Source organism: Furipterus horrens, unplaced genomic scaffold (genome assembly GCF_987537825.1).
Source record: "Furipterus horrens unplaced genomic scaffold, mFurHor1.1.pri manual_scaffold_4, whole genome shotgun sequence".
NCBI lineage: Eukaryota > Metazoa > Chordata > Mammalia > Chiroptera > Furipteridae > Furipterus > Furipterus horrens.
Genome location: NW_028327174.1, coordinates 65,178,609 through 65,322,787, shown reverse-complemented (window position 1 = coordinate 65,322,787; position 144,179 = coordinate 65,178,609). Strand labels below are relative to the sequence as shown.

The window sequence follows — 144,179 nt, the reverse complement described above, 5'->3', positions numbered from 1 at the left end:
ATGCTCAGTTAATGTTAGATGTTATTGTAAAACAAATGCATTTGAGTTTGTCTATCTGTGACTGTTTCTGGACAAACATACACACAGAGGCATGGAGCATAAAAATAAAAAATTAACAGCTCTTCATTGTTCCAAAGCTAGTGAGGTATAAATGGTTTTTTCATGCCATCCTATTGCCTTCAGAAGATTGTAATTAATTTTTTGTGAGGTAGTTCTATTTAGTCACCTTGGACTGCCATAATAGAACACCACAGACTGAGGGGCTTAAACAACAGAAATTCATTTCCTATAGTTCCAATGAAGTCCAAGTTCAAGATGCTAACAAATTCTGTTTCTGATGACACCTCTCTTCCTGACTTACAGATGGCCGCCTTCCTGTTGTGTCCTCTCATGGCCTCTCAGTCCTATTGGCTCCATCCTATGACCTCATTTAACCTTAATCACTGCCTTAAAGACCCTATCACCAAATACACTCACATTGGGGGTTAGAATTTCCACATATAAAATTTAGGGAGATATAATTCCATCCATAATAGTAGTCATTGGTAGGAAAGTATATGGGAAGTATCAAGGAGAAAGAAACAATAAATATGCAACCAGAGAATTAGATTGTTTTCCAGTGTGGAAAAGGGAGGAGGAGGGGGTTAAAAAGAGGCCATGCGAGGGAAGCCTTCCTCCACCAGAACACAGGGTTGAGAGAAAGGCAGGGTTGCAGTTGACACTGTTGCAGAAGCTATGCTGGAAAAGCCCTGGCTGTCCTCTGAGAATTACAGCTTCAGATAATGTGAACCCAGCCGGGCATTTCATGAGAAGAGGCATTTTCCCATGCCTTATATAAACTGGTGCTGGTCAGGCCAGAAGTGCTTTGGGAACTATTTCTTAATGGCTCTGCTTGCCTTCAAATGAATCAAGTGTTCAGTATATTCTGAAACAACCCCTCACCACCTTGTCAGTTTCTCTTGACCACTCATCATTAGCAAGGACATTTTTTTCAGATTTCATTTGTAAAAATCTCTGGGTCATTAATGTCCTGCAGATGAGATTACAATAGAGAGGAGGTGGTGTCTCTGAACTAACAACCAGCCAACTCTTACAACAGTAGGAAAGGATGTGTGTGTGTGTGTGTGTGTGTGTGTGTGTGTGTGTGTGTGTGTGTGTGTACAAGTTATAGGTCTTGAAAATCAGTCAATTTTATCACAAGAAAATCTTCAAATCAGTCACCCTACTTACAGTGAGACAATCTGAAAGCTGATATGATGATTCTTGAGTTCAAAATATCTTTTTATTCAAACCCTGGCTAAAACTAAAATGAACTGGGATTGAGATGGGACAATTACCAAATCTTTGTCTACATAAATATCACACAACAATTTAGCTAATCATTTGCACCTTCACCAACAATAAAATGATATATAGAAGCTGAAGAAGGAGAAGGTACCAGAGCAAGGGGAGAGAAAGAGGGACGAAAAAGAGGATCTGGAGGAGGAGGAGGGGAGGGGGAGAGGTGGTGAGTTGAAGGAAACCAAAGTTTGCCCCTGAAGCTGTGTTTTTGGGATATTGATTTTAAGCTCTTTATTAAGAAACAAGACTCAGAAAGAATCTTTGACCCTTCTCCTTTCCTGCTCAAGAAATTCAGAGAAACTTGCTTCATAAACAAGATCTTAAAATGTCACCTTAGCCTAATTTGAATTAAGTATGGCAAACAGAGGGCTTCCCACAGGGGTCTGTTAGCTAAATGCCCATTGTGTCTCACTGTTTCTGAGTTGCCCAGCAAGAAGTTTCCTGCCCTGGATGCACCTCTGTTCCTCAACTACCTGCAAATTGCCCATTCACAATTCTGAAATCCAGTAGGCTATCTCTCCCTTTTCTGCTCTTTCCAAAAATAGCTTATATACCCAATGGTGCCTCACTGTTTTTGGAGTTTTTGTGCATATGTAAATTCCCTATGAGCATGTATCAACACTTTGATTTTCTTCTATTAACCTGTCTGGTAATTTGATTATTAACTCAGCCAGAAGAACTCAGGAAGTGGAAGGAAAAATATTAATATTTTTTAGCCCCCACATGAAGAAAAGAAATAAGAAAAGGATGAAGAGACAGGTGATGGGCAGGAGGAAGGAGAGAAGTGGCAGGAGGGAGTGGAGGGAGGTGGTACAGAAGAAGGAACGGAAAGAAAGAAGAGTGTGGGGGTAAAATGGTGACAAGGGTTATTGACAAGAATTAGGTGGAGTCTGAGTTGTAGGTCTAATTATGCCCTTGAACTTACGGTCTTTGGACTTAGGTGTGAATTTTTAATACTTCGGGGGCCTTGGTTTCCTTCTCTCCATGTTTGTGCTACTGCCTTTAAGTTGGCTCTGATTCTTGGTGACTCTATGAGTGAGTGATGTCCACAGGGGCCTGTCCTCAACAGCCCCACTGTGCTCCTGTGGAGGTGTTACAGCAGGCAGCTGGTTAGATATTTTGAAAAAGAGAGAAAGGAGCCAGACATTTTATTAAGCTGGATTAACTAGGAAGGGGCAGCTCCACAGACTCTCCAGGGGACAGCCACACCCTCTGCCAAAGATCCCGAGCAGGCAAGAAGAACTGGCTTTCCAATCTGCCCCGCCCCCCAACAACCAGCTATTACCAGGGTTATGGGGGTTTGGGGTGGAGAGGGATAAAACAGGAGGGGAAATCCTTTGCTGGGCACATGCAGAGTAGGAGCCAAGAGGTTGCAGGGGGAGGTAACCACATGCGCCATAGAAACCTGATGACATAACAGAACTATGAGGTGTGAGCAGTAGGAGCCAAAATGGCCTAGCCTGGGAAAATCTGGGGTAAAGGCCTGATAGGGTAGGGGCACAAAACACCAGAAGATCCCGGAAGAGGATTGAATGGGTAGGCGCAGCACAAGCTCGCAAAGAATTAGAAAGATCGATTAGTTTGAAAGAAAGCTTATCCCTTCCCAAACCCAAGGAGATATAATCAAAGCTTAACAAAGGCCTAGAGCTCATTCATTAGCACTCTCCCTGGGAAGCAGCCACACAGGCCAGGGTGTGTCAGCTGATTGCATCCAGGCGCCCTGGGCCTTGGCAGTGGATGTACAGCTGGGAAAATGAGACACAGAAAAGTTCTGCATCTCTGGGTCCCGGCCCTCCTGGGCCTGACAGGTGCAGTGTGGGTCTGAGGCCCCAGATAGGTTGGACATCTTCTGCAGAGAGATGGAGCTGAGTCACCTGGTCATGGATGAGATATTGGGCACCTGGGGGCAGTCATTTGTTTTGGTTCCAATAAATCTTACCACTATTGCTCACATCCTCCTATGCGTGAGTCCCGAAATGTTTTCTGTGACTCCGTGGAAGAATCCTATCTCCACCAGCAATAGAAGGGCTTCTCTGATGGAGAAAATCCCTCTCATATTTGGTCTTTCTCTTCTGCTGCCTTCTAATTTTTCCCAACATTATTGTCTTTTCCAAAGAACTCTTCCTGTCTCCTGATGTGCCCAAAACTGGTGGTGCAGAACTCACTGCATTAGGCAGCTACTGCTCTAAGGGACCCGCAAAACACTGGCAGAAATGTGGATGCTAGTGTGTAAACCCTCTCCCATTTGGCTCTGCTGCCCTTGTTTTGTCCCTTAATGATTCAATAACAAGAAGTCTCACTTCGATGCCATTCAGAGAGCCCATGAAGTAACCTGTTTTATGATGACTGTGCTGTCTAAATGATGTTGCGTGGGTGCTTCAAGGATTGAGATCTCTTCACCGGGAATCAGTCCCCTCTGGACTGAGTTTTACTCTCTAAAAAACAGCAAAATTACAGTGCAATTTCTAATTTCTCCATAAACTTCAACAAATTAATGTCTATATCCTAGATGTAAGATGCCCCAGTATGGAGATAAGCTATGTCATCAAACATAGTGGCGAGACTCCAGTCACAGCTCAGGTTCACACTGCCTCACATTGACTCTGCCACAGCACACAGCCTGACTCACCACCATGGAGAAGAGTCGCACGGAAAAATCTGGCCTGAAATTATTGCTGGAACAGTCCTGGGAACTGTTCCACCACCACTATCGTGCATATGCACAGCTTCCGCGAAGCCTCATTTGAATTCAGAATGCTGCGAGGAAGAACCCACCTAACAATTCTGTAACCCAAACCCCAGTCTGGGAGCCAAACTATTTTACCCACTGGCATCAAACAGTTCATAAAAATGAACTAAATTTAGACTGTCCGAGTAAACACTGATGTTCTCTCTGCTTGGGTCCAAAGAGCTATTCTGGACACTACCCCCATTGAAAAAGTGAGGCAACTGATGAGGAGCAATGGCCAGAGTGAATGTAGTTTGGGAAATGAGTGAGGCTCTTAGCTTCTCCACTGATGAGCTCTGCAGCTGTCACTCACTGGCAAGCGACAGAGCCAGGCTGTAGCAATCAAGACAGATTTGGGGGATGACTTCAGGACTCCCCATGTTTGGCTCCCCTTGGTCACAGACGATCAGAAATGGTCTCCTTGGGCCACTTTTTCTTTTAACCACAACAGAGTAAAGCGTTATTCTTCAGCAATTTGTTCCCAGCACAAGGTAGTTTGAAGTAAAAAGCAATAATGGGAAATCTACCATGGGGCCACAGCAAACAGAGTAACATTTGATGTATTTAATAGTCATGCCTGTGTCTCTCTCTCTTGTTAGCCTAAAGCAGCTCACTGACTCCAAATACTTGCCCTCTTCAGCTCCGTCATTGGGCAGCTGCAAATATGAGAGAAGAGAATCCATAAGCTAATTCCAAGGTTTCAGAGGCATTCACAGAAAGAGTATGTTTCCCAAGACAAGACTGCAGAAGCTAACTAGCACATCCAGCACAAAGCAAGGAGTTTATACGATCATAATGCAGTAAATATTCTTTTCAAAACCTCATGCTGATCCAAAATTTTGATAAGCAGTTATCTAACTCTTTAATTTGTAACAAGTGATAAAGTGATTTTTTTCATACCAAACGTAGTTTGGTAGATTGTGTGTTTCCATATACGGGACCCAGGAGGGGATCATAACAAAAAAAGTCCTTGAGGATGAAAATATTGGAAACTACTGAGAAATTATTCTAAAGAGGTAATTAAGGAAAAGGTATCCACACAACAAAATTTATCCCAGCCCTGCCTGTGGTAAGAGAAGTTTAAAGCAACATGAAAGACCAGTAACAGGAGATTTGTTAATAAATTATACCTATGCAGCACAAACACTAAGCCATCATTAAAAGATGCTGCAGATGTAAATTTATTGAAAAGGAAAAATGTTCATAATATGTTGCTAACTGAAAAATAACTGGTTATAAAATAGTTTAATGATGAGGGTAAACCCTAAAGAGGGGTTGTCGCTAGACGGTAGGACTGTCTATATTTTACTATTTTCATTTGATTATCTATAATTTCTAACTTCTATGTGCTTTGTAATAAGGAAAAAAATTAAATGAAAGATATAAAAAAAAAATGTCATGGCCAGAAGAGAAGGGAAATCATGATGCTAAACTACAGATAGATTTAAGGCCATCCAAAATGCAAAGTAAAGAGAATAAAAGATAGTTGAAATAAATATGTAGTGAATTCGAGAAAATTGAATGAACTGAATCTGGGGAACTCTGTCTTTGCTCCCCTGGTCTAGAATTTCTTCCCCACAGCCCTCTGCTCTCCCATATGCATGAAGTTTTCTCTTACTTCTCTAGCCCTGCTTTTGAAAACTCCTTCTGCACTTATTTTCAAAATCACATTAAACATTTTATTCCTTTTTTAAAGTAGTCACATTTAATTTTGTATGCAATGTTAAATTTTCTTTTCTTATTCTTTCCTTTTTCTCCTTCTTCTTCAACCAGTTTGAAAAGCCTTTGGGCATTGGAAATATGCCTATAGTTTTATCTTTCTGTGGGCCTTCTCCTCATTTGGGTCTCACCATAATACAGAACATAACCAGTCCAGAGCCTCCCTCACAGAAGACATTCAATAAACCCATCTCACTTGTCCACATGACCTTTCCCTTCCCCACCAGATTGTGTATTTCTTGTGAGATGAGTCATGTCCTCCTTATCTGAGCACCTCTATTAATGCTTTATGATAACTTACACACCCAGTAAGAACTAAATAAATATTAGTGAAATAAATGAGTAACCAAATTATGAGAACAGACTCTGGCTTCTTTTATGTTTTCTAGACAATTCGAACCATTTCTGTCTCCCTTTAGCTCAGAAGTTCTCAATGAGGGACCCATTTTGTTCCACAGAGGACTTCTGTGGAGGCTTCTTAAAATGTCATTACTGGGGGGAGGGGAGATGTCATTTCATCGAGTGGGAAGAGACCAAGTATGATGCTAAACATCCTAAAAGGCAGAGGTCGGACTCCCGCAATAGACAGTTATTTAGCCCAAAATGTCGATAATGCTGAGATTGAGAAACCCTGGTTTTGTGAAATACATGCCTCTAAAAGCCATCAGCACACCACACATTTTTTTTCTTCTCTCTTACTGTCTGAACATAAATACATAGCTTTTAGAGAAAGTCTCCAAGGTGAAGACTAAAATTCTGCAAATCCATGTGGGCCCAGTATTGTCATTTATTTACTGAAGAATTAGACCTGCCCCAACTACCTTTCAGGCTTATTATGAGGGTAAAATGAAAGAATCAATCTTTAAGTGTTTTTAGAAACAGATGGGATGTATTAATAAGCTCTGCCAAGATATAGACTGAGGGGGAAATGGAATATTTAGTAGAACATGAATCTCACTTCCTCATCAATAAACACATTTATTTTCTATTCTGAGTCATCCAATAAGCATTTGCTAAGCATTCTCCATATAGAACAAAAAGTGCTACTAGGTTTTTGATACAAAGAAATCATGCAATTGCACAATGTGAAGGTAATCATTTCTGGGCTCTAGGCAACTAGAAATATTTTTGTTAAGCTGGAGAATGCTTTCCTTATTTCTCTATATGGGCATGAACCAGGGTTGCAGAGAGTATGGCTGAGATAAATCCAGAACTCATTATCATGGCCGTGTAATCAGACAGTGATCATTTTTGTCAAAGATTTTGCTGAAGTCTTATTTATATGAACTCTGCCTCTTTTGGTTTGGCTGCCAATATCTAAAGCTCTTGAATTCCTAATCTATAGATTACATATGTTGGGAGCTCAAATCCAAGAAACTGCCCAAAGAAAACACCAGAATCTTCTGAATGAAGGGAGTTCTCAGAACTTAAGAATTTAGATCTTAAACAGAACATAACAATGTTGAAAGGCATGAGCAATTGTTTTAAAACAAACCAGGTACATTGACTCTTGGTCAGGCTCCAAAGTGTTGATTTGATCCATCAGGATGGTCTAAAATATGCATGATTGTGTTTTGAAGAACCTAATGCCCACTAATCCTGTAACTACACACCATGATTTTATGCGCATGCTTAAGAAACACTGTGCGTTTCTCTTTTTTTTTTCCTGAATTTATAGCTAAGGGGTTTTGCAGATTGGGTCCCTGTGAGAATATGAGCCAGTTGGAAAGCTCTGGATGAGGAATAGCTGTTTTAAAATGTCTACAAGAAAACAAAATGCCAAACACACTTTCCACAATTGGAGTCAAAAGTGTGGCTGTGTGAGCTGATAACTTTATCATTTATTCAGTGAATTCTAATGGAATGATTTTTATGTAAATATAGCAAGAATAAGTTATGCAATAATTTCTATAGGTGAAAATAAAACTATCATGACATATAGAGTGATAGGAAAGGATTCATGGGGGGTAAGGGATTTGAACTTGGCATTGAGTGACAGGTAGACTGGTCATGTAGAAAGGAAGAGAAGGAGAAACATTTTTAAGAGGAGCACTAATAAAATAAAAGATGCAGCAGTGGAAATTTGTTGATGCATTTAAAATAGGGAATCATTAAAGTCATTTTTTACATCCAAGATGCTCTGCTAACTTCCATGAATACAAAACTGAATTTGTTATACACTATAACCTTATAAAGGGCACAGTTTAGTTCAAGGGCACAATTACAAACACCAGTACTATAATGCAGGATCTCCAATGTGGGGTGCAAAGCCTGCAGATTCAGAACATACAATATGATCTGTTGGGGTACAGAAAAAATAACAAATTTTCTAATTACACTTATTCTTAATTTTACATTTTTTAGTTTTCATGTGTTTTATATGTATAAAAATGTACTGCTATTTAGCAGTGTGTTTATGTCATTTATAATGAAGTATACATATATTAGAGATGAATGCTCAAAAATATTTGCTGACAATACTGCAAGCTCAAAAACCAGTGGAGCCCTGATGTAATATTGTACCTGTTACACTGGAAGTGTGGACAAGTCCTCTGGGAACCCAAACCCCTGAGGCTGGACAATGTCCACATCATACCAGAGCAGAGGTAGGGACAAAGAGAAGGAGAGTGGGGTGTGATCAACTAGAGAGGGGTGGATTTGGGACTACATTTGGGAGGTAGCCTAATCTCACAAGAGTAGATGGGGTTATAGCTGAGTTGTGGGGGTTAAATAAGGCGGTGCAAAGGCAAGTTCTCACCTGCAGAAGACCTATGTCTCATTCTAAAATTCTGCAGACATTTTATCTAGAGAAGAGCTAATCTATAAAAAGGCCAAGATTGCCTGTTTTTTGCAAGTTTGCTGATTCTGTACTGGGTATAAAAGTCTCGCCCTTTATAGCAAGTTAAACATTCATGGTTCATGCCCTTTGGAAGATTATATTCACAAATTAATATTTTCTACTTCAGAAAGAAGGCTTCCTTTAACAAAACATGCAAGGCTGAAATCTTCTAGCCTGTTACTTCTAAATTAGCCACACTCTGAACAGAAAACACTGCCAAGTTTAAATCATTCCTGCTATCTACCAAATTCTCCTTTCCAGAGCAAAGACTGTAGATGCATATATCCTCGTTTCTCATACTCAATTTAGGTATTCTCCAGTGGAATGTCAAGTCCCCCTTAGACCTGGTATAGCTCTGACACGTATGTGAATGAAAATCAGTTTACAAAATATTGCATACCAACCCACAGGAAGCACTGCTACACTTTTTTTTTTTTTTTTTTTTTTTTTTACCATGGAATAGGAGAAGTGCTACAAATGAACCCTGGAAACAGAGAGATGGCATATAGTTGCAGATCCTATTGTATGGTAGTGCATTACCATTGGAGTAACTGTGTTGCAGTGATGCACTGTTGGGTGTTCGGACACAGGAAGAAAACAGTGTCACTTGTGACTGCTGGTTTGCATTGCTGTTGATGTATCAAATGCATAATATCCATTGTCCTTTCATTCCAACCACAACCTACAAACCTCATAAGCACAATTAGATTACAGATCACCACGGAGACGTTTTTTCTTAAGACTATGAAATTCTTTTGGCTGCTGGTAAGAAGAAGATATTCCTGTTCTGAGAACTTGAGGCTACTAATTTTCTGTGGCCTCAAGTAAGCAACAATGTTAACAAATGGAGAGCAAACTGCAAATTATTTTAGATGAGTCCTTAAATTTTCATGGGCTACCATGAAAAGAAAGTATTTCCTAAGAAAAGGGAAATGTTAATAAATCCTTAGTCACTATCATAGCACAGATATTAAATAAATAAAACATTTCCACAGGGAAGTTCTAGAGTTCTAGTAAGATTCTCCTCTATCACACCCTCTGCCCAATGAAAAGCACTCTGAAAGTCATCAGAAGTTTCTGTAAAAATAGAAGTGATCCGGTGAACTGACTCCATTGCTCTATGTCCAGCTGGAGTGAGTTAGTAAGACCGCATCAGGGAACATGGAAAACACCATAAACCAGGGTTCAGAGCTGGATTAGAGATGCTTCAAGTTGTTTGGTGTAAAAGGGAACTCTACAATTAGAAAAAAATAATTACAACACGGGGGTTTATTTAATCCAAAATGATCTGTCATCTTCCATGTTTTGCTAATTAGCTTTCTCTGGACAGAAAACATATGTACTTAATTTTTAAAATAAGAAAAATAAATCTCTAAATGCTTTTATTATATTGCCCCAGTCATAAAATTTGAAAAGTCACTTATCATTGCTCTCAATTCAAATATTCTTCTTGCTTCATTTATCACCTGTCTGAAATTGCTTGAATGCCTTTCTCCAAGCGATAACATAGGAATCCATTAGTATGTCTCAAAGATAGCTGGACCACCTGAATAATCTACTAGGGGACTCAAAAGTTATATTTAACCAACTGCAACCTCATCTGAAAAAGTTCTGGGTTATGCATTAGAGTACATAATAAATAAGAGGCTAGAATTTGACACTTCCCTTAGTGGGACTTCAATACCGTGATTTCCCTTTTTTCTCCTAGCCTCAACAAAGTTTCTTAGACTTCAAGATGCTGATCTAGGTTTGGGTTGCAATTATTTAGGCTAGTTGTATGATTACTGACTATTTGAGAAGGTTATGTTATTCAGTTCGGTATGTAGCAGTATCCTAATTTCCATTTATCAGGATGACTAGATAGATAAATTGATGGATAGGCATGGATATAGATTAATAAATCCTATGAGAAGCATGATAGTTTGTGCACTTACTAGCAAATGAACACCCATAAACTCATTGTGTACATAGCAACAATAGCAATTATTAATAATCTGTATTCACCAACATACAAACACTCAGCCTTCACTTTCTCTTATTTGATAAAATTTAACCCCCACTTAAAAAAAATCTGAAACATAGAGTGGTTTAAATTATCCAGAAACATATCCTCCAAACACTATAGTATGAATGATTGTATTATTATAACTAGTTTATATTTTTATTGTTCTATATTTAGTAAATGAAAATATAATGTCCTTCAACTACGGGATGAGAAAAAAATCTAAAGCAAGTTATTAATAGTAAATGTGTACTGTCCATGGAATCTATTTGCTGGAAATATCTTTAGAGATAATCTAGTCTAAAGTCCCACCCAATGCAAAAATTCCCAGTAAAACATCCTGGACAGATGATTATCCTGCCTGCATAAACCTACCAGTAACCAGGAAATACCTTGGAAGGCAGCTCATTCATTGTGGAAGTCTCTGTTTTCTCAAAACTCTTTTTTTTCTGGTGGGATGTGTGTTTTTGTAATTCCTTGGTTGCCTACCAGGCTACTAGATCTGTCAAAGTATTCTTTAAGGGACTCAGACTCACGTCCAGTGACTGCTGCTTTCTTTCAAGTGTTCTCTGTGCATTAGATATGAAGACAAGAACAAGATGAGTCAAAGAAAATCCTGGATATCAAAGTTATCATCCCACAACATTTCAAAGTTTTATAAGACATGTTGTTTCTAACAGGGATAAATGCAGGGCTGTAACACAGTTCAATAAACTAATTGCATAAGAAATGATAGAGGAGACTCAACAGAGACATGTGTTTAAAAAAACAACTGTTTCTCTTTCCATTAAGACTTCAAATACTGAGGCTGCAATCAATTAAAAATAATTCCTAAGATGCTACATGAGAGTGAGTAGTGTGATATGCCCCAAAAGTCTGAACAGTCTTAGCTTGATAATAATAGAAGCAAAATTTTCTTAAAGGAGGGAAGTGAGATTATCACTTTTTTTACTTTTAAAGTATATTTTGTTGTTTATGCTATTACAGTTGTCCCAATTTTGCCCCTTTGCCCCTCTTTGCCCACTATCCCTCTTCCCTCCAACAATTCCCCCCTTAGTTCATGTCCATGGGTTGTGCAAATAAGTTCTTTGGCTTCACCCTTTCCTATACTATTCTTAACATCCCCCTGTCTATTTAGTACCAACCAGTTATGCTTCTTAATCCCTGCACCATTTCCCCATTTCTCCCTCTTCTCCCTCCAGCTGATAACTCTTCAGATGACTCCCATATCTATGATTTTGTTCCTGTTCTGGTTGTTTGTTTAGTTTATTGTTTGTTTGTTTGTTTTTTAGATTCAGTTATCAATAGTTGTAAATTTGTCACCTTTTTCAAGTTCATGGTTTTTATCTTTTTCTTTTTCTTAAATACGTCCCTTTAACATTTCATGTAATAGTGGCTTGGTGATGATGAACTCCTTTAGCTTTACCTTGTCTGGGAAGCACTTTATCTGTCCTTCCATTTTAAATGATAGCTTTGCTGGATAGTGTAATCTAGGTTGCAGGTCCTTACTTTTCATCACTTTGAATACTTTTTGCCTGCAAAGTTTCTTTTGAAAAATCAGCTGAAAGTCCATGGGAACTCCCTTGTAGGTAACTCACTGCTTTTCTTTTGTCGCTTTTATGATTCTCTCTTTATCTTTAACCTTTGGCATTTTATTTATGATGTATCTTGGTGTGGTCCTCTTTGGGTCCAATTTGTTTGGGATTCCTTGTGCTTCCTGAACTTGTATGTTTATTTCTTTTCAAATAAGCTTTCAATTTCTTGCTCTTCCCCTTCTCCTTCTGTCATGCCTATGATTCAGATGTTGGTATGTCCCAGAGGTTCCTAATACTCTCCTCATTTTTTAAAAATCCTCTTTTCTTTTTTCTGTTCTGGTTGAATGTTTATTTCTTTCTTATGTTCCAAATTGTTGATTTGAATTCAAGTTTCCTTCCCTTCACTGTTGGTTCCCTGTGGCTTTTTCTTTATTTCACTAGTGTAAGCTTCATTTCTTTTTTTATGTTGTTACTGTACTCGATGAGTTTTTTGAGCATCCCAATCACCAGTGTTTTGAACTCTGCATCTGATAGATTGGCTATCTCCATTTCACTTAATTCTTTTTCTGAGGTTTTGTCCTGTTCTTTCATTTGAGCAATATTTTGTTGTCTCCTCAATTTGGCAGCCTCCCTGTGTTTGTTTCCATGCATTAGGTAGAGTTGCTTTGACTCCATGTCTTGGTAGCATGACCTATGTAGAAAAAGTACCTGCAAATTGTGTGGGGCAGAGCCTTAGGAAATTTCCAGAAAGGGACAACCCATTTCACCACTTTGTGTCTCTGTGTGGAGTGAGGGCTTAGAGAAGAGACAATGCCACTGCCTGGCTTCTGGAGGTTTGCCCAGCACTCGTCCCATTTCCAGTTACTTCACCTACTTCCTGCATGTGACTGACACCTTTCTAACTGCTGCTCTGGTGGTGAAACCCAGAGTGAGCAAGTTTGTGTATATTCTGAGACTGTGTGGGTCCTTTAAGTGGCAAAAACCTGGCAGTTTCTTCCACCACTCCAACCCCCACTGATTTTTACAGTCAAAGATAATGGAGATATATCTTCCTGGTGCTGGAACCCTGGAGTGTGCATTCTGGGGGCTGAGATTGCTCACTCCCAAGGTAGCCCTCCTGATTTTTACCACCACTCATGAATCAACCACATTGTCACTTCTGCTGCTGCTATCACCACCACCTCTCTCTACCACACTGCCTCTTCACCCAGCTCCATGACTCCACCACTTCTACCCATCTGGATGAATGTGGCTTCTTTACATCCTTGGTTGTCGGATGTACATACAGCTTAATTTTATGATGGTTCTGAGTGTTATTTGTTTTGATATCGAACTGTAATTCTTTCTATGGCTGCACAAGGACACAAAGTGTGCCCACCTACACCTTCATCTTGATCAGAAGTCCCCATTTAGATTATCACTTAAAAAAAAAAAAATCATGGTCAAAGCACATTCTCAAACTCTGCCTTAGAAGTCTTTGAAAAGACCGAATGTGTCCAGAAGAAAACAATTAGGATGGCAAAGGATCTAGAAACAATGAACCTGGGGACGTAGATGAGAACTCAGGGAATGGATTTCAGCTCACTGCAAGAATAGAATTCCTAACACAGTAGCTGCTCAGGGACCAGAGGGCTGTTTTATCAAGCTCGAGGAGTCTTCCAATATCAGCAGTGCTCAAGCACTATGAGATGTATGATACTTATGATGGAAATGTGGTTGAAGGAAAGCAGGCATTAGAGACATAGAATCAAATGTTTATTGAATGCCTACTACTTGCCAGGCTCTGTAGGTCCAGCCATTGTTAAACAAGACAGATACAAGTGCTGTACTCACAGGGTTTATAATCCAAATGCAAGGAGGTTGGACTAAATAGTCTTTAAATTCCTCTTTAATCATGAAATTCTGTGACAGTATAAATCTTAAATGCTCTGTTATGCATAATATCACAAAGAACTGGGAAAATGTGTCATATGCAACTTATAAATACTTTGGATAAAAGCTTTCTTTAATATTTGAATTTTGATTCAGCATTTACTGAGTGCTAGTTATGTGCTCGGTACTGAAGTGTTCCATAAGGAATAACCTACCTTGAAGGAGATCACAATATGTAATTTTAACCACCTTTTCAAGCCTGTTTCCTCCAGTACTTTAGCAGTTTCAGTAGTATATAAGATAACCATATAGTCTATCTTCCAAATCAGGACATTTTTGAAAGTGAAAAGGATGCTATTAATATTTGATTGCATCAAGACAACAGGTGTAAAAAGGAACTGTCCAGACAAACTAGGGCATCTGGTCATGCTATTAATAAGCCTCTAGAGCAGCAGACAGTCCAGGCCTTCTGAAAATAATAAATCCTCTTTTCAGTTGACTATGTTGACTGGGCATCAACTAGTTTGTTGACCCAGCTCCTCCTTCACTCCTGGAAAGTGTTCCTCCCCACATTGTCCATTCCAGAAATGTGATTCTTAGTCACTCTTGGTCCATTAGTAGGTGGGCACTAGACCCAATCAGAAGCTGTCTCTGGGGTATTTTTAGAACTGACCCTCTGTAGTAATGTGAAGTACAAGATACAAAACTTGAGTGCCATCAGTGGGGAAGTGGTCTATGAAGAGAGAATGAAGTCAGCACAGGGGAGCAATCAAGAAAGAATCCCAGCCATGCTTGACTCCCTAGTTTCAGTTCTCTCTGCTGCATGCCAGTGGTTCCTGTGATTTGGTTATTCAAAACTTTTATTTATGAGAGATGCTGCCAACATTCTTCTAATACTTTTTAATTTTCCCCTCAGCTAGTTTGAATGGGTTTATGGTACTTTCCATTCAAATTGCACTGACTAATTCAAGATGAAAAGAAATAATTTAAGTAGAAAAGATGATTACCCAAAAACCTTTTATTTGCCTCTCATCCTCGGGTTGTCCCTCATCTAGCTCCCAGGACAGAAGAGATTAAGGCAATTCTGAGCTTGGCATCAATTCACCTTGGCTTTTCACTTACCCTCAATCTTGAGCATATGTTTAAAAAATATGTTCTCACCTGTCTCTGAGATCATCCTCATCTTTGTCACCAACTTGGAGGATCTATTTCCTTCTATCCTCTGTTCTTCTAGACAATTTAATTGAATCTCATGGTTTCAAGCAGTATTGATAGTCTGATCACTCTCAGTTTTATTTTTTCAGGCCAGGTCTTTATTGAGCTCTGGATTAATAAATCTGTCTATTGGACGTCTTCCAGTTAGTGCATCAAAGCATCTCAAACTGAACTCATCTTTTCCACAAAACTGTTCAATTTCTGATATTCTCACTTTCTTCAAAAAGCATTACTGTCCTCCCTCACCCAAAAAAAGAACCCTTGGAGACCATTCTAGTTCCTTCCACTCCTTGACACCACATTTCAGAAGTCACTATGTCCTATTAGTTTCAGCTCCTAGTAATTCACACTCCCCTTACCTCAGTTAAGGCCTTTGTCCTTTCTTTAACTATTGTAATAGTATCTCAGATAGTTTTCCTTCACCCAGTCTCACTTCCTTCAAATAACCTTCCTGCATGCTGCCTTCAAAGCAATTCTAAATACTCTTAAAGTCAAAATTCTAGAATGACTGTATTATCCACAATAAAATGTACAAACTCTTCAGTAAGGCATGTGAAGTCACTCTTGGTCTAGCCTGAGCACATTCCCTAGATCCTTGTTCCAATACTTTACCAGCTGTATATGGAATGCTGGCTGCACCGAACAGATTGTCTTTTTCATAATGCGCCACATCCTGTTATCCTCTTATGCCAGACGTAAGATGCCATGCAGCTTCTGCCTGGTTCTTTCAGAATGCTAACTCTCAGTTCATTCCCCCTTGAAACTCATGTTGTGAAAAGCTCATGTTCTATGGAGAGGTCACCTGTAAATGCTGGGATTCCAGCTGAGCCCAGCCCAAGTGCCAAACATAATGAAGAAGCCTCCAGAAGCTCCTGGCCCCAGCTTTCTATGCCACCCCACCATCCCAGCTGAAGCCCCAGATATTAGGAAGAGGAGGCAGATCATCTCTGCTGTGCCTTCTCGTCCTGACCCACCGACTCAATGATCATAATCATATGAGTGTTGTTTTATACAACTAAATTTAGGGTGGTTTGTTACACAGCAATAAATAGGGGAACACCTTATTGTAATATCAGTTAATTATTGGGAGTATTCAATTTTAAGATGCCACAGTAGGTGTTCAGAGCTAGTCACCCCAAGGTCAGCTTTCATAGTATCCATCTTGTTTTGAGCTAAGGGCAATTTTAGCTCTGTGCTCAAGAGAAACTTCTCCGTCTTATTTCAACTACCTAGAAGAATTTGAAATAGGAGCCTTGCCCTTAATTAGAGATAACCAGCAATAATCTTTTGTTTTTTGATCCACCTACATAGCAATGCAAACTTCTTTGACTAAACATCTGCTCTTCTTATCTTCTTGCAATGACCTTTCAAGCTCCCAAGGCACCTTACCTCATCTCTAGCTCAGGAGGTCACATATACCCTTGTTCCCCTTCTATCTTTGAACCTCTCCTGCATGGGGAGTCCCTGACTCGCTTATTATGTAAGGTTCCCATACATATGTGTGAATTAAATTTGGTTATTTGCTCTTGTTAATCTCTTATGTCTGTTTGATTATTAGACCAACCAGAAGAACCTTGAGGGTAAAGAAAAGTGTGTTGCTCTCCACGCTTTTCTATATCTTCCATAGTTTGTCTTTCAGTTACAGCACTTTCCACAGTGTTATGATGATTGGCTTCTAGAAGAGGATGTTTTATTCCTTGTTTGTGCACATATAATATTTTCAATAAATGTTTCTGATAAGATACCTGACTTTCTATCTACTTACTGTGTCATAGGCACCCAAATAAGACCTTCTCTTACTCTATCATTCATTCTCAATTGCTGATAGTTGCTAATAGGATCACCTTTGCCTCTCAAAATAAATAACCACCACTCCAGCAGTTTACCCAACCCTTACCTACTGCCTAAGTCAGTCTAGTTTTAATTTAGCTTCTCCCTAGTGAGCTCTAAGTAATCATGGAAGATTTGGTAGGAGTCTTAGGAAATGCCATGAATTTCCATGGCTGGTGTGGCTCAGCTGGTTGGGCACCATCTCACAGACTGAAAGGTCACAGCTCACTTCCCAGTTGGGGCACATGCCTGGGTTGTGGGTTCGGTCTTCGTCTGAGGCGCACATGGCAGGCAACCATTTGATGTTTCTCTCCTTCCCTTTCTCCCTCCCTTCCCCCCCTCTAAAATTTTTTTTAAAAAGAAAGAAAGAAAAAAATGCCATGGATCCAAGTCTGATGGTATAATGAAAGTGGGGGAGAGAGAGAGACTGTCATTTTCCGAATACTAAGTGTTAGGATCTATTCTAGAAGGTCTCCCCATAGTATTGGACCTAATCTTATCAGCATCCTGGTGAAACAGAGGTTGCAATTTTCATTTCACAGATGAAGGATCTGGGGTTCAGTGAAGTTCAGTCATCTCCATGGGGCCACTGAGCTGGCAGAACACAGAGCATCACCCCAGGCTGCTTGTTCCAAAACCAATATACTCCCTGCATGCCATACTCTCTGGGAGGAGACTCCCCCACCCAGAGAAGCACTTGCCCATGAGAAGGCTGGTGGATAAAATTTCACAAGTTGAATTTCATTTCAATGAGTTTAACCACAGATATGACTTATTCTCTGATAAAATGCAAACTATCTAAACAGCACAGTAAGTATAACCAGTCAATAAGACTTCAGGATGCAGATGTTTAGGGCAGGTCTGACTGAACAGGAGGATCTGGGAAGAGAGAGGAAGGAAGAGCACACAGAAGGCCTGAGAGAGAGGAAGGACTTGTCTCAAGGTGAAGTCAAAGGGAAACTGCAGAGGGAAGGCTTGGAATCTAAGACAAAAGGCCTTTCCCTGGAGACTTAGGTGGGCCATGTCCTGGGGAAGATCAGAGGGTTTGGGATATCCTTTTGCATAATACAGACAGGAAGCTGAAAACTTCTTCTCTTACCTCTAAGGAAAGTAGCTATAACATTTCGTCAAACCAGAGACTACAAAGAAATATTCCCAAATGACACTTAGTTGGTAGACTCTATTTTTCAATTTTGATTACTGTTACATTTTTATCCTTCTTTTTACTTACACATAAATTCATTTTTTATTTTTCATGACTGTCAAAAGACTCATGTACAACATATTTGGGATCTTGATCCATTTCTATTTCTTTATCATGAGATCAATATATTTTAGTGAAGGATAATTGGTTAATACTTTTTAAAAAAAAATATGATTCCTTTCCCCAGACATCATTAATCTATGTCTGAGTCAAAGAATTTACCAAAGGCAAGTCTTTGTTTTTCCTTTTGAGTAAGTTCTGGGATCTTGGGTCAAGCTGACATTTTGATGCCACTGGAAAATCAAATAAGTGCATTTTGGCGACCTGTAGTGTGCCAGTATGCCCTGCCTGCATTAAGGGCCAGTAAACAAGATCACGTGTTTGGCATCTGGTTTCCTAAGCAAGAATTTCACAAGTTGCTCAAAAAAACTGGTCACACAAAATTGGTGGATTTCCCTCTAAGTGGGAAATCTCTTTTGATGTCTCTAAGTTGAAGTTACAGTTACAGCAATACCTGTGCTGGGCCTTGTTCTGTAGTTTAGTGAAGATGTGTTACCTATTTTAGGAAACACACTACACTTACAATATTTTCACAGAATTATTTTAAATGCTATATATTTAAAGTATTCCCAGAAAGCAAATACTCTAATGCTGAGCTCTCCAGGTAGAACCATACCTGCTTTCAGGACTTGGTCTAAGAAGAGAGAATTCCAGCTCGTTCACTTATTTTCTGTGTCCTTCTCTCATCAACAAAGGTATATGAAGCTTCTTTTCTGTGGCAGGACTTTACCAGAATCTGGAGACGGGAAGATAAGATAAACAGGTCCCCTAATCGTATGAAGCTTACATTTTAGTGAGGAAACCAGACAATAAGACAAGGAAGTAACTGAGCTAACAATACAATTGCAGATTGTGATTGTTTCTGTGAAGAACTGGGGCAAAATAATGGGCTACAGAATGGTTGTGAGGGGAAGGATGTCTACTTTAGATGCAGCAGCTGGGGAAGGCATCTCTGGGAAGATGACAGTTGAACTGATCCTGATAGAGAAGAAAAAGCCAGCCACATGAAGAGTCAGAAATAGAACCTTCTGATCTAGGGCCGACAGGTGCGGAAGCCCTAAGGCAGGTACATCCGGGCATGCTTTCAAAACTATTAAGAGGGAAGAGATAAAGGGAAGACTTCAAGATATATGAAGCAAAAAAATCAACAAAACTAAAAGAAAAAATAGACTAATCCACAATCATAGTTGGAAATATTAACACATAAATTACCATAAAGCTTAGCAACTTAAAACAGCAAGCATGTTTTCTATCGCAGTCTTTGTAAGGCAGGTACAAAGCTGGGCAGCTCTAGTTCAGGGGCTCTCATGAGGTTGCTGGCAGGATGTCAACTGGGACTACAATCATCTGAAGGCTTGACTGAGGTGAGGGAATCCACTTGCACTCTCATGGCTCAATTCCACACTGGCTATAAGCAAGAGGCATTAGTTTCTCCCACATGACTTTCCCATAGGGTTTCTTTAGTGCCTTTAGGACATGCAGCTTGTCACCCAGAGTGAAGAATATAAAGGAGAGAGGAAGCTACAATGCCTTTTCCATTCAGTCTCAGAAAGTACACACTGTCACTTCCAGCATACCCTATTCATTAGAAATGAGGACACTAAAGCCCACACTCAAAAGGGGGGGGGGCGGGGGAGGGACTATCAAAGAACTTGTGGTCTTTTTTTAAAAAAAGATCATCACAATGTGCTCATTTAAATACATCTTTGTGAGATACCTAAGTGGTAAGACAAAGTAAGCAGTGGGAAATGCTAGTTTGAAAATCAGAGGAAAGAGGCCTGGGCTAGGATACAAATTTGAAAGTCATCAGTGTAAATGGAGAAGACATAGGTTTGAAAGTAGCCAACACAAGTGGAATTACAGACTGGGTGTCTGGATGAAGTCATGTACGGAGAAAAGGCAGTGGAGGAAAGAACGTACAGCACGGAGCTCTGGGGGCCGCTCTGACCTTCAGCGGCTGGGTAAAGGAGGAAGCGCCAGTGAAGGACAGAGCAAAGGAGTAGCCAGCAAGGGAAGAGGAAACCAGATACGTGTGGTACCATGGAAGCAATGGAGATCGCTTCAGTGATAACCATAATTAGTGCAACAAGGGCAATGACTGACAGCACTTATTGAGTATCGTCTATTATCCTAGACATTGTTCTAAGTACTTCATATGTGTAACCTTTAGTCTTAATAACGGAAGGTAGGAACTTTTTGATTTTGTATTTGTAGTTAGAAAAACTGAGACACAAAGATGTTAATTTTTCAAAGTCTTACAGATAATTAAGTGGGAAGCTGGGAGAAGGAAGTGATTGTTGGGTTCAACTAAACCCTGATTAAATCCAACTCTCTGCCTATTTATTCAGTGACTGTACCCATGGAACCAAAAGGTTTTAGATCATCTCTGTTTGTATCTTACTCAACCTGATAACAGTTGAGTAAATATCTGTCTGGAGCCAGGAACTGTTTTAGACACTGAAGATGTGGTGGAGAATGAAATATTTAAAAAAATCACTGACCTTTGGAGCTTACCGTCTAATGGGAGAGGCAAAGATCATAAAATAAACAAATAAAATATATATAGTATGTAAAATAATAGCAAGTGCTAAGGTGAAAAAGAATAAGACTAGGAAAGGAGAAACATGTGTTGGGAGATGGGGGGCAATGGGGAGACAATTTTAGACAGGTTAGTCAGGGAAGACTTGAACAGAAAGGGAACATTTCAGTAAGACCTTTAAATGAGGGTTGAGCCACGCAGAAATCTGAGGAAAAGTTTTCCAGACAGAGAAAAAGATAATTTGAAAGGCCCCATGGCAAGAATGTGCCTGGCATGTGAGTGAAAAAATAGCAAGGAGGCCGGGATGTTCAAAAGAAGAAGGCAGAAAAGGACAGGGTCAGACAGGTAGGGTCTGGTAGGTACAGAGTGAACCTTGACTTTTATTCTGAATGAGCTGGAAAGGTATTGGAAGGTTTTAAGCAGAGGATTTACATGACCTGCCTTGGGTTTTAGGTAGATCACTCTGGCTGCTGTGTAAACAGTTGACTATATATAGAAAAATAAAACAAAAGTGGGGGGAAAAATAAACAAACAAACAAAGAAGGAGGGACCAGTTAGGAAGCTATTGCCTAATCCAGGCAATAAATGATGGTGGCTTGGCCAGACTATTAACAGTGGAGGTAAAAATGGTTGGACTGTGGTAATATGAAGGGAGAACCAACAGGATTTGCTGATGAATTGCATGTGACATGTGTGAGACACAAGGAAGTCAAGAATGACTTCAAGTTTCAAGGTCTGAAAAATTTGGAGGATGATGTTTTCGTTAATTGAGTAAGAAAGACTGCAGGAGAAGCAGGCCTCGGGGGTGATAATGAAGAATTCAGTTTTGGATGTATTAAGTTTGAAGTATTCCCATGGGAAAGTTGAATGAATCAAGGAGTTCAAGGAAGAAGACCAGGGCAAGATATGAAATTGGAAGTAATCAGACTGTTACAGAACCCCTGGGCTGCTTCAACTGAAAACAAACCCACGGGCTCTTTAGTTAGGGGCCTGATTGCCCGCTGCCAGAATTATAATTCTCAATACCAGAGTTTAGTAAAAAGAAAAAGGTTTATTTAACAGTTACATAGATTTAGATTACTTGTGGATTTCTGCTGTTAAGTCTTATGTTCTTTAAAACACCCATAAACACATATCCTTGCCTCCCCCCTACCAAACCTGGCCAGTCTTAGGAAGGTCAGAAACACCGTTTCCCTACTTTCCAAACACAGTTCAGCTTTACCAGCAGCTGCCAATCACTCAATTCTGATTGGCGAGGTCCTTTCTGTGCTGTGGTGCCCTCCAGCTCTCAATGCAGAACCGCCCAGATTCTCAGCCTCCTTGTAAACTTCCTTCTTCCTGCAAACCACATGGATCTCCTTTCCTTCTCAAAACTGCATGCTGAGAGCCTCTTAAAGCAGCCTGGAGACCACTTCTCCAAGCCACATGGAGGGAGCACACAAGAGCGAGAGAGAGCTAAAATGTCCGCAGCTGCTTATGTATCCCTGACTGTGTCCTCTGACGCAGGGGGTGTTGCAAACAGTTCTGACCATTCACAGAACCTTACGGGGGCTCTGTGTGCTTTTTCCATACCATCCCCTGGTTCAATACCCCTCCCATCTACCTGAGACTTTGGATGTATTAAAGCCATTTTGCATAAGAAAGACACTAGCTACCAGCCTCAGGCATGTGGAGGCATTCTGAAAGCTGCTTCCTTCTCCCCATCCCCCAGCCACAAACTCTGGGGATTTTTGGACTCCCCTGTTTCTGTAACAAGACCACATGCATGGAATTTAAGACCATGAGACTGGATGAGATCACCACGAGAGCAAGAGTGGAAAGGAAAAGGACAGGTTTCACAACTGATCCCTGATCCTCACCAATGTCTAAGGTTGGGACAATGAACAATAGTCACAAAAGGAGCCTGGCAGCAGCTCTCAGAGAGGTAGGTGGAAACATAGGCAAGTGTGAAGTCCTGCCTGCCCCGTGAAGGAAGGGTTCCAATGAGCTGCTAAAAGGTCAAACAAGAGCACTGACCTTTTGATTTAACAACACAGAGGCATTGGTTGATCTCATTAAGAAGAATTTTGTAGGAGCCTGGAGTAAAAGCCTAACTGGTGAGGATCCAAGAGAGAATGGGAGGAATGACATAAGAGGCATCAAGTGCAGCCTACCCTTTCAGAGAAATTTTCTATAAAAGGAAAAAAAAATGAAGTAGCAATTGGAGAAGTGAGACCAACAGAAGTCTTAGTTGCTGCTGTGTTGTTGTCATTGTTTGTCACAGAAAAAAAAAAGATACATACTTGTAGGCTGCTGGGGATAATCTACTAGAAAGGAAAATATTGATGTTGAAAGAGGACTGGGCAGAGTTGCTAAGGCAATGAGAAGGTGAGAGAAGGTGGAATCTAGAGCACAAATGGAGGGGTTAACCTTAGTGTCATGGGCCCCAGAGTTAACAGGACAGAGATTAGACAAAGGCCCAAGTAACGGGTCGATTCAGCTGTGTGCACTTGTGGAAGTTGTCTTCAGATGGAGTCTTCTGTAAAACTGGAAAGTAAAGTAGGAAGAAGGGTCATCTATTAGAATGAGAATGAGAAGGTGTTGGATGTCTGAGAAGAAAAAAATTATAAAATACTTGAGACTGGGAGTGTAGACACTAGAGAAATGTAGTACAACTTTGGGGCAGCATTAGGGATCCATTACTGTTAGTAATCACAAATTTAAAGTGAAGTCAGCCAGCATGGTTGTGTGGTTTTCTCCAAAACCTTTTAGCTTCACCAGCACTAGGTGCAGAATATACTGAAGAGCAGTTTCAATGGAGTGATGGGAAAGGAAGTCAAACTGTGACAACTCGGAGAGGGAATAGGAGGTGAGAGAGTGGAAGTTCCAGATTTAGACAACTTATTCTAGAAATCGTGGTGTAAAACATGGTTTAGAAATGCTGCAAAAATATTTGGCAAGGAATATGGGAATGAGAAATGTAAGATCTTTCTTTAAAGGTGGGAGACACTAGATCATGTTTGTACATTAATGGACTGACCAGGTTAAGAAGAAATTGACCATGTAGAAGAGCGAGGGGATCATGGAAGAAGTGAAATCCTTGAGGAAGTAAAAAGAATGTAGCACAAGAGCACAGGGACAGGAACTCACCCCTGATGGGCACAGGTATAAGTAGATGGGCAGAGAAGAGTGGCAGGAAAATTAGATGTTCCACTCTGAGGGCTTCTATTTACTTAATGATAACAAGATAAGGCTGTTTGTTGAGAAGAGGGCAGCTGTAGGAAGTTGGAGGTGAGAAGTAAAGGTATGAAATAATCTTTTAAAAAATTGTTTATCGAATTTATTGGAGTGACATTGGTTAATAAAAGTATACAGGTTTCAGTGTACAGTTCTATACACAGATGATGTGTTACAGAATTGAACACATGAAATAATCTTAAAAACAGGTAAGTGCACGTCCTGTGGCAGCACAGTGGGATTTCTTGCCACTGTCAAGTGCCCATTTGAGGTCTGTATCCAGAATTTAAACTTAAAGCAGTCAATTTAAAGTTAAAGAAATCAGTCTGGTTCTATGATTTTCTTCCATAAATAGCTACAAGACAGTGTAGAGTTGGGTTCATCAGGGAAACTTTCAAGACTACAGAGCTTCATCCATGAAAAATATCCTCTCTCTAGAGCCAAGGGAGGGTGGCAGAAAGGCGACACTATATATGTTACTCTGACTGCTGATCCCTTTAAATGAGTTTCTATTTTAAGAGCCTGATGTCAATAGTGCTTAATTTAATTAGCTTCTTGCAGAGTAAAAGGAAATTGGAAATCTTCATGGGTACTGAGACAGTTCTCATTAGAAACTCAGACTAATGGGCTAAGTAAGGGTGTTACAGGGCAAAAGAGGATGGATGGCTTATCCATTTCAAAGGACAGTTATGACCTTGCAGGACAAATTCTTTGGCTTGGACCCTGTTTATCCAGACCTTATTAGGGTATTCGGGTTGCTTATCTCAGGATCTCTTCTTTATCCCAGCTCTAATTTCTAGCACTGCCCTGCAGAATCATCCCTGAGATCAGTCCTGATCACAGTACAAGGAAATTTAAGAGCTCTTGTTCCAAACCCAATGGACCCTAACCTCCTTACTCAGGCATGTTAGGCCTTTATATATGGCCTGTAATATGGTTCATTTCCTGCCACTCTGCCTATATCCGACTGCTGTAGATCCCTGGGGACTCATACTTCCAAGCACATCTCCACCTAGAATATCCTTCATTGCCTTGTCTACCTGAGAAACTGCTACTCTTCCCTCCAGGCTTCTCAGATGTCACCTCTTTAAGCTTTCTCTAGTTCCCTTCATCCTTAGTTTCCCCATTAGTACTTAATGCCCTTGAGGGACTGTGTCAAGTTTATCTCTGTGGGCCTGCCATTTAGCTCAATGCCTTATATACGAGAAGCACTTTGTTTAATAAATAACAACAGCAGACCCAACTTGTAGGGGAAAACAACAGTTCTAGTAACAGAGCGTCTACCTCTTTCCTAAGGTCAAGCCGTACACTTATTTCTGGATCTGTTGCACTTGGAAGGTCAGTGTTGTGAAGTAGCTAAATTTGGCATTCTGGTCAGAGAAACCTGAATTTGAATCTGTTTCATCATTTATTATTTGAGTACCTCTTAGTGCCTTAGTTTACTCATAGGCTTGATGACAAAAATAATAGAGCCACCTTCATAGGGTTACTATAAAAATTAGTGCATGCAATGTGGTTAGCTTAGTGTTTTTAGTGCTTGGCACACACGGGTAATAAACATTAGTTATCATAATTATTATTATGAACTGTAATTATCTGAAAGCTCTGTTCTTGCTGATCTGCCTATGCCTGAACTCTTGTCTTGAAATCTTAAGTATTTTATTTTCTTATTAAATGCATCTCTGCCTTCTAATCCCCTTGCTCTATGCCCCATGCCTTCCAAACAACCACCCCACCCCAAGAAGTTGGGTTTCCTAGGGGCAGGCCTCTGGCACCGGGTTAAGGGACCTCTAACTACTGCCTCCTTGAGGTTCCCCATGATGCATTCCACCTGCATGCCTCTGCAGGCTCCTTCATCTCTGGAGGTGTTCCCTCCTGACTCCGGCCTCTTCCTGGGCTTCCAACCCTAGCTGTCAGTACACGAGTCTCAGCTTTCTTTTCCTCCTCCATTGAGTCTGCCAATATGTGCCAAAAGCCCCAATATCTGCCCCACCCAGTTTTTACAGGTCCCCCTGTCTCTGCACTGAAGCATCATGATCAACCCTCCTTTCCAGATCTGGCCATAATGTGCATTTTACATTTGCTGTGCACACTTTTGCCCAGCAGTACTGGTCAATCCTATGATTGCACACAGAAGAGTGTGCTGACCCAGGCACATTCTTTTCCTACAGGAATCCCCAAATATTCTTCCGCAGTATCCACAAGGTCTTTGTTTCATCAAATTGTTGACGGTTCTAACCAAATCACACATATTAGGTTATACTACAATTTGTTAGTGTCAACCAAAGCTATCTAAATAGCACAATCATTTCATCCTTGATGTAACTCTGGAGAGAAAGCATTCCAGCTCTAGTGGGTAGTCTTTAAACATGCTATGGCTTCGGCTTTTTATTCAAACAAATTTCCCAACCAGAAACTAGAGCCCTATGCAATTCTCCACCCAACTAAAAAATAATCTGAGGAAATTAGTGGGTTTGTAGCAGATGCAAATATATGGAAATAAGGAGAATCCCACATGTTTAATGTTTTCCCAACCACACAATGAGAAACACCCACTCTGCTTAACCTAAGGTCTTGGTCAATTGAAATGACAAATTTAGCAGGGAAGAAGAAGGAGGAGGGGGAGGAGGGGGAGAAGAAGAAGAAGAAGAAAAAGAAGAAAAAGGGGAAGGGGGAGGGGAGGGGGAGGAGGAGGAAGGAGGAAGGAAGAGAGAGGGCCTGAGAGAGCAAGATGCCCCTGGGGCTTATCATTCCTGGATAAATAAATTACCCTTAAAACAGAGCTATCATAAATCAGTTAAACAAGGCACTTACTTCCATATCATCAAATGTATTAATAACTTTACCTACAAGACTATTTATTTTTTATCAATTTTTACTCTCGTAGACTTTTACTATATTGTGTAAATTTCTCTGGACTTATAAGAAATCAATTCATACGTAATGATTATGATCTACTTATACAATTACATTTTATAAAGAAAGACCTATTTTTAGACCCAAGGGCTTCTGTAATGTGAAATACAATATTCTGAGTACCAAGGATACATTTCCTGCAAAACCAATAGCAGGTGATGCCTTTTATTTATTTCCTAAGCAGAGAAGTCATGAGACAATAAACTATGCCACACATCATATTAGTGGTTAGTTAATCTGATGTGGGAGAAGAGGTGAGGGCTGGAGGGAGAAAAGTCACTGTTTACAACATTTGAGTGATGGTTCACCAACAATTACGATCACTTTTCCCCTTTCCTCCATATTACAAAAGCCGCAGAGATGAACTGGACTGGATTATTCTTCTCCGACTAGCAAAGGCTTCCATGCAGACAATCCGGAAGAGGTGGAGGGGGAAAGAGCCCAGCTCCCTCCTAGGGCTTCAGCTTAAAGCCGCTGTGGGGATTAAAGTGGAGACTCACTGCACATCTGTATTCCAGCAACCCACTCCCACATGAAGCTGGGAATCCCAAGTGCCTGTTACTAAATATAGCACCTGCTTTTCAGACTGACAGGAGAGCTCCTGCTGTGTACCCCAGAGCTAAATCTTCACTTCACACACTCCTAATATGGTAAGCCCTGCAGCCTATCAGCCTGTCGCCTGGAGGGAGCTAGCAGTTTAACCCTTTCATGGAAGGCAGGACAGAAGCTAGATTGACTGCTGGTCTCTGTACTCCGGTTACTATAATCACAAGTCAATATGATCTGGAAGCCAGGACCTAGTCCCGCTTCCAAATAGCAGTGTTTGTGGACAATAAGCATTAGACCAAGGATACAGGGCAAAATACACTGCCTTCACCCCATGGGTCACTGAAATGAAACAGGGAAAAATAATAAAAGTAAAAACATTCTCAGGAGGGTGGGAAAGGCAGTAGAAATGAGGACATCAGATGGATTGACATGTGTGTGCCCCCTCCTCCCACAGCCTGCCTGATCCACTCTGTCACGGCAGCTGCTGCCCCAGCAAAGAGGACAACAGGTGTCCCGTTGGCTTTTTACAACAGACCCAAGCAGTGAGCAGGAATTGCAAGGAATGGCTCCCAGGGCCACTGTGTGTTCTTCCCAGCCTGCTGGAGAACCCACCACCCCAAGGACTGGGCCATCCGTGTTGCAGAGTGTTTCCCAAGAGCCAAAGGACTGCGGCCCTTTCAGGAATAGTAAGCAAGAGCCAGCCAGTGATTCGACAATGAATGCCCCTAATAATGCTGAGAGTTGGGGTGAAATACTGAAAGTGTCTTCCTCTTTCTCCTTGGGAATAAAAAAGAGAAAGAAAAACCGCTCCTTGTAGCAGCTTCCCACTAACAGGGCTGGTAGGACTGGCCATCCCTTTTGGAGAGGGGATGATGTTTCATAAAATGAAGTGAAGTTTTTAGCAGTCTCCTCATGCTGCCTGTTGCTCGGTTTCTCAGTGTGCCACTGGCTTCCAGAATTTGGTAGGTGGGTTATAAGTCTACAGCAGGCTAGAGGGGGTAAGGACACTTTTGAACAGTATCAAATATTTATTCCCTTAAGGGTCAAGTGTGGGAAGTCTTGGATGTGAGCTGGCCGCGCTCCTCCGTATTTTGCGGTGATGGCAGTGGCAGTAGGTGGCCAACAGCGTGTGCTGATGTACCTTTTGGAAGTCTGCATTATAAAAACTGCTTTTCACATTTTATTTTGTCAAGGCCAGAGTCCCCCAAGAATCACATTGTGGGAGGTCTCTAAATTAGATATTGGTTGGGCTTCTCTGTGACCAAAGGCATGGACAAAACTCTGCTAGCTATCATCTCCCTCCCAGTGAGATAATGGTTGTGTGCATGAAATGAATTTTCCTGCTCTGCAGCTCCACCCAGATCTGTGTCTGTTCCAACTATCACTAGCCTCTCAGGGGGCTGAGAACCCCACCCTATGTGCTCAGGGTGGCTTTCAAATAGGATAGTTTGATGGGGGCTCTGCAAAGTCTCAGGCTGCAGGTTGGTGTCCTTCGGCTTCAGGCCATGCTCCAGGCAGCTATGGAGGAAAGTCTCCTGTCACAGCTGAGACCTCTTCTGACACAGGTGAGACCCTCTTCATGGGCTTCTTGCCGGGGTAATGAATAAAGAGAGAAGGCCACCTATAGCTTCAGCTTGGTTTCTTCTGAGTTCTCAAGCCACTGGCTGTCCTCCACCACCTCTGCACTCTCTCCTCTCCCACCAGAGCCCCAAGTCTGGCCCTTTCAGGCCACATTCCCTAACTCTCTCTGTGCCCTTCTGGAAGGGGTGGGTGAGCAAGATCTGCTGTCTCCACTGCCCTCACACCCCCACCCTGGTTTGCTTTCAGGCTTTGTTGTTGCATAAACTCATAAGTGAGCTGATCAGGCCTCTTAGAACCTTTGCTTTTGATTCAGATGAAACCCTTTCAATAAATGTTTCCAGATACAAAAACCAATTCACATGTTTAAGGGGCAGAAACAAATAAACCTGCAATTAACTGTTTCTTTCCCTTATGGCTTTTGAATACAGTAATCCTAATTCTCCTTTGTCAATGTGGACCCTCTAGCTACTACAAAAAGTGTCAAGAAGTGAAGAAAGAAAAGCATGAAAAATAATATATAAGATTTCATCTTGTACCCACTAAAATATATATACATTCTATTACAAAGGTAATAAATGATGTCCACTGGATGGAAAAGAAGCACTAAGAGAAAGTTTTAAAAGCACTACTTCATTTTTAATAAAACATAGATTAAAAATTGTTTATTAGAGTTTGTATTACTGCCCATATTTGCAATCCAAAGGAGAAAAAACAGAGGAAGGTAGAGAATTCCTTTGAGTTCTTATTTCAGTGGTCACAAGTAACTTCACTAATTCATAAACAAAAACCACAACTTAACTTTAGGCTACCTGTCTGTCCCACCCCACCCTGCACTGAGGGAAGGTCCTTACAGCAAACTTTAATCCTGCTTTGATCTTTTGCATCTCAGTAGTCTTAGGTCCTAAGAAAATGTGGACCATGACCCTAACATGTTTATATTCACAAATGAATTACATTGGAAGTTAATATTAACCAATAGGAGTCACTTCATTCAACAATTATATTTTGAGTTCCTCAACATGCCCTTCTCTGTTCTTGCTGAAGGAGATACTGTAGTGACCAAGGCCAAGCTCCTACCCTTTGGAGCTTTTAGTGGAGCAAACAGACTGAAACAAAATGGAACACAACTGATTGTCTTCATGACTATGAAGGAAAGGAATAGGGTGAGATGGTGAGTAAGAGAACCGTTGAGAGGGGTGCTCTTTTAGAAAGCATGGCCGAAGGAGAAAGACTGCTCTGAGAAGAGGACATTTTGAGCAGTGCCAACAGAAGAGCCAGTTTCAGGTGTCAGAGGCACAGAAACAACCCGGTGCACAGCTTGAACCTTGTAAAACAGGGGGAGAGAGAAGAGAAATGAGACTGGCCAGCAAGGAGGGATCAAATTTTTATTCTAATTTCAGTAGGAATGCATGCAAGGGATGTTAGCAGGGAAAGAATGTGATCTGATTTCCAGGTTAAATGTCAACAATTTCTAAACAGTGCTCTAACAATAACTACAGCTTTATCATCCAAGAGATGATGATGCTGAACTCCAGATACCTGCTGGGTGTCTGCACGTTATCTTAGCAATTCAGGAGGCTCTCCCAGCGTCAGCTGCTTGAAGTTTGAAAATTCTGCATCACCAGAGACCTGAGTTGATCCATATCCCAGAATATGCCAGGGAGGAATGCTCTTTTCTTTTATCTCTGGGTCAGGGACCAGCAGGATCTTCCTCTCTGACCATATCCAAGAAAGTAACTATCTCCTGCCACCAACCTAGATGATGAACTACCCACTGAGTTACAGAGGACTGGCCCCTGGCCCTGACACCATGTTCCACATTCTAGGCTTGCACAAAGAAAGCCAGACAGGGGAAAGCAAGTCTGACGTCCTATGTCAGACATCAGGCCTGGAAAGACTGTTGCTAGTAAAGCAGCCCACAAGGAACACCATGATTTCAGCAGCTGTGCTGTGGGTGGACTCTCGTCCCTCTGCTTTAGGTACCATGACATAATAGCTCATTAGCACATAAATGAAAATATCTACACTGGATTCTTACTTGATCACTTTGGGTGGGGGTAAAAGGAAAGGAGACCAAAAATATTTAACATGGAATTGGCTGAAGATCTATTTTTCTGCGTGGAGATCTGCTCTTCAAGGTTGACCTCCTAAACTTTCCAGAGTTACAAATAGAGGTGACATGATTCCCATGCCACAGGAAAGCCACAAGAGCCTCAATAAAGCGTCTAATATCGATGAGTTTTTTTCACGCATGCCTTCCTTAGTCTCACACTCCAAAGAGGGTTAGTTGGAGATACTTATGAAGGGCCGTCCAATGAGCAGAAGCCTAAATCCCAGGTCTAATTAGTAATGCTGTTCAGCTTAAGATGAGCTGACATGCCCCTTGCAGGGCTTTGGGTTGATAAAGCCCATGGATCAATATCAGTTTAAAGGTGGTTTCACTCTCTTTACACGTGGAACACAACAAAGGAAGAGTTTTTGTCTAGGAAGCACCGGAGAGATCTGTTTCTTCAAAGTGGGTGAAAGTGTAGGCAACAACCATTTTTCACAGTAAATATTAGCTGATCCATTACATTTTCTAAACACAGATTTATTGGGTGGGTTCGTGTGAATGTGTGCCTTTGGCAAAGTTCTCAAAGGTGTTTTGTTTTGTTTTGTTTTGTTTATGGGAAAAAAATTCCTCTCAGTCAAGGACGAGGAAACTACTTCAGCTAGTGAAGAGACTGCTATGGCCTGGAATGTAACCCACGAAATAATTGTAGCCAGAGCCAGAAAATGCAATCATTGAAAAGGTTTCAGTGAGAACCAGGCTGTGACAAGGAGGCCCCCCAGATCGCTCTGCTTTCATGTTTATGGCGTCTACTACAGGAAAATACCTTAAGATGACTTTCAAGTCCTAAATTTCTTTATGATTTATTAAGAAGGAATAAGAAAATTAGAGACAGCCCTAAAAATGGAATAGAAGAGGAAATTCCTCTCAGTTTACTTAGAAAGGAAATAATTAAATTCTTTTGAAATGATCTTTTATCTTAAAGTAGAAAAAAAGGGACTTGGAGAAGGAAGAGACCAGAGCTAGGACACACTTGGTCAGATCAAGTCTCTACAGACCAATTGAAGAAAATAGGTTAGATTAAAAGCTGAGATGGAATGAGGTCACCCTAGCACTTGGATCAGGGAGACTGTTTACCAAGTGTGACATTGCTCGATTTTCGGCTGTTACAACTGAAGGAAGAAAAGAACAGATTGTTGTAGTAGCCACTGTGGACTCAGGTACAGACAAAGCAACAAATGAGCAGGGGAGTGTTAGGTATGATCATTGTGCCCTAGATCCTGCATTTGCCCTCCTTGGGTTCCTTTCTCTGCCCTGTTCTGTCTCCAGGAGCAAACTGTCCATGCTCTTGGACAGCTTGCTGACTTCTGGTCAGGTCTGAGACGAGAGACTGCTTCTTGGAGATGTTTCTGCTCTGCGCCTATACCTCCCCTTATCTCCAGCAGGCAGCATCCTGCCTCCAGGGCTCCAGATCTCAGTGGGCTCTGAAAAGAAATCACCTTCCCCTTGCCTTTCAGTCCCGGGAGTGATAATGGCTTTTTGCTCCTGCTAATCTCTGGGTGATGCTTCACCATGCTGTTTGCTCCCTTCCCTCACCCACATCTCTTACAATAGCCCATTTATTGCATTCTCTTCACTGAAACCACTTGAGTGGAACTGTATTTCCTGCCAGAACACTGGCCCACACAGTCCTGAATACATTTTCACAAAAAAGGCTGCAACTCTATTCTAAGGCAAATGGTTGTGTTACACCATGAGTACCTCATCTGCTGTCAGTGCCTTAATGTGAAAAATAATGTGACATTAGTACAGAGCCCAGATCGGCAGTTCATTCTTTTTCTCTGGCATTTTCAGTAGGAGGCTTATGGTTTTCATATATGTATCATAGGAGTATGGGCCAGAGCCTCCCAGATAGCCACTGTAAGATTTATGTTATTGGGGACCCAGCAGGAAAGGTGCAGGATAGCAGTGGTTAGCTGCAGCAAGCTTTCCTATTGGTGCTGGCAGAGCTTATGACTCTAGAAATATCCTCCAATTTATAAAGGAATTGAAATATTTGATTTTCTTCCTGGCTATGAGTAGGTGGTCAAGATGAGAAAAAGACAGTAGAGAGAAATAGGGGAAGAAGGCAGGTGGGGAGAGGGAGACTGGAGGAAAGGGCGAGAATGGGGAAGAACAGAGAGAGAGCTACTAATTCTTCCTTCAATTTCAGCCAGGGCTACATAAAGTCTCTTTTATAGCAACTGAATAATGTTACTTGCAGAATTAATGGCAAAATTTTTGTCTTGAGAAGGGGGCCAGCCTTCTTAATTTGTAACCTGGGGCTCAGAGGCCTTTCCCGAACACCCTGTCTTCAATATCCTCTGCCCCATAGTGTGTTTCATTTTTTCTCAAGGTAGTGAACACGCCCTGTCATTACATTATGAGACTCCGGGGTCTGCTTGTCGTTGGCCTTGCTGCCTGGACTGTAGGCTCCACGAGGCCAGCTGTGCTGTTGTTCAGTCAGCAGGGCCAGGTAGAAGGTGGGCGTAGAGACCAACAGGATGGGAACCATGTGGAAATCCAGCAATCTGCAGTGGCCAACTGAATGAGTGGTGGTGACCGAACGAGCAGCTGTGATTACATTTTGTCTCAGGAAGTCTGAATTGAGGACACTGTCTAATTCAAAAGCCAATCTCCAAAAATTCCTCTCTGAGAAAACCTGATTCAGGGCTTGATTCACATGTTATTCGTGGCATAGAATAAAATGTCTTTTTTCTTCCTTGGTGCTCTATTTTCTTCCTATGAAAATAAGAAAGAAAGGACTCCAGAGGAAGAGCCTCACATTGTCAGCAGACTCAGAAAAACTCCCCTGGAATTTGTATGGGTGATGCAGTTTGGTGCACACTGACAAGTGAGTAATCTTCCATCTTATCGCTTTAATTTCAGGCTTCAGAGATGCCCAGCTCTGTTGTTCAAAGAGTTTTATTAAAAATTGGTGAGGAGAGAAAAGAAGTCTCTGGGGGCCTGTCCAATTTCATTACCTCTGACAGAGCACACAGACAGCGCTGAGCCCCAGAGGGCCGAGGAGGGCTGTCCACGGCTCTGGATGATGTGAAGGCCTCTGGAGCCGCCGATACTGAATCCAGATGTTCTAGTCTGCTGGTTTCTCTCACAGAATCCTGATTCTCCATGTGTAACCTAGTGTCATTGTCTCAGTCATTAAACCCCCAGCATTCTGGTCAGAAGACAAACACCCACACATCCCCAACCTTTAGCTTGTCCCCTTAGTGTGACTTCTACTGTTGCTCCTCTCACTAGAAAAACTCCATTCTGTGATAGTTTTCTCTGTAAGTCTTATTTCCCTGTGGCTTTAATACATAGCCTGAATCCAGCATTCTGCAAAGAGAGGGTGCTGCCAATAGAACTGCAATCCAGACAGTCCTTGAATCCTCCAAGGTCTAGATACAAACTTCGCAAGATCTTTAAAGGCAGGGACTTGCCGGGTGCCACTGAACACAGTGGAAGAAGACTGGCCTGAATGTTTCATAAGAAGAAGCACTAAGTCACATAAAGATAGCCACACAGCAAACAACTGCCTTCTCCCAGACATATTTTTCTTGTTACTGAGAGGGTTCTCCAGCCTCAAAAGTGACCCTGATGATAGATGCCCAGTGAAGTTTCTGGAAGGTGTGGGATGAATAATAAAGGGGTGGGAAGGCAACCTGGACATAAAAAGTAAGGAGCCACAGACAGGCCATCTGGGTTCCAACTCCAGATCACTCTCTGGCTCCATCACACTTTCTCAGCCCTAGATACAGGTTACTATCCACAGAGAGCTTTTTAAAAATATTGATGCCTGGGCAATCCTCCAGAACAATTAAAATAGGGTCAAATGAGAATCTCTGCCACCACCCAAAAGTTCTAGTAGAATGTGTAAAGTTATAAAAAGTTTGGAAAAACCTTAAGTGCAGAAAATGCAAAGTTAATGCAGAGGGTGAGAGTCTTCGATTCCCCTGGCCACCCTCTCACTCTTGGAAGATGGGGATGGCATTGCCTAAACCAAGGGGTTCACAGCCAGAGAGGAAGGCAGGACTAGGATGACACCAGAGCAGGAAGGCCAGCCCCAGGGCTCTGTCCCAATTTCATAGCTCCCTGGGAGCTTTTGGAAATTTCTGCACAGAAACCCAGGGTAGAGAAACTACCTGGCTTACCTAAAGCCCCGAGCACCTGCCTATGATTCTTTGTTAAGATCACAGCCACCACCAAAGTTCAAAGGATTCCTCCCCCTCTCTACCAATTCCTTTGACTTTATCTACAGCTTTGTCCCTGCTTAACTTACTTCCCTATGATCATAGGAGAAAAGAAATTAGGTAGTTGTTTTTTTTCTTACACAGTCATTTCCAACTTCAGATGATTTGACTTAGGATTTTTCAGACTTACAATGGTGCAAAAGCAACAGACGTTTGGTATTAACTGTCCTTGGGATTTTGAATTTTGATTTTTTTCCTGGACCAGTGATGTGCTGTATGACACTCTCTCGTGATGCCAGGCAGCGACTGTCAGCCAAGCGATCCTGAGGGTGAACAACCAATACTTCACAGTTTACTGTGTTGCCAGCACTTGTTGGATGCCATATTTTGTCTTTTCACATCCCATCCTGTCTGCAACAACACCCATCTCTTTCTCCTGCTTCTGTGAGAAGAGCAAGGCAATTGCTCTTGAGATGAAAATCAAGATAATTGCTCAACTATAGGCTAATGTAAGTGTCCTGAGCACGTTTACAGTAGGCCATGATTTTCAGTGAGTGTAGGCTTATTAAGTGCATTTTTAACTTGAAATATTTACAATATACAAGGGTCTATCAGGATGTAACCCCATCATAAGTCAATATAAGCATTATATAAGTCAATATCAATAAGTTAGGGGGCCATATTAGACTTCACAATGTCAACCTAAGAAACATCCAAACCTGTAAAAAAAATTGTATAGGTTTTTATTTGAGCCAAACTAATGATGATTGGAGGGAAGCAATATCTCAAATGCTCCAAAGAATGAAAGTGTTGCAGTTTATTTTACACATTTGGAATTAAGGATGTAGTAAAGAAGAGTACATGAAAGTGGGAGAGAGCAAGGCAGGCATTGCATTACAGCATAGTTAAGATTACATGCTCTTGGGATCTGGTCAAGATGGCAGCATAGGCAAATGTGGATCGCCTCATCACACAACCACATCAAAATTACAACTAAAATATAGAACAACCATCAGTCAGAACTATCAGAAATTGAGTTGAATGGAAGCCTGACAACTATAGAATTAAAGAAATCACATCCAGGTAGGAGGGGGTGCAGATTCAGAACAGCTGGTCCCACACCCACGTGTAGTGGGTAAAAATTTGGGAGGGATATCTCAGGAGAGAAGAGTCCCAGCTCATCAGGTCCCCCATCCCAGGGTTCCAGTGACAGAAAGATAAGTCCTCACAACTTCTGGCTGCAAAAACCAGTGGGGATTGAGTCAGTAGAAGAAACTACTGGAGCCCCAAGCACTTCCTCTTAAAGAACCCACACATGGGCTCACCTAGTCAGACTTACTCCCTCTGATTTCCAGGACCAGGGTAGCAGCTTGAAAAGCACTAGTGGTATGCAGGAAGGAACTGAAGTGTCTGGCATCAAGGCCAGCAGAAGTCATTGTCTCTTTTCTAAACCCTCCCCCAGTAGAGCCAACAAGCTAGTGGTATATCTGAGACTCCATCAACCTGGCTAATACTGTTTGACCCACCTTGGAGATCCCCAGAGACTCTGCCCCACCCAACTTACAGGCTCTCAAACAAGCAACAGCTGATCTCAGTGAGCTTCAGGCCTGGCACTACCAGCAGACAGCTTAGATTCACAGCTTGGCTTCACCTGGGAATCTTCAAGCCCAGCAAAACTAGCAGCCATCTCAGACTGCTTTATAGCTCAGGCAGGGTGCCCCAGGCAAAACACAAGTGGGAGCTGACCTTGGCCTGCACCGTTCAGGGAACCCCAGGGCCTTCACACCCAGTGGAGAGCTACAGATCACGTCAGAGCACCACCACCCTGCCCCTGCACAGCTGATCCTCCACACAGGATGGAGGTTGATGGTCAGTGATCACAGCCAGACTGGCCTGGGAAAATCCCTCCCGTTAATCTGCCAACAGCAACCAAGTATCAACCTCAAGAGGAGGGTATACTCAGCCCACACAAAGGGTACACCTCGAGTACCCAGCAGGGGGTGATAAGGGAGGCTGTGCCACTGGATCCTATAGGAGACCTACTACATTAAGCCATACTACCAAGACACAGAGTCAAAGGAGCTCTACCTAACACACAGAGACAAACACAGGGAAGCTGCCAAATTGAGGAGGCAAAGAAATATGATCCAAATGAAGGAACAGGACAAAACGCCGTAAAAAGAACTAAATGAAATGGAGATAGCCAACCTATCAGATGCAGAGTTCAAAACACTGGTGATCAGGATGCTCAGAGAAATGACTGAATACAACCACAAAATAAAGTAAGAAGTGAAGGTTATATAAAATAAAATAAAGAAAAATATACAGGCAACCAACAGTGATGGGAAGGAAGCTGGTATTCAAATCAACTATTTGGAACAAAAGGAAGAAATAAACATTCACCAAGAACAGAAAGAAAAAACAAGAATTGAAAAAAATGAGGAGAGGCTTAGGAACCTCTGGGACAACTTTAAATGTACCAACATCTGAATCATAGGGGTGCCAGAAGGAGAAGAGGAAGAGCAAGAAATTGAAAATGTATTTGAAAAAATAATGAAAGGGAACTTTCCTAATTTGGTGAAGGAAATAGACATATAAGTTCAAGAAGCACAGAGAGTCCCAAACAAGTTGGACCCAAAGAAGCCCACTACAACAAAACACATCATAATTAAAATGCCTAAGGTTAAAGATAAAGAGAGAATCTTAAAAGCAACAAGAGAAAAGCAGAAAGTTACATACAAAGGAATTCCCATAAGGCTGTCAGCTGATTTCTCAAAAGAAGTTTTGCAGGCAAGAAGGGACTGGCAATAAGTATTTAAAATGATGAAAAGCAAGGACCTACAACCTAGATTACTCTATCCAGCAAAGCTATCCTTTAGAATGGAAGGGCAGATAAAGTGCTTCCCAGACAAGGTAAAGCAAAATAGACGGTGTTTGTGTGTGTGTGTGTGTGTGTGTGTGTGTGTGTGTGTGTGTTAAGAATAGTATAGGAAATGGTGAAGCCAAAGAACTCACATGCACACCCATGGACATGAACTTGGGGGCAGGGATTTCTGGAGGGAAGAGGGGGACTGAGCAGAAGGGGGCAAAGGGAAAAAAATTGGGACAACTATAACAGCATAATCAATGAAATATACTAAAAAATAGATTATTCGCTCTCTTGAGGGTAGTTTTTCTTCTGAGGGGTGTGAAAAGAGGCATTTCAAAGGTGTGTTAATCTAAAGGCACAGAAACAATGGACAGGGCTTGCTTAAGGCAAAGAGGAACTTTTTACTGAAGAAGTTATATACTTGGGGCATGACTACCCACCATGGCCTGCCTAGTTAGGAATTTATGATCAGATCACCCTGTGAGGTTACTTTCTGTAAAACCCCTTTCACCACAGCAATGGTCCTGATTTTTAGTCACAGTTTCATTGCCCCATCTGGGGGTGGGGGGGTGTTGTGCAGTGCACCATCAGTACAGCTGTAGACAGAGACCCTGAGGAGGCTGTGAAAACTGTGATTTCCTTTGCTTCTTCCTCAGGCCTAGAAATTATGCTTCCTTTTGAAAAGCTGAGGTAGCACTTAAATGACACATTCAGTACTAGAATTCAGTGTTCTGTTTCTCTGTAAAATAGTAATAGAGACTGGATACATGTCCTAGTGTCTAATTCTCAAGTTACATAATTAGTAACTCTACATCATGCAAAAAACAAAACAAACAACAAAAAATAGTCCTGCTACAAGATAGAGTGTCATAAGGAGGTCGTCGTCGTCGGCGGCGGCAGCCGTCCGTCTCGAGAGACGATGGTGTAGCTTCTTAAGAGTCTATCTGCACCGCCGAGAATGGCTGTGCAGTCCGACTCGGGAGTGACACGGTATCTGTCTCCTCCCATGTTGAATCGACATCTTGCGATGACGCTGGAGTGTCCTCTCCAGTGAAGCTGAAGCTACAGAGCCTGGGCAGGGTGATATGGAGGGTCTGCTGTTGCCCATGCAGCAGACCCCCCCTCTCTTCGCAGCTGAAGGGTCCAAGGGAAAGACGGAGTCAATACAGCTTGGCTTCAGGTGCGCCGCAGGAGTTGCCGGTGTTGACTACAACGTCAAACCGCCTTAGGGACTCCGGCTCCGGATTTTCTGTCGGGGTTTACTCCCTTAGCCTTTCCCCTGAAGAGGTATGCCGCAAGGCAGCGGAGGTTTTTTGGAGTCAGACTTTTCCTTCTCTGATGTGCCCTGACTGGAAGATCGAACCAGCGACACTTAGCTCGCAGGCCGACGCTCAATCCACTGAGCCAAACCAGCCAGGGGCCATAAGGAGGTAAAGCCAAAGTTATTCTGCAGGTTAAGTTTTGTTTGTTTGTTTATTTGTTTTTGTTTCTTAGTTCTAAGCCTCCTTTAGCCTCAAGTTATTATTGTTTGTTTGTCTGCTTGCTTTTATCATCACCATTATTATTATTATTATTACTATGTGATCACTGTCAAGAGAATGTTGCTCTAGCAATTTGAAGGTTAGAGAATGGGAGGGAGAAAGTGTGAAACAGGCATCATCTCAAAACTACAACTCTTTGTATCTTCTGAGAAGCCTTTCAGAGATGAGGTGTTTTCTGCACTAATTTTCATGAGACCCTGATGCATGTCACAATTCATTCTTTGGTGAATAACCCTGCAGTGGGCAGGGCAGGTCACACAAGAGGAAAAAGCCAGTTACACCAGCTAGAAGGCGCTACGCCTGTGGTGGGCACATCGACCAATCCCATTTACTTCTACTTTTGATTCTTCAGTTACACAATGACTCTTTCTCATCCACAGGCTCAATTTATCTTTTCCCAGAACATGTAATCTCACAGCTCACATAATAGGGCTGTACTTTAGATCTCTAATCTTCCTGAAAGTTTGGTTCCAGCTCACTGACCACTTCAAAAGACTCACAGAGGTCTGTTCACAATAGGTCATACTTAGGGCCTGACTTGGATAGCAACTGGAGCCAGAGACTTTACAATTTTATTTCCCCTGAACAAAGAGAAGTTCTTTCCGGGAAAGACATCTCTGGCAGAACTAACCATTGAGGATGATCTATTGCTTTTTCAGGAGGCCTTTTACCTCCTCTCTGGAAAGCCCCGGGGGCCTCTCTGCCGGTGGTAGTGCCATGCCCCGCTTTCCTTCTCCCCTCACTCCAGACACACACACATCTGCTGTTAGTCTGTTCACGTTTGAGAGTGTCCTTTTGCTTTAGCACACACAGAAGATAAGAATAGTATCACCATCTACTGATGTGTCTTTTAAAGATTGAGAAGCCGTGTTGGCAACTGCAACCACAACAAACAGCCCACATTGAGGGCTCTTGGTTCTCCCTCAGATGGGGGAATTCAGGCCAATTCAAATATTTCCGAAACACCTCTCAGAGCCAAATGCTCCTCTTGGTGCACTTAAGGGGCAAACACTCAAGTCCTCATGTCAGGGAGCAGTTCTGAAACAGCTCTCCCCATTAGTGTTTTGGTAAGGATTACATAAGAAGATAACACTTTGCAGGTTTCTGGTTACTTCTAAGTCTTGTCTCTGAGATTTTTGGCTGTGCACAAAGGTTAACACTCCATACCATAGTTACCTCACTGGGCATAGTCCGCTGCTAATAGTAATTAACATTTGATAGAACCAAAGTACAAACTGCTTTTACATCCATTGTGTGTTATGTAATGTGAGAAATGAATAAATGTAAAAATCCCATGGTTTTTAAGGGATTAAAAGGGTCTGTCAATGATTAGAACTCTTCCTGGGTGTCACTGAGTGAGCTGCACTTTCCAGAAGAAATTTCCAAACATCTATACTTATGACAACATTCCTTCCAGATTTTCCAAAACAGTTTCAATTTTTATTCATTTGTCCTCTTGAGGTCATGAATATTCCTATACTTGTCATACTGGGTGCCATGTATTTTTAGTTCAAAGTCAGCATAGTTAAAGCTCATGACAACTTTGGGTGCATACTCAGGCCTCTCAAACTTAAAAGGTCTCAGGTCATCCTCCAACTTTTGAGACTGCTATATTTAGAGTACTATATTTTTTAAAAAGCCAAGGCAGGGTTATAAAAGTTGTGGTATGATTTCTTGGCACTTAACAATTTAATACTTTAACCACCCTCAATACAATGTAGTATAATTGTGCTATTCACAAGAAATATACATATATATCTATATATCTATATCTATATCTATCTACAAATCAGAGAAGGAAAACTCTGACTCCAAAAAACCTCCGCTGCCTTGCGGCATACCTCTTCAGGGGAAAGGCTAAGGGAGTAAACCCCGACAGAAAATCCGGAGTCGGAGTCCCTAAGGCGGTTTGACATTGTAGTCAACACCGGCAACTCCTGCGGCGCACCTGAAGCCAAGCTGTATTGACTTTGTCTTTCCCTTGGACCCTTCAGCTGCGAAGAGAGGGGGGGTCTGCTGCATGGGCAACAGCAGACCCTCCATATCACCCTGCCCAGGCTCTGTAGCTTCAGTTTCACTTGAGAGGACACTCCAGCGTCATCGCAAGATGTCGACTCAACACGGGAGGAGACAGATACCGGTTATAAGCTCATCCGATTGGCGAAGGAAACGAGCGCCAGGGGTCTCCTCTGACGGTGGGAGAGGTCATCGCACCTCACTGGACAGCTACCGTCTCGCCATGGCTCGCCTGCCCCACTGGGTGCGTGGGGATCAGAGAGGCGCCTCTCGAAAAGTGGGCCACAAAACACCCACACCAGTTAATTCCAAGCAAACAACAAGGAAGAAGCCTCTGGCTCTTCGCCTCGCTAGCTGGAACATCAGGACCATGTGCCCCGGACTTACTGCAGACCTTCCGTGGATCAAGGGTGCCAGGAAATCTGCTGTCATCGATAGGGAACTGGCACGACTAAACATCGACATTGCGGCTCTACAGGAGACCCGGTTGGCCGACAACGGAACTATCAGAGAAACCAACTACACCTTCTACTGGCAAGGGAAGTCTCCGGACCAACCAAGACAGCACGGTGTTGGGTTCGCTGTGAAGAACACGCTTGTTAACTCCATAGAGCCACCCACAGGAGGCACAGAGAGATTACTTACCCTCCGATTGTCAACAACTTTCGGCCCAGTCAGCATTCTTAGCGCGTATGCCCCAACCCTCTGCGCCACCACCGAAGAGAAAGAACAGTTCTACCATGCACTGGACGAAGCGTTATCCAAGATTCCCAGAAGTAACGCTCTCTATCTCCTTGGAGACTTCAACGCAAGAGTAGGAGCCGACCACATGGCCTGGCCCACCTGCCTTGGAAACTTTGGGAGAGGAAAGATCAATGAGAATGGTCAGCGACTGCTTGAGCTTTTGTGTCACCACGGCCTGTGCGTGACAAACACATTCTTCAAGTGCAAAGAGATCCACCAGGTGTCATGGAGGCACCCCCGCTCCCGCCATTGGCACCAGCTTGACCTCGTCATCACCAGAAGAACGGATATTGACAGCACCCTCCTCACCCGCAGCTACCACAGTGCAGACTGCGACACGGACCATGCCCTCGTGGTAAGCAAGGTGCGCATAATGCCGAAGAGGTTGCACCACTCCAAGATGAAGGGTCGCCCACGCATCAACACCAGTTGTGCCAGCAACCCAGTTAAGACCCAGCAATTCATCAACAAGATGGAAGATGCACTCGGCGAGGGAGTGGCGGCAGATGACATTATCGAATCCAATTGGCCACGTCTCCGCGACGCCATATACAACTCCGCCATTATTGCTTATGGGAAGAAAGAGCGGAAGAACGCTGACTGGTACGAGGCTCACTGGGAAGAAATGGAACCCGTGATCGAGGCTAAGAGGAAGGCCCTACTGGCTTACAAGGTCACACCCACTCCCAGTACACTTCAAGCTCTACGGGCTGCCAGGAACAAAGTCCAGAAGACCGCCCGCCACTGTGCCAACACCTATTGGCTAAACCTGTGCAGAAGCATTCAGGAAGCCGCCGATATAGGCAACGCACGAGGAATGTATGAGGGTATCAAGAAGGCAACAGGCCCAATCCCCTCCAAGATCGCCCCCCTTAAGTCCAAGACAGGTGAGGTCATCACTGACCAGGAACAGCAAATGCGGCGGTGGACCGAGCACTATCTCGAGCTGTACGCAACGAAGAACACCGTAACAGACACTGCTCTTAAAGCCATCCCAGACCTACCAGTCATGGAGGAGCTAGACACCCCACCTACTGCGGCAGAGCTCGGCAAAGCCATCAACCGCCTTGCTTGCGGGAAAGCACCAGGAAGCGACGGAATCCCTCCAGAAATCCTAAAGAGCGGGAAACCAGTCCTGCTACAGCCGCTCCACCATCTACTCTGTCTCTGCTGGAAGGAGGGTTACATCCCCCAGGATATGAGAGACGCCAACATTATCACCATGTACAAGAACAAAGGAGAACGCAGCGACTGCAACAACTACCGGGGCATCTCTCTCCTCAGCGTCGTTGGCAAAGTATTCGCCCGGGTCGCTCTTGCCCGCCTGCAGACCCTTGCTTCCCGCGTCTACCCAGAGTCCCAGTGTGGCTTCAGAGCTGGCCGATCAACAGTGGACATGATCTTCTCCCTACGCCAGCTGCAGGAGAAGTGTCACGAGCAGCATAAACCACTCTACCTCGCCTTTATTGACCTCACGAAGGCGTTTGATCTGGTCAGTCGAAGCGGGCTCTTCAGCTTGCTATGGAAGATTGGCTGTCCACCACATCTGCTTGCTGTGGTCATGTCCTTTCACGACAACATGCACAGCACGGTGTCCTACAACGGCGCAACCTCTGAGGCCTTCCCAGTCAGCAGCGGAGTAAAGCAGGGCTGCGTCCTCGCGCCTACGCTGTTCGGAATCTTCTTCTCCATGCTCCTCCAATACGCCTTTAAGGACTGCAGCGAGGGTGTCTTCATTCACACCAGATCCGATGGCAAGCTCTACAACCTGGCCCGTCTACGAGCCAAGACCAAAGTCAAAGAGGTGCTCATCCGTGAGATGCTCTTCGCCGACGACGCAGCCTTGACATCACACTCCGAAGAGGGACTCCAGCAGCTAGTCACTTGCCTTTCCCACGCATGCAAGGAGTTCGGACTAGCCATCAGCCTGACGAAGATGAATGTATGGCTCAAGGCACGGGAACTCCCCCATGCATCACCATCGACGGATACACCCTGGAGGTTGTCAACGACTTCACTTACCTCGGGTCCACCATCTCGAGCTCTCTGTCAGTAGACTTGGAGGTCAACCGGAGAATCGCCAGGGCCGCCACAGTTATGGCCAGACTGAACAGGCGAGTGTGGAACAATTCCAGCCTCACTGAGAAAACCAGACTGCGCATCTACCAAGCCTGCGTACTCAGCACTCTCCTCTATGGCAGCGAGACGTGGACCACCTACGCAAGGCACGAAAGGAAACTCAACAGCTTCCACATGAGGTGCCTGCGACGCGTCCTGCATGTCGCCTGGCAGGATAAGGTCCCCAACACCGAGGTGCTGAAGCGAGCCAATATGAGCAGTTTGCATGCAGTTCTTAGCGAGAGACGCCTCAGGTGGCTCGGCCATGTCAAAAGAATGGATGCAGGCCGTATCCCCAAAGACCTCCTCTACGGCGAGCTAGCAGAAGGCAAGAGGATGACAGGGCGCCCAAAACTGCGGTTCAAAGACATCTGCAAAAAGGACATGACACAATGCTCCATCAATCTCAACACGTGGGAAGTTCAAGCAGACGACCGCCTAGCCTGGAGGCTCGCGGTCATGCAAGGTACGTCACGCGCAGAGGCTGCGCACAACGAGGAGGCGGTCCAGAAAAGATCGAGGCGGAAGCAGCGTCAACAGCAGCAACAACAGCCATCTGCCTTCACCTGTACCAAGTGCGGCAGGGATTGTCACTCCCGAATCGGACTGCACAGCCATTCTCGGCGGTGCAGATAGACTCTCAGGAAGCTACGCCATCGTCTCTCGAGACGGACGGCTGCCGACGACGACGATATCTATCTATCTATCTATCTATATATATATCTCCTATGTAGGGGAGAGGATTTCAATCTTGTCCTTGGATCCCCTTATCTCAGGCTAGAAGTTCATTTGGAAATCATGTTTAACATCTAAATGGAAGAAGATGCCTCGTGTTGTTGATATCATAGGGGAGAAAACAATAATTTTCCTTCTATCCTTCTAAGTCCTTGACTAGGGTCCTTGTGACAAAAGACAGATTAACAAGAGGAAAACAAACAGAAGTTTACTCACCCTGCCCAGGCTCTGTAGCTTCAGCTTCACTGGAGAGGACACTCCAGTGTCATCGCAAGATGTCGATTCAACACGGGGGGAGACAGATACCGTGTCACTCCCGAGTCGGACTGCACAGACATTCTCGGCGGTGCAGATAGACTCTTAAGAAGCTACACCATCGTCTCTCGAGACGGACGGCTGCCGACGATATATACATGGGAGATACCTAGGCCAGGGAAATGAGTAACTCAAGGATGTGGCTCAGAGTTTACCATTAAATGCTTCAGCTAAATCAGAGAAAGGACTGTGTGAGAAAGGGAAAGTGTGGGAAGGCGACCAGGTGCATTGACCTGGTCAACCCAGGTGGGGCTCCTCATGCAGATCTGTTCTTCGTTGATAAGCCTTTTGTGATTTATAATAGTTCTTCGTTACCTGGTCTACAAAGGGAGACATCCCTACACGTGGAGATTTCCTTTAAAAATATACATTTCTTTTGCAAAAGTGTAACTTTTATTCTGTTTTCAGAATCTCTCTTATGTTGGCTATTTCACATAATCAACAGCTCAAAATAATCCTATGCCAAGAGGTATATGTTGAGGTGACCTATTCTGGCCCTCCTAGCCTTCAGGTGAGAGGCCTCAGCATGCATGCTAATAAAGCAGCCCTGAAAATTAGCATAGCTCCCAAGGAAATGTGGTCCCCAGACTTAAGGGCTAGGAGCCCTACATGAGGAGCTGGGTCCTCTTTGCACCTGGCATCAGTGCTCACAGTCTGGGAGGAGTTGGGGGAAAATCCCAAAGCCTGGGAACAATGTCACAGGCAGAGAAGTTTCTGAAACCAGCTGCAAGGCTGTTAGAGCCTCTGCGTCGGGCTCTTTTCCACAGCAGCTTTCAGGGGAGCAATAGAAAAAGCTCAAACAGGATCAGCTTCCCAAAGCTGTCTGGCTCCCCACCTGCTGCTGCGCTGTCCTGCGGTAAAGGGAGGGGAGCCCTGGCCCATGATGAACTGCTTCCTGACCCCACTGGGAAGAAACTTGTTAACGGAAAAATCCAGTCTTCCTGTGGAGCTGTTAGTCACCAAACCCAGCTCTGAACAAGATCTGGTGGTGAGTTTCAGGGAAGTCTTAAAACACAGGAATAAAAAGTGTTCCTACGTATATATCATATATCTTACAGTTATATATCACATATCATATATATCAGCATTTGAAATCTCTGTCCTCACAGGCCTTATTCTTGAGAGTAACTAAAGTTGTAGTCAAGGGCTTCCTATTAAATTTGGACAAGGAAATTTAACATGGCAGCAGGTTGTAAAGAAAACATAGAAATCCTTGGAATTTTCTTCTCTTGATCACCCCCTCCTTGTAAGCAGGGGTTGGTGCTGATTTCAAGGGACATCCTTCCTCAGTTGCGGCCTTAGCCCCTCCCCCACAATGCTGTCCTCACCAGGGTCTGGGGCACCTCATTAGGTAAAGCTTTGGGTCAATGGTACTGTTGATTCTTAACCCTGCATTTATTTTAAGGATTAAAGAGTGGAGGGGATGCAAAGTAAGGGATACCCAGAGTTTAAATATTGTCTCGGTTCCACTGCACCAGGGAGCACTGAAAAGCCTGAAAACCACACATCATATTGGCCATGCAGTCTGTCTGTGAGCCTTCATGACAGACCTGCTCGTAGACAGCAGTGAGGAGCAAATAAAATCAACTTATGACAGCTTTCCCTGAGCACTCATTATGTGCCAGACATGGCGCTTGATGCTTTTTATGCGTGCTTTTTATTTAATCCTCTTAACTCCTGAGAGATCTATAATGTGACTTTCTCCCTTTTGCAAGAAAAGAAACTGAAACTAAGAAAAGGCAAGGTCTTGTCCAAGGCCACACAGTAGGTGTTGTTGAATGCAGCATTCAGAACCACACTGTCTGAGCTCCAGAAAGGGAGCATGAGCTTCTGAAAGAGTCAGCCATTTGGAACACAAGAGTCTAAAATGGTGCATTGATTTTTATTTCTTGTCTTATAATTCCACGGAGACTGAAAACTCCTTGAGGTAAAAACTGGATTTTCTAATTCTTTGTGTTCTTCAAAGTGCCTAACATAGTCATATGCACAAAATGGGCAACTTAAAAATATGTGCATTACTAAATCTAAAAGAGGATAGATAAATTACTAATCATCATGTAAGCTGAAGAAACAATGAGCCTACCAAAATAAAAACAGATGAGGATTTATCTTCCCTGGTTCCCAGGATGCGGGTCATTCCTAAAAGGCAAACTCCAAGTCTACCTTGAGTGCTAAAGGAAGGCAGTATCATGGTCAGGCTAATTAACTTTCTGAAACAGCTACAGTGTGAATGAAGAAAGTGGTGGAAGCCTTCAACAGCATCCCAAACATGCCAGTGGGAAATGATTCCAGCAAAGCTCCCATGTAAATCAAGCTTGGCTTCCATAAGCCCCAGAGTCTCACAGCTTCAGAGACACATCCTTTCATCTTTTTTACTCTTTCCTGAGGGCTTATAAGTTCTGTAGTGGCCTGAAGGCAGGAGTCACAGAGGCTCAGCCCCGGTGCGCATGAGCAGGAGAAGGGCTGTGCACAACTTCGAGTGAGTGAGATCAGCAGCAAAATCCTTTAAGCAAAAACCCTGGGCAGAAACACCAGGGACCAAGGTACCAGAACGTTGGTAGACTGCAATCTGCAAGTAGAGAGAAGCCTTCGAACATCACAGCCTAAAAGAAAGCCAAATGAAGAGGCCACACCGCTTCCCTCCCAGGAGGGCTGCGCTGTCTACTCGGCCCATTTGGAGCAGTGTGCTGCGTCTTCATGCACGTGCACAGACGCAAGCACCCAAACTATCTTCACTGTACTCAGTTCCCTACTGCTCTCCATTATCAAAGCACACAGCTGTGATTGTCCTAGAAAGTACTAGACTCCAGGCCACCATCACCGTTGTGGGGACAGTTCCACACAAGACAGTATAAATCTAGGAAGGTAACACCCATATGTTAAAGTGAGTAAAATCCCCTCTCCCTCTGGTCCTCTAATATTCAGCAGTACCTGTCACCTAGATTTTGTTCTTTCTCCTTCATCTACCCCAGTAGGTTGTCTCATCCTTTAAGACATCTTTCTGGGGTGGGAGAAATTCTTTTCAACATTTGTCTGGCACCATTTCTGGCTGAAATCTATGGCCAAAGGCGGAGTCCAACCTTTGGATGTCGCTTCCCTCCCAGACATGGGTCTCAGCCCACAGTGCACATCTGTGTTCATGGCCCACAGAGCGCAGGGCTACCTTCCCAAAAGCTCCCTGAGTGAGCCCACGGCTCCGCTCCTCTGGAGATGTCACAGCCTGGCCACGCAGCTCCAGTTTCTCCCACCGTAATGTGATATGTAGCCATTAAGAGCCTGGTGCTGGGCTGGCTGTTTAGAAAATGAAAATATTTGCTTCTAACTCCAGTTACCATCTGTTTGCAACCCTTACCACTACCCATGTGACAGCTTGAAACTGCCACTGTAGCCTTTGGGTCTTCTTGGACTTCCGCAACAGAGCAGTCACCAGCTTCTCTTGAAATCTTTTGATTCCAGGCACAGTCCACTTTTTTAAAGGACTACACATTGTATGTCATTTGCAGGCTTCCATAGTGAGGACCAAGAAAGAGAAAGAAAGGATCAGAAATTAAAATATGAGAAATCTTGCCCTGACTGGTGTGGTTCAGTGGGTTGGATGTCTTCCCTCAAAGCAAAAGGTTGCCGGTTCAATTCGCCATCAGCGCACATGCCTAGGCTGCAGGTTGGTTCTGTCAAGGTCATAAGAGAGGCAACCTATCAATGTTTCCCTCTCACACAATGCTTGTCTTCCTCTTTTTCTCCCTCCCTTTCTCACTCTCAAATTAATTAATTAAATAGTTAATTAAAACATGAGAACTCTGTAAATCTATAAAATTCATTACACTTTTCAGAATATAACTGGGTAGACTGGAGGAAAATTTGTTTATGCCATCAGAGACAGCAAATGGAAAAATAAAGTAGTATTCTTAAAATATTTCCGGAAAATAATGATGTACCGGAAATGAAAGAACTCTATTTAAGAAGGGGCAAAACCTGTGGAAATTATAAAACTTCTGGGGATGTGTAATATTTAACAACCCTATCTCTAAGACAAAATGAGAGGCTAACAAATGCAGTAATGATCCCCGTCGTCGGCAGCCGTCCATCTCGAGAGACGATGGTGTAGCTTCTTAAGAGTCTATCTGCACCGCCGAGAATGGTTGTGCAGTCCGACTCGGGAGTGACACGGTATCTGTCTCCCCCCGTGTTGAATCGACATCTTGCGATGACGCTGGAGTGTCCTCTCCAGTGAAGCTGAAGCTACAGAGCCTGGGCAGGGTGATATGGAGGGTCTGCTGTTGCCCATGCAGCAGACACCCCCTCTCTTCGCAGCTGAAGGGTCCAAGGGAAAGACGGAGTCAATACAGCTTGGCTTCAGGTGCGCCGCAGGAGTTGCCGGTGTTGACTACAACGTCAAACCGCCTTAGGGACTCCGGCTCCGGATTTTCTGTCGGGGTTTACTACTCCCTTAGCCTTTCCCCTGAAGAGGTATGCCGCAAGGCAGCGGAGGTTTTTTGGAGTCAGACTTTTCCTTCTCTGATGTGCCCTGACTGGAAGATCGAACCAGCGACACTTAGCTCGCAGGCCGACGCTCAATCCACTGAGCCAAACCAGCCAGGCCCACTGACTAGTACATTGAATTCATCATTATTCACACATGTACATTCCAATACACTCTCCTTGGCTACGAGGTTACATCGATGTCATGCAACCCATTCTTATCATGTTAACAATGGCTGAACTTTTTCTGGACATACCTCCAGCATATATGATATTGGTTGGGATATTAGTAAAGCAAGTTTAGTTTAAAAGCAGGTGTCAAATAGAAATATTCAGTTCTGACTAGCAGGCATCTTAGCAATGAGAATCACTGAAGATGTTTGTATTCAGGGCTGGCATAAGGTAAAAGCCCCTGGTTGCCCCACCAGTTGCCCAGGCTGGTCATTCATCATTTCTTGGTTACCAAAGAAATGATCAAAACACACGTTTGCTCTAGTACAAAGCAAGCTGCCATCTCAATACCCTATGTCACCAAGGAGGAGATATAAGTCTAGATTGGAGGATAAGGTGACAGGAGAAAGAGGGACTAATCTAGCCAACCCCTCATGAGTAGCTGAACACTCAGATGTACCGTGCAGAAAGAGTATGAAGCGATCAGACAGGATTCAGCCATCCTGGCTCAGAGGCATCCATGGTGAGAATCCAGGAATCAGGTAACAATCAAATATTGCAAGAAGTGGCACCCTGTTTCTAGGCACACAGTGTAACAATAACACCTAGAATTTGTAGGTGTTACTATTAATAACAATAACACAACTGCCAGGCTCTGTGCTAAGAGCTTCATAAATTCTATTTCACTGTATCATTAAAACAAGCCAGTGAAACAGGTACTATTTTTAGCCCTCATTTTTAGATGGAAAAACTGAAGTTTAGAAATGGCAGTCCCATTTGGTAATTGCCAGTGTAGGGATAGAGACCAGAGTTTTTCACCCTGTAGAGTCTGATTCTACAATATTTCCCCCTCCTCTTTCTCATTGGATACCTACACCTCTAGTGCAGTAGGGATGTCCTATATTGACCTTAGTCAATTATAGTAATTCATTGACCACTGATGGTTTGAAAGCTTTGAGTTAGACCAGTCAGCTCCCTATTAATAATTATTAATACAAGTGCAGCATATTTTGAAATTGGTCCAAGGAAATGATTGGGAAGGACTTGGGTTCCAAAGATAAGGGAAAAACATTCTCTCCTTCTCCCTCTTTCCTTTCCTTTCTCCCCCCACCCCTTTCATTTCCTCCCCCCCCCCCCACACACACACCACTCACTCTTTCCCTCCCCACCTTTCCCCCAGAAGTAAATAGAAAACTATGGCACTGATTGTTACCAGAAGCCACCATAGTATCAAGTAAAAAGTTCACCTTAGGATGAAGTCATCTTCGTAGATGACTGTATGGAGAGCAAGAAGGAGCTTATCTACCTAAACAGTAGGATCAACAAACCTGGGGGCAGCCCCACTTCTGGATTTTATTTTATGAGACAATAAGTGTCCTCACTTTTAAAATAACTTTAAGTTGAATAAGCATTCTCTACAACTGCAAACATCCTAACCAATAGTCACCCCATGAGTTCTCAGAGAAGAAAGGGAAGGGTAATTAGAGCCCTTATGGACAATCTTACTAATGGCAGGGAGGCCATATAATGAGCCCTCTTTACAGATGAGAGGGGTTAATTAACTTGCCTTAGGTTACATGGCTAGTAAATGACAAGGCTTGAATTTGTACCTAAGGAGGGTCTGACACCAAAGCCTGTGTGCTTTCCAAGATGCACAGTGGAAATCGTCGCCAATAATCAAAGACATATAATCATAACCCAGCTCCCTGCAGAAGTTAGGCAAGCGCTCACTGAGGATAAAGCCTAATAAGTCATCTGTTTTTATAGCAGGTACCAGTCGCAGAAGGAAGTTTTGCACTGTTCAGGGAGAGCCCCTTGCATGTGGAAGCCAATGGGGCAGGAGGAGGGAGAGGCTGTGATTCTCAGGCTAAGCCCTGGCACATTGGATGCTGGGTGGAAGGACAAAGCATCACTTTTAGCCGTTGGTGGGTGTGATGCTACTAGTGACTTTTCCTGCCCTGGTCAGGACTGGCTCAGTCACCAGGGGAGAGTACAGCAGCTCAGATGGAAACAGAAAAGAAAGATAGAGGCTGGCAAAAAAAAAAAAGGAGGGTGGTGGGGGGAGGGTGGATCTACAGGTATTAGGAAAATGACCATTACAAAAGTGACAAACTGACTCCCTGCCAGATTTTTGGTTTGTCTGGAAGTGTTCCCTCTCTCGGGCCAATGTTACACTATATGCACATTTTTAACATATGTTTCTAGTGCCTTTTCAGACTAACATAGTTTTCCTAAAACCAGTTACCATTTTTTCCTGAGTTCTTATTCAAAAGTTATATTTGCATCTGAAAACCCAAAGTACTGTGGTATGTGGGTACCTTTTCCAATCTCCGCCAGAGCTGGCACATACAGCTGCTAAGTGGAACCCTGCACTGTTTCAGGGAGTGCCGTTCACTCAGCTTCCATGACCGGTGCGATGTGCAACTTGAAAACTTACCCACTGGTCCTGACTGGGTCTTTACCACCTCATCTACTCTTATGTCTAAGGCTTTTTTTTTTGTAATAGTGTTTGTGCCTATTTTCACTATTACTTATGAGATGGATTGGCTAATGATTGCCACATTTGCTCAAGTAGCCAGTATAAGGGAAAATGCTTTGACTCTGATTTAACAAAACATGGGCTGGAATTCTGGGTCCAGCACTTACTAGCTAGTACACCATGGCAAAGTCAACCAACTGAACCAGTTTCACCATCTGTAAAATGAAGAGAACACTATTTCTCTCATAGTATTAATGGAGAGCTATGTATTAAATTAGATTAAAATGTTAAGGTAAATTTTTGTTATTATTATTCTTATTATTAATATTATCAAAATCCCTTGCATGGTGTCTGCATTGGAACACATCCTCAATAAATACTAATTCTCTTCTCAAAGTTTTATACTAATCTCAGTCCCTTCTCTTTGCAGGAGATGAATCTGGTCCAGCAGATGCTATATTCTAAGTGATGGGTACCCTTCTCTGAATGTTGTTCACCTGGTGGGGAGCATTTTGCAAAGTGTGTCCCTTTGAGAAGTTCTGGGTTGAGGGAAGTAGGAGAGAAGCTTTTTAGTCAAACTTTTGAAAAGTAGTGCATTTTACAAATTTGTCTGTGTTCATTGAAAAATACTCAGAGATGCATGTTTAAAAAACAAATTTTCCTCTCAGGGACATAGAGTTCAAGCTATATTTCTATCTTGTTTTGTATTCTTCATCTTACTTGCTGTTGCATAAGTCTGGGTATGCAGGGAAAGGAGACAAGATGTTTTTTAAAATCCATCCGGGAATGCCTGCAAATGCCTTCTTCTCTGTTCTGCAGAGGTGGAAGTCGTCCCAAAGTTCCAAAAGAGCTACTAAGTCAATGATTACTAGGAATCTAAAATGTTTTCCTCTAAAGAGTAAAAGTAAATTAAACAGTAATCAAATAGAAAACAGAAATATTTATAGTATTGAAAAATATGACTTTAAATAAACTCTAAACCATGTTAAAAAATTAATCAAATTGCTTCAGAACCCTGTCTTCTTGTATTGCTTTGTTTCATAATAACAGGGATTATAACATAAGTTAATCATGTACCATATAAAATGAACTTAAAAACAGATGATTTTTGATTACTTCCAAAATTCAAATCAGTCTTTAATAGCAAAAAGTCTGCTGCTACTAAAAATATTCCAAAAAATGTGTCACGTATTCTTAAATTAATTCTGAAACGATAGTCCAAAATTATTTTAGAAGAGGCAATATCGCTGAAATAAATGGTTTTCCAATGTGACCACTCAATTAAATGCAAAAGTTTTGCTAAGATAACCTTAAATTAAGGCACAACTTATACACATTTAGTTTGGAGTGCATTAACTTTTCCAGTATCCATCTTTGTTAATTAAAAAGTGATTCAGTACAACTTTTACAAAATATTTATGAGAGGCTGTATATCCTCCAGGAAAAAGAAAAAAGATGACCTAATTTGGAAATGAATGGTACTGGTCAAACATTTTAAACTATGCAAATAATTATAAAAATTACTTTACTTCTTTAACTCCATTAATCATTAATTCCCTTGAGGCTCTTACTTTAAAAAGAAGCCTTCCTTAAAAGGGCACTTATTCAAAAGATATTCCTAATGAAATGCCATAATAAGTCATAAAACTATTCAGAAGTGGAGTTGGTAAGGAAAGGAAGGAAGAAGAGGAGTAGAGAGAAAGGAAAACAAAAATTTCTGAGTGGCAAATATTTCCAAATTTTATTCAATACCCCAGTAATTTCAAGTAGTATTCACTGCAAAAATTCTAATAAATTAAAATATATCAGACTCCCAGGTTTTTATTCCCAATCTTGATTGATGGTAAATTAAGATGTATATCTCTTTTGAACTATTATATTTGTAGTCTGAATTTAGTGGCCAATTCACTCAGGCTGGCCAATTTCATCAAGCTAACACTGATATTTTTTCCCATGGCCTCAACAGATAGCTTCAAATAATTTCCCAGCTAATTCCGTCAAAAGAAGCGAAGGGGTAATGTGCACTAGTACATTCATGGTAATCTCAGAAGAAAGCCACAAGGATGTATTGTAAATAATAGCACCCTGTCTTTTTATTTTGTTGATGTCCTCCTTTACTGTGCTAAAACTTTTAACATGATGTAGTCCCATTTATTTATTTTTCCTTTTGTTTCCCTTGCCTGAGGAGACATATCTGATAATATATTGCTACAAGCAGTGTCTGAGATTTTGCTGCCTATGTTTTCTTCCATCATTTTTATGGTTTTGGATCTAACATTTAAGTCTTTAATACATTCTGAATTTATTCTTTTGTGTGGCATAAGGAGATGGTCTAGTTTCATTTTTCTGCATGTACCTGTCCGATTTTCCCAACACCATTTATTGAATAAATTATCTTTAGCCCATTGTATGTGCTTGCCTCCTCTGTTGAATATTAATTGACTATATAGGTGTGGGTTTATTTCTGAGCTTTCTAGTCTGTTCCATTGATCTATGTGTCTATTTTTATGCCAGTACCATGCTGTTTTGATTACTAAGGCCTTAGAGTATAGTTTGATATTAGGTAGTGTGATTCCTCCAACTTAGTTTTTTTTTTGTCAGGATCACTGTTGCGATGTGGAACCTTTTGTGATTCCATATAAATTTTTGAAATATTTTTTTCTAGTTCTGTAAAATACATCATTGGAGTCTTGACAGGAATTAAGTTGAAGCTATAGATTGCTTCAGGTAGTATAGATATTTTAATTATGTTAATTCTTCCTATTCATGAACACGGTAGGTGCTCCCACTTATTTGTATCTTCTTTGATTTCTTTCTTTAATGTTGTATAATTTTCCAAGTACATCTTTGGTTAAGTTTATTCTTAGGTATTTTATTCTTTTTGAAGCAATTGTGAATGGGATTAGTTTCTTAATTTCCCTTTCTGTTAGTTCATTATTGGCATACAAAAATGTAACTGACTTCTGGATATTAATTATTTATCCTGTGGCTTTGCTGAATTCATTTAGTTGTTACTTGGTGGAATCCAAAGGAAAACATCAACAAAATAAGAAATCAACCCACAGAATGGGAAAACATTTTTGCCAATACATCTGATAAGGGCTTAATATCCAAAATTTATAAAGAACTTACAAAACTGAACACCAAAAAACAAACAACCCAATTTAAAATGGGCAAAGGGCCTGAATAGGTACTTCTCCAAAGAGGACATACAGATGGCCAACAGACATATGAAAAGATGCTCAATGTTACTAATCATCAGAGAAATGCAAATTAAAACCACAATGGAGATATCATCTTACACCGGTAAAAATGGCTCTATGATCAATAAACCAACAAACAAGTATTGGTGAGTACGTGGAGAAAGGGGAACCCTTTTACACTGTTGGTGGGAATGCAAATTGGTGAAGCCACTGCAGAAAACAGTATGGAATTACTTCAAAAAATTAAAAATGGATCTGCCTTTTGGCCCACCAGTCCCACTTCTGGGAATATAACTGTAAGAACCCAAAACACTAAGTGGAAAAATCATAAACACGCCTGTGTTCATTGCAGCATTATTTACAGTCACCAAGATGTAGAAGCAGCCTAAGTGTCCATCAGTAGATGAGTGGATAAAACAACTATGGGATATTTACACAATGGAAAACTACTTGACCATAAAAAGAAGTAAATTTTACCCTTTGTGACAGTATGGATGGACCTGGAGAACATTATGCTAAGTGAAATAAACCAGTCAAAGAAAGTCAAATGCCATATGATTTCATTCATGTGGAATCTAATGAACAAACTGAACTAACAAGCAAAATAGAGGTAGGCTCATAGAGAGAGAGCAGGATGACAGCCCCCGGGGCAGGGGCTTAGTTAGAGGGTGAAGGAATCAAACCAAAAGAAAAAAGGACTCATGAACATGGACAACAGTGGGGTAATTGTGGGCGGGTGGTATAAGGGGACTAAACAATGGCAAAACTTCAATAAAAACTTCAAAAAATATATTGAATAAATAGTAATCGCTATTAAATAAATAAGCAAGCAAACAAACAAACAGATAAAAAAAGCACCCTGGGAGAGTAATGGGGAAGGGCTGACTTAGAAAGTTCTTTGCATCATAAGATGTGCTCCTTTAATTGCTTTGCTGAGGCTTGTTTGGTCTTCAATCCCTGTGACAGAGATTTCTCATGATGGGCTGATAAAGGCACTGGGGCATATTTCAAGAATTAGAAAAACAGTTATTAACAATGGGAGAGCTTCATGCTGAGGTCGAAGGCAAATAATATAGAGATTTCTGCTTACTAGAGAACAAATCAGAAGGCTCAATTATAGTTGCAACAACAAAAATTCTCCTTATTCTGTATCACTTCAAAGACATAAATTACTCTAGAAACTTAGCGCTAGTTGTAGAATACTGGTCTTGAAATACAACTGCCACCAGGGAAAATAGAAACAGAAAAGCTTAAGTATGTTCCCTTGAAGTTCCCCAGGGCTTTTCTTTATGCCCAAGGCATGTCTGGTGGAAAGAGCCTTAAGAAATAGAGTGTTGTTTTGAAAATTACCTTTGTCTTTTCAGAACATTGAGAAAAATCTTGATGTATTTTAGTTCTTCCATCCTTGCTTGCTTTCCAAGCAAAATTTTTTTCAGAAATACGTAGTTTACTTATCTCCTGATCAGCTAAATTATTTAATTTTGCTAATCTAAAAAGTTACTTAAGTTATTGATTCAATATTTCATCAATTTTAAAATGCCATAGCCCAATTTATTTATTTAATCATTGATTCTACATGTATTTATTGAGCTCCTATTGGGTACTGGGGATATAATGATAGAAAGACTGGCAAGCACACTCTTTACTCTCATGAAGTTGACTTCGTAGTTGGGGAGGGAAAGAATTACAAAATTGAATAAATGAACAAGAAAAATAGCAGATGGTACTAAGGTTACTGAGAATCAAAAAAGGACAGTATGCTAAAGAGAGACAGGTGGCTATTCTAGGTTGACTGGCCAGAGAAGCCTTCTCTGAAGAGGCAACAATTGAGCTGAGAATTGAATGACGTGAAGAAGCCAGCCATGCAAAGGTCAGGAAGAAAAAGCATTTGGAGCAGAGGGAACAGCCAATGCAAAAGCCCTGAAGCAGAATGACTGTGGTCCCCTATGGAAGAGGAAGAAGGCCAGGTTAGGAAACTGGGATGGAATGAGTTCAGAGTAGGCATGGAATCAATCCCACTGCAGAAATCCCACTCACAGTACTGTAGTACTCATGACTGAACTAGCAAACATTAAGGCAGTATATTTTCATCTGACTTCTGGCCCCTCCCAATTAGTTATTCTTCTAATCTGTCCCCTTCTAATATAATCTGCACTTCACCATTAAATAACCTAAAATATAATGTTAATTGGTCCAACTTTCATGTTCAAAAACCCTCAGCTCCTCTAATACTCTTCTCTAGCCAGACCTTTTCTCCAATATTTCTTTTTTGTTCTTGATTTTGGAAAGCCTGTTATTCCCCAATGTCCAGCTGAGCTTTCCCCTCCTCTGAAGAAATTTATTTCAATTTCTATCACAAATTTTTTTGTAACTAGCAAAAGAAAATCCAACACTAAGTAGTTTAAATAAAAGGACAAAGTTCCTGGCTTGAGTAAATCACATGTTGAAAGTAAAACAAACTCGAGGTTGAGTTTTATCCAGAGTCAATTATGTCATTTACTTTGAGATTATTGTGAGTCTGTATGGCCTCATGCATTGACTACATTCTCAGGTTGGCTTTTTTCAGGATGATAAAACAGTGCTGTGTTGAATAGTGTTCCCCCCAAAGTCTGCCTCTTTGGGACCTGTGAATGTCATCTTATTTGGAAATAGGGTCTTCACAGATATAATTAAGATGAGATAAGGTCATACTGGGTTTAGAATAGGCCCTAACCCAATAACTGGAGGATTTTTGTTTTTTTTGTTTGTTTGTTTGTTTGTTTTTTTAAGATTATTTCTATATTTTTAGAGAGAGAGAAAGGGAGGGAGAAAGAGGGAGAAACATCAATGTGTGGTTACCTCAGCCTCCTCAACTGGGGACCTGGCCCGCAACCCAGGCATGTGCCCTGACTGGGAATTGAACAGGTGACCCTTTGGTTCACAGGCTGGTATTCAATCCACTGAGCCACACAGCCAGGACTGGAGTTCTTATAAGAACAAATAAATTTAGGCACAGAGACACACAGGTGGAAGGCCATGTGAAAACAGCAGTGAGATGAGTGCAGCAACAAACCGAGAAATTTCAAGGTTTGCTGGAAACCCTTTGAAGCTAGGAAGATGCAAGGGAGAATTCTCCCCTAAGGCCTTCAGGGGGATAGTGCCCTGTCAACACCCTGACTTTGAACTTCTAGCCTCCAGAACTGTGAGAGAATCAATTCCTATTGTCTTAAGCCATGCAGTTTTTTAGAGCAGCCCTGGGAAACTAACTCAGCCCCCCTGTGCTCACCTGCTATGCAGAGGTGTAAAGGACAATATATCTGGTAGTTCCCATGGGAAAGAGAAGCTTCTTTTCAGAAGCCTGAGCAACTTTTTCACCCGTTTCCTATGTCCATGTCTGAATCAGTCATTGCATCCAGTCCCACCTGGAGCTGAAAGAACATCTCTCTTGTTTAAACTATGAGGCAAAATTGAGGAAAGGGGATCTCACCCAAAAGAAACAGGCTACTATCATCAGGAAAAGAGAGAAATAAATGCTAGGAAAGCAACCAACTCAATTGATAGAAGTTTAGGTGATTTTAGCTGGTAGTTCCAGAAAACCTGGCGCTAACCAGCTTACACATTGAAGGAATGCATTGTCTCATAAAATAGGAAATCCAGAGGCAGATCAAGCTCCAGGCACAGCACAAATAGGCCTGCAGCTTGGCCTCTCCCCTCTTCTCCAGCCTCAGCTTTCCTCCATGCACCAGTCTTGCCTTCATGCCAGGGTTCCTCATGATCTCAATGTGGCTACCAGAAGCAGCTAGGGCAACAACATCCTTTCAGTGTACAGAAGGAGAGAATGAAACTCTCATTCCCAATTATGAAATGAAGGTCCTTCCTTTTAGACTGGTTGGACTCATTTAGGTCAAGTGCTTCCCTCTAGAGCAGTATCAGTGGCTGGGGAAATGCCATACTCTGACTGGCGTAAGCCCAGTTCCCTGAACGAATCGTGGAGGAGGGAAGGGATGAGAAGATGGAATAACCATGATTGATTTAGCATTGGACTGATCAGAATTCTCCCTTAGAGCTTAAGATGGAGTGTGCATTCCTTGAGGTATATGTGGGAAGGGTCTCTGAAAGATGTGAAAAGAAGTATAAATGGAGGCAGATAGGCAAACAATGTCGTCCACCACCCCATCCTTCCAAGTACAAATTAGATCTTGCCTCCTTCATGAAGCCTCTCCAGATTACTCTAGCTAGAAGCAAACTCCTTTTCTGAGTTTCTTTAGCATTATTGCTCCTACTAACATTTTACACTTACCTTATATTTGTAGAATATTTTTACATACATATTTATAATCTCCCGATCTAAATTCTTAAAACCAGAGTATAAGTTCCCTTTCTATATGTATTGCAATATATCTAGTATATTACCTTGCCTAGAATATTTTATGCTCAATAAAAATCTATTGCAAAAAAAAAAAAAAAATCCAACCTTGAAATTTAGCAGTAGAGATGGAGATCCAGTTCACTAATTCAATTCTTCCTTATTTTTAACAGAAATGTCTCCTGTTCATATGTCCCTAGAGTCTTTCTCACAGACATATTGGTGCAGCCTTTGGATTCATCTGTACTTAATAAAACCATTAGATTTTTTAACCTAATTCAATAGCAAGAAAAAGCTGATAATATATTATGGCTAATATTTTTAGTAAGAATCTAAACAACAAACAAACACTAAAATCATTATACAAGTTGCACTATGGAAGCTGAATAATATAAAGGAAGGAAGCCCTCTTCAATTGCACAAATATGTTCTAGTCACTCTTCATTTTAATAACATTAATTACAATTTTGCTTATCCACTCACACTATTGATTTTTTAGCATATTCTAGGTCTAATCTAGAAGTCACATGTGAAAGTTATAAAAGTTTTATTATTTAACACTATACAGTTGACTCTTGAGCAATGTGGGGATTAGAGGACTAACCCCTGAACAGTAGAAATCCAAGTATAAATTTTGACTCCCTAAAAACTCAACCTTAAGTTTTCTCTGGATATCTGCAGGGAATTGGTTTCAGGGAAGCCCCTCCCCACCACACACACATGGATACCAAAGGTCTCCTAACCAAGGATCAAAAATAGTCAGGTATTTATTGAAAAAACAATCCATGTATAAGTGAACCTGGGCAGTTCAAACGCATGTTGTTCAAGGATCAACTGTATAATTAGATCTGTACTGTATTTTTTAAAAAGATTTTTGTTAAAGTATAGTTGGCATACAATATTATATTAGTCTCAGGTGCACAACATAGTGATTTGACATTTATGTACCTTATGATGTGGTCACCATCGTAAGTCTAGTAACCATCTGTCACCCTGTGATATTATTGACTATACTCCCTGTGGCTTATTTATTTTACAACTGGAAGTTTGTGCCTCTTATTCCCCTTCACTTTTTGATGGCTGACGTAGGGGAGGATGGAGTGGTGAAAAAAGCAAAGGGGAATAATAGGAACAAACTTCCAGTCGTGTTAGCTTTTAAAATGACTTTACTGCATTCAGGAATTGGAATTTTTAAGTGATTTTTAAATCTAATATCTCAGTGATCTACATAGATTTTTTCATTATTAATTTATTAAGAGGATGGTAACCACTTTGAAGATGTCGTGAGGCCACCTGATATTTTCCTCTACAAATGATTTCCAGTATTTTTGATGGTTATTATTGTTACTATTAATAAATAATGTAATATCCTGACCTAGATACACAACTTAAAACACTAAAAGTGGTCAATATTGTGTTTCAAGGAGATTCATATTTCAAAGAATGAAAGTAAATAATTAAATCCTTTATTAAAAAATAGAAAGGGTTAAGAGTAAAACTGTCTCAATGAAATCGTCTTATTTTCCCTCCAAGGGATAAAGGGGAACAGGAAAATTGAATGAATACATACACTCCCAGCAACTTTCTTCTAGGTTTGGTAGATGATAAAGCCCAACTGGAGTGCTGAAAATGCATTACCATTCATCTGCCACCTTGAGTAAGCTTTGATCTCATTTTAGAAAGGAATTTGAACCAGGGAGAAGTTGAACTCTAATAGTGATTCAAATTCCTAGAAACATTTAGTGTCTGCTGGCCATATTCAGGCCCCAAATAAAGTAAGGAAAAACACTGTTAGGACTCAAAATTCAAATTTAGTTCTAAGCATTTCTAGGTTCATCCTTTTCCTCTTGCTTTCCAATTAGGAATGTATTTAACTCTTCTGTAGATCAGCATTAAGAATATCAGGAGCCCAAGGCAGGGGTGGCCAGAGGCAGGTGGATAGAGGGCATTTAAAAGACAACAGCATAAAAATGGTATTGACTTGGCTTGATTGAAAGTATCTTCAAGGCATAAAATAAAAAAGATTCTCAGTATCCCAAAAGAGAAAGCTGATTTGGAATTGGAAGATGAGGTCACTGACAGCTCATGCACATGAGAGACCCCTCACCTAGCAAGCACAGGGGAGCAATCGCATGTTGTGGTGGAGGGAGCCATCAGCCTTGCCAAGTCCAAATACCAGCTTCGCTCCTTACTGTTTGACCTTGAAAAGTCACCTAACTTTTCCAAGCTTCAATTTTTATGTATGTAAAATGATAGTGATAACAGTCCTTATGCTGCAGGGTGGCAGTGAAGATTAAATCATCTAATTCATATGAAGCAACTAGCAGAGGGTCTGGAACGTACTTAACAGTCCATGAATGTGAGCTACATACTATTATAATGATTGCGGGGAAGCCAGCCTATTTGGGGCCCACTCCTGGTCCTCCAGCCCAGACCTGTCAGCCTGCTCTGCAACTATCTAGAAATGGAAGAGGCTACTTCATTCACTTCTCATCTCCTTGCTGTCATTTTTGTTTCTAGAATGGTTTATGTCAAAAAGAGGAAAATAATATGTATCTATTTATATAACATTATCCTTAATTTCTTTCTTCCCTCAGAAATGCTCAAGTATTATTAAATGAGTTGCATTTTGAGGTTGACATCCACTAGAGCTAACCCAAACTCAACAATTTCTCTTCCTTGATATTACCCTGGGTTCTCATCCGTTAATGCAACAGCTGCACTATGTTTAAAGGAGGCTGGGAACACTCACGTTGCAGACTTTGGGCACTAGCTGGCTGCAGTCATGATTGTTTACTGAATACTAATATTCTCTACGTGTTATGTGGTTTAGCTTCCTAATGCCAACACTCACTCCCTGGAGAGAATTATAAATCTTCAGGGAGGAGAGTCATTCCTGCTCAATCCGAAACCGAGTTCTCTCTTTGATTTCAGTTGTCTGCTGAGCTTTATAACACTGAGCTCTCACATGCCATATTTCCAAACACATAAAGTGAAAGATAACCATTTAAAAATCTTACTGCTCAAGTACCCAACTCGTATTTGAACATTGCACAATCTTTTAACAATGGTATGCTATTTGAAATCTGTCGCTATGTTTGAAACACGCATCTGATGTGTCCTGTACTTTTAGATGTCCTTTGAATTTGAGATGCTACAGACACCGTTATTTCTCTTGCATACAAATGTCCCTTAAAAGGCAGGTGTAAAGCGCAATGCCCTTCTCTCCTCCTCCCCTTCTCTCCAGGCTGCATCTCAATAATTCTAACAATGTCTGCACAACGAATGAAAACTTCATTATTTACATACGTGTTTTAAATAATAGAAAGCAGCTAACCATTTAGTATTATTCAAACTAACGATTTAGATGTTTGGCCCAGATAACATCTTTAGCTCTTGCTTCTTATCTGAATATCTTGGTGGATTCTATTTAGCACATGGTATATGTGTATATATATGGTGTATATATATGATGTATATATATATACATCATTCAAATGAAAGAAGAATATTACAAACAAAAGGTCACCAAATTGTGGTGCCTTTAAATAATGTTATATTCTGTTGAACTGTCATACTCATTTGAGAAAAAATGTTCAAGTTTTTTAAGCCAATGCTGATTATTACTGCTTATAATTATTATTCTTTTAAAAAATGCTTTCCTGCTTTACTTCTTTTATCTGAATGTAAATATGATACATGCTTAGTATAAGAATTTAAACAGTGCAGCATAGCACAAATAAGATAGCAGAAGTCACCTGAAACCTCACTCTTTAAAGATAGCCACCATTTACATTTTGTCGAATACCTTTAGGGATATCTCTCTATGAATATGTACACGTAGAAATAATTCTACCTAATATCCTAGAACCTGGCTTTTTCAGTCAGCAATATTTGGACATTTTCCCATGTCAATAAAAATAGCTCTGCCTCTGTGATTCTCATTATGTCCTCCTTCCCCTTCCAGAGAAGAGTATGATGTGTAAGTGGAATGATGTGTAAACAGATGAAAGGGCTGAGAGACACTGATAGCCATCACCATAGTTCATAATGATGTTTGTAGCATCCATTGTACCAACATGCCATAATTTTTTTAAACCTATTTGTGATACCCCTTTATCTTAAGTCTGACTCTTGTTTGTGATTGAAATATCTTCAAGTCAAGAAGGCAAATTCTGACAGCGTTGGTTCTATTCAATTCTGAATGCTTGCTTGGTGTCTTTGAGATATATAAAAAGGGTGGGGCAAACATAGGTTTATAGTTGTTCATATGGAAAATAATACAGTCATTAATAAATATTAATACAAGAATAAACTCTGTTTCAGATACAACTGTAAATCTACTTTTGCCACAACCCACATAGTGAGTCTGAAACTTCTTAATAATGTGTAAAACTACTTATATAAAAAAATATTAGAATATGAAGAATTATTCTTAACTGATTTTCCTATTTAGCAAACCATTTAAGATTTACTTGCTAATGGAAAATTGCTGGTTTGTGTGCCAGTTTTTGTTTTGGCAATTCCGACAAATTACTCAGGAGGATGTAGTCATATCCCCGTAGAAAGTCTTTTTCACAAGTCAGTTCACTTGGTCATTCACCACTATATTAGTTTTCAAAAGTCAATACTTGGAATATGTTGAGAAGTTTACCTAAGTTATAGGACCAACCTGACAAGTTGGATCAAAAATCTATTTCCAGAATGTAAGTCAAAGAGGCCAATTCAAAATAGCAGCATTTCAACTCCCTATGTTTAGGGAGATGGATCCTTTTGGAGAATACTCTGCATGCACCGGCAATCATACACCCATTTGTTCAGGCAGTGGGCTGTGACGTGTGTGGCACTGTCCTGCAGGTGCTGGGTGGTTTGAGTCATGGTCCCAGCACATGCTGATGGCTTGGAGTTGGGCAAGTTCATGTTTTCAGGCCTTTGCTGGTGTTTTGACCTGCATTTGAGCCAAGTTTATTCCCCTTTCACAGCCAAACTGCCTTCCAGATGAGCGCAGAAGCTGAGTAACAACTCTAAACACATCTGACTTGAACTGAAGACTGAGTCAGACCCCTGTATAACCTTGAGGAATCTCACACACCCCAAAGTTGTCACATTCACATTCACATCAATCTCACAGAGTGTTAATGCATGCTGAATAACATGTCTGAAAGACTCTGGCACACAGTAGGCCTTTAAAAAGTGCTATGTGGATGACTGTATTTGGTGTCAAAGCAGAAAAAGAAAATCCTTTCTGCTTGCTCCCCGCTTCATGACTCTTGCCAGAAAAAGAAAAACCAAAAGCAATAAATAAATCCACCAAAACCTGTGTAATCCTTAGCTACCAAAGACTTAAAAGTTAATTTTTCTCTAAAAAGCCAGGCTCCCTTTTTTATTTTCTCAACATATTGAACAATAATATGGAGAGAAACAAAAGCCAGGCACCTTCATTTAGGCGTTTGTATGGCAGTAGCTAATGTTTGGTTGCTGATCCTCAGCCTTGCCCTGGTTCTGAATCATGTGCCAAGGTCTAAGAAGAGTCACTACTGGACATTATTCAAGAGGAGGATGTTAAAGATCAGTGGAAGAGAAACTGTAATATGAGACTTGATTTTATCTTGTCCTTACCAATAATCAGAAAGGCATTTCACCTAGTGGTGAAGGTTACACAGATATTAACATCAGAAACAGATATTAAAATTGCCGAGAGCAATGAAAAATCAGCTAATGATTGTGTCCAGGTGCCTCCCTCTTTCCATAGCGAGTGGGAGGAGCAAGAGCAGTGTATTTTGACTAGGAGTCCTCTTATTCCTTACCTGCCAAAGACTTCTCCATAGTTCCCTCTTTCTCCATGTATTTCTGACTTTTCAGTTTTCATTCCCCCATCTCTAAAGTCTTTAGCTAATCCTGACCCCCTCCTTCCAGCAGAGCATGTTGTAGAGATGAATACTTTTCATCTTAAAGGAGAAAAAAACCTTCTAGATCATTCGCTCCAGCCCTCTCCTTCCTCCGATGCAGAAAGAGTGTGAGAAGCAGCATTAAAATCAGGTCCTGGGACCTCCAGCAAATTTTCCAACTTGCTATACCTGTGAAGTAAATGTTTAACTCACCCATAGTTAGTTTTTAAATTAGGTGATCTCAGTATATTTTGTTTCTCTAGGGCAGAAAAAAACAAAAAAGCAAAAAACAGAGCAAGAAACTTCTGTCTCTCCTGTGGGCTGTAATGTCTGGTCTGGGGCAGCCTGTAGCCTCAAGGACTTACACCCACTGCAGCAGCTGGACACTTTCATGGATGGCTAGCCCATATCTGATTAAAAAGTGGCAAAGTTCAATCAAACGGCTGATTGTCCCAGGTATACTTTTCCCCTAACATCTGCACTTGCAAGGCAAGAAATGTCTGTCTAAGATTCCTGCCTTTCAGGGACTAGGAGTGGGAGAACATATGTGGCAATAAAAGTGTCTACTGCAGTGTTTTGACAACAAGCATCTTTGTCCAGTATATTCTCCTCATCAATCATTAGAATTTATTTCATCTGAATCCTCATACCAATTGTTTGGTTTTAGCATTGTATATTTAAGAAAGATATTGTTTTAAAATCATGGTTTTTGTTAAAAAATATCATTTATCTCTTTTTTGTATTTACTTTTTTGCAGTAAATTGTAACTTTTAAAAATTCTTATCACAGTAACATAAATTCACTTTGGGAAGATAAATGTCACATTTTAATGAAAAGCAGCTTACGATGGGGATGGGGGTAGTGATCCTAAAAGGGGAACACGCAGGCGTACACTTTGACATTTCTCATTCTTCTTAGCCACTGCAGAAGATTTACCTTTATTTTTTAATATTGGAGAAATTACCCCATAAATCCCATCAGGAGGATGAACTAAACACCCTGGGAGCTTATCAACCCTTACACACTAAATCCAGAAAAAACTTCCTGATGCAAGAAAAAATTGCAGTTGAGTGGGAGAGGACATAAAGCAAACACGAGCTGGACTGGGCAGCGTTTTGTGCTCCCAGTAGGAGACGGGCTGAGTGAGCGTGGCGCGCAGCACAGGATGCACTTTCTTCCATCTGGGGCAGAGCATTGAGCCCAAGGTGGAAACCATGGGCTGGGCAGGCTCCTGGGAACTTTGTCTCTGTGCTACAGACCAGGTAAAGGTGAACTACATAACTAAACCAGGTTTTTTTCATGTATAAACTCATGTAATGGACATTGATGGGCATTTATGTTTTTTTTTTTTTTTTTCTTTTGGCTGCCCAGCATTTGAACCTCTTTCCTAATTTGGGGAATTTCTTATCCCATGAGAAATGACAAAAAGAAGGGCCTGTCTTCCTCTACAGAAGCAGAAGAGAGCAGATACCAGCCTTGCCACCCTCTAAAATATAGAGTATAGGTGCACTACCCTGGCTCGGCCAACCATGTGCTCCCGCTCAGGTCCCAGAGATTGGAGCAACCACTGCAAGTAGGAGTTCATTTCAGCTGCAGGCACTACAGCACCTAGCACCTAGCAGCAGAAGGGAAAGCTGAAGACACACAGTGGATTGCACTGGTGGCAATGGTTTCACAGCTCCCACCCTGAAGCTGACAATAGCAAGCACCCTCCCAGACCCAGGCCGCTGCAGTATTGGGTTGGAAGTCTCCATGTCTCACATCTCTCCTATTTCTGTCTGGTTCCCCCAGCTGGATTCTCTGGAAGCCTTTGCTACATGAAGTGTGGTCTGGGAACTTGTTGGGAAAGCAGAATCTGGGCCTTCCAGACCTATGACGCTATGTATCAAAGGATAGTACCTTAATGAATAGTTCTTAAATGTCTAGATATAAAAAAAGTTGAAATTTGATCTTGCCAAAGCTCTCTGAAATGCATTTCTTCAAAACGTATGTATGTGAACAGCCCTTTATGCAATGGTTGTACTCTTGAACAAACATTAAGCATTGTATATAATGAATTGCTTTACAAGTTGCATTTCACTGATATTTAAGGGACTCATAGTGAATGCTTCTGTAAATTCGTTATGCCTTTTTGAGGTGGATAATCACCCTTTAATTTATCTGTATTGTTGATTTGTGTTCTTTAAAGCAGGTCACGCCCACAGTGGAGATTATTGTAATCAAATAAATGAGTTGTCCCTGAGACGACCATTGAACTTCTCCCCATGGCCCTTGTTATTTTGGTCCTTGTCTGTCTTTTTATTGGTTCCCTAAAATGCTAGCTCCGCATGATCTCGGTGTGTATCAGCACATAGCTAAGCACCAAAATAGACACACAAAACACTTCTTTTAAAAAGTCAGCCAAATGCTACAGTGCCAACGCATTGCACTGTATATGGCATCATGCCAGCCTCAAAGAGCCCTCAAAGACATCGCAAATCCATGTTGGGAGTACAACTATAGCAATAAATTCTAGGCTTTATATGACATTCATTCTCCCCATCTCTGTTAAAGTCCTTTCTTAAACTTGCCCCTCTCCTTCTGAGAGAGCATCGTTAACCCATGGATTGGGCCTGTGAGCTGTGGTTGGGTGACCACTGGTACTTTTCTAGATGAAGCAAAGGAGAAGGAAGGGAGGGCCCTCAGGAGTTCCAATGGCAAGCAAACATCTCAGCGGAAGAGCTGAGACAGAACTATTCCCACTGAAATGCCATACAGTCATGAGCACAAAAAATGTTCTAGGGCCTACGAAGCAGCAAAATATTGTGAGAAGCTGGGGTTTTGCCGTAATTGCAACGATCTTCATTGAGTTTATTTTATCTGAATTAGCTCTATTCTCTTTCTGTCCCCTCTCTTTGAAGAAGTTTGTATAATAACTCTTTAATCATAAGAGAATCTTGGACTCTGGGCTGTGTCCCCAAACACCATTTGAGGGGTAACTATTTGAAAAGTCTGTTTAATTCTCACCTTGTTACTGCTCCCCTCGACTCTATCTCAAAGAGCAGACCCCATTATGTGTCCGACCAAGCTCTCCTTAGGTGGTTTTAAAAATATATCTAAGGAGTTGCTGATATGCTACTCTTTATTATGAATTGTGAACAGCCAGCAGGAGTAGTGTGGCCCTGGAGGTTTGTGTGTAACCCCTGGCCAGCCACCGACATGGAGCTGGAGTCCTTCAGCAGTCCAGGACTTGGCCTGCAACACCGCTCTGTATTGTCCCACATGCCTCTCACATACCAATCTCTCTGTATTGTCACTGGGGAATGGAAAGTTTTGGCAAAAACAAAGAAACAAACACACACGCAAACACCGAACAACTAAATTCTGCCCTTTACCCAGTTTAGCTGCAAGTGACATAAAACTGAAAAGAAGAGTGTTTGAACAAGACAGAAATAAATTATCTTCCTGCCTAGGTGGCATCAGGAGGTGTGAGAGGTGCAGGGCTGTCATGGCAGGTTCACAAAGTCCTCCGGAGTCCAGACTCCGCTAGTTTCCCTCTCGGCCATCATCACCGCAGCGACAGTCCTCCTCCTGGGTCCATCTTCCAGACCATGAACAGCAGAAGGACAAAGAAGCAGAGAATTCAAGAGTGCACCATAGTTATTGCTCAGGGAAGGTGATCTGAGCCACCAAATGTCTTTGTCTGACATCTCATTCATTAGAAGTTAGTCACCAACTCATACTGTCCCCCAGGGAGGCTGGAAAACATACTCTCCCTGAAACGACAGAAAATGTCTTCTGGGGGATGACCACCCCTATCTGCCATTCTTGAAACGCAAGAGTTCCACTGCTGGGTCCGTGCTCTGGGGCTGCTCCAGCTTCCTGTCTTCACAGAACTTCAGCCAGACCAGAGAGAAACCCTGCATGCGTGAGACGCATCAGCTGTGCGGAGAGGGGACCATTGCCACCTCAACTGGAGGTTACAAAGGTCAAAGCCCCAAGGGACTCCTGTGTTTACCTGCCTCTGGTGAACCCCAGGAAGAGTCAGACCACTGTGACTTCCTACTCCTGAAACCTCACGTTTATAAGCCATGATGGAACTTAGGCATATGCTCTTGTTTTGAGGCAAACGATTTGAAATTTCTTGTAGGTAAATTATCTAAGTCCTATGAATAAATATACATTCTTTTCTCCACTGTCCCCATCTCTAAAGTATTTCTAAAATTCCCCTGGGGTCTCCTCCTTAATCTAAATGTAACATGCATTCACTTTCTACTATGTATTTTGGAAGTGTTCTGCACTTGGGGGATAATCAACTTTTTTTCTTCCTTGTTTTTTATTAAGATATAATTGACATACATTATGTTAGTTTCAGATGTACAACATAATGATACAATATTTGTATATATCATGAAATGATCATCACACTAACTCTAGTTAACCCACACACTGTGACAATTCTTTTTCTTGTGATGAGAGCTTTTAAGATCTACTCTTTTTATTTTATTCTATTTATTTATTTATTTATTTTGGATTTTCAACTTTGGGTTTAAAAAAATTATTAGGTCTTATCTTTACTGTGCATGTAAGGCACAGTAAGCAAGCAAATAAAACCAAGACATTTGGATAGCATTGAATTCATATTGCTCTGGTAAGGTGAGGTGAAGAGGTGAGCAGATTTCATTTACTCAGATAAATGAAACTGCCAGTGAGACAAATTGTGATTTGAATACTCTGATGGTTTGTTTACGATGAGTAAAAAACTCTTTGCGTTTCATTCCTATTTTTTAATTTAAGCAATTTCTAGTCCCAGAGAGTGCAACAAATGATGTAGACTAGAGATCTGGTGCATAGCTACACTAGGCGAGCACTGAGTTTCTCTTTGCTATGCTTGCCTCTAACATATATGCAAAATGGGTAGTCCTAGAGTGGGAGAATTTTAGAGGAAATTATCTTTTCCAACATACATAATCTCACACTAGAATAGTAACTGCTAATAGTCACTGATTCAGGTGCCTCATCTTTTTTTTTTAAAGTATATTTTATTGATTATGTGTTACAGTAGTTCCAATTTTTTCCCCTTTGTTCCCCTCCACTCAGTAACCCCGTCCCTCCAGCAGTCCCACCCCCCTTAGTTCATGTCCATGGGTTGTGCATATAAGTTCTTTGGCTTCACCTTTTCCTATATTATTCTTAACTTCCCTGTGTCTATTTTGTACCTACCTGTTATGTTTCTTAATCTCTGCACCATTTCCCCATTTCTCCCCTTCCCTCCTCCCAGCTGATAACCCTCCAAATGATCCCCATACCTATGATTCTGTTCCTATTACGGTTTGCTTAGTTGGATTTTGTTTTTATTTTTTAGATTCAGTTGTTGATAGTTGTGAGTTTGTTGTCATTTCAGGTGCCTCATCTTAATTACATGTAGTGATGTTCCTTTATGTCATATGTTCTTAAGTCTAATAAGTAAATAGTTGATAGCTGAACACCTTCTGTAGAGTAGTATACAAATTTTTGTTAATTAAAAACTAAGCCTCTACTATAGCATAAACTATATATTACTTATACCTTTAGTTTAAGCCAGAATATCTAAAGTCGTCGTCGTCGTCGGCAGCCGTCCGTCTCGAGAGACGATGGTGTAGCTTCTTAAGAGTCTATCTGCACCGCCGAGAATGGCTGTGCAGTCCGACTCGGGAGTGACATGGTATCTGTCTCCTCCCGTGTTGAATCGACATCTTGTGATGACGCTGAAGCTACAGAGCCTGGGCAGGGTAATATGGAGGGTCTGCTGTTGCCCATGCAGCAGACCCCCCCTCTCTTCGCAGCTGAAGGGTCCAAGGGAAAGACAGAGTCAATACAGCTTGGCTTCAGGTGCGCCGCAGGAGTTGCCGGTGTTGACTACAACGTCAAACCGCCTTAGGGACTCCGGCTCCGGATTTTCTGTCGGGGTTTACTCCCTTAGCCTTTCCCCTGAAGAGGTATGCCGCAAGGCAGCGGAGGTTTTTTGGAGTCAGAGTTTTCCTTCTCTGATGTACCCTGACTGGAAGATCGAACCAGCGACACTTAGCTCGCAGGCCGACGCTCAATCCACTGAGCTAAACCAGCCAGGGCAATATCTAAAGTATAAAGACATAATTACAAAGTAGTTTTGAGACTAATTTCTAATATTTCTTCTTCAGAAAGCATGTAATTTTCTTTATCATTTTTACTATCTATTACAGCAGTTCTCAACCTGTGGGTCACAACCCCTTTGGGGGTCAAATGGCCCTTTCACAGGGGTTGCCTAAGACCATTGGAAAACACATATATAATTACATATTGTCTTTGTGATTAATTACTATGCTTTAATTATGTTCAATTTGTAACAATGAAACTACATCCTGCATATCAGACATTTACATTACGATTCATAACAGTAGCAAAATTACAGTTATGAAGTAGCAACAAAAATAATTTTATGGTTGGGGGTCACCACCAACCATAAAAACTGTATTAAAAGTTCGCGGCATTAGGAAGCTTGAGAACCACTGATCTATTATCTATCTAAAAATATAAAAGAAGGATTCTAAGAAGCACCAACAAACAATAGGAGTCACAAAAATGGGGAGACAGAGAAACAACCCCCCATCGAAAGGAAAGGTAGAGTCCCCAGAAAGAGTGCTAAATGAAATAGAGGGGAGCAAACTATGGAATTGAAAGCATGGATTATGGAGAAGCTCAATGAGCTCAGTGGAAACTACAAAGAACTCCAGAAAAACTACAGTGAACTCCAGAAGAACTATAAGGAACTTACTGAGAATTATACCAGCATCAAAAAGGACATGGAAGCTATCAATAAGAGCCAGGAGGAAATGAAGAATACGATCTCTGAATTGAAGAACACAGTAGAAGGAATTAAAAACAGGCTAGAGGAAGCAGAAGATCGGATCAGCGAGCTGGAGGACAATGTAGACAAAAACTCACAGACAGTGCAACGAAATGAAAAAAGACTGAACAAGACTGAAGAGGCTCTAAGACAGCTGCAGGACAACATGAAACGTAATAATACCTGTATCATAGGAATTCCAGAAGGAGAAGAAGAAGAGCAAGGAATAGAAAACCTCTTTGAAAAACTAATGACAGAAAACTTCCCTAACATGAAGAGAGAAAGAATCATGCAAGTCCAGGAAGCACAGAGGGTCCCAATGAAGATGAACCCCAACAGGCCCACTTCAAGACACATCATAATTAAAATGCCAACATTCAAAGACAAAGAGAGAATCCTAAAAGCAGCAAGAGAGAAACAACTAATAACATACAAGGGAGCTCCAATAAGGCTATCAGATTTCTCAGCAGAAACACTACAAGCCAGAAGGGAATGGCAAAATATATTCCAAGTAATGAAAAACAAAGGCCTACAACCAAGAATACCCTACCCAGCAAGGCTCTCATTCAGAATGGAAGGTGAAATAAGGAGTTTCCAAGACAAAAGAAGGCTAAAAGAATACATCTCCACCAAACCAGCATTGCAAGAGTTGCTAAAGGGTCTGCTTTAAGAAGATGAAGAAACAGAGAGAGACAGAGAGGAACACGAGTACAAAGGGGGAAAATGACAATGAATAAGTACTGAAAGAAAGAAGGAACTTCTACCATTTGCAACAACATGATATTAAATCATGTGGAAGATAGTTAAGCATTCAATAAATATTAGTTACGTTGCAACATTCCCTGGCTGGTTTGGCTCAGTGGATTGAGCGTCGGCCTGCGAGCTAAGTGTCGCTGGTTCGATCTTCCAGTCAGGGCACATCAGAGAAGGAAAACTCTGACTCCAAAAAACCTCCGCTGCCTTGCGGCATACCTCTTCAGGGGAAAGGCTAAGGGAGTAAACCCCGACAGAAAATCCGGAGCCGGAGTCCCTAAGGCGGTTTGACGTTGTAGTCAACACCGGCAACTCCTGCGGCGCACCTGAAGCCAAGCTGTATTGACTCTGTCTTTCCCTTGGACCCTTCAGCTGCGAAGAGAGGGGGGGTCTGCTGCATGGGCAACAGCAGACCCTCCATATCACCCTGCCCAGGCTCTGTAGCTTCAGCTTCACTGGAGAGGACACTCCAGCGTCATCGCAAGATGTCGATTCAACATGGGAGGAGACAGATACCGTGTCACTCCCGAGTCGGACTGCACAACCATTCTCGGCGGTGCAGATAGACTCTTAAGAAGCTACACCATCGTCTCTCGAGACGGACGGCTGCCGATCGATCGATCGATTGGAACTAGAGAGAATTATGCTTAGCGAAATAAGCCAGGCAACAAAAGAAAATTACCTTATGCTATCACCTGTTACAGGAAACTAATGAGCAACACAAAAAAATGAGCAAAATTGAACCAGAGGTATGTAAACAAGGAATAAACTAACAGCAACAAAGGGGGAGATGGGAGGGAGAGAAGTGGTAAGAAGGGGCAGGGTCTAGTCAAAGAACATGTATAAATGACCCATGGAAAAATAAATAAATAAAAATATAAAAGAAGAAAAAAAGGCCATCTCATTCCACCTATCCAGCAAGATTTTCCACATATGCAGCCAAACTATTCAGGATTCTTTTTGGTTGACTGAACACCCCCAACACACACATACACGCACACACACTCTCTTTCTTTCAGAGGCAAAGTTCTCAGTGCACTCAGGCTGAGCTGTACTTGTCCCCCAAAGTGCTAACCTCTTGAACTTTTCTCCTAAAGCTTAAGTCTCTCTCCTTCCCCCATCCTGTACTTCACTGAGGTAAGCCTTGGTATCTCTGATAACTTGGCCTTACAATGAAAATTGTAGAGAAGCTGATGAATAACAGCATGGGAAGACCTTAATTTGCTTTCTCCCAGCAGGCACTAGACATATGAGGTGGTACCACACTACACTTTCAATAACCATAAAATCTCAGGAGAGAAGTGTAGCATCCACATTCTCAAGATGGCATGGTGCAGGAGAAAGCATTTATCTGGGTTTAAGCAACCCGTGTTCCATTTCCCCTTCTTCTGCCACTAACGCACTGATAACTTGAGGTGGGCCCCTGATGATAACATACATGGCATGTATTCTTTACAAACCACCTGAAATCTATTGGTACATTTAACCTTCTGCCTTAGCTTTGGTTTGTCCCACGTCCACACCACTCCCAACACAGCACTGTTGTCCCCATTTTCCTTCACCCTGCCATCATTCAGAACAGAAGGCGATAGCATTTTTAACCACTCTTGGTTCTCTCTGCATGTTTCCATACATCAGAGAGACATTCATGACACCTGCCAACTCTATAGCTGTGCCCCCACCACCACAATGTGCCATGTAACTATGAATGCACAGTGTGCGTCCTTAGGTGAAGACCCAGCATTAATAGATGTTTACCGAAGAGCGCAGATAAGTTACATTTTAGCCAAAGCTGACCATAGTTGGAATAGTAAATCTTTGTTGGGAAAATTAAAGTGGTAATAGAAGTAACTAGAATTTATATAGCACTTACTATGAGCTACACATAGCAATATCTAACACTACTTCCTCCAAAACAATATCCTAACGAGGTAGGCATCATCATCCACACTTTACAGATGAGAACTTGAGTTTATTACATACTTTGCTGTAGGTCACATAGATGTGGAGCCAGAATTCACACTTGGCTCTCCTGACTCTTCTATACCAAACTGAGCACTTAAACGCTTTTTCTATGCTATGATTTGATAACATAATTGTTATATCTTCCTTTTAAATGGTCACTCTCATCTCCATCTAGGAAATAGATTTTATTTTAACTTAAAGTAGCTAACAGCAAACAGCTCTGTTTTAAAATGAGTATGAGATGAGCCCTCTGGAGGGCATGCCCGCATCCATCTATACTGGGTATATCTGACTGCAGGAGGCAGAGCAGAAATTGCCATCAGCTGTGTCTTCATGAAAACTCTAGAACAGTGATTTTCAACCTCTGGTGTGCTGCAAGACTTTTTATAACATGCAATATCTGACTATTTAGACAGGTGTGCTTAGATTGTCAAGTAAAAAGATGATAACACATCAGTAGATGAATAGATAAAACAACTATAAGACATTTACACAATGGAATACTACATGGCTATTAAAAAAAGAAAGAAAGAAAGAAAGAAAGAAAATTTTACCATTAGTGACAGCATAAATGGACCTGGAGAACATTATGCTAAGTGAAATAAGTCAGTCAGAGAAAGACAAATACCATATGGTTTCACTCATCTGTGGAATCTAATGAACAAACTGAACTAACAAGCAAAACAGAGACATATTCATAGATAGGGAGCAGGATGACAGCTAAGGGGTGGAGGGTAGGGGTGGAGGAATTGAGGAAAAAGAAAAAAGGACTCATCGACATCAGTGGGGTGATTGTGGTGGGGGAGGGGGACAAATGATAATGGGAAAAAATACAACAAAAAGGTATTTCTTAATTTTTTAAAAAAATGACAACAACCAACACAGCAATAACTGTCCAGTGTGAATGAATCAAAATTGTACTTATTTTTGTCAGAGTGGCAAAAAATACATTTTTTGGCATGCCACAGAATTTTAATAATTAGTTTATGAGTGCCAAAAGATGAGAAAGGTAGAAAATCGCTGCCTAGAAAAGTCAAAGTCTGCCTTATAGGATTGTGGACAGAAAGGGGGAAGTTTGTCCAGTGGCTATATGCCAATTATACAGCATCCTCCCCCTCCTCTAAGGAGTCCTGTTTGTTTTTCACAGGCTCAGCTGATCCGTCCCTACAGAGATGGCAAGTGTCTTGTGAAAATAATGTGTGTTTTGGATGCAAACAACTCTAGGTTCAAACCCCCTTCTGTAAACAGGTGAATGCTACCCTTGTCTCTCTCAGTCATTTGGAGTTTAAGTAAAATAACATAGAGAGTATATGGCATGTGGTTCGTGTCTGACAAATGTCCCTGGCTCCAGTGTCCCCTCCATTAATGATCCTGCTTCCCTCCATCTTCCTGATGTAAAGGGAGAGTGGGGCCCTCTGTGCCTCCCCTGAGGGTGGAAGTCAGCCTCACTCAAGCCTATCAGGCTTCTGAACCAGCCTCCTGTCCCCTCCTGCCACTGCTCAGGCCTCTCCTCCTATCTGCAGGCCTCCTCCATCTCACCTCTCTATTCAGTTCTCAACAAACCTACATCTTCATGAAACAAACTAGCAGGGATCCCTAAACCCTTACAGTGTGTAGTCTGGATTGCACTTTCCACTCCTTGACTATACATCCCGGCATATTGTTCTTTGCTAATCATTCTCTAAAACAACCTGTGCCCCTAACCTGGCAGAATGTAACACAGCACTAAGAATGTAGCAAGTAGGGACACTTCAAATGGCCTCAATCACACTGATGAAGTCTTCCACAGTTGTACAATACATCAGCCCCAATTCAGTATCTAATACAAATGTATGGACTGGACTTGAAAATTAACCTGTGTCTGATTTCCCATGTCTTCAGTCTGCCGTGTGGGGCTTCTGGAAACCAAACATTGGGAAGTGCAGCAGATTTAGGGAAAAGACTCTGTGGTAGCTAGCCTCCAAGATGGCCCTCGATGATCCCACCCCCTGATACCCACATCCTTCTCTAGTCCCCTCTCATGTTGTACCAGGGTTGATCTGTGCTCTGGTCTGAATGTGTGTTCCCCCCACCCCAAATTCATGTGCTGAAACCTAGACCCCAAGATGATGGCTTTAGGAGGTGGGGCCCTTGGGGGTGCTTAGGTTAGGAAGATGGTGCCCTCATGAACAGAATTAGTGTCCTAATAAAAGAGAGCCCAGAGAGGTTTCTCCCTTCTTTCACTATGTGAGGATATTGAAGATGCCATTTATAAACCCAGAAAAGATTCTTCACCAGAATGTGACTCTGCTAGCATCTTAACCTTGGGCTTCGCAGACTCTAGAACTGTGAGAAACAAATTTCTGTTGTTTATACACTGACTAGACTGTGGTTTTATTTTTTTATAGCAGCCCAATAGACTAAGACAGCTCATGCAGCCAATAGAAAATTAGAAGGAGTGATAGGATATTTCTCTGGAGGCTAGATTATCAAAGTCATTGTGGCTTCTGTCTTTCTTTCTCTTGGATGACTTGCTGTGGTGGAAGCCAGTGGCCATGTCTTGAGGACACTCAGGCGGACTGGTGGAGAGGCCCACACAGAGAGAAACCGAGGCCTCCCGCCAACAGCCAGGAGAGCGGGACTTCGGGGAAGCAGATCCCCCAGCCCCAGTCAAGCCTTCAGAGGACTACAGCCCCATTCAACATCTTAACTGCAGCTTCACAGGAGGCCCTACACCAGATTCCTGATGCACAGAAACTGTGTAAAAAATAAATGTTGTCTTAAGCTGACATGTTTTAGAGCAAGTTTTTGTGTAGCATTAGATAACTAATATAAACTCTCTATTCCTATATAACAAATACAACCCTTTTCTCCTGTAGAAGTGCCCACCAACCCAAAAATATTCCTGAAACCCAGCTGAGGTAATCTGACTTTTTACAATTGAAAACAAATTATATGGGGGTGGAGGGGACAGGGAACTTAATGGTAATGGAAAAATACAATAAAAAAATTTTTAAGAAAGCAAATTATATGTACTTTAAAATTATTTGACTATTATTTTATTACCAAATGACACACCCAACAAAGTTAAACAACCCTTCTTTAACAAGAATACCAGGTTTGACTATATTATAATTAAGAACAAAGCATAAAATATATTTACATTTTTTCTCTAGAGAATCAAAGATTTTAATGGAATACATTAAAAGAAGTTGAAGAAAGTTGCAACTGGTGTTTTGAAAGTCATATACCCTTAGCCACAATATAGAAAATAAAACCATAACTCACCCTATAAGGACACTTTCATCACCTAAAGAGAGTGTTTCTCAGAACAGATTGATACAGTGTACACAATGAGCACACATTCCCCTTCTGTTGAATATCCCCAAAGTGTCAGGCACTAGGACAGGAGTATGAAACACATTTCCTCCAGAAATTCAGAATCTAGATAGTCTAGAATCAACCATCAGGTCACAGTTTTGCATTCTGCTTTGTGACATGACATATCAAATATAAACTACCCTAATAAAAATATTAATTTAAAGCCCTGGCTGCTGTGGCTCAGTGGATTGAGCATCGGCCTGCGAGCTAAGTGTTGCTGGTTCGATTCCCAGTCAGGGCACATGACTAGGTTGCATGTCAGGTCACCAGTTGGGGGCCTGAGTGAGAGGCAACCACACAGTGATGTTTCTCTCCCTCTTTCTCCTTTCCCCTCTCTCTAAAAAATAAAATAAACAAACAAATAATTATTAAAAAAAAAAACTAATTTATAACTATATGCTACAGAGATCCCCAAAGCAAATGATTAGAAATGAGGCAAATTCCAAGAAATTTTAAAGTCAGGTTTTATTTTATAAGTTAGAAACACATGACAGGTGGTACTGGCTACATGATTTGTAGGGTTCAGTGTAAAATGAAACTGAAAGTCCTTTGACTGAAAATTATGAAGAATTTCAGGATGACAGCAGGCCAATAAACTAAGCTCAGGGCCTTTCTGAGCCCAGGGCCAATGAGACTGCTCAGACCCTACACCCACGGAGCTGGCCTAACCACAGGACAAATTCTATAGCTTGTTAAAGAGATCTCTCAGGAGTTAAGTACCAGAAGCAGAAGCCAGGTAGGATCAGAAGGCATCAGGGGTGGGCTGTTGAGTGAGGCAGAGGATCATTGGTTAGCTAAACAGTAACAAATATTTCTATTGTCCTTTATAGCTTACAGAGTACTTCTGCCAGTTCCAGTATCTCCCTGACCCAAAGCAAAAATTCTGTGAGATATTAACGTTCTCTCTTGTATAGAAAGCAAACTGGGGTCCAAAGAGGTTAAGTGACTTTTCCAAAGCTGCTCATCTTATACAGGGCCCAGATGCTGGTCATCTGAACTCAAATCCGTTTTCTTCCCACAAAATTAACAGCCTGGTGCTGGGAGTTGTGTTACAAGGAGGTGCAGAATTTTATCTGTGCAGTTCAGCAATTCACTAGTGAAAGCTAGAAGGTGGCAGACAGCATCCAATGGTTGTTTTTACACCTGTGGTTTTGATCCTTCAGAGCAAACAGCAGACCAAATTCCATAGTTCTGACCTCTGCTCAGCATCCCTCACAGCACCCCATTCTCCAACAATAGCTTCGTATCTCAGTGCCCCACTATTATCTGAAGGGAACAAGTACAATGCCAGGTAAGCCCAGCAATCTCTTGTTCAGGTTTGCCTTATTATAATATCCAGAATTTGGAAACAAATGTTGGTTGCACAAAGTCTTTTTAAATCAAAAGCAAGCAGCTTTATCTTTAATAGCAGTTTAAAGGACTCTTAAAAATTACAGACATCATCATGGCTGGGTACTTCAGCTGGTTAGTGTGATCCGGATATACAAGGTTTCGTGTTCAATCCCTGGTCAGGGCACATACAAGAATCAACCAATGAATGCATAAATAAGTGGAACAACAAATTGATCTCTCTCTCTCTCTCTCAAATCAAGAAATAAAAATAAATAAATAAAGCAATCTACTTAAAAAATTACAAATAATACCTTAACTGATCTGCCATCTATTCCAAAGGGGTAGATCGTAGCTAGTATAGAATTTGTGAGCCTAAATTTTTGCTTGAATAAAACAAATTTAATAGTCATTCTTAAGTTCATTTATTGTCTCTACTCTTGCATTAAAACCATGACAATTTATGTTTTTATGATAAATTTTAATTATGAGAAATCAAGAAGCAAATACTAAAACAAAAACTATATTGTTCTTTGTTAGTACTATTCTTCAATGACATTGCTTATGAATTATTAGTTTTTAATTGGCAAATATATAAACTTGATTAAAATATTCTGCAACCCTAATTTATAATTTTTCCTTATTTCATGTTTCCCCGTACAGGAAGACCAATGTTGAATGTAAGATATTTCCCTTGAATTTCAGTTTTATTCCTGACTTGCTGTAAGGCACTGGCTCAAGTTCTTAATTTCTCTATATTCTGGTTTGCTAAGTTATAAAATCCTAAATACATAGTGCTTGCCTGGCTTATGAGAATGCTTGGGAAATTTTGGCCATAGGAGTGCAACATTTTAAAAGGACATAGTATCATTATATTTATTATTACAACTTACTCGACAGTTTCATTATGCTGTAATATAGCAAATAGGTCGTCGTCGGTGGCGGCGGCGGCAGCCGTCCGTCTCGAGAGACGATGGTGTAGCTTCTTAAGAGTCTATCTGCACCGCCAAGAATGGCTGTGCAGTCCGACTCGGGAGTGACACGGTATCTGTCTCCTCCCGTGTTGAATCGACATCTTGTGATGACGCTGGAGTGTCCTCTCCAGTGAAGCTGAAGCTACAGAGCCTGGGCAGGGTGATATGGAGGGTCTGCTGTTGCCCATGCAGCAGACCCCCCCTCTCTTCGCAGCGGAAGGGTCCAAGGGAAAGACGGAGTCAATACAGCTTGGCTTCAGGTGCGCCGCAGGAGTTGCCGGTGTTGACTACAACGTCGAACCGCCTTAGGGACTCCGGCTCCGGATTTTCTGTCGGGGTTTACTCCCTTACTTAGCCTTTCCCCTGAAGAGGTATGCCGCAAGGCAGCGGAGGTTTTTTGGAGTCAGAGTTTTCCTTCTCTGATGTGCCCTGACTGGAAGATCGAACCAGCGACACTTAGCTCGCAGGCCAACGCTCAATCCACTGAGCCAAACCAGCCAGGGTAAGCAAATAGGTATTTCGATATAATGGCAACAGAAATTGTACTGATTCAGGAATGGGTGTTTTGAGATTTCAGCGGGAGTTAGAATGTCTTTAAAAACAACATGAACCTTCAAATGCCAAAATAAAACTCAAATTGAGTTCATTCACGGCTTACAATAAAAGATTATTATAATAATATATATATATATAATATGTGTTACTATTAACCTTTATTTTTATTACTATTATCCTATTTCCTATATCAATGCCTTATAGCACTTGGATGAGGACCATAAGATATTAGGAGTGACCAGTGGGAAAGTTTCATGAAAGAAGGGAAAAAAGTGTGGCAAAAAAATGAAGGAGAGGATGTGAAGGGACAGCGGTGAGAACTCATAGGATGGAGAGAGAAAAGGAGAAGCACTTTTGGGAGACTTATTGCAGAAATTTGTTTATTCTTTTTTGGGGACTTTGTCTCTTCTGTATGGCTATTTCTTTCCTTTTTTCCCCTTGAGCTATAATCCTGAGAGGGATGTTCCCTAATGATACATGAAGAAGAAGTCAAGGTCCAAGCCTTTGAATAAGATTCTTTCCAAAGACTGATGACAGCCCTCCCTCTACACTAGAAATAACAGTGTTATGAGTTCACTTGACTTTTTTTAGGCTCTTTTTTTTTTAACTTAAATTTTAGAGCAGTTCTAGGTTCTAGCAAAATCAAGAGGAAAGTACAGAGACTTCCCATATACCTCCAGCACCCACACATGCATAGTTTCCCCATTATCATCATCCCCCACCAGTATGATAAACTCTTACCTTTAAAAAATATATTTCCCCTGGCTTGTTCCCAAGTAGTTGTTTCCTCCCAATTCATCCTGAATTTTATTCCCTCCCTATTTCTCTTCATTTGTTTTACTTGTGGTCCTCCTACACTTTATTTGTTTATCTTCTGGACCATCACATCCTCAATTAGCTGAGGTTATCTCAGGGCGTTGGCTCCTCTCTGGACAACATTCATTTTCTTCTGACCCTGCTTTAAAAGAGAATTTCAATGAATTATTTATACATTTTTTTTCTCCCAAAGGGGTGATCACTCAGATTTGCCAAGGTCCCTGCCTGGCTGACACTGTTACAGAGTGTCGTCAGCTGGACGCCAGCTGCCAGGGAGCAGCAAGCACATCCCCGTCCTTACCTAAGGACGGCCCGATCCTGCTGGCGACTCTCCAGCCTGCCCCTGCCCTCGCCCATCCCAGGCTCTGTTTTTATAACTCCTTCCTTGATCTCTATGCCCTGTTAGTTACAAATGCAAACATAAGAGAGAAAAAATACCCTGAGCTCCATTTCATCCTAGGACAGTAAACATGATTAAGACAAGCTCGGCCTTAACGCTGTGGTGAAATTAACTGATGGCTTTTCCTACCAATGACTGCTTCTATAAACCTGCGTTCATACCCAAGCTGCTGGAGTGGATCTGGAAACAATCATAGAAGAAACTGGGTGATGACAAAGTGACATTTTCCTCAGGTATCCTTCTCTAGGGATTATATCTCAGTAGGTTTTGGTGGTATGTGGCTTGATGGAATTTCTTCTGCTTCCTCCTTTAAAAGAAAAAACAAAACAAACAAACAAACAAAAAAAAAACTACTCTCTTGATTTTCAAGCATATACACACCAATTTAAATGGGCTCAGAAAATTCCTGTGGCATCTTTTTAAAAATAGCTGCCTTTCATTCTAAGGATTTAAAGCATTTAAAAGATAGGATCTTATTTGAAGGTGGAGAAGAAATGCCAGGATCACAGAAACTGGGGCCTAGAGGGGCTAAATCACTTGTGCCAAAAGGAGGACCAATGGGAAAGTGGGATTGGATGTTGAGCTGGTGCATTCACGACTACCCTGTCTGTGTGCCCAAGGCTCAGGTCCACTAGTGATAATTACAGTGGCTTCTGCAGAAGACAGTGGCTTCTTGAATAAGAGACTCCTAATATCCCTCTTATAACAGCACCCTGTGTGGTTTTTTTCCTTCATAACATTATCACAATTGTGATTAAAAATGTATCTGTTGAGACTTCTGGCCAAGATGGAGGCGTATACAGACAGGCTGCGTCTCCCTCCACAACTAAGGAGGAATACAACTACTTCAAAACTAGAAAAAACCAGAAGTTCCAGAAAATCAAACTGCATGGAAGTCCAGCAAAGATATAAAGAAGAAATACTCGTCCAGACAGGTAGGATGGGCAGAGCTGCTGTAGAGAGGACATGGTGTGGTGGCAGCAGCAGCGGCAGCAGTGCCATGCCGGCAGAAAGCACAGTCACATGTTTTTAAAGGTCAGGAGGGGCACCTGAGGAGCGTTCCCAGCTCCTCACTGGACCTTGAAGCTCACAGTCCCAACACCGGGGAAAATCAAGCCTCATTGCTTCTGACTGTGCAGACCAGTAGGGATTGGGGTGGAAGCAGAAACTGCTGATCTCTCAGCAGAGTCCGCTTGTTTAAAGGGCTCCCAGGGTCCTAGAACATCCACAGACCCACCCACTCTGGGAATGATGGCCAGGGCAGCAGCTAGAGAGGTGCCGGTCTGATGCAGAAGTGGGAGAGGAGCCTGGAAAAGGGGCGAGTGCTGGGCAGGCAGCATTGTTCCCTCTCAGACCCCTCCCCCACATACAGCACCACAACATGGTGAAACAGGTCACCCTGTACTGATGAATCCCTAAGGCTCCACCCCTTACAACGTTACAGGAGTGACAGCTCTACCTGGGATGCAGAGGCAAACAAACACAGGAGCCTGTCAGAATGAGGAGACAGAGAAGTATGGCCCAAAAGGGGGAACAGATCAAGGTTCCAGTGGGAGAACTAAGCGACGAGGAGATAGCCAACCTAACAGATGAGGAGATAGACAACCTAACAGATGAAGAATTCAAAACGCTGGTGATAAAGATGCTCACAGGCTTGACAGTTATGCTTGAGTATGGCAAATGCATAAGAGAAGAAATGAAGGCTATGCTAAGTGAAATGAAGAAAAACCCACACAAACCCAATGGTGAAGGGAAGGAAACCAGGGTTCAAATCAATGATTTGGAACATAATGAAGAAAAAAACAGTCAACCGGTGCATAATGAGGAATCAAGTATTGAAAAAAATGAGATAAAATTTCCAAATTTTGCGAAGGAGATGGACATACAGATCTAGGAAGCACGGAGGGTCCCAGGCGAGCTGGACCCAGAGGAGACCACACCAGGACGCATCATGATTGAGATGCCAAAGGTGAAAGATAACGAGAGAGTCCTGGGGGCAGCAAGAGAGAGGCAGAGAGTTGCCTACAAGGGGGTGCATATAGAACTGTCAGCTGATTTCTCAGAGGACACTTTGCAGGCAGGAAGGAACTGGCAAGCAGCATTCAATGTGATAAAAGGCAACCTGAAGCCAGGACTACTCTATCCAGCAAGGCTATTACTTGGAATGGAAGGGCAGATAAAGTGCTTCCCAGACAAGGTGAAGCTAAAGGAGTTCATGATTACTAGGCCATTATTATATGAAATGTCAAAGGGACTTACCTAAGAAAAAGAAGATCAAAACTATGAACACTAAAATGACAACAAACTCACAACTATCAAAAACTGAATCTAAAAAATAAGAACAAAGTCCAACTAAGCAAACCATAATAGGAACAGAATCATAGGTATGGGGATCATTTGGAGGGTTATCAGCTGGGAGGTGGGAGGGGGAGAAATGGGGAAATGGTGCAGGGACTCAGAAGCATGACTGGTTAGTATAAAATAGACAGGGGGGAGTTAAGAATCATATAGGAAAGGGTGAAGCCAAAGAACTTATATGCATGACCCATGGACATGAACTAAGGGGGGTGGGAGTGCTGGAGGGAAGGGGGGTGCTGGGCAGAGGGGAGCAAAGGGGAAAAAGACTGGAACTACTGTAACAACATAATCAATAAAATATACTTTAAAAAAATGTATCTGTTGTTGCAGATGATATGGAATAACTTGAAGCAGACCAGCACTTCTGTCCAGCAAAGCAAGAAAGGTCCAATTAAATGTAGATATCATCTGTTTGAAGGCGGTGGAGAGCTGTTGAGGCAGCGAGAACTGGAGGGACTGAGACTGGAGTGTGCCGACTCTCAAAGCTGGAAGCTGACTCCAGCAGCCATCCCTCCAGGACGTTCCCCCATTCTGGTCCTAGCAGACGCTGAGAATCTGGGGATTGGGGAACTGGAGAATTTCTAGAAGAGACACAGGGGACCTCAAACACATGGCTGGATTTCCCTTCACGTTGTTTCCTGAGTTGGGGGTGTGTGAGGAGTGGAGACTAAAAAACAGATGCAGAAAGTCTCTGAAAATCATCTCAGAGTTTTCATCAGTTTCACGAGAGGAAAACCAAAGTTTCGGACCTGCTGAAGGAAGGGGCCAGGTGAAGACACCAGGCTCCTAGTTGGGTCAAGGATAAACCTTTACCTGGCCACACATTATAACAAAAATTAAACTGAGATGGACTGAGATCTACATGCAAAAGGCAAAGCCATAAAACTTCTAAAAGAAACAGGAAAAGACTTTCATGACCTGAAGGTAAAATGTCTTTTTTTCCCAGTTAAAAAAATTGAATCCATTTTTGCTTCAACAACATTTCAGCATTCTGAAGGAAATCTAATCTTTTATTAGAATGAGGATGGAGGTTATCTTTGGGGAGAAAGTGAAGCTTTAACTGGGAATGGGGGCTGAACTGAGGGCTTCTCATTCTGGGCAGTTGTCACCCAGGTGTGTTGGCTTTGTGCAAACCCATCGAGCTTCATGCTGGCTACACAGGCAACCTTTGTATTATGTTACGCTTCACCGAAAAGGTCTTAACTTCTAACGTTGTGGCTTACGTGGTTAAGGACGTCAAAGCAGTGGCTACTCACTTATTTTTTTGACAATGAAGAATTTTACAGTTTGTTTTAAAACAACCAGATTTAACTCAGAAGAATCAGAATGCTTCTCACGCCAGCTGATGTCCCTTTCCCACAGCTAAAAATGTCGGGAGAATGTCACATCACTGTATAGAAGGACAAGACAACGCAAAGCAGTGACAACAGGGCTCACCTCTCCCCGAGGGCCCTTCCCAAAGTGCTACCCCCTCAGCATCACAATGCCAGTCATGGACCACAGGACTTTGCCTGGTTTGTTTTATTCTTTTTACAAACTAGCTATATGCAGCTGGTAACTCAGAATTTCTAACTGATAACACTATCTTACAAATAAATTACCAATATATATTTTTATTCCAGGAACGTGTTTCATCTCCCTCTCACATGAATCTCTTAAGGTCATGGAGTGAGGACAACAAAAAAGTATCTTTTTATTTTAAAAGTAATTAGAAATATGAATGACTTTGAAAGAATTTCCAGGTGCTTGTAACACCCATAAACACATCATGAAAACCACTTGTAATTTCTAGAGCATTTCAAAAACTACAAAGGGGATCGTTTTCTGGTTGGGGAATTAAACTCAGTGAGAGCAACAGACACCTTCTCACACGGGAGGTGGGTCAGCAATGGCATTTGTCCTACATGTATTCATGGGGAGACAGATGAAATAGTTTTATTCGTTATTCTCCTCATCCTCTTCGTCCCTTTCTCATACTTGCCATCTTCCTCCTCCACCTGTTGCCTTGGGGATGTTAAGAGGCCCTTCATCATACTACTTTTCTTTTGATTATACTTGGCAACATCCTTCTCATTGATGTCTTTCAAGCTTGTTGCCTTATTATGAGGTGGCTTTTTACTATAACTCAAATTATGCTCTGTGCTTTATTTTTCTATCACTGTGTAACCAATTATTACAAATTTAGCAGCTTAAATCAGCACCCATTTATTAGCTCACAGTTCTGTAGGTCAGAATCCAGCACAGTGTGACTGAGTTCTCTCTGTCCATGGAATCAAAAGGCTGAAATCAAGTTATCAGCCATCCTCCGAGTAACATGCAGAAATGAGAATAAATAAACTATGATTATACACAAAAGAAGGATGAATCTCACATAAATATAATATTGCATTTAAAAAAGCCAGTCCCAAAAGAATACATGCCATGATTCTTTTTTTGTGAGGTTTAAAAATGGGCAAAAGTAATCTGTGGCTTTAGAAGTCAGAGAAAGATTTACCCTGGGGGTGGGTGGGTGTGAGTGGAAGGGTCCACAGGGAGGCATCTGGGGGGCTGGTAAGATTCTGATTCTATCTGGGTACAAATTATATATGTGTGTCATTTTGTAGAAACTCATTAAGTCATACACTTGATTATTTGTGCACTGTCTGTATGTTCTTCATACTTCAACAAAAAGTTCACGTTGTGTACTCAATGTCTTTCCTATGCAGGAGCATGGGAATACACCTGGTTTCTGCACTATGATATCAGAAGCCCCTCCACAGAGCCTAACACATTGTGGCTTGTCGAGTGGCTAATGAACGAAATTTTAAGAGTTTCCTTAATACAACTGATGTTTTTAAAAAATCTCTCCTCATCGGTAGAGTAACAGTTACCCGTGTTACCAAATATCATTAGCTACTGCAAGGTAGGTGTTCCAGGTAGACCAGCTTGCAGAGGAGAAAATGGAGAGCAAAATGCAATAAGGGAGTTGAAATTTAAGTCCCCTGAGGCCCGGAACTGCTGTATCGCTTGTTCGTTGTACCAGGCACTGTTCTGTTAACTTTACATGTGTAAGTCATTGAATCCTCACAACCACCCATGAGGTACCCCACAAATGAGGTAACTGATGGAAAACAGGCTTAGAAAGGGTCATTAACATAAGGAGGGAATAAAACTGCCAGGATTCAAATCCTGAATGGGAGCTTAATCACAACACTGTGTCATTCATTACCTGGGAACAGAGTAAGCACTTGAAAAATGTTTGTGGAAGGAGTCCATATCGACCTCTCCCTCAGATCCCTTATTTTTCTCCTCTGCTTCACATTCGTAATTACCTACTTAGAGCTGGGTCTCAGCGGGGTTGGGAGCAGAGGAGCTGGGGGACAAAGGGCAGGAAAGCCTTTTGGCTCAGTCTTCCAGTTTAGAAAGGGTCTCAAATACAGGCTTTTGACATCATTTCTAACCTAAACAAACTTATATACGCAAGGCATTCATTCATCTGACCAGAAGGAATCATTCATCACACAACCTTAAATTTGGGTCCCATGCTCTATAGTGTATCCTATATAAACATTGCTTATAAATGTTGTAAGCTTTGAAAAGCAAGCTAGGTATATTGCACTTACTTAAATGCATGTGTTAACATTACCAGTTTTTAAAGCATAAAGGTTAAAAAATGCACCACAACGTTTGTAACTGTTTCAGCATTTCACTTTGGAACATGCCAGGAATATTAAAAAAGAAAAAATGGAAGTAACTCATGCGCTGTGACTTCGCCGAGACCCTGGAGAATGCACAAGCAGTTTCTGTGCGCGCAGGGGCGTTTCATCTCCTGCCAGCCCAGGGTGTAACCGCTGCTACACGGGGAGAGACAAAAGGGGAGCCCTCGGGCTAACTCGAATCACTGAAACCCACAGAAAATGGAAAGTCTCATTTAGTTTCAACTCTTTAGCCTGCAAGGCTTGTTACTAGGGTTGCTTTTAAATAGCAACACAACAGCTTGATTTTGCTTTCACGTCCTTCTTTCCCCAATTCTGGCCTCTGATGCAGGTTCTCAAGAGGTTTTACTGACACCGAAACAATAACTACACCTTCCACTTACACAAGCTTTCCAGCAGTTTACAAAACCTTTCTGTTCAGTCCCCTTCAGCCCTCTCAAGAGCCCTGTCAACAGCAATTGCTACTCCCGTTTGACATTCATGGTGACTGAGTCTGCCTCCAAAAGTAGAAGTGACTTGTCCCCGGTCTTAGAACTACTAAACAGCGGAGCGTGGATCTCACACCTCAGGATGGGGAAAAGAAACAAAATACAGTCCACGGACTGAGATATTTAATGTTGCCTTAAAACTGCTTTGTTTACTGGTGCCCTCAACTTCAATTGCAAGGGAAAAAAAGGTATTTTTTAAATTTTCAGTTTGGCAATTTTACCATTTTCATCTATTGAAAAAAAAAACAACAACAACAACAACAAAAAATCCTGATTCATTTTGACTTTTTGAGCATGCACTATAAGCCTGTGGAACTATCCATGAGAAGCAGGTGAAAGAATTAATTTTCATTCATTGCAGAAATCCAAAGGGGGAAAACACATTCTGCAGAGGATGAAGACTTTATTTCACACAGGAGAAAAATGAATATAACATAAAAGGGAAAAGTATTTCAAATTTGTAAGAAAAAATATTTTTTTCACTAGAAAAATTTCCTCATGCTCTTATTTTGTCTGGCTTAGCCTACCCGTGTATTCCAAGCAAGCTGTCTCTTAGCACCAGAGTTGTGAAATATATGTACTTGAAGAGAGTCAGGCAGTTACAACCTCTCTCCCAGTGTTATTAGCCTCTTCATTTTTACTGGGTTCCACTCTCGGCAGTGTCTTGCCACTGGCTCTCACATTGTGCTGTCTAAACTATTTCATAATTCTATTTTATAGAATAACATTTTAATCTAATAGAAGTTAACATAACTGGGGAAATGGTAACAATCAGAATGTACAGTCACAAAACCACATTGCCATTTTAAAATAATTTATTATGTACACTATTATACGAGAAAGAGTGGGCTGTTTAACTACAGTTGACCCTGAACAATGTGGGAGTTAGGGGCATCAGTCTTTGAATTTGAAAATCCATGTATAACTTTTGACTCCCCAAAAACTTAACTAATAATAGCCTGCTGTTGACTGGAAGTCTTACCAGTAACATAAACAGTTGATTAACACATATTTTGTATGTTACATGTATTATATACAGTATTCATACAATAAAATAAGCTACAGAAAAGAAAATGTTATCAAGAACATCCTAAGGAAGAGAAAATACATTTACAGTATTTATTGAAACAAATCTGTGCATAAGTAGATCCATATGTTCAAATCTGTGTTGTTCAAATACCAACTATACAGACTTTATATCTGAAATTTGCATCTACTAGATTAGGAGTCCAAAAACATTTTTGGTAAAGGGCTAAATAGCTAATGTCTTTGCAAGCTTTACTTTCTCTATCTCAACTACTCAACTCAGCCATTCCAGGAAAAGCAGCCACAGTCAATATATAAATGAATGGACATAGTTGTGTTTTAACAAAACATTACAGAAGTCACTCCTTATCCACAAGGGATACATTCCCAGACCCTCAGCAGATGCCTGAAACCACAAATACTTCCAAGCCTTACATATAGTATGGTTTTACGACTTCTCTTTGACACCTATTAATTGCCAGCATTACTACACTTGCAGTTTGGGGCCATTATTAAGTAGAATAAGGGTTACTTGAACACAAGTACTGTGATACTGTGACAGTTGATCTGATAATGGAAACAGCTATAAAGTGGCCAATAGGTGGGCAGTGAGTACAGTGTGGATGTGGTAAACAAAGGGATGATTCACGTCCCAGGCAGGACAGAGCAGGATGCCGAGAGATCTCATCATGCTACTCAGAACAGCACATGATTTAAAACTTTTGAATTGTTTATCTCTGTTATTTTCCATTTAATATTTTTGGACTGCCGTGGTTGGTTGTGGTTGACTGTGGGTAACTGAAATCGAGGAAAGTGAAACCATGGATAAGGTGACCTTTGGGGTTGGGCTGAGCTTGTTTCAAATCTTAGACTTTCTACTTCCTCTCTGTGACCTTGGGTAAGTCACCACTTTGAGACTTGCTATATAAAATGGAGATTTGATATTTGCCTCATAGTATGTTATTGGGATTGAAAGAGATATTGCATGTAAATACCTAGCACAATGCTGGTACTGATTTACTCAAGAAATATTTGTCACTTTACCATTATAATTGTCCCCATCATTGTTATCACCATCATCCCAGGAGGACAAGACACTAGGAACTCTGCATCTTATAACAGGAGAAGATAAAAGCAGGAAAGACTTCTTGAAGGGAAAACTCACCATAAGGATTACTTTTAAAGCAGCTGATGGTAGATTATACACTGGGAATGAATTTATTACATGAATTGAGATGAGTCTAAAGAGACATCTTTTCAGTAATTCAGATCCCTAGGAATTTGGTTCAGCTGTGAAACAGGATTTATCCTAGAGAATATACATCTATAGGAAAGAAGATAGAATTCTGGAAAAACCTGATGATGATTCTACATTAAAAACAAATATAGGAGACCTTGGATGACTTGGATAAAGATTATAACATATTAGTAGTTCCAGGAAAAGCAGAAGACATATTTGTAACTGAGCAATACAAAAATGAAATAGAGCTATGCCAAGGAAGAAAGGACTGAGTTAATCAGCTACCAACTGCTTTTCCATGTGGGACACACAAAGTTTACAGCAGGCAGCAGAAACAGCCAAAAACTTGATGTACAGGAATCTCATAAAATTATCAGAATATGTTCTAGACTTTAGTGGGCACCTGCCTGTGTGTTTTTTTTTTTTTTTTTTTAATTTGTTTGACGTTATTTCCTGCAGGGAACAGCCCCTCCACAAATCCATGTGATTGTCTTGAATCTATTAATTAAGGGGCCCTATGTTCCACACCACAGGGGTGGACTTGTGATCCAGGGTGTTCAATCAGAATACTCTGTTTCCTGCCATGGTGATTGATACAGAGGAAGACATGCAGCCCAAGCATGGCCAATCCGGGGTTTCTGGAGGGATTGATGTGGATGCTGAAAGTTAGTCTCTCCTTTTGAGATGGCTGGCTGTCAGTACAATATAAACCCACTTGGAACCTTGTTGTTACCACCTAGAACAAAACTAAGGATTAACTCCAAATCTAGACAAGAAGAATCCAAAAAGAAGGAGCAAAAGAAGGAGAGAGGGACAGTGAACAGAGACAGAGCAAGGTGTTTCCGTTGATATTATTTGATTGCTTGCACCCCTTGATTCAGTCATGCCCGAACCTGCTGCTTCTTGGGACTTTACAGTTATGTGAGCCAATTTATTACTTTTTTGCTACCTTTGCAACTTTCAGGGTGACTTGCAATTATTTCCATTTACAATCAAAAGAGTCAATTAAGAAAAGTTTAAAAGAAATGAAGAATCTAACCAAGTAAGAAAGGCTATTTGTGGCAAACTAAATGGAGTACCCAACTTAGTCTACCCAAAAAAAGATAAGGAATGTTTTAAGATTTTACAAAGGTTTATGTAAGGGTGTAATTTAGAGTTCAAATGTCCAGTGATCACAATCTGCCAAATCAATCCCAATATAGACAGGAGTTTGGCTCCCCATGAACATGGCAGATGGGACTGTACTCATTGTGTCTGTCTATGGCATGGGGAGAATCCTTCTAGAAGTTTATAGCAGTAACTATGTCACAGCCCAAGTCTATCAACCCAGTGACCTCAGTACAGCTGATCATAATAATGAAGTAAATTGGACCCATAGTATTAATACTATTTAATTATAGGTTTAGAAAAAGTAGTTATAATTTGTGTGCTTAAACTTTTAGATACACTTAAGAGAATCTGACATAGTGTAAGAATCTAACAAATTTAGCTTCAGGATTTTAATTTGAAATTTATACTTTATTTTATTACTATTATCCGAAGTTGCAAAGTTCTGATAATTTCATAATGTTTATAAACAGTCATTGAATGTTTTAATTGAGTATTTTTTAAGGGTGAATTTTTAGATTTACAAGTATTTTTATTTTGCTGGTTAAGGTTTAAATCAGCCTTGTCAGGCATCTGGGTTGCTTGATGTATTAAATTATAAATGTTTTTAAACATTTTGGCTTATTAATATGATTAATTTTATAGAATATTTTAATCTGCTAACTTACTTAAATAAATAAAAGGATGGTGTTAATTTTAATAAAAATTATGTGGTTTATAAGGAAAATCAGAATTGCAAAGTGAATGTAAAGGCCTAAGAAAATTATTGTTTCAAATTTGTAGTTTAAGTTAATTAAATATTATTTTAATACTCAAGTATATATTTCCTTTCTGTGCATTAAAGTTCTTACCATCCAAACATTGAAAATTACACCAACAAGCATTGTAAGGATAATTATTATAAATGCAAAAGCCCAGGATACAATGGCACTTTCTGTACAAAATGAGAAATGTGTGGCTTGCATGGGGCTGGGGTAAGGCAAAAAATATTCAGAGTAAACAATGACAAACCAATGGGACTAGCTACCAGGAACTAAAATAAAAGCAGAGAATCGACAGTTGACGTGGTAATAACCAAACATTCACTCATTCACTTATTTATTCTTTTACTCAACAAATATTTAGTAAATATCTACTATATAGAAAGTTCTGTTCTAGCAGTTCTAAAATACAGATGAAGAAATAAAAATATGGATTATACTTTAAATGTGAAAAAGACAAAAAGAGAGTAAATAAAGTAATTGGAAGTGGAGGAGCGATGCCATCTGAAGACATCCACTGAAGGACAAGAAAAACACAAAATTAAAAAAAAAAAAAAAAAGAAAATGAGAATAACACATTCAGTTATAATAGACTCCAAACACAAAAGAAGGCAGGCTGGAGGGCAAAGGAACAGGGCCTGAGACAAGTGGAGCAGGCAGTCACACAGTCCTCGGTGAGGTAGAAGTGGGTGTTCAAACCAAGTCTTGCAGGACTAATTAAAATGATACAAATAGGAGTGAAGCACAGTGTAAAGTGGGAACAGGCAGTACAAATAACCAGAAGGAAAAAAAACAAAAACAAACCAGCTCTGAAGGGGTAAGTCTGTGAGATTCTGAGAAGAAAATCTGGACATGAGTTGAGGGATGAGACATAAGACCGCATCAGAACGCCTTGTTCCCAAGGCCTGGGGTTGAATTCCTCCTATCAATCTGGAGAGACAGGGACAGGCATGGTACAGCGCCAGATCAGGAAGAGAGGAACTCAATCATGCCAGAGAGGGAGAAGGCTGAGCTGGCTCCCGAGGGCCTCACTGCCCACAAGACTTCGGGAGCCCTACTAATGACAGCTCTGGCCACGCCTTCCAATGACCAGAAGTGGACAGCCAGAAAAATGGAATAAGTAATGTAAATGATGATGCGGGTGGGTAGAGGGAGATATAATTTTCTTCTGATTATTTAAAAAATATTCTTAATATATAAGTTAAATAAATTCATTCTAGAAAAACTAGAAAAGACAGATAACCAAATCAATTATGAGAAAAGTCACTACCCAAAGTAGTAATATTTCTGAGAGACTTTCCTAATTAGTTATCCAACATTTTTTGCAGGAATTGCCAACCCTTCCCCGCCCTATCCAGAAAGTTGGTAGTGATGGTCCATACATGAGAAAGGCAGTAAACAAGGTTCCAAGTTCCAAGCAAGAAAAAGGCTTTTAACCAGCTAATTTAAAATATTCTCTTCTAGCCCTGGCTGGTGTGGCTCAGTGGGTTGAATGCTGGCCTACGAACTAGAAGGTCACTGGTTCTATTCCCAGTCAGGGCACATGCCTGGGTTGCAGGCCCTATCCCCAGTTGGGGGTGTGCAAGAGGCAACCGATTGATGTATCTCTCACACATTGATGTTTCTCTCCCTCTCCTTCTCCCTTCCTTCCCCTCCCTCTAAAAAGTAAAATAAATAAAATCTTTAAAATATTATCTTCAAGCACCTGCAAACATAAGGTGGCAAGATCTGCCAAGAGTTTATCTCAAGTATTTATCAGACTACTGATAAGCACAGGTATGTGAGAGAACAGCCCAAGACCAGGTAAAGAACCATCCTAAGACTTGAGAGAACAGTATATAGTGCTCACATATGGCTAGGCATAATACCTATTCCCACCAGAAAACTGGAAAATCTCAATTCATGGGTCATTGGGCAGAGTGCTCAGAAGGGTCTGGCCTCAGCACTATGGCAAAATTAGCCTTCCTGCCTAGCAAATCTTAAAGGTATGACCTCAAAGAATGAAACTGCTTCTAAGTAGCCTAGCTGCATCCCAAAACAAAGCTCAGTAATATTTACAGGAATAAAATAATGCAACACTCAATAAGGAAAAATTAAAAAAAAAAATTACCAGGAAAGCAGAGAAGCAGAAAAAATATGGCCATGATGAGAAAAAATAAATCATCAGTCAAAACCAAACCAGTCTGAAGCAGATGTTAGAGTTACAGACAAGGATATTAAAAGTTATTATAGCTCTATATTTTATGTTTGAAAAGTTAAGACATGGAAGATATTATAAATACAAATAAACTTCCAGAAATAAAAAATATGTTTGAAATGAAATATATTGACTGGGATTAACAGTACATTAAATATTGTAGAAGAAAAGATTAGTGAACCTGGAAACATAGCAATAGAAACTATAGAAAATGAAATATATAAAATATTATATAAAAAGCAAAATAACATCTCTAGAAGGTAGTCTGTGATAAGTTAAAGATATATACTATAAATCCCAAAGCAACATACATATATGTTATATTATTAAACCAACAAAAGGAGATAAAATGAAATCATAAAAATAATTCAATTGATTCAAAAAAGACAAAAAAAGGAAAAAAGGAACAGGTAATAGATGGAATAAATAGAAAGCAGATAGCAAGATGATAAATTTAAACCTTAACATATCAATAGTCATATTAAATGTTACGATTTAGACACTCTAATTGAAATTGTCAAGATTGGACAAAAAAGCAAAATCCAACTATATTCTTCCTATAACAATGCACTATACATATAAAAGAAACAAATAAGTTAAACATAAAAAGACAAAAGATATATCACACATTTATGAGCTGAAATGTATCTCCCTAATACTCCTATGTTGAAGCTCTAATTCCCAAAATGATTTTTGAAGATAGGGCCTTTAAGGAGGTGATTGAGGGTAAATGAGGTCATAAGGATGGAGCCCTGACCCCATAGGACTGTTTTCCTTAGAAGAAGAGGAAGAGATACAAGAAATCTCTCTGTAAGCACCCAGAGGAAAGGCCATGTGAAGACACAGCAAGAAGGCAGCCATCTGTAAGCCAAGGAGAGAAGTCTCACCAGACATGACTGTGCTGGTACATTTTCTTGGACTTGCAGCCTCCAGAACTGTGAAAAAATAAATTTCTATTGTTTAAGGCACCAGCCTGTAGTATTTTGTTATGGCAACCCAAAGAGACAAAAAAAAAAAAAAAAAAAAAAAGCCAGATTAATCTAAAAGAGGCTGAAGTGGCTATTTTAATGTCAGACAAAGTAGATATCAGAGCAAAGAATAGCACCAGAGACAAAGTTTATCTCATAATGACTAAGGAGTTAATTTATCAAGATCACATAACAATCCTAAATGGTTATGTACCTAAAAGAAGTAATTTGAACTACATGAAGCAGCGAGAAATAAACAAACCTACAAGCAAAGATGAAAATATCCATACCCTTCTCTCAATAATCAATAGAACCATAGAGAGAAAAATTAGTAAAGACATAAAAAACCTGAATAAAACTGTCCACCAACATGATCTAATCAACATTTACAGACTACCTCATCGAAGAACAGTGGTACGCACATTCTTCCAAGTGCATATGTTACATTAACCAAGATAGACCATATTCAAGGCAATAAAACAAGTATCATCAAATGCAAATGATTAAAATTCAACATTGTATGTTTCCTAACTAATTTGAAATAGTTTCGAAATCAGTAACAAAATATTTCTGGAAAATTTAAAAATCTTTACAAACAAAATAAAACTTCTAAATAAGCTATGGGTGAAAGAAAAAAATCAAACAGAAAGCAAAAAGTATTTTGAACTAATTAAAAATAAAAACAGAATTTTAAAAATTTCTGGGATGCCACTAACGAAGTACTTGTGTGTGAGGTACAGGGGAGTAGAGGGGAGTATTTATAGTGCTAAAAGTTTTTATTAAAAGAGAAGTGTCTCAAATCAATGATCTCAGCTTGCCCCTAAGAAGCCAAAAAAAAAAAAAAAAGAAGAAGAAGAAGAAGAATAAACACCAGATAAACAGAAGAAAGGAAATGGAATACTAAAGATTAGAGTAGAATTCGATAAGTAGAAGTCAGATAAACAATAGAGAAAATCAGGGAAGCCAAAAGCTGGATATAAAAGAAGATCAATAAAAATGATAAGCCTGTAGCCAGATTGACCAGAATATAAAGAGGGAAGACACAGAAATGAGAAAGGTAACATCACTACAGATTTTATAGATATTACCAAGATAAAGCTATAGTATAAAGAGCTCCATGCCAAAATTATCGACAATTTAGATGAAACATTTTTGAGAGAAAAAACTACCAAAGCTAATTCTAAAATTCATTTGGAATAACAGAAGATCCCAAGTAGTCAAAGCAATTCTGAGGAAGAAGAACAAATCACTTTCTGATTTTAAGATATATTGCAATATAATATAATATAATATAATATAATATAAATAATATAATATAATATAATTAAACATTTATGGTACTGGCATAAAAACTGACCAATGAAATAGAATAAAGAGCCCAGAAAATAAACACATGCTTAATACAGTCAACTGATTTTTGACAAGGGTGCCAAGAATACACAATGGGTAAAAGACAGTGTCTTTAATGAATGGTGTTGTGAAAACTGGATATCCACATGCAAAAGACTGAAATTAGATCCTTACATTACACCATCTATAAAATCAACTCAGGTGACTTAAAGATGTAAATATAAAGCCAAAAACTATAAAACTAGAAGAAAACATGGGGGGAAGCTTCATGACATTGGTCTAAGCAAAGATTTTTCAGTTATGACACCAAAAGCACAAGCAACAAGGGCAAAAAGAGACAAGTGTAACTACATCAAACTGAAAAGCTTTTGTACAGCAAAGGAAACAATCAACATAGTAAAAAGACAATCTACAAAACGAAAGAAAACATTTGCAAATCATACATCTGACAAGGGGTTAATGGCCAAAATATCTAAAGAACTCCTATAATCTAATGGCAAAAAACAAAAAATAATAATAATCTAATTTAAAAATTGGCAAAGGACTTAAATAGACATTTCTCCAAAAAAGATGTACAAGTGGTTAACAAGTATATGAAAAGATACTCAACGTCTTTACTAATCAGGGAAATGTAACTCAAATCCACGATGAAATATTACTTCACACCTGTCAGCATGGTTATTATTAAAAAACAAAAAAGAAAACAGGAATTGGTGAACAGTATTGAGGTTTCTCAAAAAATTAAAAATTGAACTACCCTGTGATTCAGCAGTTTCACTTCTGGTTATATGTTTTAGAAAATTGAAAACAGAATCTCAGAGATATCTGCATTTTCATTTTCTTTACAGTATTATTCACAATAGCTAAGATATGGAAACGATCTAATGCCCACTGACAGATAAATGGATAAAGAAAATATGGTATATATATATACAATGGAATGTTATTCAACCTTAAAAAAGAAAATCCTGTCATATGGAAGAACATGGATGAACCTGGAGGACAATAAGCCAGTTACAGCAGGACAAATGCTGCATGATTCTACTTAGATAAGAAATCTAAAACAGTCAAACTCATAGAAACAGAGAGCAGAATGGTGGCTGCCAGGCACTTAGGAGAGGGAAAATGAGGAGTTGCTGTTCAATGGTATAAAGTTTCAGTTATGCAAGACATACGAGTACTAGAGATCTGCTTGCTGTACAACAGTGTGCCTATAGTTAATGATACTGTATTGCTTACTTAAAATGTTGTTTAAAGAGATGTCATGTTGAGTGTTCTTACCACAGTAAATTGAAAAAAGACAGAAAAAAGAATAATTATATAACCCGAGTAGTCCTATATCTATTAAAGAAATTAGATTGTTAGGTGAAAATCTTTCTACAAAGAAAACTCCAGGCTCAGATAGTTTCAGTGGAGAATTCTATCAAAACCTACACAAACTCTTCCAAAATAACTGAAGAGGAGATAACACTTCCCACCTTATGCTATGAGGCCATCATTATCCTGATACCAAAACTAGTCAAAGAGAGTAAAAGAAAACTACAAATCAATATTTCTCATGAATATAGATGCAAAAATTCAAAACAATGTTTTAAGAAATTAAATCCAACAATACATAAAAAGGATAATAGTGACTAAAAGTGTTTTATCCCAAGAATGAAAGACTGACTTAACATCCAAAAATCAATATAATTCATTATATTAGCAAATTAGAAATAAAAACTACAAGATTATATCAGTAGATTCAGAAAAAGCATTTGACATACTCTACCAGCCATTTCTGATTAAAACTCTCCACAAACTAGGAATAGAAGGGAACTTCCTCAACCTGATTAAGGGCAAATATAAAAAACTAGAGCTAATACCGTGTGCAATGGTGAAAGACTTAATGCTTTCCTTCTAAGATGGGGAACAAGACAGGGATGGCCACTGTTACCACTTCCATTGAACAATATACTAGAGGCTCCAGGCAGTGGAATCAGACAAGAAAAAGAAATAAAAGAAATCCAGATTGGATAAGAAGAAGTATAACTGTCTATGTGCTAACAACATGATTGTTTATTTAGAAAAATTGATAGTACCTATGAAAAAGCTGGAACTAATAAATGAGTTTAGCAAGGTTACACATTACATAAGTAATATTCACAAATCAATTTTATTTTTTACATACTATCCACATATATTTGTAAATATAATACCATGTAATAGGACCAAAAATATGAAATACTTAGGGATAAATCTAACAAATATATATAAGCCTTATTCACTGAAAATTAACCTATTGCCTCTCACACATGCCCTAGTTGAAGACTTGGCCCACAACCCATGCATGTGCCTCAACCAATTGAGCCATGCCAGTCAGGGCAATAAAATAAAAGAGTATATATGGCATATTTGTATAGTTGACAGATTAATAATAAATTGAACTCTTCTGTCCTCTCCACATAGTTTAAGAAATAGAACATTACAAGTACTTTTGATGGCACCTGTGTGCAACGCTCCACTCCGAAGCCCTAGGGTTACCAGAGTTTGAATTTCATTCAAAAATAGTTTTTAAAATAATTTTACCAGGTTCATATGTATTCCTAAATAATATATTGCTTGATTTTTCCCATTTTCAATTTTTGTATAAATTCAATCATGTATGTATGCTTCTATAACTTGTTTCAATACTAGCTCTATTATCTATCAGAGCTCCATATGTAAGTCTGTTTCTGGATTACCTGGTCTGTTCTGTTGGTCTATTTGTCTCTGGGTTAATACTACAGTCTTTAATATCATAGCTTTATGGTAAGTCTTAATGTTCATTAGGACAAATCTCTACATCTGTTTCTTCTGGAGTGTTTTTGCCATTCTTAGCACTTTGCTTGTCCATCTTTTTCTCCCCTAGATTAACTTTATTTTTTTTTATGTTTCTTTCTTTTTTAAATAATATTTAATTGATTATGCTTTTAGAGTTGTCTCAATTTCCGCCCCTCTCCCCCTCCACCCACCACCCCCTACTCCTTCAGGCAATCTCCCCATCTTTGTTCATGTCCATAGGTCATGCATATAAGTTCTTTGGCTACTCTATTTCCCATACAGTACTTTACATCCCCATGGCTATTCTGTAACTGCCTATCTGTATTTCTTAATCCTCTCACCTCTTGACCAATTCCCCGACACCCCGCTCCCATCTGGCAACCATCAAAATGCTTTCCATATCAATGATTCTGTCTCTGTTCTTCTTGTTTGCTTAGTTTGTTTTTTAGATTCAGCTGTTGATATGTATTTATTGTTATTTTATTGTTCATAATTCTGATCTTCTCCTTTTTCTTAAATAAGTCCCTTTAATTTGTCATATAATAATGGTTTGGTGATGATGAACTCCTTTAGTTTTTTCTTGTCTAGGAAGCTCTTTATCTGCTCTTTGATTCTAAATGATATCTTTGCTTGGTAGAGCAATCTTGGCTGTAGGTTCCTGCTTTTTATGCTTTTAAATATTTCTTGCCAATCTCTTCTAGCCTGAAAAATTTCTTTTGAGAAATAAGTCGACAGTCTTAATGGGTACTCCCCATAACAGTTAGTTAGGTAACTAATTTCTTTTCTCTTGCTGCTTTTAAGATTTTCTCTTTATCTTTAACCTTTAACTTTTTAATTATGATATGTCTTGGAAGTGGGTCTCTTTTTTTTTCTTAAGTTTATTTTATTGATTATGTTGTTACAGTAGTCCCAATTTTTCCCCCTTTGCTCCCTTCTGCCCAGTACACGCCTTCCCTCAAGAAATCCCACGCCCCTTAGTTCATGTCCATGGGTCATGCATGTAAGTTCTTCAGCTTCACCCTTTCCTATATTATTATTAACATTCCCTCTTTCTATTTTGTACCAACCGATTATGCTTCTTAGCACCTGCACCATTTCTCCATTTCTCCCCCTCCCTCCTCCCAGCTGATAACCTTCCAAATGATCCCCATACCTATGATTCTGTTCCTATTCTGCTTTGCTTAGCAGAATTTTGTTTTTATCTTTTAGATTCTGTTGTTGATAGTTGTGAGTTTGTCATTTTAGTGTTCATAGTTTTGATCTTCTTTTTCTTAAGTACGTCCCTTTGACAGTTCATATAATAATGGCTTGGTGATGATGAGCTCCTTTAGCTTCACTTTGTCTGGGAAGCACTTCATCTACTCTTCCATTCTAAATGATAGCTTTGCTGAATAGAGTAATCCTGGTTGCAGGTTGCTTTTCATCATATTGATTACTGCTTGCCAGTCCCTTCCTGCCTGCAAAGTGTCTTTTGAGAAACCAGCTGATTGTCCTATTGGCACCCCCCTGTAGGCAACTCTCCACCTCTCTCTTGCTGCCCCCAGGACTCTCTCTTTATCTCTCATATTTGGCATCTCAATCATGATGCATCCTGGTGTGGTCTCCTCTGGGTCCAGCTTGCCCAGTACCCTCTGTGCTTCCCAGACCTGTATGTCCATCTCCTTTGCAAAATTTGGGAGGTTTTTCTCATTTTTTTCAATTCTTGCTTCCTCATTCTGCACTGGTTGACTGTGTTTTTCTTCATTATGTCTCAAATCATTGATTTGAACCCTGGTTTCCTTCCCTTCACCATTGGGTTTGTATGGATTTTCCTTCATTTCACTTAGCATAGCCTTCACTTCTTCTCTTATGCTTTTGCCATACTCAAGCATATCTGTCAAGCCTGTGAGCATCTTTATCACCAGTGTTTTGAATTCTGCATCTGTTAGGTTGGCTATCGCCTCGTCACTTACTTCTCCCACTGGAATCTTGATCCGTTTCCCCTTTTGGGCCATACTTCTCTGTCTCCTCATTCTGACAGGCTCCTGTTTGTTTGCCTCTGCATCCCAGGTAGAGCTATCGCTCCTGTTATGTTGTAAGGGGAGGGGCCTTAAAGATTCATTAGTACAGGGCGACCTGTTTCACCACGTTGTGGTGCTGTGTGTGGTGGAGGGGTCCAAGAGGGAACAGTGCTGCCAGCCCACCACTCACCCCTTTTCCAGGCACCTCTCCCACTTCCGCACAGGACTGGTGCCCTCTAGCTGCTGCCCTGGCCGTCATTCCCAGAGTGGGTGGGTCTGTGGATGTTCCAGGACTGTGGGGGTCCTTTAAACAAGTGGACTCTGTTGAGACCGGCAGTTTCTGCCTCCACCCCAACCCCCACTGCTCTGCACAGTCAGAAGCAATGAGGCTTGATTTTCCCAGTGCTGGGAATGTGAGCTGTGAGGTCCAGTGAGGAGCTGGGAACGCTCCCCAGGTGTCCCTCCTAACTTTTTAAACATGTGACAGCACTTTCCTCGGTTTCGCCGATGCTGGCACCACACCGTGTCCTCTCCACCCCGTCTCCTCCCCTTCTACCTGTCTGAAAGAGTATTTCTTCTTTATATATTTGTTTGCTGAACTTTCATGCAGTTTGATTTTCTGGAACTTCTGGTTGTTTCTAGTTTTAAGGTAATTGTATTCCTTCTTAGTTGAGGAGGGAGATGCAGCATGTCTGTCTATGCCTCCATCTTGGCTGGAAGTCTGGAAGTGGGCCTCTTTGCATCCAACTTTAGGACTCTCTGTGCTTCCTGGACTTGCATGTTTATTTCCTTCACCAAAATTAGGGAAGTTTCTTTTCATTATTTTTTCAAATAGATTTCCAATTTCTCCTTCTTTCTCTTCTCCTTCTGGCATCTCTATGATGTGAATATTGGAATGCTTGAAGTTGTCCCAGATGCTACCATACTATCCTTGTTTTTTTGAATTCTTTTTTCTTGTTGTTCTGATTGGTTGTCTTTTGCTTAGGTTACAAATCATTGATTTGATTATTGGTTTCATCTACTCTACTGTTGTTCCCCCTGGAAGTTGTTCTTTGTTTTAATTAGTGTATGCTTCATTTCTAACTAGATCTTTTTTATGCTGCTGAGGTCCACACTAAGTTCCTTGAAGATCCTTATAACCAGTGTTTTGAACTCTGCATCTGATAGATTGCTTATCTCCTTTTTGTTTAATTCTTTTTCTGGAGTTTTGATCTGTTTTATCATTTGGGCCATGTTTCTTTATAGCTTCATTTTGGCAGCCTTCCTGTGTTTGTTTCTATGTATTAGGTAGAGCTGCTATGACTCCCTATCTTGGTAGCATGGCCTAATGGAGCAGGTGTCCTATAGGGTCCAGTGGCACAGCCTCCCCTACTACTCAAGCTGGGTACTCAAGGTGCACCCTTCATGTGAGCTGAGTACACCCTCCTATTGTAGTTGAGACTTGATTACTTTTGGTGGGCCAATGGGAGGTCAGTCAGCTTCATGGACAGGCTGTGATCACTGATCACCAGCCTCTGCCCTCATAGAGGATCAACTGTGTAGGAGCAGCGTGGTGGTGCTCTGACATGGTGTGTGGCTGTCCACTGGGTGTGCAGGCTCTAGGGTTTCATTTCTTAAGCGTTGCAGGCCAAGTTCAGCCTCAACTTGTGTTTTTCCTGGGGCCACCTTTCCCGAGCTATAAAGCAATCTGAAAATGGCTTCTGCTTGTGCTGGGCTTGGAGATTCCCAGGCAAAGACCAGCTATGAATCTAGGCTGGCTGTTGCTCATGTCAGGCCTGCAAGGGCTTGGGGCTCACTGAGGCTGGCTCTTGCTTATTTGAGAGGCTTTAGGAAGTTGTGAAGCATAAGCCAAGACCAGCCATTCATATGGAAAAGCAACTTGGATGGACCTGTAAGTTGGGTGGGTGGGAGTCTCTGGGTATCTCCAGGGCTAGGCAAATAATGTTAGCCAGGTTGATAGAGTCTCAAATATGGCAACGGTCTGCCAGCTCAGTGACTCAGTTGGATGGATGTGGTTTCTTTAATTCTACAGTTGTCAGACTTCTATTCAACTTGATTTCTGACAGTTATGAGTGATGGTTGTTCTATATTTTAGTTGTAATTTGATGTGGCTGTGTGAGTAGGTGAGCTGTGTTTACTTATGCCACCACCGTGACCAAAATTGACTCCATATTTTTAGGATATCAATTCTTTCTGAATTTATCTACAGATTGAATGCAATCCCAACCAAACTTCCAGGGAGACATTATGATAGAAATTGACAAACTGAATCTACATTTACATGGAAATTCAAAAGACTTACAATAGCCAAAACAACATTGAAAAAAATTTTTTTGAAAAACTAACACTACTGTTTTCAATCACTATGGATTGAATGTATCTCCCTCACCCCCCAAAATCTCTATGTTCAAACTCTAGCCCCCAATGGAATGGTATTTGGAGATGGAACTTTGGGAGGTAATTATATTTAGATGATATCCTGAAGGTACAAACATGGCTCGCCTACTCACACAACCACATCAAATTACAGCTAAAATATAGAACAACCATCACTCAGAACTGTCAGAAGTCAAGTTGAATAGAAGTCTGACAACTTTGGAATTAAAGAAACCACATCCATCCAACTGATTACTGAGCTGGCACGCTGAAGCCATATTTGAGACTCTATCAACCTGGCTAACATTATTTGCCTAGCCCTGGAGATACCCAGAGACTCCCTCCCACTCAACTGTTCCCTCTCACCAGAACCTGAATGTGAGGGCACCTTGATCTCAAACTTTCAGCATCCAGAACTGTGAGAAAATAAGTTTCTGTTGTTCAAACCACCCAGTCTATGGCATTTTGCAATGGAAACCTAAACAGACTAATATATCAAAACCTTTTATAAGACTAATCAAGAGAGTGTGCTATAAGAACAAAGATAAATAGATCAATAGAACAGAAAAGAGTTCTTCAATAGACCCACACATATTTGAACAACTGATATTTGACAAAAGTATAAAGGTAATATATAAATAGTAAAGAAAAGATGGCCTTTTCAACTAACTGTTGGAAACAATTAAATATATATATGCAAAAACATTAACTTACTTTCATACATCTTACCATACTCATAAAGATTAACTCAGGACTTCTGGCCAAGATGGAGGCGTAGGCAGACACGCTGCATCTCCCTCCACAACTAAGGAGGAATACAACTACCTCAAAACTAGAAACAACCAGAAGTTCCAGAAAATCAAACTGCATGGAAGTCCAGCAAACAAAGATATAAAGAAGAAATACTCATCCACAGGTAGGAGGGATGGATCTGGGGCGGAGAGGACACAGTGTGGTGGTGGTGGTGGTGGTGGTGGCGGCGGCGGCGGCGGCGGCGGCAGCAGCAGCAGCAGCAGCCTGGCAGAAAGCGCAGTCACATGTCTTGAAAAGTCAGGAGGGACACCTGGGGAGTGTTCCCAGCTCCTCACCTGACCTCACAGCCCAAAGTCCCAGCATCAGGGAAAATCAAGCCTCATTGTTTCTGACTGTGCAGACCAGTGGGGGTTGGGGTGGAGGCAGAAACTGCCAATCTTGGCAGAGTCCTTTGGTCCTAGAACGTCCGCAGACCCACCCACTCTGGGAACAATGGCCAGGGCAGCAGCAAGAGGGGAGCCAGTCCAGTGCAGAAGTGGGAGAGGTGTCTGGAAAAGGGGCGAGTGGTGGGCAGGTGGCATTGTTCCCTCTCAGACCCCTCCACCACACACAGCACCACAACGTGGTGAAACAGGTCACCCTGTACTGACAGATCCTTAAGGCCCCTCCCCTTACAATGTAATAGGAGTGACAGCTCTGCCTAGGACGCAGAGGCAAACAAACACAGGAGCCTGTCAGAATGAGGAGACAGAGAAGTATGGCCCAAAAGGGGGAACGAATCAAGGTTCCAGTGGGAGAACTAAGCGATAAGGAGACAGTCAACATAACAGATGAGGACATAGACAACCTAACAGATGCGGAATTCAAACCACTGGTGATAAAATGCTCACAGGCTTGACAGATATGCTTTTGAGTATGGCAAATGCATAAGAGAAGAAGTGAAGGTTATGCTAAGTGAAATGAAGGAAAATCCACACAAACCCAATGGTGAAGGGAAGGAAACCAGGGTTCAAATCAATGATTTGGGACATAATGAAGAAAAACACAGTCAACCAGTGCAGAATGAGGAAGCAAGAATTGAAAAAAATGAGAAAAACCTCCCAAATTTTGCAAAGGAGATGGACATACAGGTCTGAGAAGCACAGAGGGTACTGGGCAAGCTGGACCCAGAGGAGACCACACCAGGATGCATCATGATTGAGATGCCAAATGTGAGAGATAAAGAGCGAGTCCTGGGGGCAGCAAGAGAGAGGCGGAGAGTTGCCTACAGGGGGGTGCCTATAGGACTATCAGCTGGTTTCTCAAAAGACACTTTGCAGGCAGGAAGGGACTGGAAGCAGTATTCAATGTGATGAAAAGCAACCTGCAACCAGGATTACTCTATTCAGCAAAGCTATCATTTAGAATGGAAGGGCAGATGAAGTGCTTTCCAGACAAGGTGAAGCTAAAGGAGTTCATCATCACTAAGCCATTATTATATGAACTGTCAAAAGGACTTGCTTAAGTAAAAGAAGATCAAAACTATGAACACTAAAATGACAACAAACTCACAACTATCAACAACAGAATCTAAAAGATAAAAACAAAATTCTGCTAAGCAAAGCAGAATAGGAACAGAATCATAGGTATGGGGATCATTTGAAGGGTTATCAGCTGGGAGGGGGAAGGGGGAGAAATGGGGAAATGGTGCAGGGACTAAGAAGCATAATTGATTGGTACAAAATAGACAGGGGGAGGTTAAGAATAATATAGGAAAGGGTGAATCCAAAGAACTTATATGCATGACCCATGGACATAACTAAGGGAGGTGGGATTGCTGGAGCGAAGAGGGGAGCAAAGGGGAAAAAAACTGGAACTAATGTAAAAACATAATTAATAAAATATACTTAAAAAAAGATTAACTCAGAATTGATCATAGAGCTAAATGTAAAATGTAAAACTATAAAATGCAGGAGAAGTCTTAATAACTATAGATTATGCAGATATTTTGCAAACACAACACCAACACATGATATAGAAAAGGAAAAAAGGTGAAAATTGAGCTTCATCAAAATACAAAATTCTTGTTTTTCAGAAGACACTGTAAGAGAATAAAGAGAAGCAGAGACTAGGAGAAAGTACTTGTAAATCATGTATTTGATAAAGGCTTTGTAGACAAAATACGTATATAAAGAATTCTGAAATTTCAATAATAAGTCAATAACCCAATTAAATCCAAAACATTTGAATACTTTTTCAATGACTATTTACAGACAACAAATAAAAAGTGAAAAGATGCTCAATATTAATAGTCACCAGGGACATGCAAATTAAAACCACAATAATCACTACACACCTAATAGAATGTTTTTTAAAAGACTGACTATGGATGTGGAGGAGCTGGAAGTCTCATACCCTGTTGATGGGAATGTAGAACACCTTGGAAAAGCAGTTTGGCAGTTTCTTAAAAATTTAAACATGTGCTCATCATACGATTCAACCATTCTACTTCTACATATTTATCCAAGAGAAATGAAGTCCCCTGTCCATACAAGGATTTGTACAGGAATGTTTACATAACTCTATTTGCAATTGTCAAAAATTGGGGGAAAATCCAACTGATTTCCATCAACAGGTGAGTTTCTTCATTGTGGTTAATTCACATGGATGAATCTAATATAATTATGCTTATGAAAGAAGTCAGACAAATGAGTATTTATTCTATGATTTCATTTATATAAAATACTAAAAAATTCAAACTAAATTATTCTCACAGAAACCAGTGCAGTGGTTGCCTTCACCTCTCTTGCTCTCTCTCCAAACCTCCATTCCAGCATGCAATTGTTTTTACATTTGTTCTGTAACTACAGTGACTTTTTGTTGTAGTCCATAAATTTATTTTTAAACTAAAGCACAGTATTTAATTAATATTTGTATCAAAGTATTATTCACTGCAGAGTCAAGTAGTGCCACTGAACCTATAAAGGAGATGTAACTCTTGTCAATAAACCTTTGCTACTGGAAGTAGAAAATAGCTTTAAAGTTTGGAGGGGGATAAGATGGCACCATGTCATAATGACTTAATAAACTTTGCCTTGTCACAAGATCACTCAGCTTCTTATTCATTCTTATCATCAGAAGAAATCCATGTTCTCCCAAAAGGGATTCTTCACAGGGCCTCTGCCTTCCAGTTCTCATTTGGACTGCTGGCTTCCTAGGGCTGCCTCAAAGTTCTCGTCCTGGAATTACATTTTACTATAATCCTGGGTTAGATCCAATGTTCCTTGGAGTCTATGACTTCCTCTGACTTGGATTCTTGTTTGTTTTGCTTGAGTAATTCTTTCAGAAATGGTCTGTGGGTGGTAAATGGTCTGAGTTCTTACATGTTTGAAAATGCCTCACTCCTGATTGATAACAGTTTGGCTAGGTACAGAACTTTAGGCTAGAAAAATCTTTCCTTCAACGTTTTGCAAGTGAGCTTCTGAATGTTATATTGTTGTCCTTACTGTTGTTGTGCTCTAGGATCCAGCGGTGCTGATGATCGAACTAATGCCAACTGGGTTCTCATTTCTTTTTGAGTGACCTGTTATTCTTTTAGGCTTTAGAATCTTCCTTCTATTCACAGTGTCTGAAACATCCCAAGATATCACAAATCTTGAGGTAAGTTTGTTTATTCATCCTCTTCCACATTCTCTAAGCCCTTAGGATCTGAAGCCCTATTCTGCACATCCAGAAATTGTCTCCACTTCTCATCAGTTTTGCCCGTTTTCTCATTCTAAATATCATTTTGGATGTTAGAACTTTCACTGTTGCCTAATCTTTTCATTCCACCCCTCCTCATGCCTATTTTCTACCCCTTTAGCTTTTTGCTCTACCATCAAAAAGATTTCTTCCATTTTTTGTTCCATTGAAATTTTAACTTGATTATTGTTTTTGTGTGAAGAACACTTTTTGGTTTTGATTGTTCTTTTCCCTAGCACCCTATTTTTGTTTTACAAATGCTTTTTCTTGAACCTGTCTTTCACGACAAAACTACATAGAAAACTTTAAAGACATATTCTATTCCCTGAATTATCTACCCCACATGGGCAGTTTATTGATTTCCACCTGCATTTTAGTTCTTATTTTTTTCTAAGATTTTTATGACCGTTGGCAATCGGTTCATATCTGTAACTGAAGCAGACCAGCTTGCTTAATATAGATAGCTCCCTTTGCTTAAGTCCCACCTTCTGTCCACATGGGTGGGCCTTTTGACTGGCAGGTTTTGCTTTGGACCTTGAGGGAAAGAGGAGTAAGTAGGATTCCCCACTCCCGCCTCTACCACTTCCCAGACAAAATAAGGAAAAATTTCATTAAGAGTCGGCATCACTCCTACATGAGTTTCCTCTTATACAGACTATTCTCAATTATTGTAAAGATCAGCCCTCTGGTTTTAGCCTGAGCATGTGACACAGGGAAGGGAATGTGGGCTGTGACTCACAGCTATTCCTCAGATGGTTGCTTTCCAACTTCCCGCTCATACTCCAAGTTCTGAGCCTCCTCTGGGTCTGCTGCCAGGAAAAACAGCTCCAGCCCAACTGCAGCCTTCTCCTGTGAATGTGATTTAATCTGTTAATACAATTCCAAGCATTTTTTACTTTCGAGAAATTTGTCTGTATCTTTAGTCCCCTGGCCCCCTCCCCTTGTACACAGTGCTGTCATTAATTTATTATTCTCTATTCCACTTTATTGGCATTTCTATGGGATTTGGGAGCAGAGAGGAGATGTATGTACGTGCTCTATCTGCCATTTTGAACAAGAATTCCTGTTGTGTCTTTGGACATCTCGGGTTTCATTGTTGTTTTTATTTTGATGCAAGACTCCTTATAGCTTCCACTTAAGGCCCAGTGGACCACACAAACAAGGCTTAATTTCTCTTCCACTTATCAGATCTCCAAATATTTGAACTAGTTGTATATCCTCCTATCCTCTCCAGATACAATATTTCCAGTTCCTTTAACTGTCTCATTAAATGTGTAGTCTTCCTATTATTCTGATCATTTTCTTCTGAACTTCTTCCATTTCTCTAAAAGAATTCAATGCAATGCTTGGGTACAAATGCTAAAAGCGATTTCATAGTAACACAGTCCTCCGTACCACACCACACATCCACGTTGTCCAGTTATTCTTACTTCCCTGCCTTAGACACATAAAATGAATGTCATACCACTAGCAACTGTTGGAAAGGCTCTGTATAATGGTGATATATTTAAAAACCATAAAATTATGGGAATATAGCAAGAAGAATTACTATCCAAGAATTTCCAGGCTCTCTAGCACAGCTTTATAACTTCAATAAAGGTCATTTTAAAGCTCTTAATTTTAGTAATTTTGTAAAAAGTGGTACTATATATTGAGGAAGATATTTGGATAAATTATTCCTAAATTCATTGAATCATGCAATTAAACACACACACTATATATTTTTTTCAAGTATTTGAAACCCAACTTTAAAACTCCAATACATTTCATATTTCTCATTAGCGAAAACTTTTATAAAATCACTACTAAGTAAAATATATATAACACTTAAAAATCAATAAAAAGAAAACAACAATAAGCATCATACCAATCTAAAACATCGCAGCTATCACAGCTATGATGACATCCCTTTATAAAAGACATAGTTTTAAAATTTAAATAAAATGTTGTGCCTGAAAGTTATATGGGACAGTTCTCAGCTAACACAAAGGTTTTTCTGATATGTATGCCTTCCTTGGAATATCCCCTGGCCCCAGTTCCTTGAAGAGCATATTTAAAAACTATAAAAGAAAAAACATTTCTGAGTATATTAATATATAGGGAAAGATTTATAAGCAGATGTATTAAAAGACCAAAACATTTTACAGGAATTTTACAGAAGTTTTCAAAATTGATCTACAATATCTCTTTGGTTCCTAAAAATAATTATTTAAGAAACTGCTATGTGTGAGGCACCAGTAGTTCAATAATACACTAGGAAGACCTGTAGTCTCTTTTCATGGAGCTTGCGTGAAAAATATTCAAATCTCTTACAGCACCTTTTTTTCTCTAGCTTTGGTTAAAGGAGATAGATTCAGATGTACATGAAATGATGCCACAGCCTCCAGGCAGCAAGGAGCCTAGAATCTTTTCCATCCTTTGGGCCAAGTGGACTATGTCAGTAACATCTGTGGAATGTTGACTATGAGGAATCAGAGCTGAAAAGTTGGCTGAGAGTTAAGAAACCATCTCAGAAAAAATTAATTCGTTAGCCCAGCCTTACTTTCTCTGCTCTGTGGAAATTTGGAAAAAAGGCATTTCGGTTTGCACAGGTGTGTGGCACCTGCCATACCTGGCCTTGGGGATCTTCTGCCTTTACAGCTGGATGTCCCGTTAGCCTCATAGAACAGGTGCTGTGCTTTTTCCCTGGACAGCTATTTTCAGCTTTCCATGCACACCATGCTCTTCCACACTTCCTTCTCTTTGCCTGAAATGTCCTTGCTCTCTTCATTCACATGGAGTCCTTCTCCTTAGGTTTCAAGGCTCAGATCAAACACTGCTTCCTCTGGGAAGCCTCCACTGCCCCCGGGGATGGTGAGTTAGCTCTGTGGAGTTATAGCAACAACTGTGAGAAAAGACAGACCAGGAAATGGATCTCAGTTCTAGCTTTCGCCAGATGTGGAGTTATGTAAACTTTCTGAACCTTAGTTTTTCTCATTTGAAAATACCAGACACTTGCCTTCCAGGGCTGTTTTGAGGATTAAAGAGAATGGTGAAGGAAAAGTCTCTAAACAGAGAACTTGGCACACAGACAGCATTTAATAAATACTGTTTCTGTCCCCTCCTCTCTAGTCACACCTTGGAATGACATAAACTCAAAATCTCATGCATAGATCAACCATGACCTTAATTTGAAAATCAACAGGATAACAATAATATCAACTGTGAAGTTAAAATCAGTATTATAAATGAAAGCCTATTAGAGATTTTCTGGTTACTTATAAAGGTCATTTTTAGGAAGAATGACTATAAAATAATCAGAATGATCTTTTACTTGAAGTATATGCATGTGACACTTTCAAAGATCCTGACCAAAAGCCTGAGCACTGTGTGTTATAGGTCTATAAATTTTAAATTGAGGTCAATGCTATCTTCTTCGCAATCACATCCGCCCTTGTACCTATTCTACAAACTCAGAGCTAGACCAAGAACACAGTATATCAATAGCATAGATTTACAAAAAAAATAAAATAATAACATTATGAGAGCCATAATTATTTTATGTATTAGGAACTTGTATTTTTTTCAAGTTTTTCACCCATGCCTTAAACATATTACAGACCTCCATCACCCCTCACAACATCTTCTGTGGCAGGTCGGTGGTGCTGGGATGACTCAGTTGTCCCAGTTTCCAGGGCTACATGCATTAGTCCTTCGATGTCAGTGCAGCCCAGTGATCCTGGCTGTGTTTCTGGTAGGAGGAAGTAGATGAGGAATATGGGGTACTCATAAACAGGCGAGAAAGTGTCATATTTTGGTCTAGTTTTCATTCCGTTTTGAGAAATTTTGGAACCACTTGTGCCTTAATCAATCAACTGTTTGTAAGCATTGTGGTTAAAAGCATAGAATCTGGAGCGTGAAACCTGGGTTCAGATTCCAGTTCTGCCATTTACTAGCTCTGAGGCCTTGGGTGAGTCACTTCCTCTGTCTGTGGTTTAACTTCCCCATCTATAAAATGAGGATAGCAAATAGTTACCATAGGGCTGCTATAGGGAGCAGTGCCCAGCACATAATTAATGTTCCTAATTATTGGTAACTATTAGCGTTAAGTTTTATTCCTATGCTAGACATCGGGAAGCGACGGTGAACAAGGCACTCAATGAATATGCAAAATCACAATAAAGTAAAGCTATAAATATAATTTCAGATACCCAGGGGGTTTCCATGAATGGCTGATGTCAGAGAATGAAAACTTAAGCATTCATATGATTAAGTCCCAGCAACATGCTCATTTGCCCAAAAGCAGAAATAGATCATGAAACATAAATGAAATTATATACCTGATATCACAAAAGACAGACAAATGAGAACAAGCCTACAGCTCAGTGCACAAGTGTTTCTTTTTAAGTTGGCTATAATATGAATATTTTTAAAGTAAGCTTAAAAACTTGTTTAACTGCTAGCCAAATACACTGGTTCTCCAATGAGGTCATGTTTGGAAATATATGTACCAGCACTTAAACAACTCAAAACCATGAGAAAATCTTCATTACTTGAGCCAAATTTGGTCTCAATATTGAAATGTAAGATGTAAAAATTAGGAGCTGGCATGTTCTCAACTGGATCATTGTTTTAGGCTACCCTTTATATATGAGTATCGAGTAAAGGCATTTCAGGATATCGTTATTAAACCTGTTTGTGGTGTAAACCAGTTCTAACCACTGCTGAAATTTGTAGTGCTGTTTAAAACGTTCAGCAGAGCATAACTACAATATTTACGTCTGCCTACAAGCACATAATCAACTTAAGTCTCAATTTTTAATACTGGTATTTTCTTTTAAAATTCTTCAAAATGTATGTCCTGTGAAAAGGGGAATTTAGTAATCGTGATCTAAAGCTGCAGAGGTGATTGAGCTATTAATGAAGGTGCTGAAAGAGTAAATGCAAGCAATTGATACAAATCAAAAAATGACACAGAGGGCCAAAAACAAGGGGCTGGAGGAGGAAAATTACCACCTTCCAGCTGAGAAGAGCATGTGCGTTTATATGGCTAAGTGCGCTCTTATTTTCCAAGAGATGATCAAACATTGGGAACTGTGAGTACTTAGAAAGTTGGCCTTTTCAGGAATCAGCATAAATGTAAGTGTTGGTTTCTTCGACAACTAATAAAAATGACAAGAGAGAATAGAAAACCAGAAAGAATGGTGAAGCCATTCTTCAAAATTCAATAATGGGAAGCTGCCTTCAGTGCTGGGCATCCTGAAACCACAAATAATCCGTGAAAATATCTCTCTGTCTCTCTCTCTCTCTCTCTCTCTCTCTCACACACACACACACACACTCAAAAGTATGATTCATGAAGGAGAGAATTAACTACTACTTAAAAGTTCCTTTGCAGGCAGCTATTATGTTTCCTAAAATTTTGTTTTGTTTAAATAGCGAATTACTGTACATTTAAATACAGAGTCCTTAAATATTTTGACCTACTGTGAGTCTTGGTTTGGGCAAAGAAAATAAAATAAAGTGAAAGTGGAAGTTAGATACTCTGATTCCATTTACCCAGTGTTCTCCCAGCAGCAATTTACTGAGGTTATAGACAGAACACATTTTGCCACTTCATGGTGCTCTACATCAGTTTTTCTTTTAGGAGCAAATGAATCCCAAATATATGTGTATATCCTAAATATAATTTAAAAGTGTTAATACACAGATATGCCTTAACATGCTTATATTGCTCTTCTCTTGGTATTATAACAAATTACCATGAATTTTGTGGCTTAAAACAATAAGAATTTATTATCTTACAGTTCTGTAGTTTAAAAGTTTGGCACAGTTCTCACTGGGGCTAAAATCAAAGTGTTGTCAGGACATGCTACTTTCTGGAGGTTCTAGAAAAGATGGCATTTCTTTGCCTTTTCCAGCTTCTAGAGGCTACCTGCATTCCTTGGCTCTTGGATCCTTTCCTCCATCTTCAAAGCCAGACACCCTGGCATCTTTCCAAACCAATACACAATAATTATAGTCTCTCCCTCTGACTCTTCTGCCTCCGTCTCCCATGTTTAAGGACCCCTGAGGTTACATGCAGACTTCCTGGATAATCCACAATAATCTCAGTTAACAGGCTTAATTCCATCTGCAAATTTAATCCTCTTTTGTCATGGGTATTCATTTGCTAGGGCTGCCATAACAAATGAATACAGTCTTGGGTGGCTTAAATAACAGAAATTAATTTTCTCACAGTTCTGGAAGTTCAAGGCTGGAAGTCCAAACTCAAGTTACCAGCAAGGTTAGTGTCTGGTGATACCCCTCTCCTTGGTGTGCAAAAGGCTGCCTTCTCACTGGGTCCTCAGGTGGTCTTCCCTGCCAGTGAGCACAGAGAGACAACTCTGGTTATCTCTTCCTTTTCTTATAAGGACATCAGCCTTATGGGTGTATGACTCCACCTTAAGACTTCATTTAATCTTCATGACCTCCTTCAATGCTCTGTCTCCAAAAACGGTCACACTGAAGGTTAGGACTTACTAATAAGGAAAGTGTTGCTGCTCTTATAATACTTCTGGAGCCAAAAGTTGGGGTTTTTCCCTCACCGAACAATCAATTCTTCCACTCTCCTGATACCAACTAGCTGTCCTACTTTTAATTCCATTCTGATCACGTAGGTTAAGGGCTGAGTCCCAAAAGACTGCTCCCATTTCAGACACCTGTCATAAGTCCCAGGTTGTCCCCTGTACTTCTGACTAACCAGCTATAAATCAAGGGTTCCCACAATCCCCCTCCTCAGATTCAACAATTAGTTCTAAAGACTGACAGAACTCAGGGAAACATTTTACTTAAATTTATCAGTTTATTATAAAGAATATTGTAAAGATCACAAATGAACAGCCAGGTGAAGAGCTACAGAGGGAGAAACCCAGAGGAGTCCCAAGCACGGAAGCTTCTGCTCCTGTGGAGTTAGGGTGCACCAAGTATTCTAAATGTGGATGTATTCACTGACCAGGAAGCACTCTGAACCCTGTAGTTTAGGAGTTTTAATGGAGGCTTCATCATGTAGGCATGATTGATTGCTAACTTAATCTCCAGCCCTCTTTCTTCCCCTGAGGTCAGGGGTAAAAGCTGATAGTTCATGCCTTGGTCTTTCCATGGATCAGCCTCTAACCTGACACTGTTTAGGGGCCCTCAGTCACCAGTCACCTCGTTAGCAAACAAAAAGCCGTTCTTATCTCTATGGGGATTCGAAAGGTCTTAGGAGCTCTTGTGTCAGGAACTGGGGACTAAGACCAAATATTACAACAAAAGATGTTACTATAACCCCTATCACTCAGGAAATTTAACCCTCTTTTGCCATGGAGTTTTAGGAGCTCTGAGCCAGGAACTAGGGACAAGTACCAAGCATATATTTCTTATCACAAGGTCACAAGCTTCAATATATGAATTTTAGGGGGAGCGCAATTCAGTCCACACATCATGTGATCTAACAGTCACAGTTTCTGGGAATCAGGACGGGGACATCTCTGGTAGCGCAATTCCTCTGCCTGCCACGGTGCTTTACTTTGTATTGCAGACTCACCACAGTGTATGCTCCTGGGGTCAAATGAGGGAACAATACAAGCCTGACACAGATCGGGCCAAGGGTTGGAAAGACTGCCTGGGACAGTGACTCTCTAGCCTTTTTTTTTTTTCTCCCAAAGTGGTTGTAATTGATGCTTGGACCACTTCCAAACAGAGCAGCAGCCTCCCTGCCTCGCTGGCACTGATGCCAGGGAAGATCGATGTGAGCACTTACTCAGAGTCAAAGGTGGAAATGTCAGTGGTGTCAGGCCCTCCAAACCTCGGGGCTGTAGCAGTCGCCACACTGTGGTGACTCACAGGTGCCCAGAGGTTAATCTGAACACTGTTAAATGGTGTGCACTGGGAAGATTCTGGTAAAAGACCAATGGACTGGGTTTTAAAATCCATACTTTAATATAGCATAATGCATGACAGGGACAAGAAATAAGCACAGCACTAGTTGTTCTAAAGTGTGTCTCTGAAAAGTACAGTGAGACTCTGATTCCCAGAGCAGACAAAAGCTCACATCTTTATATTCTCCTTTTATCATTCACGAAGGTCACTGGTTAATCAGCCCCATTATTCATCATTTGTGTGTCAGAATACACGGGGATATGACCATCTTGATAAAAGGTCCTACTGTTCTCAAGAGGAAATAATTAGCTCGGGGAGTAAGAGATTTGGAGATTGCAACCCTAAAAGGAGACAGCAAGTATCTATAGAATGAAAACAACTGTAGCTTCCCCCTACCTTGTCATCTCTACTAGACCACCTCTTTTTGCTGGCCAGAAGCTTGTTCATGAATTTTCTACCCAGAATTAGCTACCATTCTGATAGCACCCAAAAGATCAAGCCATGAAAGCATCAAAGAAAGGAGGTTAAGATGACAAGGAAATAACTTTCTTGACTTTCTCCCATCCCATCAAACACACACATAGGCACACACACATGTTCAAGAACAAATTAGTAACCTGTGCTGCTATGAAGAACATTTATGCTCTCCATATTATGATGGTTCCTAAAGAAAAAAAAAAAAAAAAAACCTACACGTTAACTAATATCTAGTTTCAGTCATATTGTGAACACAACATCCTTGTGTCAAGACGAGAATTGTAGCAATGCACGCTGGAATACAGAAAAGTCTATTTAACCACTTAACCGCCCCTTCCTATGCCCATGGCAGATACTGCTGATCATTCACAGCACTATTCCTCCTGAACCAAAGGAAACTTTATAATCCCAAGGCAGGTTTCCAGGTAGCTGCTATTAAGCATTCAGGGTTGGCATTAGAAATGATGCCTGTTTGTCTTCCTGGCATATAACATTTCTAATTACTCCCTCTCTACCAGCTTCTTCCTCACTTCCTTCAAACATGGATAGGCCGTACTGTCAACAGCAAATATTTGTGGAGTATCTACTGTGTGTCAAACACTATTTAATGCCCTGATGGAACACAAAGGCTAATAATCAAACCAGTCCTAAAAGCAGGTGTTGGGGTTATTATGGCAGACCTCCCCTGAAGGACCTCAGCTAGTCTGAGGGAGGCTGAGAGAGGTGGTGGACAGGGAGGGCCGAATAAGCACTGAGTACCTGAGACCTAGGACAGTGGGAATTAGCCAGGTCAAGAAGAGGAGGAAAACCACAGTCTAGGTGGTGGACACTGGAGGTGAGAAAGAACATAGCGAGTGGTAGGGGCAAAAATGGTTCAGCAGTAGGTCAATGAGACAGGAAATAGATTTCCTCCCTAGTAGAAATGTGCCCTACTCACTTGGTCCTTGGGGGTCTTCTTTTCCTTTTACTTCTCCCCTTCCAAATACTTTTTTCTTAATAATGTATTGGGTGCTAAAAAAATTATTAAAATGTGAATGTTCACTGTGAACACCGATGAAGAACAGCTAAAGAGAATTAATATTAAAATCAGCTCCCTGATAACACATTGGCCTGTTTTCTTCTGATCTCTCTGCCTTGACCTCTTTTGGAGGGAGGGTATTCAGTTTTGTTGTCTATTTTGATTTTTTTTTTGGGGGGGGGGATATGTTTTGCTTAAAATTTAATGTGAATATATTTTACATCAAAGCACAAATTTTGAACATTTTGTACATCAAAACAAACTTATAATTTATTAAGCAATCTTCTATTGGTGGCTATAAGTTTTTTTCTAAATCTGTGCTACCCAATATAATTATGATTATCCTTGTACCTAAATCTTTGTTTACATCATGGGTATTCTGAGATAGATGCCTACAAGTAGAATTGTCAGGCAAAAATAAATAAAATAACATGAGCATTTCTAAAGCTCTAAGGTTGCCAAGTTGCCCTTCAGAACATTTTCGGATCATTATACCCCAGCAGCAGCGAAAGAGCATTTTGTGCCACCCCACACTCCTGCTATAACATAAAGCATAGTTGTTTTACTCATTGTTGATACTTCATGAGTTAAAATAAACTCATTGCTTAATTTGCAATATTTTGATTCACACTTTAAAATGTTTTTTGGGGGGGCGTAGGTTTATGTCTCTCATATAAAATTTTTAAAAACATACCTTTTGTCCATTTGTTCCACTGCTTTATTAATGTTTTTCTTACTGATTTAAAAAGTCCTTAATAGGTTAATTGATCGTCTGAATCTTGAGATGCTGTAGACTTTAAGGCTTGTTTGTAATTTTTATATAGTCACATAAAAATAATAAAAAAACCACATTTTTTCCACCTGTGCCACTTTGGTCATAAAAATCACAACACAAAGGTATCTCTGGCACCCTGCGTGGTCTTGTCCCCCCACCTCAGACCATTATTAACCCCAACCAGTTCTCTCCCTCTAACCTCCCTCGGGCCCTTAGGGCTCCTGAGTCTCTGAGCCTCCCCGGTGCTACTGGGCTCCCCTCTTGGGCTTCTCCACAGGAACCAGAATGACTTCTTAAAAATCTCCTTTAAACGCCTCAATGGCTTCCTGGTGTCATCAGAACAAATTCCCAGCTCCTCCACGAGGTCAAGACAACCTTCTGCACGGCTGGCCTTGCTTCCCTCTCCCCCTCACCGGGCGCCCCCTGCCCCTTGCCCCCCAGCTCCCAGGCCCCCGGGCCTTCCGTCGTGCCCTAGAGCCCGGGCTCCGAGCGCTGTTCCCCGGGCGCCGAGCTGCCCTCTGCCTTCAGGCACCACGTAAACGCCGCCACCCCGAGGGGCCTTCGCTGACCTCCCAGGCTGGACCCTTCCTCACAAACTCTAGCTGCGCCTCCTTCGTGGCATTTCTCATGCCTCATAACTGACATTTTTTGGTGACTATCTGTGTAAGATCTACCTCCCCCACTAAAATGCTATCTCCCGACAGCACACACATGTTGTTTGCAGCCCTAGCCCTGAGGGAAAGACAGAGGGAGCAGGGGAAAGGGTGCCACTACTCTCCCCCTCAGTTCCACTCAGCTTCTAGCTGGCAACAACTCTTCCCAGATCCTAATAAGAAGGTGCCAGTGTCAGCCTTTGCGCAAATGCCGGAGACAGACGGTCTCGGTACAGGAAGGGACGTCTGGTCTGAGCTGAGTCCCGCGGGGGGTGGGGACGGAGCGCACCTGCGCGGGGAGTGGCTGTGAGTTGAGAACAGAGCACATTCGAGGAACCCACACAACAAGTCTTCACTTTTCCGAAGGAGTTATCCTCCGTGCTGCAAAAACCCCAGCGTCTCCGCCACCCCTTGCATTATGCCAAGAATCGTGTACATAGGTGTTCACTTAATATCGGATGACCAATGAATGATACATGACACACCTCAATTACAGCAATTCTCTTCTCCTAGGATGCAAGACCTGGTCAGAGACTTACCTCCCTGAAGCTTTTCTTATCCAACCGTAGCACAAATGACCTTCACTTACACAGAATTTTACCTTTAATTGTTCTCAGACTGTTTAACGTTTTCTAATCTTATCTTTCCGATTAAACATAAAGTCCTCAAGAGCAGGACTCTTTCTCCCTCTGCTCTTCCTTTTACTTATTTATTTTTGTTTTGGTATTCCAAATACCCTGTAGAGTAGATGTTCAATTTTTGGGAAAGGGAGGGAGGGAGGGAGGGGAAGAAACCTAACCAAGAAGCTCGCGGATTTAGGGAGAACTTGGTTTAGTTGACCTCTGCAGTCCCACTTCTCCGTCTTTTTTTTTTTTTTTTTCCATAATCCCTTTTAAATCTAAAATATCCTGAAAAGATTTAATTGAATTAATAAACAAGATTTTACTCCAAGTCTTCACATTTAAGCAAAAGATAAAATAGCTTACTAGTACTTCATACAAGTAAACAAAGGCATTAATTTTCATCACTCTCTTTTCTCCAACAGATCAGATCATCTAATTCCCTCTGGTGCAATGTAGCAAGTCAGACACTAAAATAGCACCAGCTACCTTTCATACACAAAGAAACACTACTATCATTTCTACCTTACTATTTCTGAATCTTAAAGAGCCCTCAAATCCATCCTCTTCTTTACATCCCCATCTCTCCTTTCTGGTCTAATCTGCTCTCTCTTGCAAGCACTCCCAATTGGTCTTCCTTCATCTACTCTTACTCTTCTCGGTACATCCCACTAAAGATAGCCAGGGTCCAAGCTGCTCATGGCATTTTCCTCCTTAAAATCCCTTCGATGCTGCCCTTGCACATTAACGAAGACCTTCAAGGCGTGGCATGGTCTGGGGCCAACCACATCGCCAGCTTCATTTCACCCCAACCTCTCTCATTCTGTGGTTCCTATGGGCTCCAGCCACAGGAAGTCTTTTCATTGCTCACACACAGCTTGCTTGCTCTAGCTCCAGGGTTTCTGTGCATGCTCCCTTCCTCAGCTCAAAAGCTACTTATTTCCTAGGGAAGCCATTCTTGAGCCATACAAGACAACACAGCTTCCCTCTTCCATTACAAACACACACACGCAGCACCACGTGCTTTTCCTTCACAGTACTTATTACATTTACTATTATGAATTTGTTCATATAATTACTTGTATAATGCCTTGCCTCCCAACCAGTCTAAAAACTGTAAGGATAGAAACTGTGTTTTGCTCACCATTATGTACCCGTAGTGCCTAAATAGTACCTGGCATGTAGCACGTATGTAATAACTATCTGTCAAATGAGTGCCATCTCCAGTAGATATTAGTAAGATGAATGTCTTTTTTTTTTTCTGTTCAATATAAGCCTACCAAAATGAAAATTTCAATGAAATGCACTTGAGGGAAAGGGTAAATTAAGTTGGATATTCCTCTTCAAATCAAAGAATTATAAACCAGTCCAAAGTTACCCATACACTTATTTCCTGTAAGTCTACATAAATTGCTTTCACACTAATCACATTTTCCCCCAACAACTGAAAGTAATTCAATAAGCTCTTGCTTAAGTGATCTGGGCTTGCTTATGGGTTTTTGTTTTGTAAATAATACATTTCATTTTTACAAGTGAAGAAATAGTCTAGATATTTAAAATCCTCAAACATAGGAGTGGAAGTAACTTGGGATTAAAAGCAAGGAAAGACACAATATTTTAGTTGGTAAAATCGGTTTATTTACAATTTGGTACTTAAAAATTGTATTTGGAATATTAACTTTTATATATTTCCCTGGCAGGCATTCTGTCTTCTTAAATATGGAGGCAAAGGATAGGACAGCTGAGTAAGTTTGAATTTAAGGTATTTACCTGCTGCTAGTCAAGAAAATTTAACTTTTAATCTCTGAGAATTAGTAGAGTCAAAAATACTCACACATTCATATGTAAAAAGCATATTTTAAGAAAAGAAGTAAAGCTACTATAATTAATCTCCCCACATATGGCAATATAAAGAGTCCCTCCTTCACAAATTAACTGAGGGGTGCGAGCACTTGCACTTTAGTTTTGGGGTACCCTTAAAGAGACTAAGATGGTCTAGTCATGTTTTTGTAGTTTTCTCCCCCTTAAGAAAAATATTCCTGGAAATGGACATACAATTCATTTAAATAAAAGTAATGCCCACTGCTAGCTCAAATTTACCCTCTTTCTAAATTCGTGTGTAATGTATAGGTAAGCGGTTTTCCTTCTCTGTCCAAGACCCAAATTCTCTATCTGTTTGCAATCCAAAGTCTGAACTGTTTTTGCAGTCACTTTGGAGTCACTTTAGTTTCCTCCAGTATCAAGTAAGGATAATTATAGTTCATGGGGATGTACAAGACTGAACTCATGAACTCAATGTCCATGGGATCTGCAATGCTCTGGAACATGTGATAGTTATAATACATCTTGTTTCTTATTATAGATAATTAGTTAATACCCCTAAAATGTTGGCTTTCTTCAGGAGTAAATATTAATTCATTAGTTTGCTCATTATACTTCCTTGAGATGCAAAGGAAGTTTATGCATTCCCCCCCTCAACCCATATATAAAATGTAGCACAGATATTAAGGATGTGACCACAGTGAAACAGTAAGTCAAACCAAATAAACCAAAGAATCTGCAGTAATATGCAATTTTCTTATGTATGTGCAATACACTGGCAGTCTTTTTTCATTTTGGGCAGTGTTAAGTATCACTAATGACAAGTGTTTATTTGCCTAATGGCCCAAAGGAAATGTAGTGCAATTCAAACTTTTTAAAAACAATGAAACAAAGCCACAAATACCCATTCTTCAAATGTCTCTTCATGCTCTCTCCAGAACAGAAAATAGTCAAGCTAACCTCTCTTTCTCAAAAAGACCAATGTCAATGCCAGCTACAAATATTCTCAAGTGCTAGTCGAAAAGCAACTTTTACGTTTCAAGAAAATCTGCTTGTATAGTTGTTGATTTCAAAAGGGAAGATTTAAGACATTCAAACAGAATGGAACATTAATCAACTTTCTTAAGAGCTTTGCAAAAAAGAGAATGACTGGGAACTATGATCTTATCTGAGGAAAGTCAGATCTGGACAATCTACTTTCAATTGAAATTGTTGCTTTAACATCAACTTTCAATATTATATCTAATGTGCGTTTCTTAAAAATTTATTTCTAAATACATATGGTTTCTTGGTTGGTATTTTTTTACTGCGTAAGAACTCTGAGTAGTGAGAGAAGCAGTAATGGGTCCACGGCACCGTGTGTGGTGAGGCCACGTGTGGGTCTGGGGATTCCTACAGCATGCTCTTGTTTCAGCAAATCCCACTTCTGCCACAGGAAGCCACACTAAGTCATTCTTTGGCCGTTAGTGGCAGGAGGAGTGTAAATAAAAATGTGAGGTAGTTCTTTCCACAAGAAGGAAATGTTTGTCTTCATAATATCCCTGCAATGTCTGACAAATTACTAGAGCATCTGCTTGCTGTCTATCTGTTAAGTAAACTCTTAGCTTGGCATTAACTGAACTTGACAAATCATGAGCTAGATGCAGTTCACAGGCCTTATTTTCTGATCCAGCCATGATAGACAGACACTAAAACCCCCAAAAATGTGAACCACAGAGACCACCAAAAGTACAAGAACTGCAAAAGCATAAGCATGAAAAAGCATATGGGGCAGCTGGTAAGAGGACGTAACAACTTACCAGAGCTGTGTAGAGAAAAGAATGAGGACTGCTGGGGGTTATAGACTCTGCTCCCACAGCTTAACTGTCGCTTTGAAGATTAAACACACACACACAAAACACAAGAATAAAGAAACAAGATTTGAAGTTCTAGCAACATAGAGAACATGGCAGGGGCTATATAAAGGAAAATTACCATAGAAATATTAAGAATAAAGGAATAGAATATCCTGAGAAAAGCAAGAGTTGCCTGTGAAAACCTGAGTCTTTCTTACTTGGAGTTTGCACATTTATATGGAATAAGAGATCAATTATTGTTGGAAATATTTATATTCTCAACTGTCTAGGCTACTAGCCCAAGAACACCAGAAATAGATCAGGAGTAAAATTATAGTTAGAAAAGGGGAGAAAAAGTAAGGTAGGACATTAAAATTTTATTCTGAAATTATCTCTGGCCACGACAATAAAATTTAACAAATATTCACTGAACAGTCTTACTCCTGTCATCAGCTGTACAATACATACAGTATCATAGAACTGGCCACTAGGATTAAAATCCACTAGAACATATTTCATGTTAAGTGGCGACAGCAGCATCTCACAGAAATTTTTACATACATATATACAGTCCACATTCAACCATTTTCACATATTTTCAGTACACACAGTTGCAGCATATTACAGTCACGTGTCTAAGTTGTTGCTCGATGAAAACCCAAGCCACTGCCTAGACATAACTGTAGCAGTTGAGCTGAGTATAATTACAATTCATTTTTTATATGTCCATAGCAGAGAGATGTACAAGCCCCTAAGAAACAGAGTTCACAAATACTGTTCTTTTTAAAATGCTACCACAGCATTATGTTGGGCGATATTAAAACCTTTACCAACCAAATCAGTTTTGTTTTGTTTTTTTTAGAAAGTCTTCTGCTTACCAGAAATAGTCTTGATGAGAAAAATTACAAAAATGAATGCTCTCTTTAAAATAATTCACGCTGTTAAGATTCCAATATGGCCCAATGCTACTGATGCCTAAAGTGTTCCTAACATTCTGACGGAGTCCTTTAACATGACTCCAAACCATCCAGTAAGTTTAAAAGTGGCTTAAGTGCCTTGCACCCAAATTGTAAAAATCCCTGGCCATCCTTACTAGAGCCAGGCACATAGAAAAGGAATGCACTTTGGTTCATACCAAATGCCCTGGGATTAATCACACTATAAAATTAAATGGTTTGAGGTAAATTTTTACAAATACAGTCGATTTTTATCTAGTGTTAGCATAACAAAAGAAAATATCATTTAAAAAAATCAGTCTGATGTTAAAATACAACAAAGACCATCTTTAACCCCTTCAACATAGGAATTCCCTGTGTAACTAAGCAATGGTTACTTTTTTTCAGTGCCTGGTGATGATTCACGCCTTATGGTTTCTATTAAGGCCTATGAGTAACTGGATATTTAAGACAGATGTATCTTTGCAGAGGTGGGTTCCATCCTTACTGCCCAGCATTCAAAGAGTTAAAGAGGCCAAAAAATGCATGCCCTACAACATGGCACTCAGAACAAAAGGCACATTGTAACACTAAGGGCACAATTTCTCCTCTACTGTTAATCTATACTGTCTTGCATCACTGTGTTGTTCCACTGTTGTAGCAGTACACTTACGTGGTGATGCACACTCTGGTGGTGCAAGCAATGGAGCCAGCGGAGGCTGCAACCAAAGACAAGAAGACACTGTGCTATTCCTAAACCTGAAAACAGCTCAGACATCCCTAGACAATGGGAACCTGTGAGACCAAGGACTGTTTCCAAGCCAACTCCTAGTAGCCTATCAGAGCCCTTCATTTATTTATGTTTTAAAATCACAAAGATGCAACATTGTTCTTTTTGACTTTAAGCTAAAATTTTTGAAAAGCAGCTCTATCACTAAACACTGAACAGGGTGGCTCTTGTGAATAAATTTCACTGTTTTGGGGGGAAGGGCGGGAGCCCCATAGCGCACACCATAGTTTGGCTTAAAAGTTTCCGGTTACATTTGTGAGTAAAGATAGTCACAAATGCTTTGTTGGCATCTTAACAACCAGTTTTGTGTGGTGGGGGAAAGAAAAACATGATTCGTCCATTTATAACTTTTCCCATGTATAATCATTTCAGAGGGAAATTCATATTAACGGCAGGCTCAGGTTCATACAGTTAAATCTAAATGTGGAAACGAGACTGAATACGGAAGAGGAGCATTGCGAGGGTAAAAGAGCCTTCATGTTTCTGTTTATTTCAATGACCTAAAGAAGCTAACCATCATTAAGAAGCTTGTGGTTTTACAACGCCACCACACCAAGTCTTACATGGCTTATGCCTTTAAGCCAAAATTTTAATAATAAGTACATAATCCTTAAATTCTGTAGCCAGTGATTGGGGGTGCCGTGTCATCACATGAGCATTGTTTAAAATGTAAATTACTAACACATTGTGCTTCCACAGATTACACAGAGTTGTGGACAATATGGTAAAGAATCTGAGTAAGGAAAAGAAGCTATATTTTTAAATACAGGAGCCAAATTAATTTATTGGTAAGATCCTTAAATAGAAAAGCAAACATCAACATCACTATCTCATTAATAAGCTAACCTTATTACTCGTTTTTGGCAAATTTCTGTAATATTTCCTGAGCATTTTTCTCCACCATCAACTGAGAAAGCCTCAAGGTAAGTAAAGTGTTTTGTTCAAAACTACTTTTTGTTTTTAAAGTAAGAGAAACTGTAGGACTAATCTTTAAAAATAACTTAACCGGAAACTTTCTTGGCCTCACTGGGGACCATGCTTTAAGTACTTGTAAATCAATTTACAGGCAATACAATATCTGTGCATATAAAAGAGTATTTATCTTAACTTACACTATCCGAACCTATTTCCAAACAGGCAGAAATCTTTCTATATTAAATTGCACATACTAAAAAATTTTTTCATGTGCCTTGCAGTTGATATATATCACTGCTCATACATAAGTGATAAAATACTGAAATTTCCACTGTGAAAATAATTATTATTCAGAGAAGAAAATAATCTTTTACTTTTAACTCTCAGTTACTTTTCCAGGTAAAGTGTCATTCTCACAAAAACAATCAGTGCAATCCAAAAGAAAGTAAAATAAAACAGAGGAATGCAATTTCCGTGGTTCTTCTAATGTCACAAATAAATCAAACCATTTAACTTGAGGCTGAACTTTTCCTCCTTTAAATTTGCTGTTAAAATTGGCCTTACTAACAGCCACAATGACTTCTGCACATCAAGAGGATTTTCAACCCTCGTTTTATTTTTGTTTTTTTAAAGAAACAGTTGATACTTTCCCAGGCTAAGAGAACCTTACAGTGGTACCTGGAAAGTGGGAACTCATGCTAATCTGTTAAACCTTCTTTGGAACTGTGGAAATCCCCACCTAAGGAGCTAGGCTGCTGTTCTTTTTTAAATTGGAATATGAAACGATGGTCATAATCACAGCTGAAATGTCTCTTTTCTCTATTAACAGTCTAGGATATCTATTTGAAGGAAGAAAAAAAAAAACTTAATGCAAGCAACAGATGTGTGGTAAGAGAGTAATGGAGGAGAAAAGCAAAGAGAAGGGAGGAACAGTTCATGGAATACATTTCTAAATTTAGGTGCAAGACCAATTCTGTCATATGAGGCTTCTTTACAAAACAGCTTGCTGATCATATTAGATTTGGAGGAACACACCCTTTTTCATTTACCCACCAGGTCTGGTTGGCCAGCTTTGAGAATGTCAGAATGCTAACTGGTCATTTCAACCTTGAGAATTTTCTTTTGTTTGAGCATGACTTCAGAAAAAAAAAAATCTCTAAGGTGCAGTTTTTCTTGGAATATCATCTTAATCACCCTGACCATTCCCCTCCCACCGTAAGTACCACCTAGATAACCTACAGAAAACAGAAGCAGGACATGCTACACCTGTGCATGAACCTGGCGCATGGAGAGAGAAGGGGGGCCTTTGGGGGCAATCACCTTGGGGAGAATATACTATGACCCATCAAAACATAGTGAATGTCTTTGACACCAATCTGTAAATGCATGGCAGTCATGAAGTAATCAATGGCCTGCCACTGATGTTTATTACTCTGCCACACTAAATACAGTAAGGCTCATCGTACTTTTAGAACACAAAAAGTTTCCGAAAGTATAAAAACTTAAAGCATTGTCTCCATGTATTTTATAAAAACAAAACAACTTTCTTACATTAAAATAAGTGCTGAAGAGATACAAATGAGTTGAGTTATTGAGCAAATAAAAACAGATCTGAGCGACTCCTTTCCAACCCAGTAAGGCTCAGCAACGTCGTAATGTATCTTTCAGATTACCAGCATCAGGGGACTCAGCTCAGCTAACAAGTTTTGGCAAGACTGTCCTCTGCTGAATATTCCCATTGGCGTCTGTCATTTGTGCCAAATTAGTCCTCAGTTTGGAAGCGGAGCTGGAAGGTGGAGGTAACTTGGAAATGGAAGTGATAGCACCAGTGCTCTCGGTTATCCTCTTCACTACCGTCTTCTCCCCGGCTGGAGGCTTCGGCAGCCGCCTCCTCAGCCAAGGGTGCCGTAAAGCCTGGCCAGGGGTCATGCGGACCACAGGATCCCATTCTAAACACTGTTTCAAGAAGTCAAGGAAAAGGGGATCATCGCAGCCCTTCAGAGCATTCCCCCACTCTCTGCTCTCTGGCGGGCCCCTCAGTTTCCCCCTCCGGGAGCGGCCTCCATTGAGAACCACAGAGCCGTCTGAGAGAGTCGTGACAGTGCAGTAACGGGGATAACCCTTGGAGCTCACAAAATTTTTGGCTCGTTTAGATGCATCCAGCAGTTTCTGGGAGGGCATGCCCAGCAGTTCGATCATACAGGCCAGCTGGTCCCCTTCGTCTTCCCCAGGCAGGAGGGGGTACCCGGTCAGTAGCTCGGCTAAAATGCAGCCCAGGCTCCACATGTCGATGGGCATGCCATACCTGGCACCGAGGATCACTTCCGGAGCCCGGTAGAAACGGGACTGAATGTACGTGTAGACACGCTGATGCTCGTAACAGCTGGAGCCGAAATCGATCACCTTAATACCACTCCTACCCTGCTGCTTTAACAAAATGTTCTCGGGCTTAAGGTCACAGTGAATGATCCTGTTTTTGTGCAAAGCCTCCAAGCACTGCAGAATGGAGTGGGCAAACTTGCGAACCAAAGGCAGGCTGAAGCCCTGAAACTTATTCTTCTTGATGAGCTCGTAGAGGTTCATGCTCAGCAGCTCAAACGTCATGCAGATGTGGTTGCGGAAGGTGAAATTCTCCAGCATGTGGATGACGTTCATGGTGTTGTCCTTGTCCTGCTTCCGCAGGTGCTCCAGGATTCGGATCTCCTCAGCGGCCTGCCGGTGGAAGCGCTTCTCGTTCCGCACCATCTTCAGGGCCACATGCTGGTGGACTTTGTGGTCGTAGGCCTTGACCACCTGCCCAAAGCTTCCCTTCCCAATGACCTTGAGGACCTCGTACCTGTAAGCCACATGATCATGGGGCACCTGCACATATGATCCCTGGTCATCGTCATAGCCACCATTGTTGGGCCCACCTGTCATGCCCTGGCGCTTCTTTGCATTTGGACCCAAGAAGTATATTTCAGGGTAGCTGAAAATCTCATGGTGTTCAAAGGTGGTTAGTTTTTGCATGTATTGCTTCATTGCTTGTTCGGGTGTCATGGGGGTGGCTTTCACCTTCCCCATGCCTTCCACAGACTTCAGAGAGGTGGAGCTCCCCTGCCGCCGATGGATGCTCTCCAGCTGCCGCTCCGGGACCACTGGCAATCCTGTTTTGCCCACTGCTGTAAGCCCGTTTGGTTGCGTCGTGAGCACCGTCCGCTTGTTACTGTTATCCTCAAACAGCTGCTGTACCTGGATCTGTCCGTGGCCATGGCTGCCGACGTGGAGGTGATCATTCATTGTGTGCTTACTGCCACTAATCTGGAATTCAGAAAGGAAACATGAATGGAATGGAAGAGGTCTGTCTATTCAAACGGGGTATGTTCTAAGTCTTTCCCCACCCCCAACTTTATCAAATCCAATTTGGTTTGACTTTACAGTCAGCACCAGGTTGACCACATGGAAAGCTGTGTGCCCAAGAGGGATAACATGAACACCTAGACAGGGACAGTGGGCATGATGCTGACAGCCTGACAAAATAAAGGAAAAAGAAGTTAGATGGGTGGGTAAGGCTACAGAATTTGAGATCCTGAAATAAGGACCCATAAATGCTGCACCTAACAGATGAGTGGTTTGCTGTGCATATTAAGGGTCCTTAGAACAAGTTCCCGAGGGAGGCAGAAAATGTCGTTCTTGCTCCTCATTCTATACCTAGTGTTCAGCACAGGGCCTGGCACATCATGGGTGTTCCCCTCAATCCATATACTTGGTATCAAAATGAAACAGGATACAGAAAAAGCATGAGCACATAAACTCTATACTGGCTCCACCGCCCCCAGCTAATAGCTCCTTCATTACCCTAAGGCAGGAACCATGTCTGTTTTGTTCACTTCTATTTCTCCAATGTTTAGCTAGCTCTCTGCTGAAAACACTAGTGTCTTCATTCTCAGTCTCCAGTACTTGGAAATCAGACTGATTGCACCTAAGAAAATGCATGACCCGGTGGCAAAGAAAACCACACTTTTAGCCTTGAGATTCCCGTGTAGACATGCACTGCTGCATCTTGTAACCCCCAACCTATTTTTAAAAGTTTCTGGGCTTCACTGACTGTGATGACCATGTAAGGCCATTCAGCCCAACAAACCACCCGTCACAGTCTTTGGGGCCTTCCTTTGGTCAGTGGCAGAGCTCTCTTAAGACATGTATTTCTCTGGGCTGCTGGGAGACTCAGCTTTCCAACAAGGAATACAAAGTAGCCATTTCTATTTTCAGGCACACATGCCATCCCCGAACATTCCTGTCTAAACAAAACGGATGGTCTAAGCCAACCCTCCTCCCCCCTCCACTGAGAATCTAGGTGAGACTTCTTTCTTTTTGCATTATCATTGCCAAGAAGTGCAGGGTGGGAGAGGACTAACAGCCAGGATACCCGCGTCCAGTTAGGAATTCTTGCCATCTTAGACAACCACCTGCAAGTCTTAAAGCATCCAGAGATGATTTTTACATGAAATCTCAAATACCAATTTGTCATTCGCAATCCATCTCATTCATTCCACCACTGTTAGCTGAGGTTTAGCCACATAAGTGACAGAGTCCCTGCCCTCTAAAAGCTTACAGCTAACTAGCTGAAGTCCTTTACCATCAGTATTTTTTACTATTATCTCCTCCTAAGTCCTACCTTTCCGGCTTTATATACCACTATAAGCACAGACGTGCTCTGCACATGTAATATAATGATTCAGGCAATGGTTTGGGACCACCTACGTTATAAAATGACATTCCAAGACCTTCTTACTAGCAGACCAAGACCTTCAAACTTTCTTTAACTGACACATGGCATGCACGGTGATTATCTGAGGAGATTTCTCTCTCTGTATTTTTCAAAATCAAAGTAGAATATAGTATAGTATTTGAGCATGTCTGAAGTATGATTTCACAGACTGAGGGATTTTAGTTCTCAAGACAGATTTCTGGAAGACTTCTAGTTGAACCCTTTTACTAAACACACAAATGATATTCCAAGCTAAGTGAACGTATCTTCTTTAAGGGTAGCTGGACAGGTTATTTTATCTTGTTCCATGCCAAAGGCAGAGCAGTCCATAAAATGAGTTAGGAAAGCACTGGATATATATAAAAGAAGTGCAGGTTTGCCCACTGCTTCTGTTCCCAAACCTCACTGTCTGCACCCTCCTCCCCACTGTGGTCTTCTCCAAGCACCAGGGAATAAAATGACCTGAAATCAGAAATACATCTCTCCTAGAGAACCACTCACTCCCTTTAGGGCAGCACAGAGAGATTTCATTAGAAAATTCTACATTACCAGTATAATGCATGCTATAAAAAGCATGTGGTTTCATTAGGGACAAACTCAACCTTGTAGCTTTAGGAACTCCTAAAAAGATAGCAAAGTAAAACATTTGAGCATTTAAAACCAACTGCAGTATCTACAATAGCAATTTTAATGTCTTGCATAATTTAAAATGCAAACACAAAAGTTTAGTGACTAGTACTAAAGAGAGCTGGACGATTAACTTGATCACTTCTCATCTTTCCAACAGTCTTCTCTTGGTCTCCTCCACAATATTAACTATTCGTTCACCTACCCATAGGTTGGTTCACGGGTTCCACAGGGTCTAAGCCTCAACTCTTGTAACTTCTCACTCTCATAACTCTCCCTGGTTGATGGTGACCACAATCTACACCTCTAGCTCAGACCTGCTCCAGCTACGTCTCCTGAGCTCAAGACCCACGTGTCCAACTACAAATCAGCGGCCTTTCCCACAGGCAACTCAAACTCAATTCATGATTTTCCCACCCAGACCAATTCCTCCTTCAGTAACCCTTAATTTCTGATAAACAAAAGGCTTCACCTCCACAGAGTCACTTAGTAGTATACCTGAATATCCCTCCTCCAGGTCTCCCTCACCTTCCCAAGTCATCATTGCACCTCATCCTTTCCGTCTATCCCACCCCCACTGCCTCCCCTCACACTCCCGTTCTTTCACTGTGACAACCAAAGCAGCCTCCTAACATGACCCCTTGCTTCTAACTCTAGAGTTCCTCAAATGTCTTCTCTCCATAGCACGTCTACAGTTACTATTCGCCAGGTCCACAAGAGCTCCCATTTTCACAGATAATACAAGAACTCATAGGCAAGAACACAAGACTCTAAAACGTAGCATCTAAATGACCTGAGTCCTTCCAACGTCATCTACAACTGTCATTATTCTCTCCTAGAGTAACAAAGTTGCATTCCCCAAGACCTGTGGAAACACCCTTGTTTTCATGCTCCTCTGCTTCTGGTGAGGTCATTTTCATAATAGTTAGGAGTCCAGGGATTTTCAATTAGACACACAGGAAATGAATCCCAGCTCCACCACTGATTAACTGCCTTATCTTGGGCAAGATACTTAATCTCTCAGAACCACAGTGTCCTTATCAGTAAAAAGAAGGTGACAAAGATACCTCATTAGGGCTCTTAGGAGGATTAAATAAGGTAAAATGTATCAAGTGCTTAATATAGTATTGAGTAAAGAACTGTTACTATCGCCCTTTCCTTCCTAACCACACCTAAGCTTAAAACTCCTAATCAACTTTCAATGTCCAGTTCAACTGCAACCTCTTCTGTAGAACTCCCTTTTGCTTCTACTGTGCTGATATATTGTAACATATTTCATGTGACTATAATTGTTTTAAGATGGGATATATTCACTTAGCTGTGAGCAATTTCTGGGCAGGGTTCCTCTTATCTTTTTCAGTCCCTATTAATATAAACCCAAACATACAGTAAGCACTAATAAACATCCGTTGAATGGAAAAAGACTGGTCAATAAAGCCATGTTAACTCTCACCTCTGAGTTATTCTTGAGAAGCACCTTTGTACCTTCATAGGAAAACATGAAGTTAACGCCCAGGGAACTGGGAATCATCCCTGGTGACCCAAGTCACAAGCTGTTAGTCAGTGCATCAGCAAAGACTTGGAGGCAAATGGCAGCAGTTAAAAAGGATCTGTAGCATATACACCAACTAAACATATAAAAGCAACGTGTGGTATATTAAAAACTTTCCAGATGTTAAGGAGATTCACATGAGAGGCTCTAGTAAAGGAGGACTTCGAGTCTCAAACACGCCAAACTTGGGAGCACAATTAACTGGTCTATAAAGGATGGGGGAACCCTAGAAAAGCCGAAACATTTCCAGACACAAATGCCAGGACTATATCATAAACTGAAGGAGACTAAAACCTCTCACTCTCACTCAGCCCCCTGAAGCTTGAGCTTGTGGCTTACTCCTGTTTACCAATGCTGTCCTCGCACAGTGCTTGTCACATTTGAAAATACAGGGGTGGGCAGAAGTAGGCTTACAGTTGTGAGTACTTGAAACACCGTTTACTCTTGTATTATATATTCGTATTGTGTAAATCTCCTTTAGTCCATCCCTGTATACACTGAGTAAGTGCAATTGTGAGATGCCTACAATGCATGGGTTAAAATTGAGAGAGCTACAACAGCCATTTCTGACAAGGAAATAATTTAGTATTAAAAATTATGTAAGAACAATAGTCTAACCAGTTTAGTAGTTTTAATTTCTTCCAATAATAAAATGGAAAACAGCAGATATTTCACTGTGCTAACATTTCTGGGCATTCTAAAACTTCTATGATGTCATCTTAGAAATGTTATATAGTGTTATGGGAATAAAATGAGTCCATAGTGACTGGAATTTTAGCCCCTCCTCAAACAACTGATGGTCTGTGTGGTCTCTAAGTCAAATGTCTACTTCCTTTTCTTCTCCAAAATATTATTATTTTTATTAGGCATATTCATTCTCCTTTCATTCCAATTATTTCATTAAGACAAAACTGGTAACTGGGGAGTGCTTTAAACGGTAAAACACTTATAAAAGTGACATCATACTAATATTTGAGAAGTTAAAAAATAAGTATATTAATGTCTCCCATACAACACTGAAAGAAAAAAACAGTAGGAAACAAGATAGTTATTGGATACACTTTTATGACAGAGATCAACTAAATGACTAAGTGTACAGTAATACATCCATGGAGACAGGGAAAAAAGAGCAATGGACTAGGTAAATTCCAAAGTTCGTAATCTTTATAAGCTTATATTTACCTACCATATATATCATTTACAAGGGAAAATATGGGCAGGCTCCTATGACAAGATCATTTTCCTCTTATTAATGTCACATACACACACAAACTCATTTTAAAATAGTTCTTCTCAGGTGCAACTGCTGTGGCATTAAAAACTTATAAAAACCTGAAAGTCTTTTGGGAATATGGGTTCTTGCATTTATAATAAAATTAACACAATTTTCTAGAAATAGCAGTGTCAAGCAGTACATTAAAGCTAGACTCGGGAGGGCCTGGGCTTTAGCTCCGGCCTTGATATGAATTGGCTGGGAAATCTTGACCAAACCAGTTAACTTGTCAGTTTCCTCATCTGTAAAATTAAGGAGTAGAACCTGATGAATGCTGTGGTCCTTTTACATTTCCCTGTTCTAGGACATCTTCAATGTTGTGCAAATAAAATAAAAACTAAAGAACAAAACGCCAAATCACACTTTCAAAACCAAGCCTCTAAAGATCAACAGCATACTGAAGTTTACAGGGAAGTTAAAAATAGCTAATATCACAGCAAAATACAAGCATCCCTCATTAGGAGTCCTAAGAAGCACCCTCACATTTTTTTTTCATTTTTGGTCCACCATAGGCTATTCTTCTAGTGGATGCCTTTCATTTTCTCTAACCCAATTACATATTTCAATTGCAAAGAGGCTCTGATCAAGCAAAACCAACCCTTATAAAACTGGAATCCAGATGCAAACCAATGATTTTTTCCCCTGGTCACACCAAGTCGTGTGATTACATTCACACGTGGGAAAAAACTGATGTTATATTTTCCAAATTGTCGGGTGATTCCAAACAGACAAATAAACCCAAGCCCTTTAAAACAATAGCAAGTCCTCAACTAAAATGTCACTGTGACCAGACCATTCAACCGTAAGAAATCACTCGTCCAATGGACTGATTCTCTTCCACCATCAATAGCACAACACAGAATGGATAAACTTATGTGTAATGAATTCTTAGCCCCTGGATCTAGAAAGAGAGAGGGACAGAGAAGAGAGAGAGAAGTAACACAAAATGTTTTCCTATGAAACTCGTACACATCTGTTCAGGTCTCAAAGGAGATACTCCACCCTACATTCTAGCCATCCTCTCACAAATTCTCCTCTAATGAACAAGCTTCCCTGTAACTCATTACCCTCAGAGCTGCTTCTCAGAGCTGCTCCTCTGGAAAGCTACAAATGGCCTTTTCTACAAAACTCAACTTTCATATAACAAACAAAGCTAAATCCTAAGCAAGCATGCCTCATACAGAAAACCATCTCAGTCAGTTCCTCTGGAAGATCCAACTGGGAATAACACCTCAGAAGCCTTCACCTCCTCTAGGCTGGCAGTCGCCATCCAAGGGCCATCCCTGGGAGCTGAGAACAGGCACAGACTGAGGTCAAATCCAGATGGTCAGTCTCTGCAGTCACCGGTTCCACTGGGCTCTCCCCTCCAGCTCTGCGCGCTCAGAGGGGTCTCAGCGTCTATCAGGTGCCCTTCCTTCCCACCTCCGAAGCAAAGCTGGCCCTTTGCTATTAAATAATATCCACTGCAGAATCCTACAGGGCGGCTTGTTGTTCTGACAGCTGCTGTGGCTCTTAGTTTTGTTAATGTTAATTACAATTTCTGCTGTGCTCAAACCTGTAGCACTCATAAAACATGCTTCCACACGCTGGGGACAATTGGTGGTGCTCCCTGCTGGTTGGAGCCAGGCCTGGGAGGCTCTTTGGGGGATCGATTTTCCGGGCAGGACGGCTTGGCTGTCCCCTAACACACATCTATAAATACCCACTATCCAACGTTGGGGGAGGGGGGATGTTTACCCGGTCAGGGAAAGGAGCGCTGGGAAGCAAGAAAGAAAAAAAAGGAGGAAAGAGAAGGAAAGCAGCAAGCGGGGAAGTTCTGAGGAACAGGAGCGCAGGGGTGGGCGGGCTCCGGAGGGGAAGTGAGGGGCCCCTGCCACGAATCTTCCTTTGTGGCTGCAGCTTCGGACTCGCCCAAGTTACAGAGGGTGGCGTCCAGGAGAAGCCACCAGACAGGGGCGTGGAGACACACTTCGACCTCTCTTCTCCGGGTGCCAGAACCCACAAATCCGGGTGTTTGTGCCCCGAGCCCCTCCCGCACCTCTTACCCCCGGGCGCCCGCGGACTGGGTCTCACCGTGTGGGCTGCGGCGGCAGCGTTGCTGGCCCGTAGGGGCGGCAGGGCGATGGGGGAGGGCGGGCCGGTCCCCACTCCGCTCCGGGGGGGCCCCACTCCGAGCCCTGGGGAAGCCTGAAGCTGACGAACAGCGCTGTCCCCTCCTCGGCCTGGGAGCCACGCGCGGGAGGAGACAAAAGAGGGTCAGGGGGGAGAAAGTCACCCAGACCCGATGGCCCCGCCCCACCCCTCCAGGCAGCGAACCCCGTTCTCCTTGGGGTAGACACGGGGACAGTCAAAACGGGCGTCCAGAACACGGATACCCAGCGAGCACCCACGGGAGGGGCACAGGCAGCTGCAAAGTTAAGTCGGGCCCGGGTGCTCGAGTTCGCGACCCCGAGGGGAGCCGCGTTGGGCAGGGACTGGGCGGCCCACGTTGCAGGCTGCCGCAGGCCTGGAGTGGGGTTGGACTGTTGGCCGGGGCGCCACCGCTTCGCCAAGCCCAGGGCTGGGGGAGACCCGGACGGCCCCTGCCCAGCAGGGTCGGAGGGCTCCACCTGGGGCCCGCGTGCAACAATGAGCGGAGCCGAGGCCAGGGCGCGCCGTCCGCCCGGGAGCTCCGCCGCGGCGCAGACTTTGTTCGAGGTCCCGCGGGCAGCGGGCGCCCGCGCCACGAGGGCTGGCGCCGGCCGTGCGGGGGCCGGCGGAGCGGCGCCGCCCTCCTTACCGGTCGGGTAGGCGGCGGGAGCAGCGGCCGAAGGTTTCCTGGTTAACATGGCCGCTGGAGAGGAAAATGCATTTCAGGGCTGCCGTCTCCGCCGCCGCCGCCGCCGCCCGTCCTACTACTTCTCGCGGCCACCGCGGCCGCCTCCTCCCGGTCGCCCTTCTCCCAGATCTCCAGCGCCTCTTCGCCGTCTCGCGTCAGCTACTGCCAGACACACACAGTCCGCTGCATCCCCTCGGCCCGGGCCCGCAGCGCCGAGCCCCCCGCTCTCCTCACCGCCGCCGTCCTCCTCTTCCCCGGGCGGCTGCAGCACCCCCTTGCCCGTGCACATGCCTCGCCCTCCCCTGCGCCGCTGGCCTCCCCGGGTCCCTCACATAGGGCGCGGGGGAGCGGGCTGAGCCGCGAGGACCGACTCGCTCTGGAGCCTCTCCCGGGCTCGCGCGCGCGCGCTGCAGCGGACACTCGCACAGGCGCCCGCTCGCGGCGCGGCCGGGGAGGGCAGCCCCGCCCCCACTCCCTGTGGCCGCGGGTGCATGCCCCGCCCCAGATTCCCCCCAGCCCAGCCACACACACTCACGCACACCCCACCCCCACCCCGCCACCCACAGGAGTCCCTCCCCCGGCTTAGTCATCTGCATGGCCACCCCTCCACTCCCCGGAAAACTCTGCGGCCTCGGCTCGCCCCCCGCCTCCCCCTTTGGCCATCTGCACAGCTCCCCTTGGATCCCCTACGGACGACCTTTTCTGCACCCCCGCCTCTCCAGCCCCTGCAGCACGCCCTCCCTCCCTACAGCGCAACCTACCGCTGCATCCCTCCCACCGAAATCTCTGCAGAGACCCCTTCCCCGCCATGCGCGCCCCCAAATACAAACGCATTTTCAGTTTTCGAACCTAATGGCTGCTCACACACAATACTGTCCCCCTTCCTTGTCCCTTTGGCTTAACCACTCCTTCTCCCCAATTTATCATGTAAATAACTTAGTTGTGAGAGGGTCACCTCTGTAAGTCTGGCCGCGGGAAGGGCCGCAGATTAGCCTGGTTGCCCCCGAGCATGGGCGAAGGAGGGCACTGCCCTCCCACCTTCACCTCCAGCACACACACACCCTCCCGATTTACTGACGCCAAATGACCGCTCTTCAGTCGCTAGGACAAGGGGAAGCTGAACGGCGCGTGTGGATGGCTGCTGGGGAAGCAGTTGGCTGTGGGTTGCTAGGCAAAAATAAACATCAGACACACCTCGCATTTCCTTACAACTCGGAGCCTTTCCCCAGTGCAGCAGCTGGAAGAGAGACACACCTTCCTTTAAGCTTGCTGCCGTGAGGGAGCAACACCTTTAATTCCTCTGATTCCCAGAGACTAGTCTCTCTCCCCTTCCCTTCCAAGACACGTAGAGAATTCCCCTGCCCTTTTAACTTGCTATCTACAACCTCTCCCTCCCTTGGAGACTGGAAAACTGTTTGCCCATTGCACACCCGCGTCGCGTCGTGTACCGAGCATATGCCTTTGTCCAAAGGTCACAGGGGGAAAGCCGGGCAATTCCTAGTGCCTGGGCTAAAAGCTATGCCGTGCACTTCCTTTCCGTGGCGTGCCAGGTTTCTGAAGTTCTCCTGGGGACCTGGGTCCATTACGCTCGGCCTCGGGTATCTCCCGGCCCCTAGAGGGACCAAGTTGGCAGGCCTGAACTAGTGCAGATTCAAATCAGAAGGCCACGTCCTGCGGAGTCCCATCGTCCCTACTGTTTGCAAATTGTCATAGCAACCTCCCAGAGAGATCACCATCAGCTTTGTACACATACCCAAAACGGAGTATTTCAAAGGTAAAATGTGACCCTCCCAGAGCCTCCTGGGCTCCTACAGGGACATTAAGGATAGGGGCACTGGTAGAAGGAACAGGTGGCAAAGAGTACAATTTTACCTAGTAATATGTCCCTCCCAAAAATCCTTTTAGTGACTTCTAATAAAGTAGAACCACATTGAAATAATCAATCCAATAATATGCCTTTAGAAAAATGATGATCTGATTTGGCCCCAGAAAGACATATTCCCCTTTGCTTATTATCAGGGACTATCACATTCAAATTCACTTGGGGAGACATATTTGGTGCTCAGAATTAACTAAATAAAAAGGTGCTACTCAGTAGCAAAGATGAAGTTAGAATCCATTTCCTGACTCCCAGTGTAGTTTCACTATGCTTTCTAATACACTGGCTTGGATTTTTAAGACCCTTACAACAATTTTCCTACGTTTCTATTCAGAACAATTATTTCCATACTATTTTCTTTAAAAAAATAAAATAAAAAGAGTACTTCATACAATCGATGTTCAAAATAAAACCTGAAGCAAAATTTTAATTTTAATATAACCCGATACCCCTTCTCACTTAAATTATTCTTACAGTACTTCAGTAGAAGCTAAATATGCTACTGATTTTTCATGAATAAGAAAATTGCTAACTACTGGAAGTCATAGTTTGTGAAATCCAAATTAGTTATATTAACTTATACATTAAACATGAGGACAAGGAACACTGATGTTTTGTTTTACAAATAGACACAAAAATATCATTAACTTTAACCAAAGAAAAAAAGGATACATGCTTAAGCAACTTTTCCTACTATATTTATTTTAAGACATGATAAGTATAATTTCCAGATATATATATACATACATATGTACACATATATATTGTTTCTGACTAATTGTTTCAATTAATGTAATCTTTGAGTAGTTTAATTATAAATGATACACCTCAAGATTATATTCTCACTGACTAAATTATTAGTATTTACAATTACTTAGTTTTCTCTCATTCTGAGAAATATTGGCCACCTCAACCTCAATTAATGTCAAAATAGAAAGATGGACAAATGTACTCCCTGAACTTTCCAAGAGAATAAACTGGGTGAACTCTAAGAATTATTACCCTCGAACTTTGTTATTCTAATGCATTATTATTAATTTATACTGTACATTTGCTTCTTTATAAACCCTTTCACCAATACTATCATGTGTAATCTTTTCAACACATAACTGGACCAGAACTATATTGAGGTTAAATATAACCTCCTCAGTGTGCTCCATTCAGTTAGTAAGAGTCTGCTCTTTGGTTCTTGCCTGTTGTAAAAACTCCATTTGTTCTGTATATTTATAAAATCCAGATTCAGATAGCAAGTAGATAGGCAGGATGTGGCAGAACTGGAGATAAAGAAACATTGAAGAACTCAGAATGGAGCCCTGTGGAAGGAAATTGATTTTTCACTGGGAAAGTACTGGTAACAGAAAAAAAAAAAAGCAATGAACAAGAAAATCGTTGGCCTCAAAACACATTCAGTCATTTAATCTCTTTATCTCAGAAACATTTACAAAGAATTCAGTATGGGCTAGGCCTTGGGGATATGATGAGGGGGCTAGGCTTCAGTCTGGCAATCTATTAGGACCATATTCTTCAATTAAGCAATAGCAAGCATTTAACATATTTTTGACATTATTAGTACTGGGACTACACAGTTAAATAAATAATTCCTGGCTCTGGTCATTGTTATTAAGAATTTGACAATCCAGTAAAAAAGACAAGACATGTAATGATGTGACTGGGCAGAAATCAAGGCATATAGGAGGCACAATGGTGGCATCAGGAGGGAGAAGTGAACTTCACTTAAGTGGTGCCTGACATCAAAGGAACTGTGGTTTTAAAAATGCCTGAGTGTTTGCCCGTCAGACAATCCAGGCTAGGACATTTTAGGCAGAAGAGGATGAGCAGAGGCACCATGGTAAAAGAAAGCTCAATGTATTCTGGGAGAAGTGTAAGAAATTCAGAACAGAGGAAACAAAGTGGGAGGGAGAGGTGTGATACTGCTACCTTTATAAGATTAGGGTTATAGATGATAGGTTAAGAATTATTCAAAATTTTACCAGCTGTGGAAATGTGAAAATAAGGTGCAAGATCTCTTAAAGCAACTAGGAAAATTCCTAAGGAACTGACTGATTTTGGGTAACATAGACTTATGGGCAAGCTGTGCCTAACTTCCCTTAGGAGAATACTGTTCACTGATGGTGTCTTACATGTGTCCATCACCAAAGTCCAGAACCACCTAGAGAAGAACATGAACTCAATGGCCTGAAGTTCGTGAATGTAACCTCCTCAGATAGAGGGGGCACGGATGTCATAATCAAATGGCCACTAGGTATTGCATTTGCCTCTGTGGCCACTTCTGGTGTGGAAATCAGAAAAGATTTCTATTCTATACCACTAGAAATTTGGTGATCAGAAGTGTCTGGACCTGTTGGTCATGTTTTGGTCAGGGCACTTACAAAGCCAATTTCCTTAATCCTAGGTGAGCGAGAGTGCACTTGTCCTGTAAGGTAAGCTAGGTAACTGGAAAGATTAGGGATATTGTACAGCATTTCCTGGGGACAGTTCATGTACTTTTTCTAACTGCATCCTAGGGACGGAGTTAATGTTAAAAGCCAGTAAGTACAGCAAAGAGAAAGCTATAGCCTGGAGGTGGGGAGTGCTGTGATCAAGAGCCCAGTTGGGACTGCTACTCAAACTCTACCTTTAATACTACCAGGACAAATGTGAATATGGTGCCTGGTATGTTCAGGAGCTCCCAAGGATCAGGAGTGGCATGACTAGATAAGGTCCCCAGCAGCTGACCCCCAGACCATCACTGCCATGGAGTGGACACACCATTGGCTTCTCATAGAGCAGTTGCCAGTGGAGTCAGCCTCCAGAACACAGGCCAATGGGGAGCAACCAGCCAGGAACAGACTGATTCCAGGGTACCTGAAATCATTCTGGGCCTTGCACTGGTGAGGAATGAACAAGTAAAAGTGCTAACAAACTCTGGGAGCAACTCTCTACTAGGGAGTTTGCTGCTAAGAGAAACTGTGGTACAATTCTGTACACCAAAGAAGAGTAGGGGGAAAGGGGCTGTGACAGGTCTGGGGATTTTTGAGGCCACTCTGTCTAACTAATAGTAATGTCATCTAGTAGCTCAGAAGAGGCAACTGGGAAGAAGCTGTGAGCACTGTGAGGGCTGCATGGGGTACTGCTGCTGGCTTTCCTTAGCACAGATGCAACAAAAACTTACTGCATGGAACTAGATTTATTTTAGCCAAAAATAGACTAAAGGCAAACACTTTCCGGACTGCCCATAAACAATAAAAAAGGACTCAACTTTATAAATTATATATTATACATACCAGTTCTATATTATATTATCTATAACTCATGTTATTTATTTCCATATAGATGTAGATGTATCATATAATCAATTATCTAGTTCCTTCTATGTGTTAGATACTGATCTA

At 41.3% G+C, this 144,179-nt stretch overlaps 1 protein-coding gene and 1 long non-coding RNA gene across 2 annotated transcripts; both read right to left on the bottom strand.

Annotated features, from left to right (window-relative positions):
* Nucleotides 1-79,757: 79,757 nt before the first annotated feature.
* LOC150012111 (uncharacterized) lies at nt 79,758-112,865 on the bottom strand. Its single transcript, XR_016510702.1, has 5 exons — nt 112,780-112,865; nt 110,908-111,017; nt 83,489-83,634; nt 82,853-83,066; nt 79,758-80,757 (listed from the first exon to the last, which is right to left on the bottom strand). It is a non-coding gene; the product is annotated as an uncharacterized LOC150012111 (long non-coding RNA).
* A 16,165-nt stretch (nt 112,866-129,030) lies between these two features.
* Nucleotides 129,031-139,326, bottom strand: DYRK2 (dual specificity tyrosine phosphorylation regulated kinase 2). Its single transcript, XM_090273576.1, has 3 exons — nt 138,870-139,326; nt 138,164-138,312; nt 129,031-131,188 (listed from the first exon to the last, which is right to left on the bottom strand). The coding sequence occupies exons 1-3, from the start codon at nt 138,916-138,918 to the stop codon at nt 129,581-129,583; spliced, it is 1,806 nt and encodes a 601-aa protein (XP_090129702.1). The 5' UTR covers nt 138,919-139,326; the 3' UTR covers nt 129,031-129,580.
* Between the last annotated feature and the right edge of the window lie 4,853 nt (nt 139,327-144,179).

What these genes read in the sequence shown, in the direction of transcription:
- DYRK2 (XM_090273576.1), bottom strand. Translation starts at nt 138,918, where the DNA reads ATGTTAACCAGGAAACCTTCGGCCGCTGCTCCCGCCGCCTACCCGACC. An exon ending in TCCCGCCGCCTACCCGACCG is followed by an intron (nt 138,313 to 138,869) that starts GTAAGGAGGGCG and finishes CGTGGCTCCCAG; the next exon opens with GCCGAGGAGGGGACAGCGCT. An exon ending in CTGCCGCCGCAGCCCACACG is followed by an intron (nt 131,189 to 138,163) that starts GTGAGACCCAGT and finishes TCTGAATTCCAG; the next exon opens with ATTAGTGGCAGTAAGCACAC.